Below are 134,974 nucleotides of genomic sequence, written 5' to 3'. Positions count from 1 at the left end.
TGGGTGTCCGGGAACACGTGTGTCTCCTGGCCACTGTTTTCTCTCTAATGCTCTTTTTCCTTTGAACCTGTTTCCACATTCCTGTGGTTGCCACCGGCCTCTTCCTTGAGAGAACGTCTGATAAACACTGAAAACAGTGCTTAGAACCAGGCACAGAGGCACTCAGCTCTCTTGTATTTATTTCTGTGAGGCGGGGGCTAGCACTCGGCCCTTCCCGGGAGGGACTATAGGATCAAATCAGTGACATACTGAGGAGCAGCCCAAAGACCCAAGGTCCTGCAACCCTTCTCTCTTCAAAGGACAGTCCAGGAAATTAAAAAAAAAACAAAAAGCTGAAAGAGAAAAAGCTTCCTGTGCACAACCTCCCTGTAGGGCCGGGAGGAGGAAGGGGAGCTACGGGGGAGCCCTCGGAGGAGCCTGTAGCTGTCCCGGGAGGCACAGTCCAGTCATTCCCCGATTTGGAATCCCAGGTCCTCTGGGAGTTTGCACGAGAGATACCTGCTCTCCACGGTCGGGACATTCCTTTGTTCCTTCCGCCCTCAGGTGGGTGAAAAAACACTACAGGTTGGTCAAACCGTTCCCTACCTGGCCCGAGCTGTTTAGGTACCGAAACATCCCAAGGACACTTTCGGCGAGGAAATCTGCAAAGACGTTAGTGGAATTGCGAGAGAACTGAAAACGGGCAATGCCCAGAGCCTCCAGGTGGTACAAGATTAAGAGCAAACCAAGCCGAAGCTGCCTTCCCCATACTAGTCAGGGCAGCAACTAAGCTAACAACCCACCTGTACACATTCTTTATTAACTACACCGGGAAGATATTTTACAGCAAGTCTGAAGAATTACAGATCTTTTGAGACAATGTGGGTGGCTCTGAAAAGAGCCTTTGGGGTTGGGAGACAAGCGGCTTCCCCGCGAGTCTACTTGGAACTGGTGTACTTGGTGACGGCCTTGGTGCCCTCGGACACCGCGTGCTTCGCCAGCTCCCCGGGCAGCAGCAGGCGCACGGCCGTCTGGATCTCCCGGGACGTGATGGTCGAGCGCTTGTTGTAATGCGCCAGGCGCGACGCCTCGCCCGCGATGCGCTCGAAGATGTCGTTGACGAAGGAGTTCATGATGCCCATGGCCTTGGACGAGATGCCCGTGTCCGGGTGCACCTGCTTGAGCACCTTGTACACGTACACCGAGTAGCTCTCCTTGCGGCTGCGCTTGCGCTTCTTGCCGTCCTTCTTCTGGGCCTTGGTCACTGCCTTCTTGGAGCCCTTCTTCGGGGCGGGCGCGGACTTGGCTGGTTCAGGCATGGTGGCACGAAAAAGAAAACTGCTGAAAGGAAAAGTAAGGGCAGAGCACGACGTGTCCTTTTTATATAGAACCTGGCATGCAAATAAGGTGATAAGGTAGATGCCTGTGTCTGATTGGCGGGTATTCAGAACAACGTCAGAGAAGTTGGCTCTGCCCAATCAGAACGCAAGAATAGTAAGTTTGCACTGTTTTCCGGTTAAGATGAAACTGCACTCTTAACCAATGACGTACCTTTTTCCCGCCCAAAAAAGGTTTATAAGAAGAGCCGCACTTTTGTCCTTAGTATTTCCTAGTACATTTACAAGCTCATCATGTCTGGACGCGGAAAACAGGGCGGCAAGGCACGCGCCAAGGCCAAGACACGCTCCTCCCGGGCTGGACTCCAGTTTCCAGTCGGCAGAGTGCACCGTCTGCTCCGCAAGGGCAACTACGCCGAGCGCGTGGGCGCCGGCGCCCCCGTGTACCTGGCGGCCGTGCTGGAGTACCTGACGGCCGAGATCCTGGAGCTGGCGGGCAACGCGGCGCGCGACAACAAGAAGACGCGCATCATCCCGCGCCACCTGCAGCTGGCCATCCGCAACGACGAGGAGCTCAACAAGCTGCTGGGCAAGGTGACCATCGCGCAGGGCGGCGTGCTGCCCAACATCCAGGCCGTGCTGCTGCCCAAGAAGACCGAGAGCCACCACAAGGCCAAGGGCAAGTAAAAAGTCCGCAGCGGCGCCAACGAGTCGAAACCAAAGGCTCTTTTCAGAGCCACCCACCTCGACACTAAAAGGGCTTGCTTAATCCACACAAGTTTCTCAATGACAAGCAGATGGCACTATGAAAGCACCAAGAAATAGGAAAGTATCCATTTGGAGAATCCCAATATAAACGAAGTCGCTAGTCAGCCGAGTCGAACACACACAGATACATTGTATTGTGTGAGCACCGGGGCCAGTGCAGCAGGTCCTCGGGGTTGAAAGGGAAGCTCTTGTCACTCAGTCCCCATTAGGGAAATCGAAACCGCCCACTCTTTCTAAAAAGACGAAATGCTTAAGTCCCCATGTGTACTTCCCTTGAACCTAAGGTTGTAGACACTGCCGCAAAGAGGTCAGCAAGCCCTCGTAGCTGTTGCCCACACTTTACACACCAAGAAACTAGAAAAAAATATGACAGTCTATTTTTGGCACCTCCCTCAGGGAAGGCAGCTGCAGCTCTGTGGCGGGACAGGAGTTCTGACCCGGAGCTGCGCGACTGGCAGGGTTGGGAATGGAGACCGTGCCTCAGCCCGTTCCAGTTGTGCAGCGACTGTGTGCGAGGTGTGTGCACACGCACAAACGACGTGCCCCCTGTATACCGAAGTAAACCTTCTGTCAGTTAAAATATGAATGAAAGGAATAATGGAACAGAGAAGTGACAGCTGACCAATCACAGGTCAGGGCGGGCTTTTTAAACGTTACTGGGGCTGGCATTCTTGATGGTGAATTTTTAGTTTGCCTTTTCAGAAATCAGGAAATGAAGCCCGCTGAAATCAACACGAAATGAAACCTCGCTTTTATGGGCTTATTTGAAAGTAGAGTATAAACCCACCCGAAAATGTTATTTTCAACTGTTAGTGGAAATACAGTCATTTTACTCAATAAAGCAAGCAAAAGCAATTAGATCACAGAGGGGGACCTAAGAACCACACTGATCTGCTCCCACAGAAGGTCAGAACCCACCTTTCCTCTGAGAACTCCAAGGCGGTTGTCAGCCGTGAACTTAACTGGAGGAGGTTGGAGGGTGGAGCTATTCATCTAGTTTCTAATAATTCACCAATCACCTCATTAACTTTTCAACCAATGGTTTCTTTGCGCGGGACTTTCGAAAAAGCACAAACCCAATCAGAGTGTTCCTGAGGATATATAAACGCTACTTCTTCCTCTTTTCAAGTCAGTATATTCTGTCACTGTGCTTGCAATGGCTCGCACCAAGCAGACAGCTCGCAAGTCCACCGGCGGGAAGGCCCCGCGCAAGCAGCTGGCCACCAAGGCGGCCCGCAAGAGCGCGCCGGCCACCGGCGGCGTCAAGAAGCCGCACCGCTACCGGCCCGGCACCGTGGCCCTGCGCGAGATCCGCCGCTACCAGAAGTCCACCGAGCTGCTGATCCGCAAGCTGCCCTTCCAGCGCCTGGTGCGCGAGATCGCGCAGGACTTCAAGACCGACCTGCGCTTCCAGAGCTCGGCCGTCATGGCGCTGCAGGAGGCGTGCGAGGCCTACCTGGTGGGCCTGTTCGAGGACACCAACCTGTGTGCCATCCACGCCAAGCGCGTCACCATCATGCCCAAGGACATCCAGCTGGCGCGCCGCATCCGCGGGGAGCGGGCGTAAGCTGTCCTCAGCGAGTGGTGACCTTGAACCCAAAGGCTCTTTTCAGAGCCACCTACACTTTTCAGTTTGGAGAGCTGTTAGCAAGTGAGTGGAATCGCTTCCTAAAACCAAGTGGTGGGGGCGGGGTCCAGTTGACGCAAGTGACCAGTTCAGAGCTTGTTGGAAATAATTGCAAATTCATTTGTGTCTTGACTGTGGGTGAGAAATGTCATAGCCAGCAATGCAGACCCCATACCTTGCCCAGGGGAAACTAAGGGACCTCCCTTTTAATGGAAATCCTGGACAGGTATTGACAGCATTTCCTGCTTTACTCCAAAAAAGGGCACACTCCTGAAACCCCTCGGAGCAGCGCTGGGAGTGTGCACTTACACAGCAGTGAGTGCTCCTAGCCTGGGATCTCGGGTGAACACGGGAGCTCGTCCGGAACTAGCAGGCCAGAAGCACAGAATCGGGTCTCCCAGTACTGATTCAGCCCAATTCAAAGGCTCTTCAAGGTCACCCCCCCCTTGAAACAGCTGTGATTGTGTTGATTTCAAGTTAGTTTTAATGGTGTTTTGAGATGTTGGTCTGAAATTGACTTGGGACATTCGGGTGGTCTGTTTTCCCTTGAGGTACTGGGTCAACCAGCTTGACCTGTTGATGGCGGGTGAGTGGGCCTGGGTGGGCCGGAGTTTCCTCTGATGTTTTCCACTCTAGACGCCCTCCCGGCAGCTTGGCTCCCCACAAGTGAGCAGGTTATGTGCAGAAGTTGCTTGCAAACGGGAGCTGTGCTGGCTGTGGGGAAATGGGAGGCAAATGGTGTTCAGGTGCCCGGGGGGAGGGGGGGGGCGGTACTTGGAGAGGGCCTGGGTTGCTTCCTTGGGTTTGAGGCAGTTGGGAAGGGGCCATAGTCAAGTGTGAAATTTGGGTTAGATTGGCACACAGATTATGAGCACTGGGGTACCTTCCCCACAATAGGTTGGATGTGGGGTGTGCGTTTTCCGATGACCCCTCCTACAGCTTTGCCCCTGCCCGCTTGGTCATCCATCATTGACAAGCCAGTGCTACGGGGACATCTTTGATGCTCAATTCTTGATGTCAGTTCCCATCCTCGTGTAAAGTGAAAAGTGAAGCAGTTTTGGCCTTCCTGTGAATTACTTGTCCTTTCACACAGAACCAGGAGGGTATTGTTTTTCTGATAAGTTACTGATAATGGATCAATCACGAGGATTTCTAATGAGCTCATTGGTAGCAGAACTGAAGGCAGTTCTACTCCCCGAGGACATTAGAGTCTGGTATAAGTTTGGGCATTGCTTGAACCCGGCTGGAAATGTGGAGTCTCAGAGCCACCCAGGGCCCCTCTATGACAGCTCCAGTTCCCCTCCGGTGATTCTCATGAAGGCCAGTTGTAGGAACTTATCCTTTAAATGGCTGCTTTTGGTCTCATGAAGAAAAGCAGCCTGCCTGTGGACTCTCTCCAAGAGTAAGCATTTGCAAACTGCATGTTTACTCCCACCACAGAATTACATGTTCTCTAAAGCAGTGGCCCGTGGCCATGGGCCTCAAAGACCATTTGACTCCAGTGTAGATCTGAGGTCTCAGTGTTGAGTGCCCACTGCAACTGGCATGTCTTCTAGGCAAGTTGAGAACAATCCACGAAGATAAAAGACAGGGCCGAGGCAGGTGGGATTGGACCTTGTGTACCAGACGGTTGCACTTGGAATACATATTAGAACCCACCACTGGACGCCAAACACCATCTGGCCTCGTTCATTGAACGCCTGAGTCTGACCTTTGAAGGTCTCCCTCTACATTCCAGGCATTTTCCCGATTTCCGAAGCCCCGTGCTGACTGCACGTAGCTACGTTTGGACTCCAGTGGCATCCAGCACAATGCGCCTCAAAATGATCACTTCACTCTAGAGTGATATCAATTTATTTTCTTTTCCATGGAAAGCATTCTTGCCAGCATTCACATGTCATCTGTGTTGTACTAGGAAGATTCAGCGTCCTTCTGAAGACTTAGGGACTCACCATCTTTCTCTCTAGTTTTACTCATGCTGCCTGTAGGAGTGACACGTGGCAGGGACTGCCCTGTCCCCCCAAATGGATTTTTCTTTCTCATTTAGTAATTAATTAAACACCCCAGGCTTCCTTTGCAGATAGGCAAGGCCATTATTTTTGGTCAATGGTTTTCAGCCCTGGGGGTGGGGGGTATTAACTGGCTTTTTTTCTTCTTTGAAGACAGAATATGAACGTGGTGGCTGAGGCTGGAGCAAACATCCTGGACCACGAGGCGGATGGAGCATATTAGGAATAGCAGGGTGGGAGGGTGGGACGCCTCAGTGCTATAGCAGCCTCCACATCCACCGCCTCACTGGCCATTTCCAAGGTCATGAAACAGACCATTTAAATTTCCTGAGTTCCATGATTTATTTAGTTTTATTGAATTATTCTTAAACACACCGCAGGAACTGAGGGGAAAGAGGCTGGGCAAGTTATCACATTTCAGATAGACTGCAAACAGGGAACATTTACACGACTTGAATCTTGGTTTTGTGTTTCACATATTTCTCCCTCCCCTTCGCTACTTCCTCTCCCTCCTTCCTGCAGGTGAGTTTCTTCTCTGCTGAGGGTGGAACTGAGAGCCAGATTTGAGGAGCAAAGAAGCCCAGTAGATGGGGAGCTGTGTACCTGGCCCTGCATTTCCGCAATAGAGCAAAGAGGTTGGATCAAATAACTACGATCTGCTGTTAACTGTAGACCATAAGTTGAAATTGGAACCCTACCCTTTCCTTTTAAAGATCATTTTTTTAAGATTTTATTTATTTATGTTTAGAGGGGAAGAGAAGGAGAGAGGGAGAGAAACATCAATGTATGGTTGCCTCTCGTGAGTCCCCTGCTGGGAACTGGCCTGCAACCCAGGCATGTGCCCTGACTGGGAATCGAACTGGGATCCTCTGGTTTGCAGGCCCGCACTCAATTCACTGAGCTATGCCAGTCAGGCTTTTTAAAATTTTTATTTTATTTTATTTCATTTTTTTCTGTATTTCTTGTCTTGCTGTCCCTTCCCTTGCCATCTTCCCTTACTCCACCTTCCCTCTAGAACTGCCTCCAGGGAAACTGAAACTTTAAGGGTAAGTCAATCCAGCTTAGGCCAGTAAATTAACCTGCAGAGGATGCTGTCCCCCTTCTTGGATTGGTCACTATCTATCCATGTTGGAGGATGGGCCCTCTGAGGGCTGTGTGCTGGCCTTTCACTAGTGCCCATCACTTCTCTGAATCTTAGTGTAGACAGACTCTCAGTAAGAAAACGCAGAGCCCTAGTCCTTCCACTGAGCACTTCACTTTGAGAACCCCAGGCACGCAGAGCTGCGTAGAGGGCTCTGCCCCAGCTCCCTAACTCCACAGGAGAGTCCACGAGGCTGGACCGCAGAGGCCAGTGTTACAGGTACCTGTGTGCTGGCTGGTCCAGATCTTTTGAAAATTCACAGCTGAAACTGTACTGTGGATGCTCAGCCTGTTCAAGGGGAGACTGACCAAGCAAAGAAATTCCCCCAGAGGCCTTGCTCTTTTCAGCCTGTTTCAGGTTTCCCTCTTTCTTATCAAACCCACTGGGGTCTTTCACAAAGCAGTCTAAACAGCCAATAACTTGCAGAAGGTTTGGGTTATTCTTTCACAGACCCTTAGTTCCCATACCACCCCCCTCCCAGTCCCTTACATTGATCAGAAACTAACCTCGTCAGGTGTGGTATCATTATGCACAACACTGACCTCTAGAAACTGCTCCTTTAAAAGGGTTTTACTCTAACTTATTCCAGCCACTCCACAACAGCATCCCGCACTGGAGCTCTTTACAAGAAAAAGTGAGTGGCTCTGAAAAGAGCCTTTGGGGTTGGAAGTCAAGCGGCTTCCCAGCAAGTCTACTTGGAGCTGGTGTACTTGGTGACGGCCTTGGTGCCCTCGGACACCGCGTGCTTGGCCAGCTCCCCGGGCAGCAGCAGGCGCACGGCCGTCTGGATCTCCCGGGACGTGATGGTCGAGCGCTTGTTGTAATGCGCCAGGCGCGACGCCTCGCCCGCGATGCGCTCGAAGATGTCGTTGACGAAGGAGTTCATGATGCCCATGGCCTTGGACGAGATGCCCGTGTCCGGGTGTACCTGCTTGAGCACCTTGTACACGTACACCGAGTAGCTCTCCTTGCGGCTGCGCTTGCGCTTCTTGCCGTCCTTCTTCTGGGCCTTGGTCACCGCCTTCTTGGAGCCCTTCTTCGGGGCGGGCGCGGACTTCGCTGGCTCTGGCATTATGCAGAGTTTTCTGACAGTAAAACCGCAGAGTGAAAGTCGAATGCAAGGCCGGCCTATATTTGTAGGGCTTCTATGCAAATGAATGCTTAACCAAGGTCACTCACTGATTGGATGAAACCATCCAGTAGCAACCTTTCAGGCAATCGTGGTGATTTCAAATCTACTTCCTCACTGACTATGAGGAAGTGGCCCTGAATTCTCTTCCTTAGAAAAGTGTTCATAACCACAACAGTGCAAAAAAAAAGTTTTGATAATCGCACTTATTTATGACCCTTGTGTCTTCCTCCACTGAGATCTAAAGAGACAGCATGATATAAATCCATGCCAGTATCTTTTCCTGTTGAATTAGTCACTAGGTGGCTAATGTTAGGGGAAAAAGCGGCTGGAAAGTAGCTGTATGTTTTAATCCTCAAAATCATGCTATTGAGACTCGGGGGTGGTCTGTTCAAAGCTGGCAACCTGTAAGCTTTCTGAGAATCAGAACTCTCACACTTGCAGGGCAATAGGGTTTTTGTTACTGGGAATGAAGTGTCTGATACCGATGCCAGTGTTGGTAGGAAGGTTAGAATTGTGAAATAGGGTGCTTGTTAGTACTGAAATAAAACATCAGTTAAAATTCAGAAGTTTTCTCAAAGGGCGAAACTGGACAGGATTGCTTATATTCAGACGTGTAGGTGTTAAGACTTGAGAAACCCTGAAAGTTACTTCCCTTTCTCTTTTCCCAAACTTAATCTCCCAAAAAAGATTAAGGAAGTTATTCAGGAGATGAAGCAAAACCATTTAAGGAATGCATAAAACTAATGCATAAAATACAGGGTGGTCAAGGGCGGAATAGTAAATTAAAAAATAACAGCACTTTCAATAGGTGACTTTTAAGGAACTGGTAGCCAATCACAAGGCCTATTTAGTTACCTAATTAATGGCGCGAAATTCGAACACTCAGGCCAATCAGGAGGAGTTTGACGTTATAAATACGAACCAGAGTAGCCAGAGCTTCAGTTGTGAACCTTGTTTGCAGTCGGCAGCCATGGCCAGAACAAAGCAGACAGCTCGTAAGTCCACCGGCGGGAAGGCCCCGCGCAAGCAGCTGGCCACCAAGGCGGCCCGCAAGAGCGCACCGGCCACCGGCGGCGTCAAGAAGCCGCACCGCTACCGGCCCGGCACCGTGGCCCTGCGCGAGATCCGCCGCTACCAGAAGTCCACCGAGCTGCTGATCCGCAAGCTGCCCTTCCAGCGCCTGGTGCGCGAGATCGCGCAGGACTTCAAGACCGACCTGCGCTTCCAGAGCTCGGCCGTCATGGCGCTGCAGGAGGCGTGCGAGGCCTACCTGGTGGGCCTGTTCGAGGACACCAACCTGTGTGCCATCCACGCCAAGCGCGTCACCATCATGCCCAAGGACATCCAGCTGGCGCGCCGCATCCGCGGGGAGCGGGCGTAAGCTGTCCTCAGCGAGTGGTGACCTTGAACCCAAAGGCTCTTTTCAGAGCCACCTACACTTTCAGATTGAAGAGCTGTGAGCAAAGAAATGGCATCTGCCTCCAAAAAAGGGGGTGTGGAGGGCGGGTAGTAGGAGAGGTAGTGCGTTGTAATGGCTGTGGCCGCCCAAGTCCCTTCGTCCTCCTGAGGAGCTGAGGCACCTCCAGCCGCGTTCTCCCCCAGCAGCCCTTTTCCGGAGCAGCCGGAACGCGCGGGTGCGCGGCCAGTGATTCAGCAAAAAAAAAAAAAAAGTTTCTGCGTCACTGGAAAGAGCCAATGGGCTCCCAGTTATGTATTAGCTCTGGGAATAGTGATTTTAAAAGCTGTCATTTTAAGGCCGGAGGCAGGGGGTACACAATTAAACACATCAGAAATTGGTGGTGGCTTATGGGGAAGAAATAAAATTTTAGTACCGAAATGTTTTAAATAGATTTATTTGTAACAGCCCTCAAGTGGAACAGCCCTCAAATAATACTATTGGCAAATAGTATTATTCTATGGGCCAAAAAGGGTGGTGGCTGGGGGGTGGGGGAGGGCTTAACACACCTGAGAAGCCCAGGGAGGCCTGCGGGGCGGCCTTATCAGCTTAGGGACCAAAAGTAACCGCGTAGTATGGTCTGAAATGAAAAACTTTCTACCTGGAAGTGAGTCCTGTCCCAGGTCCGTGTGTCCCTGACAAAGGCCAGTCTTTCCCTTAGTGAATGGCCTGTGGTGTGTCTCGCTCCACAATACAAAGCTTCTGAGCTTCGGGTGGTTAACCTTCCTCCAGGCCCCTCAGGGCACAGTCCCTGCAGGGGAGGGAGACACAGGTCCCCTCTTTGTTATTGTTATCGTGTTAATGGTTGAATGCTAACTATCAAATACTAACAAACGTGAAAGGACTGCCAATTTGTTTGACTTTTTACCCATTCCCAGAGGCTTCCCGCTTTGCTTTCTCCTGCCTCCCTTACCCATCTCCGGTGCGTTTCCTGTAATATGCACCTAAGTGTAATCTGAATCTGATATGGAAAATAAGTCCTAAAACTGCCCCTTTTGGGAGCATTTTCTCAATCTACTGAGGGTTTTTCTCCCTGACAACTTGTCACTTTGGCTGAAGTTAAATCATAAAAATTCTGGACAGGTTCATTGTTCTTTATACCTACATATAAATTCTCATACCTGGATACAAGTGTATCCCACTCAGCAACAAAAACGCAGCGTACGGACACAATGTAACAACCTGGCTGGAGCTCACCTGCCTAACGCTGAGTTGGGGGTGGGGGGATGGGGAGGGGAAAGCCATTTTCAAAGGTTACATATTGTATGATTCCATTCACCCGGCATTCTCGAAATAACAAAACCAGAGATGGATGCCTGAGGAGTGACTGCCCCAGGACAGGGAGGAGGTGAGTCTTCATGAGACTGTAAAGGGGAGTTTTGTTACGTGCATCTGCATATTGGTTACTTGACTCTCTCCATGCCGATTGCAGGGACCTACCTGCTCACAGGCCCAGATGAGAGCCTGTAAAACAGGAGACTGAATACTGCAGGGGTTCAAACTCATCCTCACCGGGAGCCACATCAGCCTGGCAGTTGCCTTCAAAGGGCCGAATGTAGAGGTCCTTGCCCCTGGTTAAGGAGTAGTTATATGTACACAGTCTAAAAATTACCTTCGGCCCCTTGAAGGCAACCAAGAGGTTGATGTGGCCCTTATGAGAAGGAGTTTGACACCCGTGGAATAAAGCCTGGATTCTAGATTACATTAATTTGCCAATATCAATTACTTGGTTTTGATATTACACTTATATTATGGGAAACTGGGTTTAGGGACTGTATTTCCAATAAACTGTTTTTAAAAAGCTGTACCACTTAGCAGTTGCTACTTTGTATTTCTTAGGATTCTATGGCTTGCTTCACAAAACAATGTGATTTTTTTTTCATATAAACAGCAGAGATTTTCCTCTTTCTTTCTGGCTATTCTAGTGGTGACAGCCCTTTGGCCGAGTTTCGGTTCACTTGTGTTGGTACACGTTTTTGGAGATAATTGCTGCCCCTACGTGAAAAGTAAAATGAGTTTCAAAGTGATACTTGCGATTTCAAATTTTTTGGTGCAGTAACAGGCCAAACTGATCCTTGGTCTTTAGGACAGTGGCCTTGCTGCCTCCATGAAAGTGCTACGTCGAGGGACAAAAGCCACGGGCCCAAAATCCTGTCTCTTGTGCTCAAATCCCTAGATTTAGTACCTGATCTAATCGCAGTTTCAATCTCCCGCAGAAACAATCACAAGGAACAAATCTGGAATGTTCTGGTCAAGCAGCAGTAAGGTAACCTGCGGCCTGGGCCCTCTCCATCCCCCTTAGAGAGATGAGGGGCAGTCTGCAGGAGAAAGCCCTACCCTTCCCTTTCCCCAAAGAGAAATCCTTTCTTTTCTTTTGCTAATAGCTCGCCTGCCCCATCCTCGCCCCCATACCAGCTTTCCATTTCGTGAGGTCTCTCTGAGGACGCCTCTAGTTGTAAGAGCGATGCTGCACGATTCGTGAGCCGGATAAAATAACAATTAGATCTTCAAATTTCCTCAGCTAACTTTTGTTTTTAACAGTAAAAACGGTCTCTTGTTTTGAACATTGTACTGTAGTCACAGGCCATCATTTATATTTTAGTGCTCTCATGTTTTATATAGGCTCAAGAAACTTTCTACAATAATGCAAACAGAAAAAAATAATGCAAACATCTACAAAGGACTGCATTTATTTGTATTACTGTCATTTGCATCAAGTCGCTTTTTCTAGTTTCAGCGTTTATGACAGCTCTACTTGAATTCTCATCTAACGAGGAGACCGGGACAGCATGGGCACCCCTCCCCCCTCGGTCCCACACCGCTGTCGGCCCTTGGCAGTTTACATCCTTTTCCTCCGAAACCCTTTATTGTTTAAGTGTACGTGGGCAATTTGTTTAACTTACAGTGCACTGGACACACTGCTGTTGCCCTGGAAATATTTTCAAAACCTTCCAGGAGTTTTCGTCCTAAGTCGGGCGATATAGCACTTCGCCAGGCAGTTTGCTGACAGTCGCCATGTTATAACAAGGGTCGACCCTTTTTCACGACCATGGCCCCTGAAACTCCGTTCAGCAGGCGCCATAACAACCTGAGGGCAGCCGCTCAGGGGTTCCAAACCCCAAGCCAGGTGGGGTTGCTTGGCAACAAACTTACCAATTGATTCCTTTGCTTCTTGGGGTTTGGACTTGTTTCAACTCCAGTGTGGAGATGATCCAAGAATATCCACGGGTTGGATAATCCCGAAACACACACATAAACGAGGTGATTTCTTTTGTGTACACAGTAAGACGCTCTAGTTTAGAATTTTTTATTTTCTAAATGCCACAAAATCTCCCCTCCCCAGCAGGGGCGGGGCCAAGGGTTGTTTTCCGCCCTTTCCGGTCTGTTTCAAACCGGGTCCGCCCAGTTGTTACTTAAGAGGCTGCGGTGGCCACTGTGAGGACAAACGTCGCAGCCTCTACTCCTTCACCATGTCTGGTCGTGGCAAAGGCGGGAAGGGTCTCGGCANAACCTGAGAGCAGCCGCTCAGGGGTTCCAAACCCCAAGCCAGGTGGGGTTGCTTGGCAACAAACTTACCAATTGATTCCTTTGCTTCTTGGGGTTTGGACTTGTTTCAACTCCAGTGTGGAGATGATCCAAGAATGTCCACGGGGTGGATAATCCCGAAACACACACATAAACGAGGTGATTTCTTTTGTGTACACAGTAAGACGCTCCAGTTTAGAATTTTTTATTTTCTAAATGCCAGAAAATCTCCCCTCCCCAGCAGGGGCGGGGCCAAGGGTTGTTTTCCGCCCTTTCCGGTCTGTTTCAAACCGGGTCCGCCCAGTTGTTACTTAAGAGGCTGCGGCGGCCACTGTGAGGACAAACGTCGCAGCCTCTACTCCTTCACCATGTCTGGTCGTGGCAAAGGCGGGAAGGGTCTCGGCAAAGGCGGCGCCAAGCGCCACCGCAAGGTGCTGCGTGATAACATCCAGGGCATCACCAAGCCCGCCATCCGGCGCCTGGCCCGCCGCGGCGGCGTCAAGCGCATCTCCGGGCTCATCTACGAGGAGACCCGCGGGGTGCTCAAGGTCTTCCTGGAGAACGTGATCCGGGACGCCGTCACCTACACGGAGCACGCCAAGCGCAAGACGGTCACGGCCATGGACGTGGTCTACGCGCTCAAGCGCCAGGGCCGCACCCTTTACGGCTTCGGGGGTTAATTTAAGTCCCTGTTCCAATCAACGTAACCTCGTCTCCACCAAAGGCCCTTTTCAGGGCCGCCCACTTCCTCCTAGGAAGAGCTGTGCGCCCTTTCCTGCTCAGGTCATTCTGCAAACAAGTTCCCATGGGTGTCGGTGGGGCCTCACCCATGGCGACTCCTCCGTGACAGGCCTCGGTCTGTGCGCAGGGGACGCCCTCGGCTCCTTGGAAGGGAGCGCAGGCCGGGCTGGGGGCGGGGAGCGGGGACGTAGCTGGAATACGGAAGCAAACCTGGAAAGGGGTGGTCCCAGCTCGCCACTGACCCCTAATGGTGGAGAGAGCTGCGGAATCCCAAGGTCTTTCTCCGCCAGTGACTCCGCCCGCCCTTTGTCCCCTATGAAGGGTCATGTTCGTGCCTGGTTCTCCCGGAGCGCCAGCAGGAGCTGAGCCCCGTTTTAGTCGGGGGGTGGGGGCGGCGCGAGGGGGCAGGTGGTTCGGTAACTTTATGATTTACGAGTTTGAGAGGGTGGTGCCGCCGCCCCTAGGAACCCAGAACCTTTAAGATAACCGCCACAAAAACGCTAGGTGCTAATTCCTAATTTGCCCGGGGAGAGAGGTACAGTCTGGCCTCACCTGACACCCTCCCCTCTCCTCCCAGGTGGCGAATTGATCATAGTCACTTATGCCCCTCTCCTCAAAGTAAAAGTGAGCTGGGCTGTTAAGTGTAACCAACTGGGACTTGCTGATTTCCACGCTCAGGCCCGTGCCTCCCTAAGCCCGAGGCCGAGCAGTTGGTAAACTACTGTGGGTCTGAGTCTAACTTCCTCCGAGCCCCGGAGGCCTCACTTTGCATGTGAAGGGGTGTTTGCAGGCCCTCCCCCTCTGTCCCCCTGCCGCGCCGGGCTTGTCTTCATCTTAACTCTGCCTTCTGTAAATCGTAACGCTGTCCTCCTCATTTTTGTTTTTTGTTTTAATTATGGACCATTCAAACACTGACAAACACTTTATTAAGTTTTTTTAAATATAAAGTATGTCCTCAAATTGATACCTCAGCCAATTAACTAATTTCCATTTTTGATTTAATGCTTCAGAAATTTCAGAAAAGAAAATTTCTGAGAAAACTTTATAAAGAGACTGAAGTTTATCATACTCAAGCCACGCCTAACATCTGAGAAGATGCTGTTTATATAAAATATTATAGATTAAAAGTGCATAGTGTTTGCATTTCAATCCGGTAAGAGCCTCAGGTTTCAGGCAAGGAAGTTTGGCATCGAGTTTGCACTGCCTGGTTTTTGCTCTTCCCTAAAGAACTGGCTCGGAGGTGAACTTGGTGCTATCCTCCCCAAGAGAAGGGTCGCTGCTCCTCATGCTCCTCAGGAAAATTCCTCTGCTGCCAGGTGCTCTGCTGAGGGTCCCTCCATGACACTGGAGGGACATGAATCCGCAGCTGGGTCACCAGTGGACCTAGGAAGGCTGCAGCGTTGTGTGGGGACAGACGTCCACGGAGCCTGTTTCTCACTGTGCCTGGTGCTTGGTAAAGGTGGGAAGGCCTCTGGAGGCTGCAAAATCTATCTTACGTTTGAAACGCTAGAAACAGGTAACATGAATCACTCACTGCACAGTATTTGACCCTCAGATAGTCTGATGTGTAGGTTTTCTGTGCAACTTTAACAAAGGAGAGTAAGAGGGTAAACCGTTCTAACGTACAATTGTGTGTATATTAAACTCATTGCATACTCCAAGCCACCCTATGAGACAGATGTCAGTGTTGCTACCTGAATTCTCGGGGATTCAAGCCCCTGAGTGCATGGTGCTTTTTTATTGCCAAGCGCCCAAGTAAAAATAGACAGTTCTCTCCATGCTGTATTCCTGGAGTTGTGGGGGCGGATTTTTTTTGATGTTCCCTAGCCCTTGCAGAGAAGTCAGATGCTAGCTCTACCCTCCCAGCATTCTTCCCTGGGCCTGAGAATTAAATTGATGTAGGACTGAAGGGGAGTAGAGGAGGTCATCCCCAAATGGGCCACGTTGGCCTGTGACTTATTTTGAAGACCCAGCAGATTCAGAAAAAACTTTTATGCCTAAAAGAATGTAGATAGCAGTTTGTTCCAGATAGAGAGCCATTAGCAGAGTTAACTCTGATCTGGATGACCTCAGGGCAACCTCCTGATTGACAGCCCTCGGCTGTCCTCCTCCTATGAACTGCCCTCCTCCTGGTTGGCACCCAGGCCCCCCTCTGGTTCCTTAGCTCAGGACAGCAGACCAGTCTCAATTGTCTGACGTGCCTTTGGGTCTTACTATTTTGGTGCTTTTGTATGTACAAAACTAAAACTGTTATTCTCCTGTTAATCTGTCTTGTGTGAATTTGTTAAACCGACCAAATAACCCAGAAGGAAATTTTCCCACCGTAAAAAGACACATGAACGCATGCTAGTGCACCTCATATAAAGGTTGCCCAAGCCGGGCCCCCTCAGAAGGAAACAATGACTTTAGCAAATCGCTGTGCCCTGACTACAGTGGGCTGGAGTGACCCTAGGGCAGGGAGCACGCAGGTGGGGACCTGGCAGGAATGTGGGGCCGCTGCAGGACCCTGATGATGGTGCCGGAAGGTGGAGCTTTCCTCTGCTCTTTAAGGATGTGCAGCTGGGCCTGAGCATTAAATGGACGTAAGACGGATTAACAGGAGAAGAGCAGACCCATTTCGATTAATATTTCTGCATGTACAGGGGAGTCTCTGCAGGAAAGTGATGAGCCCAGAAGTGAGTAGGCCTTACATCCTAAACAGAGTAGGAATTGTCAAATAGGAACTAACATATACAGGCAGGCTGAAGTAAGATAAGGCTTATTTAACAAGGTCTGTGGGTACAGATCTCTCTGGGCCTCAATTTTCCCCCTCTGATCACAGGAGCCCCTTTTCTTCGTGGTTCAGAGAAGGCACATTCCACGGGGGACCGGGATCTGCCCTCGGAAAGGAAAGGTGGGGCCAGAGCCTCGCTTCTACACCTTCTTTATTTCTTCGGTCTGTAACTCGAGTCTTGATGCCCAAGTGGCGTTATTTTAAAGCGGCATATCCTGCCACCTGGCAGGACGCCTGGTGCTTTTCTGGGTGTCTGGATATCTCACCATTTACAGCACACTGTGGTGACACGGAGGTCCTAGGAAGTGGCGGGAGGAGCCCTCAGGAGACCGCTCACTGGGGAGAGTGGGAAGCAGAGGCATGGGTCCCCCAAACGCCAACTGAGAAGAATCGGGGAGGACAGACTATATCTGGGTCAGGGGGAAAGGGACCACACAGCCTCCTGAAGGCAGGGGTCACACGGGCCCAGATGTAGCAGATTAAATCCTTAGTGTAAGTTTCCACTTGGAAATTAGTAAGTCAAGTCAAATAACCTTGGCAAGTATATATGTGAGTGAGTGACTGGGACAGACATCATGTCATCGTAGTGACTTGAGCATTCAAGCCTTGAACATTTGCTAAAATGAAAAGGATCTATCTAGTAATGGACAGGGTTGTAGGCCAAGAGAAGAGACACTGAAATCTAGTTATATGCAGGGTGGGGTGAAAGTAGGTTTACTTGTTTGTATGGAAAATAATACCATAGTTAATAAATAACACAAAAACGAAGTTTCACATGCTATAAACCTACTTTTGTTCCACACTACGTGAAAGGAAAGGGGCCAGGAGAATATAAAAAATGTAAATTGGGATGTCATTATGGTTAGAGTTGGATGACCAGCTAATTTATTGTCCAAGCAAGGAAGTTACTGATAGTGGGATAACCCTCCATTAATAACCATCCTGACGCTGAACGGGTGGGCTGGGTGTGGGGGTTTAAACGGCACAGGTAAGGGAAGGGTTTACAACACAGGTGCAGGGTGAGCAGGACTCGGTCCAAACACCCCTCTTCTGCCTGCGGGGAAACGGAGAGCAAAGGATGCTGGCCCGGTCACCGATGGGCAGGCCGTCGGGGACAGAACACACTAAAGAAGGTGGTAAATCAATCACCAATTTTAAAAATAAAGCAGTAGGATGAGCGAGGACCCAAGTCAGGCTCCAGTTCCACGTCCTCAGGCACGTTCTGGGAGAGAGAAAACTGAAGACCCTTCCAGGCTTGATCTTTGCTTTCACCCGCCTAACTCTGCGCGGCTCCGTTTCCTGCATGGGGTTCGCGTGAAGCCCGGGCGCCCCCTACAGGACAGCGGGTGGAAGGTCCGCGCAGGCTTCTGGGAAAGTGGGTTTTAATGTCCCCGGAACACAATGAAGCCAATTAGTAACATTTGAATTGGGGAACGGCTGCCATCACAAAGGCAACTTGCTCCAGGGGGCTACAAACCCGGGCGTCTCCGAACGCCTAAGGACACAGCGCCTTCCACCCGCCCCCGCAACTCGTTGTCCTTTGGGCTCGGCTGAGAGCCGCCATTTTCGCCACGGCCGCCGACTAGAAAATGGCCCCGGACCGGAGCGCGCCAAACTTCGCAAGGGTCACGTTCTCGTTAAAAGTTAGAATCCCAACAGGACACAAAGAAACAAGCACTACCTTAAGGTCTGGTTGTTACAAACAGCCCTTCATGTGACCACGTGGGTGGCCCTGAGAAGGGCCTTTGGTGGAGGAACCGGGGCGCAGGGCCAGGGCAGCGGGGGCGCTCAGCCGCCGAAGCCGTAGAGGGTGCGGCCCTGGCGTTTGAGCGCGTAGACCACGTCCATGGCCGTGACCGTCTTGCGCTTGGCGTGCTCCGTGTAGGTGACGGCGTCCCGGATCACGTTCTCCAGGAAGACCTTGAGCACCCCGCGGGTCTCCTCGTAGATGAGCCCGGAGATGCGCTTGACGCCGCCGCGGCGGGCCAGGCGCCGGATGGCGGGCTTGGTGATGCCCTGGATGTTGTCACGCAGAACCTTGCGGTGGCGCTTGGCGCCGCCTTTGCCGAGGCCCTTCCCGCCTTTGCCGCGACCAGACATAGTGAAGAGCAATAGAAGATCTCCGTCCTCTCCCGCAGCGCTCGCTGCAGCCGCTTATATAAGACTTTGGCGAGCGTTTCCGGAAATGGGAGGTGCAGGGGGCGGGACTCGCGCTCGCGTCCTGCTCTTTCCTGTTTCCTTGCCGGCGGGTGTCTGTGGACTTTGGTCCCGGGCCTGTGCGTTCTTTTGGTAATTGGTATCGCCCGAGTGTCCCGATCACCATGACCATGTATAAAAAGGAGGCAGTAATACAACACTTGTCCACGGTAGGGCGAGATACCAGAATAAAATTTATTTTAAGTGCAAAGATCCTTTAAAACTATAAAGTATTGATTTGTACAACTCTAGCAATACTCGAGGATTTGGCAGGTCGTGGGGACTTCTCATTTGCATAATGATTGCGTTGTTTTCAGCATTCCTAAGAAGGAGCTCTAGAAGGGGATCCAATGTTAATTGATTTTCACTTTTTGCTCCCAGACTCATAAAGCATTTTTTGCATTGTAAGAACGAGGAATCCCAGGCTCGGAGAACTAACCTGTCCTAGTCTGTGGTGCTGTTGGGGAGAACTGAGGCCTATGATTCTGGATTTCCATGACCTTACCACTTAAAATTGATCTATGCGTATAAAGAAGGTATGTCATGGTGAATAAAAGTTTGCAAAGTAACAGACTTAAAAATAACATGAATAAAGGCTGTGAAATACTGTCCAACTAAAAAGAGCACCTGAAGTGGTGTTCTGTACACAGATGATGGGTTGATTTAACGGACAGATGCCAACATTCGGCCCTTTCCCACATATCCACACGGAGTACCTTCTACCTACTGCAAAAATGACCTGTTAAGATCCCGCTCTGGGATTTTTAGATGCAGTCGAGATGAACCGTTTCCTCCCCACAGAGACTGAGATGCAGACTTAAGCAGATTTAGATATTGGGATCACCCGGGCTCACCTTTTTGAGAAAGCACAAACAAGAATCATTGATCGATTGACTGATTGATTGATTCAGTGATTCAGGGTCAACTCTATGCCTAGAATAGTGTACAGATACTGGATTTACAATGACAAACAATTTTTTGTTTGTTTTGTTTTTTCTTTCTTTTTAATTTTGAGACTATGTTGAATAAAGCTGGGGACAGTGAAACAAAGAAGGACTTAGAATAGAAGAGGCAACAGGAAAGAGTGTAGGAGGGGCTGCAATTGGCTGTGACTGTCAGAGAAAAGGGGGCCTTGGAGACAAGTTCAGGGGGTTAGGCTGGGCAGAGCTGCCTCTGCCAATTGCCCCTCTCCTTGAAGTCTCATGGGAACCCTCAGTGTTTAGGAGATGCTCACCTGCCAGGGAAGACAGGTTTGGGTGTGCTCCTGGGAGGGAGAGTTCGCCAATGAGCACGTTCTTTTAAAGGAATGGTCAAGTGCAGGGAAGAGAAAAGTCAAGTCTGGGTGAGAGGTCAACCTGAGTCAGCTCCCCAGGCTCCTGATTCTGCCTGGAAGTGATAGGTGGGGCTGCTGTGTGACTGTATCACCTGGGATCCTGTCCGACTCACAGTTGCAGCAACAACCCTAAATCCACCGAAGTGGCATTTTTAACAAGATCCCCTGGGGCAGGCTGGTGCGTGCAAACGTGGGGAGAACTGTTGCAAAGCTATGCTGTCCTGCATTAGCCACCAGTTACGGGTGCTCCTTTCGACTTAAATCAGTTAAACCCAAATAACATGGGAGATTGGTGTCTTCAGTTAGCCACATGCAGGGCCTCGGGCAGCACAGCCGTAGACCGTTTCCAGCACCCTGGGCTCCCCTGGGCTGGGTTGAAACGGGGCATGCCTTCCAAAGAACTGGTAATGCCGACTGTGGACAGTGGGGTGCGGGGCACCTGAGATGAGGTGAAGACTGGGCTTATTTGAGGAGAAATCAGCCAACTTCTGGGTGCACCAGGTATTACACATAATGAGACAGAGAGAGGTGTGTAAGAAGAAAATTGCAAGTTTGAGAGCAGTGCCCTTTCTAGGAAATGAAATTGATAAGGTGTAGCCGTGGGGAGTTTGGAGGAGAGTTTCAATAGGGAGAGCATCCTTCGGTGAGACCATCCCAAAGGAAGCTACACTAGATGTGGTTTCTCAGGGCCCTTTTGGACATGTTTCATTCGAACCCAAAGCCCGGTCTGCTATACAGCCCTCGAGTCTCCTTTGCCCATTTCGTTCTTTATCCAGTGCAGTCTCTTCCCCCCTAAGCCTTGTCCACTTGCTTCAGCACAGTTCCTGTGACAGACCGAGTGACACTGGCTGTGTTCCTCACCATCGACCACCCTGCCGAGAGGGGGGTTGCCACCACCACCCAGAGAGCTCTCCGTCACTTGTCTGTAGTTTGTCTCTGCTACTTTTCACATCTCAGCACAGTGGGAAATCCAGTGTCCTAAGATATATACAGGTTGAGGATTCAAAAGTAAAAGCACAACTTTCTCGGTGGTTGCCAGAATAAAAGGGAGAAGTTTTCAAGTTTACAGTGGCCTGGGGCATAATCCAGCTTTCAGGAACCTGGTCTGTGCTGAACGCTCTCAGCCAGGGTCAAAGCAATGGGAACTGCTTCGGGGCATGGCCCCTCCTCTCATACACTTCTGGGAAGAACCCTTGTGGTGAAAGCATTTATCTCCATTACTTCCCTCCAGGAAGGACAGTCATCAACTACAGTTAAAGAAATAGTCCTTAGTTCCAATGTCTTCTCCCTACGTGTGGCCTAAATAAAACCACGGGAGGCAGTTGGAGTGGCACAGGAATGAAACGAGGTGTCTGCCCTGGAAGGCACTTTTTTAAAAAAATATTTTATTTATTTATCTTTAGAGGGGAAGGGAAGGAGAGAGGGAGAGAAACATCAATGTATGGTTGCCTTTCGTGCATCCCCTGCTGGGAGTTGACCTGCAGGGAACTGGCCTGCAACCCAGGCATGTGCCCTGACTGGGCATCGAACTGCGATCATCTGGTTTGCAGGTCCGCGCTCAATCCACTGAGCTACACCAGCCAGGCTGGAAGGCACTTTCCACCCATTGTAAATCAAGTTCGTGCCACGCAGGGACCACTTCCAGCCCTTGCCGACAACCGCGAGCAGGACTCCTATGGTGACCCAAATAGTGAATTTTAGAAATTTTGAATTTAAATTTTATCTTTGGGGCTGGGTCACGTCAGGTCTTCTGCTGAAAAGGAAAGGGGCCTACGTAACATTTGTGATCACTGCTGCTGCTGAGGGGTCGAGCTCCTCCCCTGACACCCACGAGATCCCTGCCTGGGGAGAAGGAGCACCACGATCCCGCCCTGCCAGCCAGCCTCTTTACACACAGTGTTTGCATTCGGTATACAACGTGGCCTCCAGTCCCAGAGACGCGGCTGTGCTCAGCAAAGGACTATGGAAAAATAAGCCAAGGGATTTGGATTTGTATGAAATCAGTTAACTGTGACACCTTTAAAGGTGATTCTTTGATCTTGGTTTTACAGGAGACAGCTCTTAAATTTCAAGGAATGCAGGCTAGGATAACTAGATTTTTGGAAATAGGGGTATTTATCGGAAGAAACACAGGACTCCAAATACTTTTCTTGTTTATTGAACAAACAGGAGGTTTCATTTCAGTACCCGGTGATTTGGTGGATAATATTAGTTTGTGCTCACCGATCAATATTTACTGAATTCTGTTCGCTCTGCTGTGTCGCAAAGATGGATGGGAAAGTCAGCACACTCATAATGAAATGTTGGTTAGACCTCTTACGAGGCCATCCTTTTAGCTAATGGATTTAAGTCATGACCGTCTATTTCACATTTTGTTCTTAAAAAGCCCAGGGAGAACTGTGAAAATTCAGACTGATTTCCATGAGAAATGTTTCTTTCTACTTCCTTGTGACCCTACTTGCAATGTTAAAAAGGTCAAATCATATCTATCTTTAAAACAACATCTCGAAATAGAGGAAATAACGCACAACACTCTATGCTAAATATTAGAGAAAAACTCTGATGGGTAGGCTGTCTGTCATTAACTCATTTACCATTTTAAGGAGAAGGGATAAAAAACACCTGGTCTCCCAGGCTTCTTCAGCTCACAGCTGGTAAACTTACTGCTTTTCTGTTGCTTTGTGACTCTTCTGTGTGGAGAGGGTGGGCTTGCTCCAATGCCCACAGTAGGTCTGTAAAACAGACCAGAGCGCTTTTTCAGAGAAGCCTCATGGCCGGTTCAGACTGGGTATTCAAAAAACGCGCGGAGCAGCCTTGTCCTCACCCTTCCAAAAATGTTCAAATCACCGAAAACACTAGGGTCAAACCCAGTTTACACACTGGTCACTCAGACACTTAACGATAAAACATCTTTTGTAAAATAGTTGCCCATCGCCTCTGCAGAATTCTCTCCCCCACCGCCGATTCCCACTGCTCCGGGCAAATAGCTCCTGCTGTGCTATTGCTCTCACGAAAAACGCGGTTTTCCTTTTATATTTGAGTAGACATGACTTTATTTACACAAAGTTGCAAAGAAAAGAATGTCTAGAACTATGTCCTGGAAAAAATATTTGCAAAGAAAACCGAGAGAAATAGTATTTTTAAGAAAAATCTGCAAGTTGTCTCCTTTTGACGGAAGTTTCAAAGAGAGTTGGGGGAATCAGGACGCTTTCTGGGTGCCGGCTGAGACAGGAGGCGAGGCAAAGAGGGCAGGGAGGAAGCCTGGAGACTCTCGGATCCGTTTCCCCCAGATCCCTAATAATTTCCTGCTCAGACTTCTTACATTTTTCTTCTTTTTTGAGGGTCAGAAAACACAGCCACCCGGCGAAGCGCAGGAGCGCCTCTGGGCAGCACGGCGCGCGGAGCCGGCAGCCAATCACCTCCCAGCGACTCGCTATATAAACCCCCGCCGCCCGCGCCCGGGCATGCCGCTCTGACAGTTTAAGTCTTTTTTTGTCTTTCCAGGCAAAACAGGAAAAAATGTCGGAGACTGCTCCAGTCGCTCCTGCCGCTCCCTCCCCTGCGGAGAAAACACCTGTTAAGAAGAAGGCAAAGAAAACTGGCGCCGGCGCCGCCAAGCGCCAGGCGTCCGGGCCGCCCGTGTCCGAGCTCATCACCAAGGCCGTGGCCGCCTCCAAGGAGCGCAGCGGCGTGTCGCTGGCCGCGCTCAAGAAGGCGCTGGCGGCCGCGGGCTACGATGTGGAGAAGAACAACAGCCGCATCAAGCTGGGCCTCAAGAGCCTGGTGAGCAAGGGCACCCTGGTGCAGACCAAGGGCACCGGCGCCTCGGGCTCCTTCAAGCTCAACAAGAAGGCGGCCTCTGGTGAGGCCAAGCCCAAGCCCAAGAAGGCGGGCGCGGCCAAGCCCAAGAAGGCAGCTGGCGCGGCTAAGAAACCCAAGAAGGCCGCGGGGTCAGCCACCCCCAAGAAGAGCGCCAAGAAGACCCCGAAGAAGGCGAAGAAGCCGGCGGCGGCTGCAGGGGCCAAGAAAATGCCCAAGAGCCCGAAAAAGGCGAAAGCGGCGAAACCCAAGAAGGCGGCCAAGAGTCCAGCCAAGGCCAAGTCCCCTAAGCCCAAGGCCCCGGCGAAGGCTAAAGCCGCGAAACCCAAGGCTACAAAGGCGAAGAAGGCGGCGCCTAAGAAAAAGTAAATTCGAGAGGCAGGTCCTGCTTTGAAAACCTCAAAGGCTCTTTTCAGAGCCACCCACCAACTTCATGAAAAAGAGCTTAACTACATACATGTGTGTGTGTTTTCTTAAGGTTACTGATTCAATGCGGGGCGAAGTGGGGGGATGGAGAGGGGCGCTCATGGGGCTGAAATATCCTCCAAGATCCGGAACACTGTCCTCGTAGTAAGTTAACGTCTCTGGCTTCTGGTGCAGGGACGGCGGTCTAAGCTCGCTCCACTTTGCCCCGGCCTTGGGGCACTCGGTACCGGGCAGCAGTGCGGCAGAACCCCGCGCTCCTGCGAGGGCCACACCGGCCGGGGGCACACGGAGCTCCTAGTCGTTGCGGGTGGCCAGCTGCTGGTGGTGCGTCTCGCCGCCCTGCTCCCTGCGCGCAGGCGTGTTAGGGGAGAAAAAGCGTAATTATCACACCTACGCCAGTCTGAGGAGAGGGTTCTTCAAGGCTCCGGGCTTTCCTAAACTTCCCTGTCCCATTGGCTCCCAGAGGTTCTGGAGCGCTAATCAGATCGCACTCCTGATTCACGCGCAAGGGCTCCAGGGAGGGTACCGATTAGAGGTACCCTGTGAAGTCGCTGAAACACTTGGATTTAAAAAAAAGAATAGAAAAACTTGGATTTTTGTTTCCTCGAGGCCACCGGAGCTCGCTCTGGGGCGAGTATGCACGCTCTTGTTATTCTGCGGATAACTGAGGCCGAGGTTGAGTGGTGGTGATAGTGTGACCTCGGTCCTCTGAGGGTTTGTCGTCGTCCCTCTGCCTTATTTCCTCCCCAGACTGTTGGGAGGACCTAGGGAGCCATACAATGTCGGCCCTTGGAACAAGGGTTCACTTGTTTATTCCACTGTTTCCACTTCATCTCTGGGACTGAGGCATTATTATTGTTACTATGATTATTTTTAATCTCAGGGAAGCCCGCTTAATTTTACTGGCAAATCTTGACAAAATTCTGAGTTCTGCAGACCATCTGGGGCTGTCAGCCTGGATGGTGGATCAGCCTTGCTGTCAATTTTGGGTGCAGGCAACTAGACCCTGTGGATTCTGCAGGCCTGCGCCTCCTCCAACAAGGCCCCTCCGTGATGTGTTTGTGTCGCTCTGCAGTTACAGCGACTATCTTGAGATAAAGTTTTCGCTCCGAGTCCTTCACCCCGGTCCTCATTATTCCTTGCTGCCGCTCCTTGTTATTTGATGTTATTAATGAGACACATTATTTTGTGAACTCCAATGCAGTCATATGTTTTAACCTTGCTAACATTCTTAGCCTCTATGCATTAAGTATTTAAACATATCCTTTTGAAAAGGTAGCTACAGGCCTCAGGCTACGCAGCCCCCCCACCCCCAGCACATCACCAAGGGACACCAAGGACCTTGTGGTTGGAATGTCCCTTCACTTTATTTTGTTGACAGTACCCATGATTGGATGATAATTGCTTAAATTTCACCACTTAAACTTAGTTTTCAAAAATGAATGTAACCTGTAACCTTGTGAGTATCTTTCTAACCAGGAGTGTAATTTTCCCAGTCACAGCTGCATCCCATAATTTCTTCCTCTTTTTATGGGAGTGGCTAGGTTGAGAAAGAAGACCTGGATAAATGGGGGAATATGGGAAGCATCCTTTTGAAAACAAAGAGATTGCACTGAGTAGGAAAAATGGGAAGACAGCCGTGAGGCCTTTGAAAACCAGAACGAGAGTTAGGGTTTTGACCGGAGAGATGAGGAAGGAGCAGGAGAACAACAGGGAAATGGGACATTCCAAAGTGTGATCACGACGACTGTACAACTTCTCTGTTGCCCCTCATAGTTTACAAAGCACATTTATGATGGCTTCATTTTCAGCGTTTTGCATTAGGTACAGTTAAAAGGCTCATTTTACAACTCAGATGGCTGTGGTGTAGAAAGATGAACTGAACAGAACCACTCTACTGGTGCTTGACCAGAAAAATTCCAGACCTGCTCATTCAGTTTCTGCTTCTGGGAGGGGTTGAAATGGCAATGCAACCAGGTACCAGATACGGGTTCCGTGCCCAGAACTCTCACCACCAGCGGTGCCACTGTGGGCAGCGGCTTCTGGCCCTCGCCACTGACCGCCTAGGATGCACCGAAGACACTGTCCAAATGCCGTGGACCATCTCATCCAAGAACCCACCAGAAAATGAGATTACAAACATCAGACCTGGAAACAGTTCACTTTTGAGGTGGAGGCAGCGACATGAGCAAAATCCTGTATCAACGTAAATGAAACCTCAGCCAAATGCACGTGCCCCCACTGCAACAGCCAGAAGCAAGCCAAAAACGCCCTGCTGTTTATAAAAACAAGGAACGCAAAAACCTGAATTTGCTAAGCGAGAATTGTAAGCAATACAAAGTAGGAATGGCCAGACAATTGATACAGCTTATTTTTTCTCCTTTATTAGTTTCCAACAGAGTCCACTGAACCCAATTTTCCTTCATGTTGATATCCTATACAATTATATTATAATATGAAAACCAGACATGTTCATTGCCTTCTCAATGGTTGAGGGTTCCAGGAAATAGGGAGTTATTTCAGCTTTCTTTGGGCAAAATTCCATCCACTGGACTCCAGGCCTATGTAGTCTCACCAGTTTTATAGGTTCTCATCTGGGCCTGTGAGCAGAGGGCTCTCTGCCACCCCACTTGGAACTACTACTGTGATGCAGATATGAAACTTCCGCCTCCCGGTCACATCCACCCACTTTTCCCTGTCCCCGGGGCAGTCACTCTTCCGGTATCCATGTCTGGTTTTGCTACTGCCAGAAGGCCATGTAAATGTGATCATACAATATGTGACCTTTGAGACTGGATTTGACTAAGCATTTTAGCCTTGAGATCCAGCCGGGTTGTTCCTCCATGTATCCAGTTTCTGAATAGGATCCAATTGTATAGATGTATTAGAATTTAGGTAACCAACCATCAATAGAAAGATACAAAATTGTTATGTTGTTTCCCCTTTAAGGCTATTACAAATAAAGCTGTTAATAACCTTTAAACACAGTTATATTGTTTCTTTCCCCACCCCACTTCCATTTTTGGCTGGCTTGTTTGTTTTCCTGAATTCCACCTTAAAAGGATCTAAGGAAGGTAAATTCCTGCCTATATGGTGACTGGAAGCCTGCTAACTTTTTCCACACTTAGGTAGAAATCATTGTGTTGCTCTACATTTCACTTAGCTGTTCTGGGTGTTTCTGAACCTGAATTCTGGGTTCTGTAGCTTCAGACTCGTTCCAGCAAGTCTGAGATTTTGTTGAATAAACAGCTGGGAAGGCCAAGTTCCATGGTTCCCGCCGGGGACTGGATTTTACTCAAGTGCAGAGCAATTAGCTACAGAGCATCCACTGTTTATTTACTAATCGGCCCAGGCCAGCCGCTCCCATATCCGATTTCCTTAAGAACCTTGCTAAATCCAAAATTCCTGCATTGCCCGAGGATCTCGAAAAATTTGCATTTGGAAGAAAGTGGGAAGCTGCCTTCTCAATGGTTGAGGATCCCAGCAAATAGGGAGTCATTCAGTTTTATCTGCGCAAGATCTGAGGGTCTGACTTACAGTATCAAGTTTCTCAAGCTGGGTGGGGACGTTCTGAACAGTGAGCTGGCACTCATTTGCTGCAGCAAGTCCTGAATTCCTGGCTAGAACTGGGGGTCTACCCGTCCCCAGCCCCGGCGTCATTTCGCCCAGTGGTGTTGTCTCAGCTGTATCATGCAGGACGCGGTGCCTCAGGGACAAAGGGGCACACTAGGGACGACAGGGGAGTTGGGCGGCCACAGCGCCACTTCTCTGCAGCTACCGCAGCTACCACGCGCCCTCCCCCACCGCTTGGTTTGGGGAGCAGACCCCACTTACTTGCTAACAGCTCCTCAAATTGGAGTGTAGGTGGCTCTGAAAAGAGCCTTTGGGTTCAAGGTCACCATTCGGTGATGACAGCTTACGCCCTCTCCCCGCGGATGCGGCGCGCCAGCTGGATGTCCTTGGGCATGATGGTGACACGCTTGGCGTGGATGGCACACAGGTTGGTGTCCTCGAACAGGCCCACCAGGTAGGCCTCGCACGCCTCCTGCAGCGCCATGACGGCCGAGCTCTGGAAGCGCAGGTCGGTCTTGAAGTCCTGCGCGATCTCGCGCACCAGGCGCTGGAAGGGCAGCTTGCGGATCAGCAGCTCGGTGGACTTCTGGTAGCGGCGGATCTCGCGCAGGGCCACGGTGCCGGGCCGGTAGCGGTGCGGCTTCTTGACGCCGCCGGTGGCCGGCGCGCTCTTGCGGGCCGCCTTGGTGGCCAGCTGCTTGCGCGGGGCCTTCCCGCCGGTGGACTTCCGAGCTGTCTGCTTGGTCCGAGCCATGACTTGCCTGCAACGCCAGTGAACTGGAGCAGACGGCTGGACCCTGTATTTATACAGGAACAGAATTACTCTGATTGGATTGTCGGTAAGTCCTCATCAGCGCCGGATTCCGGAAGCGCTCCGACCCTTTAAGGGCGGCTGTATCCGTTCGGCGAGTCTCTGATTGGTTCCTTTGAATTAGCTGACATCTTCCAAAGACCTTAAGTAAAGTCATTTTCTCAGTTATTTGTTTCATCAGTGGTGCCTTCGCCCCCTCCCACCCACAGGTATGGTCCACAGAAACATTAATATTCTTGAGCTTTTCTCCTGTTTGGAGAAAAAAAAATGTGTTCGAAAGAGAAAGTGCTGTATTTATTTTTTTTTAAATCTCCCGCCCTTTTGCGCACCGTTAACCCTTTTTCATCCAGTCGCATTACCGCCCTTCCCCCTATTTAAAAACACACCGTCTGAGCCTCTCGAGCGCGCTCCTTCGCGGTATTTTAAGCAAATTCCTGGTTCACTGTAGCATCAGGGTCTACGCGGAGTTCTGATTTCCCGGAATCCCTGGAGCTTTAATTTCGGGTTTAGCTCAAAATGGTAATTTGCCTGTGCCCTTAGATTTCGATGCACTTAAAATGTCAGCTCCGCCGTCCCGGAGGGAACCAACCGATGAGAAAGCGTTTGCAATAAGGAATCTCGAAAAGATGGCAGCGACCCAGAGTCTTCAGTGAACGTTTATTTAAAATGCCGTGATGGCCCGGCGTTGAGCTTCGGGCCGGAGAGACCCAGGTGTCCCGCACGCACAATTCATGACAAAGCCCCCAGAGGGGTGCTCGGAGGCAGTCTGTCGGAGAGCAAGATCTTCTTCCTGGGTTTTCGCGCCCAGCGGGAAGGTTTCCAGTTATTTTCAAAATTAAAAAAATGTTTTAAGATATTTCTTAAAATTAAAAAATGGAACAACTCTAACAGCGTAAACAATAGTATAAAAATATTTCTTACATTTGTTTTCATTTATAAGATTTCTTGAAAGCGTTTTTTTTTCATCCAATAGAAAAGGAGTTTAGGAACACCTAACATATGTTCTCTTAATATATTGGCTAGTTTTGGTCCAATCAGAGTTTAGATATGGGAGACCTTGCATACTGAGGATTTTTTTTTCTATTTCTGTCGGTCTCCCACATTTTCTTCTGCCCTTGTAATTCTGTACCGTGCCCGAGCCGACCAAGTCCGCGCCCGCCCCGAAGAAGGGCTCCAAGAAGGCCGTGACCAAGGCGCAGAAGAAGGACGGCAAGAAGCGCAAGCGCAGCCGCAAGGAGAGCTACTCGGTGTACGTGTACAAGGTGCTTAAGCAGGTGCACCCGGACACGGGCATCTCGTCCAAGGCCATGGGCATCATGAACTCCTTCGTCAACGACATCTTCGAGCGCATCGCGGGCGAGGCGTCGCGCCTGGCGCATTACAACAAGCGCTCGACCATCACGTCCCGGGAGATCCAGACGGCCGTGCGCCTGCTGCTGCCCGGGGAGCTGGCCAAGCACGCGGTGTCCGAGGGCACCAAGGCCGTCACCAAGTACACCAGCGCCAAGTAGTGTTTCAGTTGGTGTTACTCTTTAAAGGCTCTTTTCCGAGCCACTCACGTTGGCATCTTGAGAGCTGTAACATGGAAATTTTTTAAAAATGTCTTGTCTGTCAACAGACAGATTTCTTTAAAATGTATGTATCGTGCGATAGCTTCACTGTGAACTTATTAATGCAGCAAATAATTTGAAATAACTGTGTGCAGTGGGAACTATCGCGATGTAGCCCTAAAAGGTATAATATCCTGGCTTTTTGTCTTTATATCAATATCTAATTGCTCTCTAAATTGTTCGATTGGTTAAAATGATTTTGTTCTTGATTTCTTAGTTGTACATGCATCACCTACACTATAGAACATACATATGACTATATCACACGTGTCTCCTGTGCCCCTCACATGGCTCAGTCCTGGTCTGTGGGGGACCAGTGACTACGGTTGAGTTGGCTGGATCGTAAGTACGGACGTTTGGAGTCGCCAGAGCGGTGGCGCCTCAGCACCTTGGGGAATAATTAGAACTTCACTGGAGAGTCACTTCAGGAACTTGGAGGTGCTGAAGGTCAAATCTGTCTTTAATTGTAAGTTTTCAACGCTCCTAATTTATTACGTTAAACACATAATCCTCACAGTTCAAGATCGGCACTCTTTTTCATCTTAATAAATGTAGACAGGCATTTTGTATTTTAAAGCCGTGGGTTATTTTGGCAATTACTTCAGATATGACCCCCAACACAAGAGTGAAGTGGGTCGGGTACACACCCCTTCACACAGAGACCCCCAGGCAGGTGGCAGCAGCTGAGGCAGGTAAGTTAGACCTCTCCTGCTGGACTTGGACATAAGGGTTTGGCTTAGTCAGTCATAGATACAGAAGGATGTTAAGCAAGGATGCCCCTGGCCCACTTGTGTGTTTCCCGGGCACATCAGAGGGCAGAACTGCCCTGGAGAACGGGCGTGTTCCCTGGAAGTGGGCTCATCAAGAAACAGCTTATTCTCATCTACAGAGGCCTTGACAGATGCCTCCGCCACTGGCCACGGGGTTCTTTTTCATATCCTCTCAACAAAGAGCTGATTTTAGCCTCAATATGGTAGCTTCGCCTAGTGTCTCTCCTAGTGTTTTATTCCCACCTCTCACCGCATAAATTGTCCTCCAAGATACGTTGGGGAATGATAACAGTGCCTCACCCGGCTCAGCGTAAACTGACCATGAGAATTCACAGCAGCATCCGGAGTGTTCAGAGGAGCAAACATGGGCCTGGTTGGGACAAGCCTCGTTTTATGTCCTCTTCAGCTCGTGTCCCTTCGAGAAGCGGTTACTGAGCTCCTGAATGTGCCTGGTCCGGCTGTTGGCCTTGGGCGCAGTGGTGGGCAAACGAGACAGAGTGACTGTACACAGGTGTGTGGATGCAGGCTCCTGAGTGCAGGGTGGTGTGTTTGCTGGGACAACAGGGAGACTAGCTTCTGTTACACTCACCATGGCTCCTTCGGTTGGTGGCCTTGCTGATAGCAGCAAGCTCATTTTAGTTTCACCTGGCGCCCCCTTGCGTAAACCCTCAGAGCCTCCCTGGTCCCAACGCTCGTGAAGTCCTGGTTTAGGACAAACATCATGCCAACTGGTTTGTCTTGGCTGCATCATCTCAGATCTTCTGGAGAAACACGGCCACGCTGACTGGTTCAGGCTGTGGAGCTGGAAGGAATTCTAGGAGAACCGGTCACAGCAGCACTCCGGTGGGCATGGGGGCGGGGAGGGCCTGGGGGTCGGGGTAGAAATCTCACACAGGCATCCACACCCTAGCTGTCCAGGAACTGCTGGCCTGAGGCTGACAGCTGGGCCACATTGTTCTCCCGTGAAATACAAACGGTCTCACAGAACGCAGAACGTAAAAGGGGCGAGACTGGACGAGTTCACGAGGAACAGAAAGGGGACCTCCGAGCGGGCGGAGCCGCGGCAATCGGAGCACAGACTGGCCTGGTTCCCCTCTTCTTTATCAGGGCTCTGGGGTGTTCCCTTTGATGCGGAGTGTTTGTAGCCCCAAGATTTCTGTTTTGAAATCCCAACCCCTCGTGTGTTAGGAAAGGGGGCCCTCGGGAGCTGATCAGCCCATGAGGACAGAGCCCTTTATAAAAGGAGTTAGTGCCATTAATGCCCTTTATAAAAGAGACCACAGAAAGCTCGTTGTCTCCTTCCCTGTACCTTAAGAGAGCACAGGGAGAAGACCACAGTCTCTGAACCAGAAACTGGGCCCTCACCAGACGCCGAATCTGTGTAATTCTATCTCAGCTTCAGCCCAGACATCCCAGACTCCAGGGCTGTAGAGAACAATGTTTGTTGTTTTAAGCCAACCAGTCTGTCGTGTTTTGTTACAGCGGCTAGAGGTAAGGCACGACTTCAGGGATGTAGACAACGGGAATCCAGCCCCTTTTAGTGACAATTTGCATTCTTCCCACTCCCTCGACATGACAGTGTACACAGTGCATTGTGTTTGTGTCCTTGGTGGTCACATTAGTTTCACCACCTACCTATGCTGATAAATCCCAAATTTTTGTTTCTAGTCTGGGACTCTCTCCTGAACTCAGGAGTCTCATCTGTCCAGCTGCTGATTCAGTATTTCCTCCCAGACCAGGGAGAGACCCAGTAGCAGCCCACCAGGCAACAGAGTTTGTGTCTTACGCAGTTAGCCACGCTCTTCTCAAAGATGCCGTTTGCCAAATTGCCCGGCTTATCCATCTGAGCAGATGCTCTGAAAAACCTTTGAGGTGTTTTGTCTCGAAGGGTGTGTGCTGGTCCGCGCTCTGAGAGCCCCGCCTTTCTTACCGGCCTTTGCAGGCCCCGCTCGTGGTCTCCTTCCGCCACTCACAGCGACAGACATGGGCCCTGGATCTTCAAACCTTCTGTGATTATTTCCGGCAACACATTTCCATCACTTGTGAACTGATGGCCATGACGAATGACACCCGGAGTCTGGGGAAACCACTGAGACCCAAGCAGGAGAATTTTCGGGGTGTTTCGCTAACAGGGATCGAACTGACGGCCGAGTTGGGGAGAAACAGGCAGCATCTAGTCGGTATGATCTTCCTCAAACCCGGGCACCTCTGCGCCTTTTGAAAGTCTCTTGAGCTTTTATAAATAGGAATAAATGCTTAAAATTAAAAACAATTTTTAATAGCCATACTGTAGCATTTGAATTATCCATAATAAAAAGAAAAAAGAAAAACCCCACATTTCCTGCAGGACGACTTAAGTGCTCACAGGCAGAGAGGAGGAGGGGTAGAAGCCCCCGCTGCACAAATGCAAAGTGCGGCCTCCGGTGGGAGGGGGTTAGACACCCGAGTTAGGACCCCGACCCCTTCGTCTAGTCAAGGGCACCTTACAAACTGCTTGGCCTCGGGCTTAGGGAGGGGCTGCGCCTGAGAGACAAAAGGGACAAGGCTCAGTTTCCCTTAAAGCCAATGCGACCGGGTGTGAGGGGGCAGATGACACCCGAAGCCTGGGCGGTGGTGGTGGGTGCGGCTCAAAGTCACTGGACATTCTCTGACGTTGCCCCGGACAAATGCATTAGGAATTTACACCCAGCCTTCTGCCGGCAATTCATATTTTAATCCACGTGGCTTCCGGTGGGTGGCGGCACCCTCGCAGGGTGATAGTTTGTAGAAATATTTATTGAACACCCAGAATTAAGAACGAGCTAGGTGGCACTGGAAATGGTTCCTCGCCAACCACGACCCGTGATTGACCCTCAAGCAGGAAAAACGGGGCCAGCGGGTCCCTCCTAGAGAGAGCGCAGGGGACTCTGGAGTTTTCTGTCCTGCGTTGGGGAGGGGAGCAAAATTGCGAGGACCCCCGTTTGCTTCCTGCCTGTCCCCCTCTGCCTCATACTCTATGCCCTACCCCCATTTGCTTTTAATTCCAGTTTGTCCCCCCAGAAGCGCCAGCTCCCTCCCCACGGGCTGAGGTGCCCACGCTCGTGGGTCCCTGCGCACAGACTGGCCAAGGCCTGTCCTATAGGAGCCACCGCCCGGGCTGCAGTTACCGCTGAGGGTTAAGACCCTGCTGACATCAAACCCGAGAAATGGTGTTTGCAGAATGACCAGAGCACGAAAGGGCGCACAGCTCTTCCCGAGGGGTGGGCGGCCCTGAAAAGGACCTTTGGTGGAGACGAGGTTATGGTGATGAAAACAGGGACTTAACCCCCGAAGCCGCAGAGGGTGCGGCCCTGGCTCTTGAGCTCGTAGACCACGTCCATGGCCGTGACCGTCTTGCGCTTGGCGTGCTCCGTGTAGGTGACGGCGTCCCGGCGCTTGGCGCCGCCTTTGCCGAGACCCTCCCGGCCTTTGCCACGACCAGACACGATTACCACAGAGAAACGACAAACTACCAGCACACCTCCGTTGAAATAAAGCCGAAATTTCCGTTTGGAACATGGCACGTACCTGTTTTGCACCACAGAATGAACGTGGGTTGGGTCGGCGGAACTGGCGGCCGCCCGCGCGCATCCTCGAACTGTGGGCGGGGCCGACAGAGACAAAGGGGGCTTTGTGCGCCCCTGCCGCTTCCCTGGATTCATTTCAGATGTCTTATTTCAAAACGTTAAAAAAAAAAATCTGTTGTGCATCAAGGTACTGAAAATAATTGCACCTATACAAAGCTAAATATGTTTTGTTTTAGTTTAAATTATTAGGATCCTTATCGTGGGGAAGGGATGGGTCGGAATTAAACACTGCGTCTCATTTTAAACGCCTATCTCGAATGCGGACGCGTCCTGGGCGCGCTCTTGCCTGAGAGGCAGCCTTGCTACACTTCAGATGAAGGTAAAATAGTCAGCGAAGCTGGTCAGTGGCTTCAGGACAAGGAAAGAGCCGAAAAGCCCCGGGCACCGGGAGGGCCGCTCTCTGGCTGCCTGTCCCTGGGAGGCCTGACCCCGCGGCCTGGGCCTCCGCACTCCCAGTGCCTCGGCCCTGGTTTGTGACAGGTCGTCTCTCATTTTCACTTTAGTGTCATCCGTAGAACAGAAATAGTAATGCCATCATCACGAGGGTGTTGTTTTGACCATTGAAAGGCAAATTTTTGGTCAAATACGCAACACAATCAATGAGGAGGAAAAGAGGGGGTTCTATGGAGAGTGAGCTCCTCAGAGGATCTGATCACAAATTTCTAACTGGGCTGGAAGACCCGCCCCAGGCGTATGGCTTCTTTAGTGGAAGGTGCTCGTGGCCTTAAACAAGCGGGCTGCTTATTCTCGTGCGTCTGGGAGAACACACCTACGAAAGGCCAACACCAGCTCTTGTTCTTTTTAACCGCCCCCCAGGGAGCACATCCTGCTCACTAGCTTTTGTTCCCATCCCTGACTTGCTTTCTCCCAGCTTTATGTTTCTTTCTTAGTTCCAAATCCTTTAAAACAACAACAAACCAAAACCAAACAAACAACAACAACAACAAAGCAGAAACAAAACCAAAACCCCAAACAAACTGCAAAGCTCTCAAACTTGGAGCTTTGGAGAGCTTGCTTCCTAGCACGTCCCGGGGAAAAATTCTCTCCAGGTGTGGACCGTTCTTATGTGGAAAACTGGAATTACCTGAGAAAACGAATCTTAATGCTCCACGGATGGATTTTCTCCCCAAGATCCTTAAATCTCCTGTGTATTGCAATCTGGGCCTATGTGCGTGCGTGCATTTTTCTTCACTTTCATAATGTCCATTGCTTTATATCAAAGGCAAAGTTTGAGTGTTAAAGTCAGTGCCAAATTTACGTGATGATCTTTAAATTTATATACAGCGTTTATTATTGTTTATTAATTAGTTTTTCATAGAAAGAGCTGTGAACCTCCGTTTGTCCCAGTCTGTCTTTCTGAGATTTTAACCACCAGTCTCCAACGGATCTGCACCCAGACCAATTCCCCTGAGGACTGCGCTGTCTGATAAAACAGTCTGACCCAGTTTTGAGCATTTGAAATGTGGCCGATGTTGATGAACCAAATTTTATATTATATATATATATATATTTAAAATTTTTATATACTTTTACGTTTCATTTTCAATTAAAAAGCTGATGCTCCACTCAGTTGCTGAAAATTTTTAGGTATGTTTGAACCACTTGGGCATGCAAAATTAATTTTTCAACACTGCAGTTGGTGGAATTTATTTATTTAGTTAGTTAGTTATTTTTAGGACTTTTTTAAAGACTTTATTTATTTATCTTAGAGGGAAAGGGAAGGAGAGAGAGAGAGGCAGAGAAATATCAATGTATGGTTGCCTTTCATGTGTCCCCTGCCGGGAACCAGGAACTGGCCTGCAACCCAGGCATGTGCCCTGACTGGGAATCGAACCATGATCATGTGGTTCGCAGAGTTGGTGGAATTTAAATGCAAATCAAGTCTTTCAAAGAAAAAATTAGTATCAGATTGAATAAAAGATAAAATTTGGAAAAATTAGGCCGACCAAAGGAATGCGAAATATTGCAATAAATACAAGAATGATATATTTATATTTTGTATTATAAAATATATTTATATTTTGTTGCAATAAAATATTTTGCATATTTACAGAGGGGAGAGGGGAGGGAACTTCAGGGTAAAGGGGGAAGGGTTTACAGGAACAAGTACGAAGGACACACGGACAAAAACAAGGGGAGTGGAAACAGGAGGGAAGTGGGGAGGGCTGGGCGGGTGGGCTGGGATGGGAGAAAAGGCAGAACACTGTACTTGAACAACAATTAAAATTTTAAAAACCAGAAAAATATTTTGCATATTTAGATTAATTGGCACTTTATTGTTATTATTATTATCCTCATCCAAGGATATGTTTATCAATTTTAGAGAGAGAGGAAGGCGATAGTTGTGAAAAGGGAGCAGGACAGTGAGAAACTTTGGTGGCTTGCCAAGTTCATGGCCTGACCAGGGATCAAACCTTCAACATTCCCATGTATGGGATGGTGCTCCAACCAACCGAGCCACCTGGCTCTGCTATTACAATGATTGCATCTCATTACCTTTCAAAATGTGGTTACTGGAAAATGTAGAATCGCGCCTGTGGCTTGCATTACTTCCTATAGGTAGTGCTGTAGGATTCTTCCATTTCCGCTTTGTTTCCTGTCCTCCGGCAAACCTTGCTGTCGTGGGCTTTGGAAGACAGTGAACATAGAATGTGTTTCTAAGATACCCAGTTACAGAGAATGGCCTCAAACTGGAGAGAAGCATTCTCAAAAAAACTAAAGTTATTTCAGCCGAGGAAGACTTCGCAGATGAAATATTACTCAACAAGGTTTAGGGGAGGGCAGACTGTTCTTATTCTGTCTCCCTGGGTTATTTGGCTGCTCTAACAATCCCATTGACATAAGACTGATGGACAGAAGAAAAACTAATTTTTTACGACCGGAGCCCTATACCTGTAGGGGACCCAAAGGCAGCCCTGAGCGAAGGAGCAGGATGGGGGTGGGAGGAGAGAGGGTGTTTGGTGATTAGACGCTGCCGTGCCCTAGGTCATCCAGATAAAAATGGTGTGTCACAACAGTTCATTTCCTTGGACAGGCCCTCTATTTAAATAGAGGTAGAGGGTAGTTCTTTCAGGTAGTTGAGGAGAGGTAAAAATTTTCATTGATTCTAGTGGGTCTCAGTTGACTTTAGCTCAAAATAATCCAAGAGACAAAGTGGCACATTTTGGGCGGGCAAATTCTGCAGCCCGGGATGGGTGCCAGAAGACTCGTTGACCTTAGAGTTCATGGACAGGATATCAGGAGCTGGAGACTGAGCTGGAAAATCTGTGGCTAGTAATTCTGTTCCAAACACGTGTTTTTTGAGAGTAAGCATCAAAAGCTGACTATTAGAGGAATTATTGTCCAAAAGAGACAGGAATGTACTTCTGCACAAGGGAATGTGCATTCTGGATGTATTTTTTTAAAAAAAGACTGTTTAGGGGAAGTACCAAAGCATCTCAGGAAAAGAAAGAAGGACAGGAAACAATGATCTGTTTCTGGAAGGTATGTAGAGCCCAAGAGAGACAGAGACAAAACCGGCTCATTTGCATTGGAGTCTAGAAAGAATAAAAACTTACAATTTCTACTATTTGATTAATGAGCAAGTTAGGAATGTCAAGAAGTTACACCATGAAGTTTTATAGAGATTTTTCTTGAGGATTCTGTTTTATTTTTCCTAGTAAGATTTCACAGTGTAAGAAAAATGGTCTGAGGCTCGAAAGTAAGGAGAAAAGATCAGCCAAGTTGTCCAGCATCATAAAGAGTGAAGGCCGCACAAGGGTCCTATGAAAACAAACTTTGATGGTCTCACTGTTGACTATTGATTAAAGGTACCAAACAGATGCTTTTCCTTTCTTCGTTGTCCTCGTTATTAATTCATTCATGTGTAAAGAACCCCCTGTCAAAGCCGAAGTGAGGAATGATGGAGGGTGGGAAGCTGGGGGTTGGGGGTGGGTAAAGTGGTGGTGGGAAAATGGAGACAACTGTATCTGAATAACAATTTTTTTAAAAGTAGATCCTAAAAAAATGCAAATTTTAAAAAATGTTAAGAAAAGAAATTTCAAATAAAAATAAGGTACAAAACTGAGTGAGCTTATTTGTTACCTTGCAGGGTTTATTTGGTACAGTTGCAAATAATTTCTGTCTGATGTAACTCCAAAGATTTATAGCCTTGTGGACAACAAATAATTTTGTTTTACTCTGAATCAGTAATAGTATCTTAAAATTTCTTTGTTAAATTTTCTATAAATACCATCATTTGTTAAATGTTCCCTGAACCTATCGTAACATTTTTCTGTTGGTGAGTAAGATAAACTCTTTGACATGTGTTCATTTTATATTTAATGGATCATGATTTCACCTTTTGAAAGTAGGTGAGCAGGAGATGTCATGTGACTTTGACGTGACTGGAGACAGGGGGTCTAAGGAGAGGGGCTGGTCCTTTCCCCTTTAGCTCTGGGAAATCGGGCCCCTTCCCCTCAATGTGTGACCAGTAATCTGATAAGCACAACAGAGAAAGGCAGAGGGTTAGTTCAGCCAGGAAGCCGGTTCTTCACTAGGCTTGAGCTCACAAAAGACCAGGAAAGGCCCCTGGGGAAGGCAGCGTGGCTCTGAAGCCTGTTCAGAGACACCTAAATACGGAATGCAGGTGAAGGGGTGGATGGACCTCCCTTCATTATCGTATGGAATGATTGTCCGAAAGGCCTGCCCGGGTGTGCTTCAATTACACTGTGTGCACACACCTGTTTCCCTCTCTCCTGGAGCCCAGTGCCTGGGGACTCAGATGCTGATTGGTGGCACACTTGGTAATGTCAGTGATTTACGCTCACCTCAATGGGTTCCAGTCAAGCTCCTCCAGGTACAGCTGGGTCTGCAAAATGTGCTCTACATTTTGACATTTTGCAAGAATAGCACATAGTAAGGACCATGCAAACCTCGAGATGCTTGGCCTGTCAAAGAGTAGAAAACACAACCAAACACTACACTATATCTGTGTATGAAACAATAACGCTTCTTGTTCTAAATTCGCTCTTTGGATTTTATTTCAATCTTCTTTCTTCTGTAAGGGAGGCAGATTTTTTTCTCTATCCACCTTGGTCCTTGACCGTGGGCCCTGAACAGATAACACTCATTAGCAAGAGAGAAAAACAATGAAAGCTTATTAACACTCATGTTTCATGTACATAGGAGAGACCCAGGGAAGTAATTCATACAGGTGCCTTAGATCTTCAGTTTAATTAATCATTTACTAGAGGGGGAGAGAGATTTGTTGGCCCACTTATTCATGTAGTGTTTGGTTGGTTCTTGTAGGTGCCCTGGCCAGTCAGTGTGGCCTATTGGGAGGAGGTTCTAACCCGCGGAGCGCACTGGCCAGGGCCTGCGAGTGGGTTCAGACAGCATCTTCAACAAAGCAGGGTGGATTTGTAGAGCAATAACAAGACAAAGGAAGTTAGGCTTCTAAGGGGGGCAAACTGGGAAGGTGCGACACACAAGGTACATGTGGGTGCCTGTCAGCTCTGGTAAGAGCCTCCAGTGACAGTCACTGGTCTCCAGGATTCATACTGTGACTTACGGCAGAAAAAGGAGAGGGAGGAGAGAGCTTTTCTAGCAACTGCACCTTCTTAACTGCCTTCAGCTCAGAATAACTTTCCAGCAAAGACGGAAATTATGGGGCGGCTGATCTGTGTTCCTTCTCTTCTACGTAGATAGTCGTGATAACCTCCCATGCTCTTCTGAACTCGGTTTGTCTTTCTGTTCTTGTAACGGCAAATTACACATTAGAAACATTTACAATATTTTTGAGGCCTGGTACATTATTTTGAATTTTACATTTTCCTAACTGTCATAAGGTAATGGCATGAAAGACCAATTTTGTATGTGAAATAAATCAGGTCAGTATTTGCTTTCAAGGCTACAAAGGCCTAGCCAGTGAGTAAGGGCTCGTTAAAATATTCCTTTCCCTTCATTTCCACAGACTGGATTCCACTGATTTTGAGGACATTGCTTTTGCGCTACACCAGGGAACAAGGCTGCATAGTACTTAAGGTGATTTCGAGCACAGCTTTTTTAAATTCACGTCTGACAACCGCCGTGGTCCGCGCCACGAGTTCTCAGCGAAAAGGTAGGTTCTGACCTTCTGTGGGAGCAGATCAGTCGTTCGTAGGTCCCCCTCTGTGATCTAATTGCTTTTGCTTGGTTTCTTGAAAAATGCAATTAGATTTCCACTAACAGTTGAAATAAAATAAACATTTTCAGGTGAGTTTAATACTCCACTTTCAAACCAGTCCATAAAAGCGCGGTTTCACTTCGTGTTGATTTCAGCGGGCTTCATTTCCTGGTTTCTGAAAAGGCAAACTAAAAATTCACCATCAAGAATGCCAGCCCCAGTAACGTTTAAAAAGCCCGCCCTGACCTGTGATTGGTCAGCTGTCACTTCTCTGTTCCATTATTCCTTTCATTCATATTTTAACTGACAGCAGGTTTACTTCGGTATACAGGGGGCACGTCGTTTGTGCGTGTGCACACACCTCGCACACAGTCGCTGCACAACTGGAACGGGCTGAGGCACGGTCTCCATTCCCAACCCTGCCAGTCGCGCAGCTCCGGGTCAGAACTCCTGTCCCGCCACAGAGCTGCAGCTGCCTTCCCTGAGGGAGGTGCCAAAAATAGACTGTCATATTTTTTTCTAGTTTCTTGGTGTGTAAAGTGTGGGCAACAGCTACGAGGGCTTGCTGACCTCTTTGCGGCAGTGTCTACAACCTTAGGTTCAAGGGAAGTACACATGGGGACTTAAGCATTTCGTCTTTTTAGAAAGAGTGGGCGGTTTCGATTTCCCTAATGGGGACTGAGTGACAAGAGCTTCCCTTTCAACCCCGAGGACCTGCTGCACTGGCCCCGGTGCTCACACAATACAATGTATCTGTGTGTGTTCGACTCGGCTGACTAGCGACTTCGTTTATATTGGGATTCTCCAAATGGATACTTTCCTATTTCTTGGTGCTTTCATAGTGCCATCTGCTTGTCATTGAGAAACTTGTGTGGATTAAGCAAGCCCTTTTAGTGTCGAGGTGGGTGGCTCTGAAAAGAGCCTTTGGTTTCGACTCGTTGGCGCCGCTGCGGACTTTTTACTTGCCCTTGGCCTTGTGGTGGCTCTCGGTCTTCTTGGGCAGCAGCACGGCCTGGATGTTGGGCAGCACGCCGCCCTGCGCGATGGTCACCTTGCCCAGCAGCTTGTTGAGCTCCTCGTCGTTGCGGATGGCCAGCTGCAGGTGGCGCGGGATGATGCGCGTCTTCTTGTTGTCGCGCGCCGCGTTGCCCGCCAGCTCCAGGATCTCGGCCGTCAGGTACTCCAGCACGGCCGCCAGGTACACGGGCGCGCCGGCGCCCACGCGCTCGGCGTAGTTGCCCTTGCGGAGCAGGCGGTGCACTCTGCCCACGGGAAACTGGAGTCCAGCTCGGGAGGAGCGTGTCTTGGCCTTGGCGCGCGCCTTGCCGCCCTGTTTTCCGCGTCCAGACATGCCGACTGGTAGCACCAGAAGTACAGCAGCAGGAAAAACAATAAAAGAAATGTACTGGAGGGAGCAACAGGACGCTAGTTATAGTGCTGGGTGGAATTGTTAATCGCGAGATGGGATTGGTTAAAAAATCTTCTCTCACATTGCTAGCCAATAAGAAAGGTGTTGTGATGCAATTAAATTTACATGTACTCGTCACTGACACATTATCAAATCAGATCTGGATATTCTTGAGTACCTTATTTGCATGAAGCGTCTATAAAAGAAGACACTGTAGACCTCGGCGGACATTTTACAACTTCCCTTTTTCCTCTCTTTGTTTCGTTTTCTACAGAGATGCCTGAACCAGCCAAGTCCGCGCCCGCCCCGAAGAAGGGCTCCAAGAAGGCCGTGACCAAGGCCCAGAAGAAGGACGGCAAGAAGCGCAAGCGCAGCCGCAAGGAGAGCTACTCGGTGTACGTGTACAAGGTGCTCAAGCAGGTGCACCCGGACACGGGCATCTCGTCCAAGGCCATGGGCATCATGAACTCCTTCGTCAACGACATCTTCGAGCGCATCGCGGGCGAGGCGTCGCGCCTGGCGCATTACAACAAGCGCTCCACCATCACGTCCCGGGAGATCCAGACGGCCGTGCGCCTGCTGCTGCCCGGGGAGCTGGCGAAGCACGCTGTGTCCGAGGGCACCAAGGCCGTCACCAAGTACACCAGCTCCAAGTAGACTCGCGGGGAAGCCGCTTGTCTCCCAACCCCAAAGGCTCTTTTCAGAGCCACCCACTCTTTCAGCTTAAGAGTTGTAAAGACTTAACAGTGACTGCTGGTTTAAGTGTCTTGCTGCTCTGCGGTGTTTGCAGCTTAAAACATAGAAACGTTTGGTAATAAGAAGGTGGGCACTTTCACCTTACGCTAGTTTTTTCCCAACTCTGATTGGCTACAAAGCTGGCTAAAGGGCTGACACGCTGGGACATCCTGCATCTTACATGGTTCCGTGAACTCGAGGGGCTTCAGCTTGTTAATACTTCCTAAATGTTTTATAATTCCAGTGTAATTGGAACCACACTGCACACCTCTAGTGGCTGTATTTGCTTAAAGCAACAATGTATCTTCTAAACAAAAGGAATTGGGCAATTAGTGTGCACGAAAGTCAGGAAGGGACTTCATGGGTTCCAGGAAAGAGCCACTTAGTTTTAATGAAAAATTCTTTAATATGTTTTGAATGCTGAGCACATTGGTGAAATACCACATTATAGCTTGTGGTACTGCAAGTCCAGGATAGAATGACTCTTAAAGGTACTTTGATGCCCCCCCTTTAAATTATGTTATTGTTTTCCCCAGTGTGGAATTTATATATTTATTTTTATCGTAGTCAGCAAACATTTCACTTTTTAGGTGGAAAGAACTATGTTATTCCCGTTGAAACACCTCCACTCTCCTGCACTCTATAGGCATATGTGATAATGAAAATGTACACTTTTGGACTTATGATTATGAACCTGCTGAGGCTTGTAAGTTGCCATGTGCAGAACCCCATGTGGAATAAATGCTGTTCATGTACTTACAACGTAGTGGTAGGATTTCAAATCAGGTAGGAAAACCGTAGTATTATCCTGTACATTCTTGTGCAGTTTCTTGAATAATAAACTTCCCACTTTCTACACGACAGACAAATGTGCACACCAACAATGAATGTGTAAACAGTCATTGCAGCTGTAGAAGCAAGACAGATGTAAAAAGAAAAACTAAAACATAAACCAATAGCTGTACTCTATGAGAGATATTAAAAAGTCGGTTTTGCTCTCCATCCTCCCTTAAATATACCTTAAGCAAGTCTGTCTGGCCTTCAGAGGAGTGTAGGATTTCCCAGAAATTGTGTCCAGCAGTGCACCCGCCCCTTCTTCCCCACCCCACTCCCCGGAGCAGAAAGAACTGTGTATACCTTTCTTTCAAAATCTAAATATACTGTATCTTAGTGTGCTGGGCAGAATGATGTCACCCCAATTGATCTACCGCCTGGTCTCTGAACTCTGTGATATATTGGATCACAGGACAAAGGCAATTAAGTTGCAGCTGAAACTGAAGTGGGTAATTGCCTGAATGTAAGACAGGGAGATTATCCAAGTGAACCCAGTGTGATTATAGAGGTTCTTAACAGTGAAGGAAGTAATCAGAACAGAGACTTAGAGGGGAGGCTTTGGCCAGAGAGGGCTGGCTTTGGGCCGTGAGGAGTGGGCCCATGAGCTAAGGCCGCAGGATGGCCTCCTGGATCTGGAAAAGGCAAACAAGCCCCTGTTACAGCTCCAGGGAGGAGTGCAACCTGCTGACTCCTCGATTTGGCCTCAGTGCGACCCTTGTTCAAACGCTCATCTAAGTCCTATAAAATTCCCAGTGTGCATTTCACCATGTCTGTAATAATTCACCAGACCAGAAACAGGAAATTCATGTGCTCATGTAAATTGAAGAGATATTACCTAATGTATTCAGTGGTTTTAAATAGAACTATATATTTGAAATTAAATGTGTAAATATCAAATTCACTATAGATGCATGTAAATTATTTCTAAATATTTCAGGGCTCACAGAGTTTGGTAATTGCTCTAATTTTAACAGTGGCAATTTATATTGCCTTTTTTTTTTTTTTGCTAGTGTCTGCAATGTCTGGCTATAACTGCAGAAAGTCTGATTTCATGGAAAAGCATTTCCTCTACTCGCTCCAGTATTAATATTACTTCTGATGATAATGCTACTTGAAAAACCTGCCCTCAATTATAGCTAATGTATTAAAGTAATGATAAAATGCCTATAAATAACTTCATGAATTCTACATATCCCTAAAGTATTTAAATTTATCATAAGTATTGTATGTGTATTAACAAAAGTGTCAACACAGTTGAGTTTAGTAATATTATCGTTTTGCAAATAGAATACAGAGGCTGTGAGAACCGGAGTTATTTACCTGGCAGAACCTGAGTTCCAGCCGATGTCTTCCGATGCTATGATCTTTCAAAGATACCTACATAGAATGCAAAGTCACATTTATAGAGATCTATAGATTTCTTACCGCTTTAAGACGTAGATTTATTTGCAAAGATGTTCTCCTCTCCGCAGCACGAGGCTACATTTCTTTCCTTGGAGTATTCCAATTCACCTTTCACGTGTCCAAGGTCAGCCTAACAGGAGGGCATGGTTATGCTGGCAGACGAAGCCCCCTGCGTACTTGTAGCCTGCACTTCACTCTGCTGAAATGGGCACTTTACCTCCCTGGGGGAGCTGATGGTGAGCAACCCTCCTGGGACTGTGCATTCCTGGAGAGCAGGAAAGTGTCTCCTGTGGTTCTTAAAGTGCCCGACGGTGAGTGGAGCCCCATAATCAAACTCTTTAAGAAGTAGAAATAGCTCTTTAAATCAAGGACGCTTGGTGCCCAGGGGACCACGCCCACGTCCATTCAGAAACAAACAACAAAGAAAACCCCGCAAAAACATTACTGGTTATTTTTACAAACATAATTTAATAAACGTCGCACAGGTGTGTTGGAACGCTGACAGGCCAAACTGCAGCTGACGTTCTTTCTACAGGCGGCTGAAGGAAGCAGGGGTGACAGCCCACACACACACGTGGTAGTCATTAAAATCTAGAAATTGAGGAGTTCTGGTAGAGACAAGCCTCAGAACTCAGGGGAGGGGCTGATGGCCAGAGGGGCGCATCCAGACTCGGGGGAAAGGCCCAAGCTGGACACGCGGACCAACCGTTGCACCGGGAACTGAGACCAGAGCTGATGCAGAAATGAGAGCTCCCTCTTGTCACCCTCTCGTTCCAGGTCCCCAAGCTTTGCCTGGGAGTGTCTGCAAATGAAGCTTGGTGTGCACATCTGCCGCCAGTTTACCATAGAAAATGCAAAGATCCAGGGAGTCCCTGAGTCAGCGAAACGGCCTACTTGACTGAGTACGTGCGTCTCCCTATAGATGTCCTCCAATGGACCATGGCTCATCAAATTCAGGTGTCACATTGTCCTGGAAGAACAGTGCATTCAGCTCTGGGTTGAAAGAGCCCTTGGCTTCCCTGCTAAGACGCTTGAATAAACATCCTTAGCCAGGACTCTAGGGACTCAGGCAAAGGGGTGGGGCGGGGAAGAATGGAGAATTAGGCCACACAAAGAAACGCGGGTGAAGAACCGCAGCGACACCTAGAGGACATTCTACTTCTAGAGTCGGATTTTCAAAAGTAGCTGGGCCCCTTGAGGCGCTAAGAGATGACCCTAAAATGAAAAAAAAAAAGACCAAATTTTTCACGGTCACACCCTCAGCTCCATTAAACAGCGCAACCGGACCATACAGCTCCTTCGCAAATGTTTAAAGATGAGCTCGAAGAACTGGAGAGACAGCCAGGGCTTGTAGTACATGTGTTCGCTTACACCCTGGGGCCCCCTAGACCAGGCAAAATTGTACAGAGTGACTCTACCGCCCGGAAACTCAGTCACATTGTCCGAAATATTGGCAGTAATGCTCATGGATTGCCATGCAAGTGCGCAGCTCTTTATATGAAAACATGAGTGGCTCTGAAAAGAGCCTTTGGGGTTGGAAGTCAAGCGGCTTCCCCGCGAGTCTACTTGGAGCTGGTGTACTTGGTGACGGCCTTGGTGCCCTCGGACACCGCGTGCTTCGCCAGCTCCCCGGGCAGCAGCAGGCGCACGGCCGTCTGGATCTCCCGGGACGTGATGGTGGAGCGCTTGTTGTAATGCGCCAGGCGCGACGCCTCGCCCGCGATGCGCTCGAAGATGTCGTTGACGAAGGAGTTCATGATGCCCATGGCCTTGGACGAGATGCCCGTGTCCGGGTGCACCTGCTTGAGCACCTTGTACACGTACACCGAGTAGCTCTCCTTGCGGCTGCGCTTGCGCTTCTTGCCGTCCTTCTTCTGCGCCTTGGTCACGGCCTTCTTGGAGCCCTTCTTCGGGGCGGGCGCGGACTTGGCTGGTTCAGGCATGGTCGCAAAAGGCAGAGAGACTGCTAAGAGGAAAAGGAGCGGCAGAGCATGCCGTGTCCTTTTTTATATAGAACCTGACATGCAAATAAGGTGCTAAACTAGAAACTTGTGTCTGATTGGTGAGTTTTGAGAAAAACGTCAAAATAATTAGTTCTGTCCAATCAGAACGCAGGAGTCAAAAATGTGCATTTTCATTTGTTAAAATGAAGCTACTATCTTGACCAATAAAACATCTCCTTTTGCGGTGCCAAAAATGATTATAAGAGTTCTTTCCGTGGCAGTTTTCGCTTGACCATCTGCTTAGTGTTGTGAACACTTTATCTTAAGATAAAATGTCTGGACGCGGAAAGCAGGGTGGCAAGGCGCGCGCCAAGGCCAAGACACGGTCCTCCCGATCTGGACTCCAGTTTCCAGTCGGCAGAGTGCACCGCCTGCTCCGCAAGGGCAACTACGCCGAGCGCGTGGGCGCCGGCGCGCCCGTGTACCTGGCGGCCGTGCTGGAGTACCTGACCGCCGAGATCCTGGAGCTGGCGGGCAACGCGGCGCGCGACAACAAGAAGACGCGCATCATCCCGCGCCACCTGCAGCTGGCCATCCGCAACGACGAGGAGCTCAACAAGCTGCTGGGCAAGGTGACCATCGCGCAGGGCGGCGTGCTGCCCAACATCCAGGCCGTGCTGCTGCCCAAGAAGACCGAGAGCCACCACAAGGCCAAGGGCAAATAAAAGCCTCCAGCGAGGCCAACAAGTTGAAACCAAAGGCTCTTTTCAGAGCCACAAACTTTTTTACTGAAAGGGCTTGCATTTTTTCCTTTATGCAACTAGTCGAAAGTGATCTTTACTGTGCTTTGCTAGTAGACGTCGGTACTTAACCCCATAAACTCGAAGTTAACCATCCAGTAGCAAGGTGCAATAAAAGCGAAAGTTAGCCAAATAAAAACCACAGAGGCTTGGTTTAAGATACATACTCAGCAAATTTAGTTAATGGGCGGCAGCCATAAAAGCATTCTCCAGCCTCCTTTGAAGTGCTTTGCATCTTAATGGGATCCATTATCCCGAACTCTGCTGGGCCCCAGGGGATTGTAAATGGAAAAGCAGTAAGACTTGCCCCGGAGTCAGATCCTTTAGGCGGGTCTTCTCAGGGGTTAGGGTTACTTTAAAAGGGCATTAAATAATCTTTTTGTTTCATCTGTAAACTTGAGTTTTTCTTAACTTCATTTTACGCAAACCTGGTTCAAAACTGTAAGACGTAGGGCTCTAGATGAGAATGCGAGGATGTTGCCATATTTACAAAATCAGATGAAATTACCTCACTCTTCTTGGAGCATTTACAAAAAGTGTACCGGAGCAGGATATGTAAGAGGTGTAAACTCAGGGAAAAAATTTAAAACCCTAAATTAGAAGATGGAAACCAAGAAATTGATCTGAATCTAGCTTTCCTAAACTTCAATGATACTAAAAAGAATTATTTGACCAACCCCAGCTGGCGCGCGCCTTTTCAAAATAATTACTTTCAGGTGCAAAGTTTAAAATTTTTATTAAGCAAACAAGATATATAATTGCAGCAACCTGTGAGGGGGAAAGCTAAAGTTTGTGAAGGTATACAGACACAAGAAGATGCAAGAAGGGGTATAAACGCGTTGCTGAAGGGGTGGATGACAGGAAGATGTTAATTTTCCAGGAAGTTCCAGCAATCAGGAGGGTTCCTGTCTTCCAATACGTTCACTTCCAGCTTGATCGACAGTTGCCTCTTCCAATAAGAGCTGGACTTGTCTTATATATACACACCAGGGAAGAGAACGTGCTTTCATTTCTCCGCCGTTTCAGTGGCGTAGGTTATTTGAGATGGCCCGGACCAAGCAGACAGCTCGGAAGTCCACCGGCGGGAAGGCCCCGCGCAAGCAGCTGGCCACCAAGGCGGCCCGCAAGAGCGCGCCGGCCACCGGCGGCGTCAAGAAGCCGCACCGCTACCGGCCCGGCACCGTGGCCCTGCGCGAGATCCGCCGCTACCAGAAGTCCACCGAGCTGCTGATCCGCAAGCTGCCCTTCCAGCGCCTGGTGCGCGAGATCGCGCAGGACTTCAAGACCGACCTGCGCTTCCAGAGCTCGGCCGTCATGGCGCTGCAGGAGGCGTGCGAGGCCTACCTGGTGGGCCTGTTCGAGGACACCAACCTGTGTGCCATCCACGCCAAGCGTGTCACCATCATGCCCAAGGACATCCAGCTGGCGCGCCGCATCCGCGGGGAGCGGGCGTAAGCTGTCCTCAGCGAGTGGTGACCTTGAATCCAAAGGCTCTTTTCAGAGCCACCCAAAATTTCAATTAGAGCTGTAGGGGAAAAGGGTAGTATTTAATTCCCGGCACCATTTGCCAGTAACAGAGCAAACAGTTGCAGTCTCGTCTTTGGTATCTGTACTCTTTGCCAGAAGGTGTAATGAAGGCAGGAAAAATACATCTTGCAAAATACAGAGTTTTGTGGTTAACTCCATTTGCCACACATTTCATCAAGGGATCTAGCTTGGGGCGATTGGTGAACACCAGCTTTTTCTACACAAATCGTCAGGTGTGATGGAGTGAATCCTCCTAGAACCCCCAAAATCCGATTCAAAAACACCCCAACACCTTAGTGTCGAGGTTTCACCCTTAGGCAAACTTGCAAGTGATAATACTGTTACAGTATTATTTCAACCTGACTACTGAAAGCTTTATTTGGCTCCTACTCACATGGCTAGCACTATGGCACCTTTAAATAATGTAATTTTAAATGTGCAATGCAGGAGACTAATCAATACTGGGGATAGTTGTGGGAAATGACCAAAAGGAGGAAAAACAAAACCCTGTAATCTTTACAATGTAGTGGAAAAGTAGTTACTCGTCATGGTTCTGGGCAGCTTTATTTCCTTACGTGGAAGCTGGTTTGCATTTTTCCACTCCCAAATGGTACACAAATTCTCATGCATAGCCCTGAATCCCACTGAATCCAAAACTATTGCACAGCGCTTGTAATCACCTGGTTTATATGCAGCGTAAATTGTTGAGTGAAGAGCTACATGAGTAACTGATAATCTTGGATACAAAAGCTCTGTACTAGCGCCGTCTTTTCTGGTAAACGTGTGCGCACAGTACTTACACAGTCCGCCAAGAACCAGAAAATAGGAAACACTCACTATACCGCCCTCCAACCCCACCCAGTGTAAGTGGCATCACAAGCTCTTTACCAGATTATCTGGGTGGCTCTGAAAAGAGCCTTTGTATTTTCAGACAGTCTTAATCCTCATTTCTTCTGGGCGGCAGCCTTTTTGGGCTTAGCAGACTTTGGCTTGGCCGCCTTGGGCTTAGGAGCCTTGGCGGGACTCTTGGCCGCCTTCTTGGGTTTCGCCGCTTTCGCCTTTTTCGGGCTCTTGGGCACTTTCTTGGCCCCTGCAGCCGCCGCCGGCTTCTTCGCCTTCTTCGGGGTCTTCTTGGCGCTCTTCTTGGGGGTGGCTGACCCTGCGGCCTTCTTGGCCACCCCAGCAGCCTTCTTGGGCTTGGCCGCGCCCGCCTTCTTGGTCTTGGGCTTGGCCTCGCCAGAAGCCGCCTTCTTGTTGAGCTTGAAGGAGCCCGAGGCGCCGGTGCCCTTGGTCTGCACCAGGATGCCCTTACTCACCAGGCTCTTGAGGCCCAGCTTGATGCGGCTGTTGTTCTTCTCCACATCGTAGCCCGCGGCCGCCAGCGCCTTCTTGAGCGCGGCCAGCGACACGCCGCTGCGCTCCTTGGAGGCGGCCACGGCCTTGGTGATGAGCTCGGACACGGGCGGCCCGGACGCCTGGCGCTTGGCGGCGCCGGCGGACTTACGGGCCTTCTTCTTCACCGGTGTCTTCTCCGCAGCAGGCGCAGGTGGCGCGGCGGGGGCGGTTTCAGACATGGTTGTAGGTGCGAATACCTGACAGTAAAAAACTGAAGTCTCCGCATTCAGCTGCCAGGACGCGGAGCGCGTCTATATAAACACACGGCGGCGCCGCGCGCTGATTGGTTCCCACTCGCCCTTCCTCCCTGACAGCCCTGCAGGCTGTTTGGGCTGGGACTGTGTTTGTTCCAATCCAAGAAATTTGCAAAATTAAAAGTTCTTGCCGAGGAATCGCACCAATTCCGCTGTACAATGCACAGGGACAGCTCAAGCTTTAAGACTGTCATAATTTTCCCTCCTGGTTAGTATCGCCTCGGTCTCAGCAATTGTCAAAACCCCCCGACACTGTGAGAGATTCGCATGTCAGAGAGTCAACTTGTTGATTTTTGTTTAAATTATAAGTTTTTCCCTTTGTGTCTTCAATATCTTGCTCTCTAATAATGTCCCATACCTTCTTGGCTTCTCATACATTTCAACAACTGCTGTATTCTCATTGAGATTTACCCAGAATATCTTTTTCATATGAGGGGAAATAACACAGGCTCTTAAAGGATTTCTCTGCAAGATCCATACCAAAGGGTGCTTGTAATAACCACAATCGCAAATAAGAAAAGCCTTTATTTTGTCTGGAAAAAAGCTTTATCGTAGCTTTTTCTGACTATTTGGAGGGCTAGGTAATTTTTGGCTTCTAGCCGTCAACATTTAATTAGGAAAATGGGACATGGAATATTCAATGATTGTCTTGTCAGGGGACTTGTGGTTGTGGCAGTAACTGAAGCCGAGGAGATTCAGGGAGGGACATGAAAGAGTTGGATCCTTTTATGGGTTAGAAAATTCCTGTTTTCTTAGGGGAGGTCAGTTATTCAAATGTTCACCAGCTTTGGGGGTGTAGAAATTTGTCAAGCCTGGGGAACCCAACTTTTGGCAAAGGATTCGCATGATAACATCGTTGAGGAATAATACGTAGCTCACACACATACAGAATTTCATTATGGCAAGGAAATTTAAAAACAAGCATGCGTTATATTTACAACTCAAATTCTTATTTAAGGAAAGATATAGCTTTATAGGAAACAAATTACAGCTTGTGCTTTCTGGTGAGTGAAAAACAGATGGATGGCAGAGCAGTTAGATAGGACAAGGGCATCGAGGTCTGGGCCATTCTCACTAAATGCTATTTTTGCTACACTTGGGAAAACGCAGTATTTTGTACTTGCAGATGGAACCGAATGAGTTTGACCAGAACCACATGTGTTAACTGAACTGCAAAAATAGAAATCAAGATACAATTCACTAAACAGTTCATTGTGCCTCCTTCAGGGAGGCAAAGCCTTAGGTAGGAATCACCTGTCTCCTTGACTTGCTGCGTGTGAATGAAACTATCTGCCGATAACCACACCTCATTGTTGGATAGAACATACCAAGCGGTGAACTTGGTAACAGAGTGATTTAACTTTTTTTTTCACTCCTCAAACTATACGTTTGTCCTAACCATAGTATGGGTGTCATGAAGCACACACAAGTCTGTATTTCACTAGGGCTATGAAAGAAAATGCTGGAATCCGACAGCAAAGCAAAAAACAAAAACAAACAAACAAAAACCCTTAGTCTTTCTCCTTGATACCATTAAAGTCAACAAATGACTGATTTATTCATGCATAACACCCAATTCGGACAGGAAAAAATTAATGACTTAATAGAAATTAAAACTGTGACTCAAATGCATGAGAGGGGAAGAGAAATAAGCTCAATACAAATCATTTTTATGTGTAGTGTGTATTTGCTTGCTACAGAGCTCACGTCCTCTATTCTTTAAAAAAATGGGTTGACGTTATAGTTTCCGCAGCACCGCCAAAGTCGTAGCCATCTCTCAGCCATCTGAGTGCAGGACATCTCCAAGGTACCTCCCCATTCACCTGCGTGAGTCCATGAGCTACACGGATGTAGACCCTCCCCAAGTCCCTCTCTTGAGGTCTGTTTTCCTGCCTAAATGTCGATTTTGCATTTCTGCATGCTTGCCTGCTTGCTAAAGACCTGCCTCTATGTCTACAAGACTCTCAACAGGAGCGACCTCACCAAAGTAGTTTCCAATCAAACAATAACCTTCCATCGATATCTTTATACTATCTTTTAGCAACAGCACCATGCTTCTATTAACTAACACAAAAACATTTCAATTCTTCCATTTGGTTTGTCACCGAATCTAGGCTGTCACCAAGTCCCAGGCACTCTTCCTAAAATCATCACTCCTGTTTTATTCTCTCCATGGTGGCTGCAATTCTAGCCCCTCTCTTTCTTGTCTGGACCAGCTATTCTCACTTTATGGGTTTTTTTCTCTTGTTCTCTAATTTTATCCTCTGTGCTGCTGTCAATGAATATTCCTCAAGTGAGCTTCAAACGTATATGGCCCATCTTCCGCTGGCTTTCTAATTTAAGAAGAAGCACTTCAGCGTTGCATTCGAATTCTTTCGCCAACTGTAGAGTGCAAAGATGTTAAATCGTGATTTTGGCAGCACGGTTCAGTAGAACAAGCATGAGATTTTCAAACCCGCGGTATGTATTTGAATCTGGGTTTGCAGTTCAAAAGCTGCATGATGTTGGTCTATTCGTGTAACCTTTGAGAGTAACTTTTTCAGGATTTTTTTTTTTTTGCCCACTCCTCACCCTATTTGAAGGCCAAATAGGCCTTCAAATCTAACGTGAAACTAATCTAATGACATACTTTGAAATGTTTACGTATGCAATTCCCGATCCCTTAAACTGGATGAAATTGCTCTCTCTTTTGAGCTGCTATTATTGATTTCTTCATGTTATCTGCACCCTCGTCCACTTCAAAATCTTTCTGGCAGACTGAACACCCAGGACTATGTTTGATCTCGCAGATACGGCCTGCAGTCTTTTCTACATAGGAATGTGAACCAATAACACGCAGGGAATTTTTGTGGACCCAGGACTCACGAGGGTCCTGAATCCCACCCCAGGGCCTTCTTCTGCTATCGTAGCTTCTGCCTAAATGCTTGTTTTCTGTGCTACCATGCTCTGCACAGTACTGTTGACACCATAGTTCTGAACACTTGTCATTATTCATTTTAAATTGAATGAGAACCCTACCCCACTGGCTGGGGCCCTAGAGTCCAGCGAAAGTGCAGAACAATTACAAAGTAAATCGCCTGTTGTGAGTTCCTGCCGTTAGAGCTCTGGGTGGCCCAGAGCGACTCTCCCTCCAGAGCGTCAGTCCCCGCACTGACGTCAGCAGAGGAATTCGAGTTTTCACAACCCTGTTCCTATCAGATGTGATGACGGACTGTGAGCCTAGTGGACTTTCTCTCCCTTCACATGTTGGGGAAAGAAAACAATTCTGCCGACAGAATGACCGACTTCTGTATCAATAGACTTCAGAAAACAACGTAATTTATTTTTGAGTAAACAATTACAGATTTACATACACGTAAGTTAGCACACAGGTGATGGAAGTTAGGGAAGAATTTCACATGTCTTATAAAGCAGAACAAAGAAAAACGTGTGATCGTTTTCAGAGACGGGCTACACCTGTGACAATCTCCGGTGCGTGTCTCTTATGAGAGACCCACCTAAGTCCGGAGGTCACACATCTACCGATTATTCGTCCCACCACCCAGGAGGGACCAATCCACTGTGAAAACTGAGGTTGGGGCTGAATCCGTAGAAAAATTTCTCTCAATTCCTAAGGGAAGAGTGAAAACTGAGACTCACTCTTTCTCCAAGAAAACTCTCCAAGGAAATAGAGGACATGCCCTCTTTACTGTTTATAAACGGAGAAAAATCCTCGCCGTTTTCCTTACACCTCCGTCAGGCTACTGACACTAACGAGAGTTTTGTTCTAACACCGTGGACTTGGCCCGTGCGGCTCCCTGCTCCTTCTCGACATCCGGAGCCTCTCGGCAGGCAGGGCCCGACAGCGGAGGGGTTCTCAGCCGTCTTTGCCTCGTTGACTTTTCCGTACAACCGAGGAAGCGTATGGGCCCATTCCCAGGGTAACACTTGTAAACATTTAAGAAAGTAGGCATAGGATTACAAGGAAGAAGGCATTATGTTAAAATAGTGTCATTGAAAGGAAAAATCCAAATTGGTGAAGTGGTAACATATTTGCTTTTTATCAATACATTAAACCACAAGATTACCCACATGACCAAGAATCAGCACAGTTTATGGGGAGACATACATTTAAATGGTATTTTGAGAGACTGACAGCTGAAGTGCACTGTGGTGTGACTCCGGCACAGGCCCCGCCAGGCACTCTGTGTGCTGCCTGCTTTCCTAAACAGATGGAACGCGAGCAATCAGCTGGGGGACATTTAGAATACCAATGACGTTTCTGTTCTCCCTACACAAGTGCCCAAATGCTCTGTGCCCCGTGTGTGGATCCCCACTAAGAACTCCACTCTGGGATTTGTGTCCCTTCGTGTCCGGCAACTCACAGAGCAGCTTTGTTCAGCTTGGTCCTCCTTCCGAACTGTTACCGGGAAGCCCGAGTCAGGGGACTCCTGCTCCCCAGCTTTGGTCTCGCTTGTGAGAGAAGAATGCCGGTGAGAGACAACACGTGCAGTGCAAGGGAGATGGCAGGTGTGTTTCCGAAAAACCCCTGAGCTGTGAGCCGGCGCCCAGCTAGTCCGAGCGCCCCTGCCGCGGGGATAATAGGGGTTGTACCCTCGCGGCCAGCTCCTAGGTTCCCCTTCCTCGTGCCCTCTCTAGACCTTGGGATTAATACACAGTTTCAAAGTCTTTCTTTTCCAGAGAGTGGAAACGATACACCCAGAATTTCAATGGCTCCCCTGCTCCTGCACGATCGTAATTTTTCTTGTGATGTTCAGAATGCCTGGCACTCTGATCCGACCAGGCTCTGGCCTGTTCAGATAAGTGAGTGAGACATGTCTCCTGCCCGCTCCCGGCCTTGGTTGGCTCTCCGTCCTGCCTCACACAGACCCCGGAGGAAAAGCCAACGCTACCCAAAGTCCGCTTGACCTCCCCGAGAGAATGACTGATGACTTCATTATTCAAGTACTTATTATTTTGCGTTGTTCTCAGAACAAGTGTGGGGTTCGGGAAGGAGCCTCCCTGAAGTGCGCCATCTTGGCGCACAGATAATTTGCAGCTGAAATCACTGAAGCCCAACAAAGCCGGAAGGGTTTCTTTCTACTTCTAAATCTCATTATAAGTAAATACCTGCTTCTGGAAGGAAGCATTACCATGACTGTCTCACCACATTCACTTTAGCACTTACGAGTTAGGGACGACAGACGGAAAGGGTCCGTGCCAAAATCCACTCACCAGAGTTTCCTCAGTGCCGTTGTTCCTGAGTTCTCTAGCAAGGTTTCCCCCCACTTTCACTACCTGTAGGTTGCCTATTTCCCCCTTTGAACTCCCAGACCCCTCCCCCTTTCTCCTCTATCCCAAATGACACATATGTCTCCTTTTGCCTGTCTTTGGAATTTTCATCCTTACACGAGTTCCCCATATATGTGTATGAAATTTTGATTTTCTCCCACTAGTCTGTCGCTTGTAATTTATTAGGCCAGCTACAAGAGCTTGGAAGAAAATTAGTTTGTTTTTCACAGCCCCACAGGTTTAGCAAATTAGGGTACTCTGTCAGGTCCATCGTTTTAGAGGGGTGTGTACCTAAAAGAGGGGTAATTAATGTTGACTGTCTCTTTATTTACAGAAAGTACACAATTTGCATAGGTTACCTCATTTAAGTGTCTTATAAAGAACGTCAGGCATTAAATCACTATTTCATATTTTGGAAAATCTGAAGTGCAAGTGTTAAGCTTCTCCGTGGAATGTGTATAAAATATCGCACTTAATAGCTCCAAGTATCGTATGCAAACACATATGCCCACACATAGGAGCATTTATTAAATGCCAACTCCAGGATTCAGTGTTGCTTCCGGGTCTCGGCAGCTCCGAGCAAGAACAAATGAACGAAGAGCTGGAACTGAGTTCGTCACCGCCCCTGTTGTTGCAGTTTCCAATCAGGTCCGACCTGTTCCTATAAAAATGCTGAGCTGGGTAAGCAACAGCACTGCGTTGCAGGGTTAGTGTTTGTTCTCATCATGTCTGGTCGCGGCAAAGGCGGGAAGGGCCTCGGCAAAGGCGGCGCCAAGCGCCACCGCAAGGTGCTGCGCGACAACATCCAGGGCATCACCAAGCCCGCCATCCGGCGCCTGGCCCGCCGCGGCGGCGTCAAGCGCATCTCCGGGCTCATCTACGAGGAGACCCGCGGGGTGCTCAAGGTCTTCCTGGAGAACGTGATCCGGGACGCCGTCACCTACACGGAGCACGCCAAGCGCAAGACGGTCACGGCCATGGACGTGGTCTACGCGCTCAAGCGCCAGGGCCGCACCCTCTACGGCTTCGGCGGCTGAGACACCCGCAAGCTCGCTTGTAAAGCAAAACCAAAGGCCCTTTTTAGGGCCACCTATCCACTCAGTAAAAAGAGCTGTCACTTCATACTAATGAGCGGGGTGTGTTTCTGTGCGCGTGGTGTTCGGTGCTGTTGCTGGTGGCCTGTTAATTGCCTTGACATTTGTTTCCCGCTACTTCAGGTTTAAATTCATAGCAGTAAGTTACAGTTTGTACTTGCTATGTACTAACAGCATACTAAGGTTTTAAAAGTAAAGTGTGGACTAGTCTTTTTTCAAATAACGTGTTTCTTAACTTAGAGGTGTAGATGTGTAAATATTAAACAAACCTGGGTAGGAGTCCCTCAGACTTGGGATTAAAAACCGTTCTCCCGGTAGGAAGGTGCTGGTGTCGCCCGGCCTGAGGACGGCAGGCCCCAGAGGTGGTAGAACAACCCTTGTGTGGAACAAGAGTTCCTGAATGACCAGGAGGGGCACGTCTGCCCCCCAGAGCCGACGAATCAGGGGTCTGTTCCGGTGGGACCAGAGTAACAGCTACATTGTTGTCGAGTCTTTGTAATAGTGGTGTGGCTTAACTTTACTAAACGCGGTTTTCTATGCTTTATTTAGCAGGGTGGGAATCTCTATTAGCCTGAAGTTTCTTTTTAAGGAAACCTGATACCAAGTGAGCTTTTTCCTTGGTACTTCCACTGTGCCCACGCTGGACAGAACCCCAGGGCTCATTACATGTTAAGGACAGAGGGGTGGACTACATGTATGTCTTAGGCAACTTGGAATCTGGAAGCTTTAAAGTAATGTTTCTCTTTGGAAGCGTAGTTATTCATAACATGTGGATCAAACCTTTCTGAGAATCCGTTGAAAACTACACACACGTGGACATTTCACAGGGCTCGTATACATACTTATAGCAGCGATGGTCAGCTTGTTCTTTCCCATATATCACGTTTTCAAAGCATAGTACTGGATAGGCAGCACCTAGGTGTTCTGAGAACTTCGAGAAAGCCAAGTTCCCAGATCTCCCGAGAGCCAGTGAAAGGAAGTCTGGGTGAGGGACCAGCCGTCTGTGCTTTAAGCAAGCCCCCTGACCAGGCGATCCTGAGGCAGCCTGGTTTGGGGACCAGTGGCCTAGGTCCTCAGGGCATAAGTCACTGCTTGTCAGCTAAATGAGTGAACCTTGTGGAAGCTGTCTGGCTGCCCAGAAGGCTCCTGGCAGCTGCGGGCATCTCCCCAGGGGTCATTTGCCCTCCTCCTCTCCTAATACAGCTCCAGGCCCCCTCATCTCTCACCTCGCTCCCAGCGTGTGCTCCAGGGAAGGCAGAGTGCCACTGCAGCTCAGGGATCCACTGCTGACTCATCCCACCAGTCCTCCTGGTCCCCTGCTCCGTGGGAACCCCGAGTGTGGGGCTGAGTACTCGGCCAGCCCTCGGGGGCAGGGAGGGCCTTGATCAGTGGAGGACAGCTTTTCAAAGAACGTGATGAATAAGTAGCAATGGGAGCCGATGAATAAACTGTGCATAGGGTGGGGAGGGGGGTTGGATGTGGAACAAGGCATTTCAGGCAGAGAAAAACTGCAAAGGACAGGCTGGAAGTGTTCAAATCCACCCCACCCCCCCTCCAGTGAGAACACAAACAAAAACAGAGGTCAAACAACGGTGACAGAGAAACAAAAAACAAACAGGAGAATAAGGATCCTCTGAGGCTGGCTTTGAGTTAGACGTGAGTGGGCCAGACTCGGGCCTGAGACCTTACTACAATTTCTGCTTCTGCGTAGGGTGGGGCCTGTGTGTGTGTGTGTGTGTGGGGGGGTCATTGAAAGGCTCTGGGCGGGGATAATACAGGACCAGGAGTGCTTTTTAAAAGGCACGGGGCCTGGAATAGAAACTAGATTCTCTATGGCAGGACCTTCAGTACTAATTAAGCTCAAACGAATTCAAGGTGACCAGAAAAATTGAAAGGCACTTGACTTGGTAACCTGAAAAGCAGCAACAACTTGTGCCTTCGCGCTTATTTTCCCTTTTTGCCATAATAGAGGGAGGCTGGATAGACAGGCTGGGAAGGCTGTCTAGGGATGGGGGCTTCTTGCTGCATTGAGTGTTACAACATTTACGGGTGTGGTGCCGCCGACAAACCTTCGTCTCCTGTCTTCTCTTCCGGGAGGGTGACTGCGCCTCCGTTCCCAGCCGAGGGTAGGTTAGTCCCGAGGCTTATATCTTTGGGCCCAGCCTCCTTGGCATTGTGTGATCACAGCCTGTAGGTTTCCAGACCTCAGGGTCCGGCACACGAACGTCGAATAGCATCTCCCACTCCTCCATCCTTCTTCCCCTGCACGTCCTCACCGACCCCGGGCCCCTCTTTTCCCGGCCAAGGTTCCCGAGACGTTGAGCTGAGAGCAGCAGAGACCTGGAGGCAGGATGGGGGGATGGGCCCGAAAGGGAACTCAAGTGACCGAGAGTGAAGGACGCATTGGAGACTGCAGAGCCAGTCTAGTGAAAAGACTGAATACTGAATTTTCCTGGAGGTCTAGCTTGTGAAGGCAACTAGCGAGTGTAGATTGTACGCTTTGCCACAAAAATAAACAAACAAACAAACAAAAAACACCAAAAACCTGATTCCCAGCATCTTATTATAAAGTTGGGAAAGAAAAAGAAAGTTGCTGTAACGATTGTTCCCTCCCCGGGGGTAGCTGAAATTGCCTAATAGGTTTAACCCGAGATAAAACGCTTACCCAGGACTCGAAACGGCCTCAGGCAAAGGGAGGGGAACGAGGAAGTAATTAGACCGCACAAAGGAACAAGGCGGCGGGCCGCAGCGACACCTACCGGACGCCCCGCGCATCTACATCAGGATTTTCAGAAGTTACTGTGCACATGCCAGCGCGCAGCTCTTTATATGAAAACATGAGTGGCTCTGAAAAGAGCCTTTGGGGTTGGGAGACAAGCGGCTTCCCCGCGAGTCTACTTGGAGCTGGTGTACTTGGTGACGGCCTTGGTGCCCTCGGACACCGCGTGCTTGGCCAGCTCCCCGGGCAGCAGCAGGCGCACGGCCGTCTGGATCTCCCGGGACGTGATGGTCGAGCGCTTGTTGTAATGCGCCAGGCGCGACGCCTCGCCCGCGATGCGCTCGAAGATGTCGTTGACGAAGGAGTTCATGATGCCCATGGCCTTGGACGAGATGCCCGTGTCCGGGTGCACCTGCTTGAGCACCTTGTACACGTACACCGAGTAGCTCTCCTTGCGGCTGCGCTTGCGCTTCTTGCCGTCCTTCTTCTGCGCCTTGGTCACCGCCTTCTTGGAGCCCTTCTTCGGGGCGGGCGCGGACTTGGCTGGCTCAGGCATGGTCGCAAAAAATAGGGAGACTGCTAAGAGGAAAAGTAGCGGCAGAGCATGCCGTGTCCTTTTTTATATAGAACCTGACATGCAAATAAGGTGCTAAACCAGAGGCCTGTGTCTGATTGGTAGGTATTCAGAGCAACGTCAAAATATTTAGCTCTGTCCAATCAGAGCGCAAGAATTCCAAATTTGCATTCTCATTCGTTAAAATGAAGTTGCAGTTTTAAACAATGACACAATTCTTTTTCATGCCTAAAAAGGATTATAGAAAATGCAGCCCTTGCACTTTTCTTAGATCAACATGCCCGGGCGCGGGAAGCAGGGCTGCAAGGCGCCAACGCATCTGTACGTTTGAATCCAGAAGCGACGCTGGGAAAGAACTGGAAAGAAGTAGGTGATTTTCCCACCCGGAGTAATCAGAGGACAAAGTCTCTCCCTGCAGACGCCATGCAGAAACGAAGCGTGAAGATAAAGGGCAGGGAGTGGGAAGCTCGGTGAGAAAGCAGGACGATGTTGCTTGACGGGAAACGGGGGAGGAATTTGTTGCTCAGTATGGCTACAGTTCTTCCTACTGGGAAGTGTCGACTCCCTCCCGGTCTAGTCACGGAGGAGGGTCCGACCTCGTCCTCCAGTCTAACTGGTTCAACGGTTTGACAGTAACATTAAAGTGAAAACACGGGCTGTTTAACAGCTTTGTTTTAATTACTATCCTCCGGCTGAAATCGGCTGGTCACCTAGTTATTTTATTCCTGTCTTTTTCCAGAGGTGTGTCCTTCCCGAACTTGCTTTTTTTATTAACAGCAGGCACGCGGTACACGCTGCATGGGACAGTCTGGCGTCCAAGAGGACCATGCTCCTGAGTCTACGACGTCTTTCTTTTGTTTATACAATAGTTCATTTGTTCTCACTTCCGTATTGGGGAAGTTTCCGGAAGACCTATTCAACTTCATCATTTCTTCATTCCAAAGTAGTCAGTGTGGCAATGCTCAGAATAATAGCTAATGTGCTTTATACATAGTTGTTTATTTAATCATATCGCCCTGAGTGAATATTACCCCTTTTTTTTCATTTTACAGAAAAGTAAACGATATATACCTGGAGAGGCAGGGACTGGATTTTTCTGTAATTGTAAACCATTGCCTCGCCTTTCTAATGGTAAGATAAGCTACTGCTCTTTTTCGTTCAGCCCCTGTGGTCAGTTCATAAGCACTCGGTCATCCTCAGGGCTGGGCTTTTGCACACAGGGTGGCCCAGCTGTCGCTCAGCTGCTGCAATCATCCTTCTTTTCTAGTCCAGCACTTTCTCGGAGAGATCCCCCAGTTTTCTTAACTGGAGCCTTACGCAGCCCCGCTGGCCTTTACTGGCCTGCCTCCTGGAGAAATGGGCTTGACTTCCATTGACTCTGCTTCCCACTTAATGTAATAGCGTTTTTTCTACTTGGGACTCTGGGAGTTGTGGCCCTTGGACCAGCTGCAGCAGCGAGTCACCGAGGAGCAGGATGGAAACGCAGACGCCTGGTCTGCACCCCAGACCTACACAGCAGACTCGGCCGCTCAAGGAGGTGTTCGGGTGACCTACGTGCCCTAGTTTCTGAAGGAAGGCACTCAGGGATCTTTGACCTTCACCTGCAGGGAAGGCGTTCTCCAGAAAAAACGAAGGGCATGAAGGAGCACTACCCAGAATCCCTTCTATTTTCCACACATAATTTTAAACACCCTCCTCTTCCATTCTTTTCTAGGGTCATTTGTCATTAGCATTACCATTAGCTTTTGTTGTTGCTGCTGTTTGTATTAGCATCACCAGCTGAGAATGCTAATATGTTTCCTTTATGGCTAGAGTTGAAAGCCACCAATTGAGAGCTAAGGCCCTAGGGTTAAATAATCATGCTTCACTTTAGGGGTGAACATTTCTCTAACAGCACTCAGATTTCTTCCTCCCCAGGAGATTTCACTAGGAAAATGGTTCCTCTTGGTACTAACACATGTAATATTCTGTGACTAAAGTACATTGTCTGCCAGCACAAGACGTTTGTGGTCTGATTCACTTCCAACTCGAAAGAGAACATGAATAATAAATAAAAGCATCAAGTCAATAAGCCTTGACCATTTGCTCAAGTGTAACCATTGGGTTTATAGGCTTTAAATAAAAGACATAAGGGATCAAACAACTACTTTTTTTAGGTGTGTGAATCATGAATAGATTGTGAAAGGAAAAAGCAAAGGCCCAAAATGATATAACTCGAGCTCGAGACGAAACCTAGATTTAATACCTGATCCAATTACAGTGTCAACCTGTCCCAGAAACATAATCCTAGTGAACAAATCTGGAATTTTCTGGTCAAGCAGCAGTGATGCAATCAGTCACCTGGGCCCTCTCCATCCCCCCCTTAGTAAAATGGGGCAATCTGCATGAGAAGGCCCTCCTGTTCTGTTTCCTGGAAAAAGCTTCCCGAGAATGTGCTTTTGCTTTCTTTTGTTAATAGCTTCCTTGCTCCACACTTTTTCCTGCGAAAACTTTCCAGGTAGCACACACAGCCCACCCTCAGAGCCTTTTCCAGTTGCTAAATGCAGTGCCGCCTGAGTCAGGAATTGGCAAAAGACAATTAGATCTCAGAATTAATTGGCTGAATTTTGTGAATTTTCCATAAGACAAACCTGGCCTCTGTAGAACATTGAAGTGTGGTGAGGACTGGCCCAAAGTGAAGTGCTCATTCCACGTGTACGTGAACCTAGTGAAATACACACAGGGCAAGGGCAGACAGAGCAGTCCAAGGATTGTGTTCATGAGAATACAGGGCCAGACTCAGTAATTAGAGCCGTTTGGGGGAAGGATTATTGACAGGAGGTGAGAGACTGTTGCCATAGTGCCCAGGTGACTGGCATAAGATCTTCAAGCTTCTGGAGGGTTAAGCAAAAGGGGATTGTCTTTCTAGAAAGGAGTTAACAAGACCAGAAACAACTTTGTATAGAAAAATAAGAGTAATAAGAGATTTGATGAAACAGCAGATCAGGTGACCTTTTACTCTGAGGCCATCCAGTTCTCTGGAGGGACCCTTGAGGCCGAGGATGGGTGAAAAGTTCAGAGGCCTGAGGGCATGGAGGAAGTGTCCTTTGGCTGATAAGTGTATTGCTGTGGTTGGTCAGTGGGGCTAGGAGTTCAGTGAATCGTGGATGAGTCAACGAAAATTTGGACGATGTGTCACCAAAGAGTTCATCCTTGGGTCCTAATTCNTTGACAGGAGGTGAGAGACTGTTGCCATAGTGCCCAGGTGACTGGCATAAGATCTTCAAGCTTCTGGAGGGTTAAGCAAAAGGGGATTGTCTTTCTAGAAAGGAGTTAACAAGACCAGAAACAACTTTGTATAGAAAAATAAGAGTAATAAGAGATTTGATGAAACAGCAGATCAGGTGACGTTTTACTCTGAGGCCATCCAGTTCTCTGGAGGGACCCTTGAGGCCGAGGATGGGTGAAAAGTTCAGAGGCCTGAGGGCATGGAGGAAGTGTCCTTTGGCTGGTAAGTGTATTGCTGTGGTTGGTCAGTGGGGCTAGGAGTTCAGTGAATCGTGGATGAGTCAACGAAAATTTGGACGATGTGTCACAGGTCACCAAAGAGTTCATCCTTGGGTCCTAATTCCTTGGGGGAGAAGGTGGCCCCTTGCAGTCAACCAAGATTGGAATAGGGAAGAGGGGTAAGAGTTCCTAGAACCTTTCCTGTGTTTTAGGGTCCACTGGTCTCAGATAAAAGTCAGTATTCTCAGTTACATTCGATGACATGTCATTTAAACATGGCTGGGTCTGATGTTTAAGAATTTAAAGTGTAAAATGTGAAACACTTGGTTTTACTTTAATTTGAAATGCAATTACTGAAACATAACAATTACTTAATAAAAAACAGAAGCTGGATACCTTGCAAATTGCCTCTCCGGGCAGTTTCTGAGGCCTGTTGCATTCACCAACCACGAGAACAAATGTCGGAGACTTTCAGGGTTCCAAAGATGTTACTTTATTGGCCAAGTTTAACCTGCGCAGGGGGGAACTCTCCAAAATGTCCAGAGACACAGTGACCGCGAGGGCTGCAAAGGGGAGTCGCGCCAAACGCTTACAGGCTTAGGGTTTTAAGGAGGCGCGCAAGCAAGCTGGATACAGAAGCAGATGTAGCGGTTAGCGGTTGGCTCAGGGGCACAATAGGGTTACTGATTATTGGTGAGTTAAGTCGTGCACTGGCTCGTGCTCCTTTACCTGATTGGTCAGTTGAGCTTGTGCACAGGGGTAAAATTTTTCCCCCTAGTGACCGTTCAGATGGCTATCTGCCTGACTAACCTTGTTGCTCTTACATCACATCCTGGAACACACCCTGCTCTTCGGGCGTGTCCCGGGGCCTCTTTGCGTTAGTTAGTAAAACGCCTTTTGCTTCCTTAGGGCTATGTTCTGGCTAGTTCCCCTTAGCCCTCAACAAGGCCCCGTTGGGAGAGCAAGCATTTGATGACGAGTCAAAGGGTTACTTGGACGCCAGGATCCTTCTCTTAAAAAATAAACACTTTGCTCTTCAGTGAGTGGATTTCTCTGATCGACTCTTCCCCATAAAACTCTCTCCAGACCCAAGAACAGTAATTCGCTTTTTAACATTTACGTAAAATATGACTCCAGAATAAAGGGAGACATAAACTTCAATGGACTGTGTAATTATTTTGTTACCTGATTGTGGTAGACGTTTCAGTTTGCCTTTCTCAGGACAGTATTGTGTCAGCGTTTTGGAATATGAACAATATTTATCTTTGTATGTTTACCTTTTCATAAAGCTAAAGTGTGCATCAGTGTAATGAATGTAATAAACGGTGTACTAAAATGTGTAATGAAAATGTGCATTAGAAAGTGCTTCGCTCACTGGAGTCTGAAAATAAATTGCGTGTGGATTTAAAAAATAGTAAGAAGAAATAAGAATGAGGAGGAACTATCAAGAGACAGCACAGTGTAGAGCAATATGAATATCAAACACATTTCAAAGCCAAACTTTTGATGGGGCTAGAGCTGGACACTGTGAAGACTTTCATTCCCAAGGTGAAAAACAAGATGTTGCTGGGTAAGATAGACAGCAAACCAAGGCAGGGAGGAGGAGGGATACCTGTCCCACCCACTGACTCAGCAGTCCTTGGAATTCTAAGTATCTTTTTTCATTATCTGGGAAGGAAAGCCTTTGAAACTGAGCCTTCCTCCCAAGGCCTCAGAGGCGCAGAAGGGCCCACAGTGACTAGNAGCTGGACACTGTGAAGACTTTCATTCCCAAGGTGAAAAACAAGATGTTGCTGGGTAAGATAGACAGCAAACCAAGGCAGGGAGGAGGAGGGATACCTGTCCCACCCACTGACTCAGCAGTCCTTGGAATTCTAAGTATCTTTTTTCATTATCTGGGAAGGAAAGCCTTTGAAACTGAGCCTTCCTCCCAAGGCCTCAGAGGCGCAGAAGCGCCCACAGTGCCTAGAGGAAGAAACCATTTAATACGTTTGGTATTCCCGCCCCGTCCTGGAATTCGGGCACCACCTTAGACTGTCAGTCAGTATGTAACTTTGTCACCCTCCCCCAGCCCGCCAGCCACTGGAGTCCTCAGGACAGAGGACTCGGGCTTCGCACTCCCGGCTCTCCGGTCGCTGGACCAGGCCGCCCGGCCTCTGGCCACACGGGCTTGCCACCCCGGCCATCGCCGTCCTTACCTTCGCCCTGCTTCCCCCTGAACCTCTGCCTTCCAGCCCCCACCTTAGTAGGCCCTGTTCTCTCCCAGGAGACCCGATCAGCAATAAACCCAGCTTGCAGGCTAATAGACTCGCTGGTCGTTAACTCTTCACTGCATTGCCGAGAAGAGCCGAGTTTCCGGGAGTTTCTTCCACAATGTTATTCCGGGAAAGCCTTCCTGATACCAAGAAACCAAATAGCCCAGAACAGAATTAAACATTCTTGTTCAGTAACAAGAAACCTGAAGTCTCTCAGAACAATGAAAACCTAGGAGCTAAAGGAAACCGGAGTGATAAATGGAACCGACTGGCTTCCCTGGGGCGAATTTCATTATCCAGATTCTGAGCTTTGTTAATGAAAGTGTCTTCCCCGCTGGGGAAGAGGGCCCTCGGACTGAACTGGAGACTCCTAGCGTAAAGCCAGGGTCCCTTGAGAAAGCATAAGGTAGAGGGGAATTTTTGTTTTTGAAAGATCCCTAGGAAGATGCCTGTTGGTCTGGGCAGGACTCCGTGGAGGAGGGCCCAGGAAATTTGCCACAAGGGGTTAATCACAGAACTACAGTGTAAATCGAATTGCGGCGGGCTCGCAGCGCCACCTAGTGTCCCATGAAGGCAAAGATAAACCCACAGGGGAGGGAAGGGTCTGGAACCCAAGTTCTGCAAAAGAGCACACAGATACGAAGAAGGGGAAGCATTGCACCAAGCCGAGAGATTAAGAACCGTAAGAATGCTGTGGACCACTCTTACCAAAAAAAATAAACTTAACATTCACCGATAACGTTCAAGATATACAAGATAATTTCCAGGAAACAGGTTATAATGATAAGAAAATGGGACAGCCAGCTAAAAAAATCTTTCCTATTCGCTTCAACCCAAATGATAGCAAGCACAGTTGGGTTGTAACGCTTTTAGTTCAATTTAAGGAATTGATCGTCCCTGTTTACCAGAAGGCGTTTCAAAACAAAATCATAGCTCTCTCTTTCTTTGAAAACGTATAGCTTTATTATTTAAACTAGAAGAAAGAAAAAAATAAAAAAAGAGGCGACAGAAAAGTGTAGTCTTGTCTTATGAACATTCATAAAAAAGCGCTATTTAAAAAACATGCACATGGAAACCAAGAGATGATACTATTTAAAAAATAATAGTAAACACAGAATTTATTCCAAGAATGGAAGAAAAGCTTAACTCCATAAATCTTCCAGTGAAAGATAGCAGTAGAGAAAAAATGCTGCGGTAGTCTCCACAGATACTGGAAAAATACTTGCATGAAGATAACTCTTTCATCATACACATTTTCTTTTTAATTTTTTTTGTTTTATCACATATATTTTCAATAGACTAGAATGAGAAAGAGTGGCTATTTCATAAGGAGTAGCTACAGTGAGCAAAACATTTAATGACCATTTTTGAAAGGATTCCCAAAAAGTCTAAAAGAAAGACAAAGCTTTGTGGTACTATTCTCTGATATGACACCACGGGCCCAGTCACTGTCCTGAGACAAAGACAAGAAGTAGAAAGGATAAAGATTCGTAACAAAAGATGTTATACATTTTTAAGATTTTATTTATTTACTTCTTAAAAACAATATTTAATTCCACAGGAGTGCTAAGTCCTTTTTTAAAAAAATTATTTGAGAGGAGAGCATAGAGAGAGACATTAATTTGTTGTTCCACTTATTTATGCATTTACTGGTCAGTTCTTGTATGTGTCCCACCAGGGGTGGAACCTGCAATCTTGGCATATCGGGATGATTCCCTACCCAACTGAGTTGTGTGCCCAGGGCCATATTTATTTCCTTTCTTAGAGGGAGGGGAAGAGATCCAGAAAGAGAGGGAGAGAAACACGATCAGTTCCCTCCCACACGCCCCCTACTGGGGACCTGGCCCACAACCCAGGCTTGTGCCCTGACTGGGAATCGAACTGACGACCTTTTCAGATGGCAGGCTGGCGCTTAACTCACTGAGCCACAGTAACCAGGGCAAAAAGATGTTATCTTTAGTGTTTAAAAATAATATCGATACAGAGAGATCTGATCACAGGGGAGGAGTGGGAAGAGACCATAGGAGGAGGTTGCCCAGGCAACAGTAAACCATGTAGGACTGGATTGTCTGAAATGCTGAATGGGCATCATGGGCCAGGAGATGTGAAATTCACGAGCTCTGGGCTGGGCGCTCTGGGTGCAGCTCTCTCTTTCCCCAGGGTCCTTGGGTGGTGATGCTGCAGCCGCCTGAGTTTCCCAAGGAAAGGTAACTTGAATGGACTTGGGGTGGCTTTTGGATGGGAGAAGGAACTCTGGGCGCAGCCTAGGGTCGGGCTGGCCTGGCAGAGGGCGGCAGGGTCCTTCTTCTCTGGGCGTTCTAGAGGAGAGGAGCTGTGAGGCAGAAGCCTGCCACTCTTACAAAATTGTGTAGCTTTTGTAGGTTCTATTGTTTTGAGTTTGTAAACTAATCCTATAGAAATAAGGTAATTAAAAACTAACAGGGGGATGATAGAACTCGGGTATTAAAGAGTTTAGCCTTAATTCATAGGATTAAGTGATCAAAGTGATATTAAAGAGTTAAAGAGCTTAACCCTATTGATAAGCTTAATTGACTAATACATGTGGAAAGGTGCTACTCCAAAATTGTGTCCTTTTGGGGTGAAGACTCCTTTCCTTTATCACCAAACCTTTGCCTCTAGAATTTTGACTCTGGTGGCACCCTAACTGCTTGTGTCTGATTGACCCCAGGGGTGGGCCTGTGGGGTCGCCCAGTCTCCGTGAATTTCTCTGCACGTCTGCTCAAGCCATCAGCAGCCTGAACATGCCTGGCTGGTGAAAAAGAAACAGCTCAGGGGACACGCCAGGAAACGAGGTCCGGGTGAGGACTGCTCTGGGGAAGCCATTGCGGGGACCATGGTTTGTGAGACTGATGGCAGATTTGCTTGTGAGTCCTGTTTGGAATAAGGGAGTCATGGATACCGGTTTTGTTTATACGTTCTCAGGTTTCTTGGATTTTTTTCTGGTTGTAGTTTGGGCTGGATGAGTTCTCTGCTGGCCTGTTGAGGGAGCCCGCTGGGTAGGTTTTGGTGGCCTGCAGCGTGTGCTGCCATTATCCGGTGTCCAACGAGGTGTTGTCTTTGCTGCAACACTGTGTGGCCTGTGGATGTTTTGGGTTGTGAGGAATGGTACGTGGCTCACTAGGTCATCGTACCATCGTGCAAGTGAAACAGAATTGGCGACAGTTAGGCAGACGGGGTGAAATCCGTTCTGTCCATGCGCTTAGGTGGTTGCAGAATAGGGTTTTGCCGGGGACAGAGAATCTCTTGATGGGACAGAGAAGGGAGGAGGCCTAAGAACCCCTCAGAGATGATCCTCAGAGGACAGCAGGGCTCATCGCCTCCATTTGTGCCACCCTTCATCCAAACTGGCAGGTGTGCAGTCTCTCCTAAGTGTCTTGTTCACTGCTGGTTACAAACAGGGCAAATGAAGGGGCCCAGCGTCTCCACCAAGGGAATCCTGACGGGATCCCCAAGCCAGCTGGGGCAAGTCCCTCGACAGAGCCCCACTGGAGTGCAAATACAGGGAGGGGCAGCTCGCCTTCCCGGGAGTTACAGAAAGTGCCTGCTGGAAGGGCTAAAGAAGGGGGTGTCCCAGCCAACAGGACACTGGCTGTTCCACCAAGACCCGACAGGGACGCTTCTGAGTTTCTAGAGGACCTGTCAGGCCTACAGGAGGAACACTGACACCGACCAGAGGCTGCAGAGTGTGTGTGGATGGTGAACAGGACTTTCATCGGGCAAAGTGCCCCCGGTACTAGATGGGAGCTTCAGAAGTTAGATGGGGCGTTGGGAGTGACTCCTTCTGGGCCGGGGGACACTGTCTTTAAAGTCCACAACACCCAGGAAGCTAGGAAGGTGAAGCAGCCCACGGTGTTCTTAGAAACCAGGTGGGGAGGCCAAAGGAGGAAGTGGGACCCTCAAGGGGGGAGGAGAGGCCGCCTTGGTGCCCATCAATGTGCCTACTGCAAGGAGGTGGGCCACTGGAGGAGGGAATGCCTGACACTGTTAAGGGAAAATGGAATTGAGTAGGCTTGAACTTTGTAGAATGTTGCCTAAATGGAGTCACACAGTATGTCCTGTCTGGCTTAGGTGGTCAGAAAAATGTTTTTGAGATTTATTCATGTCATTGTGTCAGTTGTATAAATATGAGGCAAACCAGCAAGCCAGGACAAGGGGAACAGGGAAACTAAGCCGATTCTTGGCCGAGCAGTTTGCAGCCACCCAGTAAATTGCAAAGTCTACCTTCTGAATACACGGTTTACACGCCTCCTCCCCAACCAGAGGGCAGAGAGCTTAAGTCGCCCCCCTCAGGGAGATCGGAAGCTGGCACCCCCTTAGTGCTGTCCGTACTAACCACGCCCACAGACGAGAGACTGGAAGCCTCGGGGCCCCAAGCGGCAGCTGGCGGAGCCGTGGACTGGTCCCCTATGGCAGCGCAATGCATTCCTCCCTGGGGCTGATGGGAGTCCAGCTCTGGACGCACCACCCACAGGTAAAATGGGCACTGCAGGAGGAGGACACAGACCCTGCTGCTGTGGCTGATTCTGGAGGGGACAACTGGACCTGCACTCCAGGAGGACATTTGAAAGTCCTCTTCCAGAAAAGGAGAGTGATCCCCAATACACAGTGACAATATTCTTTTACTTTACTCACGTGCTTATAAAGCCATGGACTACAGGCTGACAGTGACCAGAGGGGAGAGGGGAGGGAATTTCAGGGGAAATAAGGGAGGGATTTAGAGGAACCTATATAAAAGATACATGGACAATAACTGAGAACGGTGGAAATGGGAGGGAGGGGGGAGGATGGGGGGTGGGATGGGATGGGAGTAATAGACAGAAAACTGTACTTGAAAAATAATTAAATTAAAAAAATTGGAAAAAAAAAGCCACGGACTTCTTAGCTGCCAGACACCGAGTTAGAGTATGGCCCTTCCCACTGTGAGGAAGACAAGACTAAACAAGGATTGAGAGTGAGTTACAGTTATTTCTGAATGAGTGAAGGCATATACACAGGTTCTGAAAACTTTGAGCCTGGAGAAGAAGAAACCTCACTCTTGGGCGCCATTATTCTTTGCTTGCCTGGTTTCTTTGCTTGTTTTCTGGTGCTGTGGGAACATGGTTTGAACTCTGCTGTCTGGGGCCCCTCAGGAGGGGCCTCTGTCTCTGTTGGTTGGCCTTCAGGACATAGGAGAGGCCGTCTGTGAGGTAGGTTGGAAAGAATGCCCTCGCCGTGTGGAAGAGGCAGGAAGGGTCCCTTGGTGCAGAAGGAATCTGGCCTGGGGTGAGAGAGCATGCCTCTGCGGTGAGATCAGGAGGTAAGTCAGGTCTCCGCAGGGAGGCCCGCGGGTGCACTGGTGGGAGGTAATGCCTCCACCGTTGGGGCTTTGGGGCCCTTTGAGACTGTGACTGGTTAGTGGGGCCGGTGGGAGAGCAGACAAGACTCTAAGGCTGGTTCTAGTCTCCCCGACTCTTTTGGAAGTGTCTTTGCTTTAGATTTTGTTTTGTTTCTGTTCTGGCAGGAAAATGAGGTTTCTGAGAGTTTGTTAAAACCTCACATCAAGTGGAAATTAAACAACGAAAGGTGTAAGGCATGGCAATGCACCTTGGTGGGTACTGGAAGGACAAGGGTTTTCCTTCACACGTAGTAATTTCCCCCCTCCCCGATCCCTCCAGAATTCGGCATTCTGAAGATGGCATCAAGTTTCTTTGCACAAAACCGACAAGACCCACTTCCCACGGTGGTTTTCTTAACCACAGCTTTGTTGGAATGTCGTGCCTGAAGCAGGCCGGGACTCTGGTTGTTACCATGAGGCCGAGAGGACCTGTGGTTCCTCGTGTGAGTCCCAGCACAGCAGACTTCAAGGTCCTACGTGATCAACTGCGGCTCTGGTTGTGTTTGTGCAGACATGGCAACTGTACCTGATGCTGTCCTGTTGAGGCCAGTGAGGGTGACCCTCGGGGGAAAACTTGTGTCGGAACAACCACCACAGTGCTCAGGGGTGGGCACTGGTCTAGTGCAGCTGTCTGCAAAGTTTTGTTTCCCCTGGGGAGTTAAACCGGGTTTGTGACATTATCAGAGACGCTCGATGTACGAGCAAGAAGGGTTTGTCAAACTGTCTTTGTTGGATGTCATTCCAGCCAAAGGCTTGCAACTGGGTGTCTTCTCAAAAGGAGGTCTCAGGGACTCAGAGACTGCTTTGTGATTTGTGGCATGAATTCACCTGTGTGTTCTCACTTCTGTTTTTGTAGGGCACACGCCTATGACATTACCTGGGTGGCTGTGTACACGACATAGGCCTCACTTGTGAAGCCCACCTGCATCACTGCCTCCTGAGTCTTGACCGTCTGGCTAGACTAAGTAGTCAGTCGGGTTGGTGAGTATGGGGTGGTCTGTAGGTTTCACTTTAAAACTGGTTTCCACCCTGGCTGGCGTGGCTCCATGGATTGAGTGCTGGCCTGCAAACCTAAAGGTCACCAGTTCAATTCCCAGTCAGGACATATGCCTGGGTTGTAGGCCAGGTCCCCAGTGTGGGGTGTGTGAGAGGCGACCAATAGAGGTATCTCTCGCACATTGATGTTTCTCTCCCTCTCTTTCTCCCTCCCTTCCACTCTCTCTAAAAAGAAATAAAATCTAAAAAACTCCACAAAAAACAAAAAACCTGACCTGGTTTCCTTTTCTGCCTTAATAGATGGGACAGACAGGGCACAAAGGTGTTAAAGGGGGAGAATCCCATTTCCTCTCACCCTGAGTTAAGTCTAGTGGGCAAAGGGCTTTGCACAGGTGTGACACCCCTTGCACAAATTCCTCCAGGGAAGCCACTCTTTTCCCAATGTGGGACATTGCAGAATTGGTCCCTCCCTATTCAGCCAAGCAGTTACGGTTTTGATTGTGCCTTCTAATCTTGTCAAATTTGTTACCTCCAGAGAACTAGAAGGATGCCAGCTTGTCCCTCATGTTATCCTTTCGACACCGCACACGCCACCTCCCAGCAACAGCAAACTGACCTGGACGTTGCAAGATCCTTCTCTCTTGTGTGAAGGCCTCCCTCCGCACCACACCCCCTTTCTGTTAGGGGAGAGGTGGGACTCTGCCCATGGCCAGTTGGAAGTAGCTGCAGAAGTATGAGACCTCCACCCATTTGCCTTGGTAAAAATACGAAGTCCAGACCTGTTAAAGGGGGAAACAGAAATCTGATCAGATGACTGGGGAAAAGTAGGGAGGGGCCATAGGAGGTGTGCCCTGGGGCATGGGCAAACAGTCTAGGACGGGACTGGCTGAGGAGCTGAACGCCTCCAGAGCCCATGGGGTTATGGGCTGGAAGATACGAAATCAAAGGGCTCTCTGGCTCTGTCTATACATGTAACTAATGCCTGTGGAAAGCTGCTATTCCAAAATTGTGACACTTTTTAATAAAGACTTCTTTCCTTTATCTCCAAACCTTGGCCTCTGCAGTTTTGCCTAGAGGGTGGCAGTGGGCAGTGTGACCCCAACGGCTGTTCGGTAACATGTCATTGTGAAAATCCATGACAATCTATGAATGGGTTTCATGAAGCTCAGCAGGATTGTAGATTTATGAGTGATTTATGAGCACCTAGTTATAATATTAGCTGTGACTTACCTGGAATTGAAGTAGAAAAATCGACACCATTCATAACAGTATAATGGATCCTAAGGATCTAAGACCAAGAAAAATAACGTTCCAGACCTATATGAATAAAACTATGAAATACCACTGAAGGACACAAAACAAGATTGACTTGAATTAACAGCTATATAATGTTTACATATTGTGATGATTCAGTGTGCCAAAATGTCCATAAATTCCTAAATAACCTAAATATTCAGTGTTATGTCACGAAACCTTGATGCATTTTTGGTAAAGCGCTGTAAAATTCACGTTGATGAGCACAGATAGTCAAAATCTCCCCCTGGCTCCTGCAAAAGAAAGCGAGAGAGGGGACTAAAGAAAGGTGGGTCTCGACTCAGGGCCGGCACTTCGAGAGGGACGAAAGCAGCATCCCCAGGGCTGTGAGCTGCGCGAAGCTGTGCCAGAGTGCGTCCAGATCTTTACAGACCAAGTGGACAAGGGGGCGTCGGATGAGGCTGGCAGAAGTCTCTCTAAATTTTACCTGCTGTTATTTGGATTAATCGCTTAGAGTTACCAAGAGATCAATCACATCTTTCACGTAATGGGTTTGAGCAGGCACCCTGGAGCTAAACTTCGAGGGACAGGATCTCCTCTGCCACTTCTTAACTATACAACATTGGACATATTTTACCTTTGGGGTGATTCAGTAAATCCGGGGGTGAAATGGCACAGATGTGTACAAGAATTACAAATTAACATCTGTAAGGTACTGAAAATGTGGTGTTACTAAAAGTTTTTTTTCCTTTAAAAATGAAATACAAAGAACAGGGAAGGGTTTTGTGATACTGGCGTTCAATTCTGCATTGTCTTTTCTGGGCCTAACTTGGTCCTTTTGCCTTCCTGGGCCCCTTCCTCCATTCAAATAACAGGAGCAAAAATAACCCTACTAAAATCATATGAAAATTAATGCATTAACATTTACATTTTCAGCGACCTAAAAGTTTTTCTTCTGATTTTAGAAATTAAAATAAATCTTTGTGAACCTCTAAAAATACCCTGGGCCCTAGGCCCTGTGCTTCCTGGCCCTGAAAAAAATGACCTATTCACGTAGGAAATAATCCACACACACCCATGCACGCACACCCTCCATCCTCCCACCCATGCCCTATGCACGTGGGGGCAGTAAGAATTCTGGCGTCTGCGGAGAGGACGAGGCCGTCTTCAGCCTGCAGCTCAGAAACAGCCGGGAAAGGAGGAAACAGACCGTGGAGGGCGGTGCCTCGCTTCTCGCCCAAGAACCGCTCGCACCTCCAGCGTATCCATTGGCAGTCCGCAGATGGAGGCCGAGCCCCCTCCGCGCAGCAGCCAATGACAGGCGACCGGCGGAAGTACGTCCGAGAGACCCCACGGGGACGGGGGCCCTAGCGCGTAACCTGGCGAACTTGCGTGATGTGCGTAAAGTGCGCCTCCGTCTGGACGTGAGGAGGGCACCTGGCGAGGGCCAGCGAGGAAGCCGGCGTGGAGGGGCGGGGCTGCGGAGAGACGGGGCGGGGTTATGGGGGAGAAAGAGGACGCGGGGCGCGGGTGTTGGCTCCAGAGGGAGGCCTGCGGGGAGTGGCTTGGGAAGTGGGGAGATGGCAGTAGCCGGGTAGCTGGGCGTGGCGCGATTTCCCTTGCGCCCCTGCGCGCCCGCCCTGGGAGGCGGGTCCTGCCAATTTTCAGGACTTCTCGCTTCCGGTTTAAACCACAGTGATTTTTCGGGTTTGCATGGCACTTCGATAGCAACATTTCAGGAAAGCACCGTTCTTTCTCCAGGTGTGGTCTCCGGACCAGCTGCAGTGGCACCACCTGGATAATAGAAAAAATGGGAATGGCCGCTGCTACCTCCGGTCTAGTGTTCAGAGGCGGTGCGGCGGGGCCCAGCACTCCGATTTCAGTGCACGTCAAGTTGGAGACCCTTTGCTCCTAAGTGTGGTGTGTCCCTTGATTCCGGTGTCGGAGATGATCTCTCTCATATGGGCTTAGCCAAACAAATCTGTTTCCCTTCAGCAACGTTATCCAAGCCAAAACAATCCTTAGGTGTCATCCACTCAGACCTGGAAACCAGAAGATAACAAAATTAAACTATGTTTAGAAGAGGGGTATGTTAGGAGAAAGATTTGAATTTAAAGTTAATACAGAATTCCAGTTCTTCACACATTTTATTAATAATGACATCTTACGCATAAGGCTTTTTTGCACCCTTTCGTTCAGATTTCTCTAAACAAAGGTAGTCCGTGGGAAATAATGAATTACCAGTAAGTAACCTTGTAACACGAGTAAATTCTACTTTTATGATTCAAACCAAAGTAAAATGGTAAGTCTAGAACACTTTGGGCTCCTCCACTCCACTCAGGTATTGATCTTTCTATAAATCAGTGTGGCAAACCAGGATGGGTGGGATTCCTGGGAGATAAACACTAATTGGCAGGCAGGCCAGAGTTTTTGTATTTCGTAACTTCTATGGGATGATTCACACTTTTAAGGTAATGTATGCATTCTTCTCTGTATTCGTCCTTTCCCAGTTTAAGAAAATAAAAGGTGTTCATTTGTTAGGTGCCATTTTGCCTCCTGCATTAACATTTGTTAATTAACAAATTTGTTAATTAACATTTGTTACACAATGAAAGGATCCTTTTTGTATTTACTTCTTTAAGGTGCTATGAAGTATCTCTGCAGAATCACCTACACTGTAGTCCTTAGCAGCATGAATAGATAATGACTCACTATAGTTACTCAAGAGATGTTCCTGCAAAACAGGATCTTTGCTCCAAACCCCAACACGTAGGTGAAATTCAAACAGTTTAAAAGCTCGCATTCTTCTCCTTTGTTTTTCTCCTGAAGAGAATTGGCAATTCTGATTTGCATTTTAAATCAGTGATTAAGGAAGCGTAATCACTAACAATCACTAAGTCCTTATATGTCCATAATTATTGATGAGTTTTACATGAATTATCTCAGTTCTTAAAATACCTCTAAGAAGGAGTGTACTAGTAATATCCTGTCCTGAACATGAGGAAAGGGCGTCCCTGAAAGGGACAACTCAGCTCTGACTTCTAACCCTGTTGCTACAGACAAATGTATATTTTAATTAGTTAATAACGTCATGCTGCATGTCACAGGGCCTTCAGGCTATCTCCACCACCTCCAGAGGCACTGGAGACTCAAGATCAACTCTGTGAAAAGTCAGTCATGTCTATGTGATAAAGCCCCCATAAACGGCCGGACACCAGGGCTTGTGAGTTTCCCTGGTTGGCAAGATGTCATCACACAGCACTGTAGGGAGGTGTTCACCAGCTCCATGACTCCCCTGGGGAAAGACTGCTAGAAGCTGGGACTCTCAGACCCTGCTGGACTCTGCTCCTTGTGCTGATTCTGTTGGCTGGTTGTAATCTGTGTACCTTTGATGTACTAAACCTTAACCATGAGTGTAGTAGTTTTCAGTGAGTTCTGTGAGTCCTTCTAGTGAATTGTTCAATCTGAGCGTGGTTTTGGAAAACCCTGGATTTTGCAGTTGTTGTCACATGTGAGGGCAGTTCCTTAACTTTGCACTAAGTCACAACGATCTTAATATTACTGTATTTTCTTTTTTATGCAAAATTGGAATATTTTTGCCTAAATTTAATGAGTTTGGGAGTTCCCAAGTAAATAGCTCAAGTGCATTTTCTGCTTGCAGATTTTTAAAGAGTGATTACCAGTTTGCTCTTCTCCTTCCCTGTCTCCTTCTTTCTTCCACTTTTTTAGGTCTTAATGAAAGATAAAGTGAAATGAAAGTAATTGGCTGTAAGCTTCCTTGATTACTAGATTAGTTTGATACTTGTGGAGAATCTCCTTACAAACCTTCAGGACTAAAGTCTATTCAGTTTCTTCCCCCTTTATTTCCTCCTGCTAACTCTTAATCTGTTACCTTACACTTTAAACATTGTATTTTTTAAGCATTCATCGTTTTCTTTTTGGTGTGTGTAATGTAAAAGCAACAGATTTTCTCCAGAAATCTCCAGAGGCAAAAGAAAGGCCCCTGGAGCTTAGGGGAAAGGCAAAGCCAACATTCCTGGCAAAGTAGGGGAACGGCATGGACATCCCTCGAGAGAGAGAGAAGACTCAATCTGATTAAAATTTTAAATTAAAATTTAAATTAAAAATTTTAAGTAAATTATTAAATTAATGTTAGCTTGTCAACATTTAAATTTTATGGTTTTTTATACTATTAAATATGGTATGTGTTCATATACCCCAGTCATTTGGGAAAGTTACATTTTTATGATATTTACGTTCTCTTTAAATTGGTTTCCTTTAAAAAACACATTCCTTTCTGTTTGTTGGACATGCCAGCAACAATCACGCACCTGAGAACTGTTTGCCACATTGCTGTTCAGTTCTCAGAAGAGTGAATTCAGCGCTCTAAATACCTTTGTAAAGTACCTATTATGTGCTGGCTTAATTGAACGGCAGAGGAGACTGTTTTGTCCTTCACATTCTCAAAGAAAAGTGTACCAGGGCAGCATATGGGAGTTTCACTGGCTTTGGTCTCTATGGATAGAGGCCAATTGCTAGTTGCTGGGATTCTTAAAAATCTCCCAAAAGGTAATAGGTCCAAGTGATTTTCCAGCTGGTTTCTATCTAACCTTTAAAGCACAAGTAATTTGGACATTAAAGTATTTAAAGCATCACGAGGATGATATGGTTTTAAAATATGTCCACAAATATTTTACCATCCTTACCTGGAAAGGTGGCGCCTTATTCCCCTTCTGAATATGGGACAAATTTAAGAGACTTGCTTCTCATGAATAGAAAGTGTTAAAAGTGAGAGTGTGTGACATTTCTAACTAGGTCACAAAAGCTACTGTGGCCACCCTCTCATTCTAGGCTTTCTCTTTTCGGATGCTAAAAGCAAGGCTGTTTTTGAGAGTCAAGGAGCCCTCCAGACCCTGAGGCCATCTAGCCAACAGGCAACCTCGGAAGGCCTCCCACAGACGAATTCCAGTTCCTCTCCCTGGGCGCCTTACAGACACAGCACAGGCCCCGCCCCCCGCCCCGCCCCGCCCTCGCAGCTGAGCGCCTCAAGCAGAAATTGGACCAATTGCAGAGCAAGTAAACCAGAAGCACCTCTCTGTTTTGGGAAAAATTCGTTTTCAGCACTTGTTTAAGCAATACTATTCTATATAAACAAAAACACTGCAGAGAACCAAGCCGTTACCAGATGGCCTATGCTATCGGTAAACTGTCACCAAATTCAGGATCAATTTGAAGAACTGCACAAGAGAATGAGAGCTGTACAATTGAAAGTCCATTTTCAAATCAAACTGTACTTGTGTGATACGTATTTATGTATAAGTAAATAAATACTTAAGTGGTACTAAATGATTAATGGTCCACCGAGCTTTCCTTGCTCAAAGTTTATAATTTGTGGTAGCTGTAATTATTGCTGGATAACTTGCAAATAGTCCCTAGACTGCTTCCATAAAACAGAGCGGTTTAAATTCAGTTCGAAAAACCTCTGAAGTGACAATGTTACAACTCATCTGTTGAGAGAATGCGTGGCTCTGAAAAGAGCCTTTGGGGTTGGAAGTCAAGCGGCTTCCCCGCGAGTCTACTTGGAGCTGGTGTACTTGGTGACGGCCTTGGTGCCCTCGGACACCGCGTGCTTGGCCAGCTCCCCGGGCAGCAGCAGGCGCACGGCCGTCTGGATCTCCCGGGACGTGATGGTCGAGCGCTTGTTGTAATGCGCCAGGCGCGACGCCTCGCCCGCGATGCGCTCGAAGATGTCGTTGACGAAGGAGTTCATGATGCCCATGGCCTTGGACGAGATGCCCGTGTCCGGGTGCACCTGCTTGAGCACCTTGTACACGTACACCGAGTAGCTCTCCTTGCGGCTGCGCTTGCGCTTCTTGCCGTCCTTCTTCTGCGCCTTGGTCACGGCCTTCTTGGAGCCCTTCTTCGGGGCGGGCGCGGACTTCATGGGCTCAGGCATTGCAACGTTAAACAGCACAACCGTAATGCCAGGTCCTGAAAAAGTAACCTGTGTGCTGCGCCTCGATTATTTATAAATGTGGTATTCAAATAAGGTTAGTAAGAATTCGCTGCTGATTGGATTAATCTTAATGTGTCGTCACAAATGAGAATGGCAAGTAAACTTTTCCCATGTACCGTTTCATTGGCTATTTCGATCCTTTGCTTGCCCAATCACAGGACCTAGACTATGCTGTCAAGAGCTACTGTAGAAGCCTCTATTCATGCCCTGTGCTTTGTACTTCAGAAAGCATATTCAAATTTGTCAATGTACTTCCTTTAGAATTGTGGGGAAACGCAACCTCTGACCGCTAGGATACTTCCACGTATCGAGTCTGGGGTCCCCACCGTGGGCATCTAGTGTCTGAGTTTACATCGTGGGTACTGAAGCTGATGGATAGGCCTGGTTGGGAAGCAAATCACTGGGCTCCCGCAGCAAAACTACCAGAAAATCAGGAACGTGCTGCGCAACAGCCAGCAGTCTTCTATCTCACTTGCTCCATCTAAGTCTTAGTGTTTGAAATAATTGGGCACTGCACTCGTACATTTAATACATAATACGGGTGGAAACAAGACGCTACTCTCGCCAAGTGTCCTTGTATCGCGTGAACGTATCGCATGTGTGGGCCTATTCTAAAGAACGCACGCGGGTGTCACATCAATCACCTACGGACCGCAGACGAGTGGAGTGGAAATGTCCACTTCCTCTAACCCCTCCCTTACACACTTCCGAGAGCCTCAAGACGCCCCTCCCTTCAGGGTAACCACACTTCCCCGGAGGCCCGCCCCTTATGCCTGCGTCTGCGCTTCAGCCACGCCCCCATAGGAAGTGCAACAGCCTTTTTCTGAGATGTGTGGGTGGCTCTGAAAAGAGCCTTTGGGTTGTGTTGAATTTTAACAGTTGGCCAAAGGAACTTTCTACTTCTTCTTGGCCGCCTTCTTTGGCTTGGCTGCCTTGGGCTTAGCAGCCTTTGGTTTAGCCGCCTTGGGTTTCACCGCTTTGGCCTTCGCTGGGCTTTTGGGCGCCTTCTTGGGCTTGGCCGCTTTCGCTTTTTTCGGACTCTTCGCCTTTTTTGGGCCAGCAGCCGCTGCCGGCTTCTTCGCCTTCTTCGGGGTCTTCTTGGCGCTCTTCTTGGGAGTGGCTGACCCCGCGGCCTTCTTGGGTTTCTTAGCTGCGCCAGCAGCCTTCTTGGGCTTGGCCGCGCCCGCCTTCTTGGTCTTGGGCTTAGCCTCGCCAGAGGCCGCCTTCTTGTTGAGCTTGAAGGAGCCCGAGGCGCCGGTGCCCTTGGTCTGCACCAGGGTGCCCTTGCTCACCAGGCTCTTGAGGCCCAGCTTGATGCGGCTGTTGTTCTTGTCCACGTCGTAGCCCGCGGCCGCCAGCGCCTTCTTGAGCGCGGCCAGCGACACGCCGCTGCGCTCCTTGGAGGCGGCCACAGCCTTGGTGATGAGCTCGGACACGGGCGGCCCGGACGCCTTTCGCTTGGCGGCACCGGCAGCCTTACGGGCCTTCTTCTTCACTGGCGCCTTCTCGGCGGGGGCCGGGGCTGCGGGCGCGGCAGGCGCGGTCTCGGACATGCTGCGGGCTGGCGTGGGAAGAGAACTCGAGCCGAAAACGAGACACTGGCCGGGACTCGGCCGCGCCGCTGCGCCCGCGCGCTTATATAGGGCGGAGCTGCGCCGTGATTGGTGCGCTGTCCAGCCCGCCTCGCTGGCAGCCGCAGAGTGTCCTCTCGGATCCCGAGTTGTGTTTGTTACACCTCGAAAAATGCCAAAAATATCAAAATTCCCTACACCGAATTGCCCGGTTTTTCTCTAAAAGTGATCCTCGAAGTCTCAGGCTTCATCCAGGTCCCAAATTATGAGGAAAGCACAAAACTTTATGCCAAAAACTAGCAATATTTCCCGCCGTGCTTGTCAGATTTCAACTCTGAGAAACAAAACTTTCTATTTTCTTCGTAAATTATAAACCGATCTTTAACTGTGGAGTTTTTTGACCTCTCAAATACGATTCTCCAAGTGGTTAGCTTCTTATATGTCCAAAAACCATGCCACTGGAATGAAGATTTTTATTACAAATCTGCACTTAAGTGAAGGAAGTAACACAGGCTCCTCGGAGAGTCCTGCCTATTGAGCCGAGGGCATTTGAGTTCATCAAACTGGATTACTTTAATGCCAAACAAATTAAAGCCCCCGAGGGGTAAAATTTTGGAGCCCCAGGACATCATTCTATACAGACATGGTTTTATTTCTGTTTGGCACCCGGTTTTTAACGAATTCCCTAGCAAAATTCTTTTCCTTTCTGCTCCCAAGGGTTGGGGGCGGGGCTGGGGCTTCTGTTCCTCTGGAGAACTACTCCATGAGTTTAGATACCCTGAGGTCAGGGTATTGGGAAGGAAGGGGAGTCCAAATCATAAAGTGCACAAAAACGGACAAGGCCTGATTTTCGAGTAATCCCCAGATGGCGCTCACAAAGTCACTAGAAGTGGAGGTGACTCTGAAGCGTCCGTCTGCGTTTGTGGGGAGTTCTTCTGGTCCAATCTTCAGGATCAAATTGTAATATATGAGTAAGAATTGAAATTCAAGCATTGGTCATAAGGGGAAGTAAGTGAGAAGTGTGGGTTGTAAGATATCTATTCCCATTGTTAAAGAATCCCAGGCATTATTATTGCTGAATAGCTGATGAATGACTGGTCTGCACACCAGATATGCTTCCATGATGAGGAATATGGCCCTGTGCTTCCCAGACCTCTGTAAAGAAGAATGCAAGTTAGGTGTAGGATTGAATGAGAAGCTCAGATTTCCATCTCAGAAGCAGAGCTTTGAGGGACAATGGAAGTTAAGCCAATGATGAGAGGGCAATGAGGGACAATGAAAAACGTCAGTAAGACAATGACATTTTTCTCCTGAGGTCTTGTTCAGAGAGTTCTTCACTCAACAAAAAGCACCGTTGGCAATGAAAACCCCCCAAACGGAATCATTCCAGCGAAATGGATTGAATGGCCTTGTCTCTCAAAACTGCAAGCCATGTAGTTGAGCAACAAAATACAGTTTTGGACAGTGCTAAAACTGATGTGATCCTACTTTGGGTACGGCTGGCTGGACTGTGGTCTTGGACAACACGTCGAGTGTCAGTTGGGTTGTCCCATAATTTCACACATAACAGACTCTTCGGATGACGTCGCTTTGTGCAGAGGAGGTGCACTTTGAGGAATCCGTCTGCAGTCTTGCTGAGTTCTTCTGGCTCACTGTGATTCCCTAGTTATACTGAAATAAACACAAGAACAGAAATCTCTGACGCCACATCAATGAAGTGTTTTGAAAGCCTTGTTTAAATTAATGCTGAAACTGGAATACGAGCGGCATAAATTTTCAATGTTTTCAGTTTTAACGTGTAAACATTTTCAGGGTAATTAGCTCATGGGAGTGAAAAATGAATATGCCCTGAGGTATATATTAAAATGAAAAGGGAGAGCTAAGGCTCCAAAACACATCGATTGATAACCACCCAACTAGGGAACATTCAAACCAGCAAAAGAGGAACAAGGATCAGAGGGGCATTTATTCCAGAAGAAGGGGTAGCTCATTTTCACTATGAAGATTAGGCATGTGAATGGCTTCATTTGCATAACAAATGGAAGTTTTATCTGAAATGACTCTTTTTACTCCCGTGTATTCCTTACTACTTCTGACTTGGAGGGACTTAAACTGCACATTGTGGCCTGTTTCAACTCACCTGTGGTGGTCTGCTGTGGTACAGAGTGTCTTTCTACAAATAAAAGTCCTGGGCAGACTTAAAGAGGACATTGAGGCCCTGCCACGGGGAAATCAAGTATTCCTTTGATGTTCTTTTATGATGAAATTCCAGGAACATCAAAGAGTTTCACTGTTGCCATCAGCTGGGCCGGCTGTCTGCGCACCACCTACCTTGTGGGAAGGTGCGTGTGTTTGTGAGAGCGTGTGGTTCGAAGCCAAAATTAAATGGAGTGAAGTAGAAGATCTAATTGGCTTTAGTAGGTGAATCAGGAAGTGGATGACATCCCAACTGCCAACTAGGGGGGCTCTCTGAGAAGTTGTAGAAAATGGTGGGATTTTTGAGGAAGAAAGGTGGGGGAAGGGGGCAATTAGCACAAGAAGAGAAAGGATTATCTCTGGAGGAAGGGAAAGGGAGGGATTGGGTCATGCAGATGGTCTCTTCTTTCTAAGGGGAAAGATTACCTTCCCGGTCGGTGCTTGGCTAGAAAATTCTCTACTGGTTGATTAAGTTTATGTTTTTGGGGGACGCTGAAACTGCAGTTAGATTAAGTATTAAATCTAGGTTTGGTATCTTGGGCTCTTTAGCATGAGTGATATCATTTTTGGCCTGTGGTTTTTATTCATTAACAATTTTATATAAAGATTCCGAACGCTTGTTCCAGATGATTCTGAACAAACAACTCTAGTTGGTCTCAGACTCTCAATACTGATCAAGTTCCTCGGGTTCCTCTGGTGTCCACCCGAGTCTGGAAAGCACTGCGTTCTTACTGGAGGTGACCTTGGGTCCAGCGTGTTTCAGGTCATGAGGGTGTTCCTGTGGGTTTCTGGACTTGCCTGCGAGACCTACACAAAGAAGTTGACGCTGGGTGTGATCACGCTTGGGGAGGATGGGGGCAGCGCAGTCCAAGCCTGATGTCCGTGGATGCATACCTGACCCGGTGCTTGAGTGGCTCCTGAAGGACAGGAGAGAAGACCGTCCACAGGTGGTGGACGGGGCCTTGGCTGCCCGCAGACCCCTGCAGCTCCCTAGTACAGCCTCTCTACCTCATACCCCACTTCATCATTCTTAATGAAAATTACCCTTTAATTTATTGCCAGCTGCCTGTGTGCTACCTGCGTTCTCACTGAATCAACTTGAAACCCCCCCCCCCTCCCGCCTGCCCCAGCTTTGGACGGTTTCCTGACTTCACTGAGGATGACATGGGCTCACAGAGGTTAAGGAATTCTTCTAAGAAGGCTGCTGGTCAGGGCTGTGTCCAACCTTCCAGTCCTTATCTACCTGGCCTTGCGGCATGTGCTCTAAAAAAATGCAGGCCTGAACAGTTGTTAAAGGTTATGAAGGCAGGTTAGTGGCAGAAAGCCAGCATAGTGCTCTGTAAGGAGCTAGAATAGAATGTAAAATATGGAGCTCAGTACATGTAGTTTCAGACACTACTCAGCTCACCTGTGTATGTGGGGGGACGCGGGTAGGGTGCGCTTCTAAGATGTAGTCTTCTCTGTGCTGGCTCAATGGCCAGAGAGGGGGGCATTGTCTTCATTCCACTGGCCGTGAGATATCCTCCTGTGTTTGTGTCTTAGAAGCTAAAAACGTTCCGCCCTGGCTGGTGTAGCTCAGTGGATTGAGGACAGGCCTGCAAACCGCACTATCGCGGTTCGATTCCCAGTCAGGGCACATGCCTGGGTTGCAGGCCAGTTCCCAGCAGGGGACTCACAAGAGGCAACCGTACATTGATATTTCTCTCCTTTTCTCCTTCCTTTCCCCTCTAAAGATAAATAAATAAAATCTTTAAAGTAAAATACCACTGACTGTTGTAACCCCCGAAGGAGCCCTGAGTGTATAGCAACTACGCTAAGGAACAGTGTGATTTATAGACAAGTTGAAAGGAAAGGGAGGCTTAGACTTGGCTGCTTTTACTCCAACCTCCTGGGTTCTAAATGCTTGATTCTGGTCTTTGATCTTTGAGTGTCATCATAACTGCTTTACTGGAGGCAGAGTTTGGGGAGGAGGTGTTTTTTGCTAAACCAATGAGCCTCTCTCAGCTTAGAGCATGTGTTATACAAGCACAGACGTGGAGAACTGTGAAGACCACCCCTAGGGTTCTACCTGTCTGTGGGGGCAGATTTCTCCTTTCTGGATTTTTTAAATGGGCATTGTATTTTGACTTTTGGTATAAAGCATTTCTTAGAAGGAAATAATTCACACACACACACATATAGGAATATATATATTCTTTATTCTACATATATGTAGAATTTGCTGTTGTTTTTATTTAATTCAACAATCAAAACCAGTGAGTTGCATAGCCAAAGTTATTCATGGCAACATTGACTAGAACTGTAAAGTGTTGGAAAAAACTTTACTATTCACACGTGGGAGAGTGGTTGGATAAACTAAGATGCACTCGCACAATGGGGTGATGTACACTACAAAAATAGATGGGAAGGATGTCTGTGAACTAAGGAGTGAATTCCAGGATATACAAATATGATTATTGGAAAAGGCCAAGTGGAAAGCAGTGTTCACAGTACGACCCCTTTGTGTAGGGAAACAGAGGAGGTAACAATACATTTTTCTGCTTCTTTGTGCAGAGAGGAAACACTGAAAAACAATCACGACTGGTTATCTGTGAGGTGTGGGTTAGAAATGGTGGAAAAGGGGAGGAAGGGGGACAAAGCAGCAGAACTGAGGAGGCAGGCGTGGCTCTGAGTCTTCCTGTGGGATTCTCACTGTTACAACTGTACTAACATTTCTAAATGGACGAGCAAAATAAAGGAACCGCTGACAGACAGAGAGGTTGGGGAGCCCCAAATGGAATACGAGCACCAACCAATGAACCAAACTGTTTTCAATGAACAACATACACGCTGGCTGGTGTGGCTCAGTGGATTGAGCGTCAGACTGTGAACTGAAAGGTCACCGATTTGATTCCGGGCCGGAAAACATGCCTGGGGGTGGGCCAGGTCCACAGTCGGGGGCATGACGTGCAAGAGGCAACCAGTTGAAGTTTCTCTCCTACACCGATGTTTCTCTCCCTCTTTCTCTCTCCCCTCTCTCTACAAATGAATAAATACAATTTCAAAAATTAACATAATATCAGTGAGGTGATTGAGAAAGATGAAAATTAACTCAAGTAGCTGGAAAACAGTAGCATGATGGCCTGCTGTCTGCCTAAAGAGAAAAGTAACTATGTAGAAAGCCAGTAATCTAATACAAGTAGTTCTCTAGGGGATGCGGGTTCACAACTCGGAAACTACTTATGTGAGTGCTCGAACTGAACAAAGAAGAAAGCACGTTGTCAGCAATGAGACCCAGAATCCCATGGGTGGATACAAGAAAGACTTGGCTGAAATGAACCTTGTGGGGCTGGGTTAGAATCATGAATATTAACAGAAACTTACATTTCAAAATGCATGTAGTTACACAGTCCTAGACACAGACGTGTGAGTAGCGTGGGCTGATATACACACAGATTTCCTTACTCAGTCTTCTGAGAGGACCTATCAGCAGTGAAACCCTAGATGAAAGCATCTGGCTCACCGTGTTGGGTTCCGGAGCATCAGCCTCCGCTAAGAACAGTCAGGGCTCCTTGGAGAAGCAGCTCATTTCAAGGCTGAAGCTTGGGAGAAGCAGAAGCACCCGGAACTTCTTGTGTTGCTAGAGAACAAGGAGATGGTTTTAAAAAGATGGAAGCTTGTTGAGAAAACATGCAAGCCAGACTTCCAGGAGCCGCTAATGGCTGAAACTGGTTATCCTTTGAGCAACAAATAGAAACTGATAATGTTGCATTTTAACTCATAGAATAAAATATAAATCCGTAAGTAAATACATACTTAGTGAGAAGGGACAACTCGAGGCAGATAAAATCCACAGATGGATGCTGAAATCATTGGGAGGAAGTTGAAGGAGAAGGAGGCTTTGCACCGTCTCAAAGAATCCTCCCCGAGCCCAAATGCAGAGAGAAAGGGAAGGCATTTCTGTGCCTGCCTTCTGCTCTTTACCTGGACTCTCACTGAAATGATTTCCTGCTGTTTCTTAAAGACCAACGTACCCCAGAGCACAATATGGGACCGCATTAACCACTAACCACCTCACACCCAACAAAATCTCCAAGGGAGCAGTTCTTAGCAGCCCCAGCTGCGCGGGTGCCATTGTGTGGTAAGACAGTGAAGTTGACACAGAACAGCGGGCATCCGTCGAGGGTCCCCTGTGTGGTGGGTGCTCTTTGAGGTCTTCCCAGTAACGCTGTGGGCCTGACCCCCCGTGTCGAATGCACCCAGCCACGTCCATTCCACTAGATGTATGTTCTGGCCAAGGGACCTAAGCTCTCCGTGCTCTGGTCTCCTAATCGTCCAAGTCAGACGTTTCTTAGGAAGATTAAATACAATAAGTCAGTGTCAGCCACACGGAGCACATGATAATGTAGCTAGCGAAACCAGGCGGGAACTGCATTCCGCACATTCCGACTGTAGCTCGGGTAGCGTTTGGGCGACAGGGACTGCGATCCGGGTTCCAGGCCCCAGCTGAAACCCCAGGGGTGCGGTTCCCGAGCGGGGAGCCCACGCACCGCCCCACGGCCTGCACGGCGGTCGGGGTCCCCATGCATCAGCCCTGACCACCGACTGCGAAAACAAGAAAAATACTCTTCTAAAAATACTCTCCTGGAACGCAGCCGGCGCTAAGCGGAGAGGAAAGAGTAGGGGTGGGAAAAGAATGGACATTCCAGGACCTGGGCATTGGGCGGGCGGGGAGGTGGAAAGCTGCATGCAGCCCGGGCTGGCGCGACTCAGTTGATTGACACGTCACCCGGTAAAGCGAAGGGTCCCGCGTTCAAGTCTCGGTCAGGGGGACAGGCCCTGTTTGTGGGTTCAGTCCCTGGCCTGCCCCTGCGGGAGGAACCGGTTATGTGTCTTTCTTTTCTCCGTCTCTGTCTTTCAAATTTCTCCCTCTTCCTCTTTTGCTCTCTCTCTCTCTCTGAACTTAATAATAATGAAAATGTTAATAACAGGAAAAGTGCAGAAAGACCCGTGGTATTTCTCAGCTTGCTTAGGGCCACGATCAGCAAGCGCGACCCCAGCCCCGACCTGGAGGCCGACACCCACTCTGCACCGACGCCGCTTCGAGAGGTCACCGAACTCCTGCTGACCGGCCTTCCCGCTGCGGCTCCCATCTGTCTGGAGGCCGGAGCTCTGGGGCAAGGGTGGCCGGTCAGCAGAACCTGTTCCGCAGCCCGCAGAGCCCGAGGCCGGTCTGGGGCCCGGGGGAGGGCGCCCGGGCTGAAGGCCTGCTCTCCAGAGGGGTCGGACCGGCGTCACGCAGTCTGTCCCCCTTTTTTAAGAGAGCACGAGAGCAGACTTGAGTAGGGAGAAACATTTTCAGCGTGGGTGCAGCTCTGAGCACCAACCTCTCGGCACCTGGGGATGGCGGCTGGTCTGCCCACAGGGAGAGAGGCCGCGCTGTTCCCGGCCCACTGCCTGGCAACCCAGAGCAGTGCCCGCGAGTCCCGGGTCAGGCAGCCTTGCTGAGGTCCTCCCAAGGCCTCTGCTCCAGGTCTTTCCAGCCCCGCTGTGCTGACCGTCCGTACTCCCAGCAAAACCCCCACCCGGACAGCGGCTCTCTGCCCTGGGAGGGGTGGCTCAGGGCCAGGGCAGGTGACATGGTGCAGAGGTGCGAAGACGTGGGACCTGGACGTGGGGCCAGCTGCTTGGAGAGTGTTCTAGAATCTGGAAAACAGCTATGAACCCAGAGCAGATGGGAAACAATACAGAAATATCTATTGTGGGTACAGGCAAGAGTGGGGTGGGAATCAGCCCAGAAGCATGAGGGTCGCTGGGAGTTGAGAGAGGACCTTTCTAGGTGGGAAAAAAATCGCAATAGTGTGATCCAACTGTGTCTGCAGGAGAGAGATGGAGACAGGGAGACAGACACACGGGGACACAGACAGAGGTGGGGGAGAGAGACATGGAGACAGAGAGACAGACACAGGGAGACAGACAAACAGGGGAGAGAGAGCGATGGAGACAAAGAGACAGACAGATGGGGGGAGACAGAGAGACAGAGACAGGGAGACAAACACACAGGGAGACAGACAGACAGACAGATGGAGGGGAAAGAAAGAGACATGAAGACAGAGAGACAGAAGCACAAGGAGACAGGTGGAGGGAGAGAGAGAGATGGAGACAGAGATAGACACACAGGGAGACAGACAGATGGGGGAGACAGACAGATGGGGGAGAAAGTGAAAGATGGAGACAGGCAGATACAGAGGGAGACAGATACACAAACAGGAAGAGATGGAGACAGACAGACAGACTGAAGGAGACAGAGACCCAGACACTTGCACACACGGAGATAAGAGTCCCCCTGCATGGCAGAGCAGTGTGTAAAGCAGGGGTGCAGGGGTAACCGTAGGACCCCGGGCTCTCCAGGAAAAAGAAGTTCTACCCTGCAGTACTGAGATGCCCGTGGTGCTCGTATCGCCATTCCTGCCGAGTTCAGGCGTCCAGGGTTATACTAACTCGGAGTGGAAAGGAGTGGAGGGTTCAAAGTGACATGTCGAGTTTCCACTGGAGGCCCGGGGACTCCAAGGATAGCCTTAGAATGCAAGGCATGAACACGTACGAGCCCAGATTTCTCCTGCCACAGCGTGTAAGGCCAACTGACTTGGGGCCCCAGTGCCCCTCCACAAGGGGAGGGGGCCGAGCGTCAGGCCTTAGACACTTCCTTGCCCACCCTTCACTTAGTTTCCTCCCATGGCAGCCGACGTTCCTCAGGCCGCTCTTAGCCTCAGTTCTCTTCTCTCCGCCAAGCTTGCTCAATTACCCAGCAGGGCTGACTCTCCATACCCAGGGCGTCACACTGACCAAAAACCAGAGTGGGCAGAGTGCGAAGCACCCTGTCTTTGGTGGGGGGGGGGGGGTCCATGCCCTTGGAAAGGAGGCCCATCTGAGTTTGAAACACACCTACTCTACGGGGCTGTTTCTTCTGCACCTGGAGACCTGGTGGGAGGTGAGTGGGTGCTTCTGCTGCCGTCTCAACGCCGCGTCTGCCACCGGGGCCGGCCGACCCAGGCGCAGGGGGCGCTCTGGTTTAGCAAAACCCGTTACTTCCATCTCAGTGAGTGAAGCCCACATCCGTGTGAAATTCTGCCTCCCTCTCCCACTTTCCCACGTTTGCAGATACATACGTTGATAGAGAAATAGGTGGATAGATTTGCGTCTATGTCGTTTTACGTGCTCTCGCACTTATTTACGTGCGTTAGGTTTTACAAGGAACAGTGCTTTCTCATGCGTCATCTCATGTGATTGGCTTTTTAAAACTCTGAGAGGTGCTATTTCATTCCGCAGATACAAAGCCTGATTTTCAGGGGTGACGGGTGGCTCCCCGCCGCACCCCACCCCCAAGTCAGTGCTGCTGGTAGAAAAGCTGGCGCCCAACCCCGAGCACTTTGGTTCCAGATTCCACGTTGGTCCAGCACGCCAGGCTTGGCCCTGCTGTGAGGACGTGTGTGTGCGCACAAACTGCTTTTTATAGACTTAAGACTACGCTGGGTGTCTGTCTCCTCCTTACAGCCCAGACTTACGAATTCATCAGGCACTTCTTGGGGTTCCAGTGTATACCTGCCAATGCTGGGCATCACGCTGAGGGCCCACTCTGTGACGGTGGACCAGATGCCCAGCCCCCAACACAGACTTCACAGAGCAGCATTTCTAACATCCACCCTTGACTGCAGGGGAGAGCTGAAGGGGCAGGAGCAGGTGGGTGGGGAGGGTGGGCTTTCCAGCTCCCCTCCGTGAGGAGGGCAGAAGAGCCCACCCACCAGGCAGGTGCCCTGAGCGGTTAGTTCACACGACAAACCACCTCTGCCGCCTTCCCTTTCTTCATGACAGACTGGTGCGGAAACTCGCCCGTTTCACTGGTGCTGCTCTTCAGACTGCTGGAGAAGTCCTAACCCGTGGTCCTTTTGCATCCTGTGAAAGCACTACCAGCATTGTAAAGAAAACGGAGGTTTGAGATTACTAACCTGGCTAAAACCATTGAGTTTTTATGGGGAAAATCTTGAGTTCAACCTCAAAGCGACTGGAATTTTGGTCCAATTTCCACCACCCTAGCAGAATACTGTTGTGGACTGCTTGCCTGGTTCTAGGAATTGTAACTCTCTACCCCCTGTGGCTAAGGAGGAGCGAGCGAGGACCCCTGGAATGCGAGCCGCAGGAGACAAAGCTTGTCTCTGATAGCAAATGCTGCCTCAGTTTCCTCCCTGCCCCCAAAGCATGATCAGTCGGATGGGTAAGATCCCTCAGAGGAGGGGCAACCTAGGCCAGACATGACCACCTGGGAGGCCATCATGGAAGGACTTGGGGGCTGCAATGAAAAGCAATGGACTCTCGCCCCCTGCTTTGACAAAGCCAGAGTCCGCATGACCTCTGGGAGAAGTGCTTCCTGGCTCTAATCCCCTTAAGCCTGAATACCTGATGGGGAGGGGGCCAGCTCCTTGCCTTGCTAGAGTGTGTCCTGGGGACAAATCTGGCATCACAAAGACTTCCTGATAAACCTGAAATCTGCTCTGCTAAGAGTGCTTTCATTCATATGTTAAGGGTTCGAGCAGGAAACCCTAAAACTCTGTTCCTGACAGACTCTGACTGACTCAGACTAAGCCCTCAGATTTCTTTGAAATGTTATCTACTGTTTGATCCTTGCCACCCTGTATTCCTGTGTATTATAACCCAATAAAAGCCCCTGGAGGAAGGGGCTCAAGGCCTTTTTCCCCCTGAGAAACTGGCCACTGCTCAAGGCCTTTTTTACTCTGGGAAACTGGCCACCTCTCCTCCCCAAGCAGATCACATCATGTCTCAGTCACGTTTACTCCCATCTGTGGCACACGGGGGGAATTTCAAGGAAAGTTGCCCTCACAGAATATGACAATTTTTAATTTCCTGTAGATCGGGGCTCATCGTCCCAGAATTGCCACAGGTGCTGAGCAATGGGGGACAGACCACAAGGACTGTGATGCACCCACACAGCGCAGCAGCACAGGATGGGGGCAGCGAGCTCCCTGTACTCCCAGCTGGAAAGTTCTCCACGATCTATGGATGGGGGCAAGTGTGGAACAGAGTAAATCGTCTTTTTATGTCTTAAAAATAAAGGGTGGGGACGAAGGATAAGCATCCATTCATTCTTACATCTGTGTGAATTAGCAATGGGCAGCTATACATGCTAAAAACGACCCAGGGAACAGTGGAATCGTCCAGTGGAAGTAGATTCTCAATATATATCATGCTATTATGACTTGAGATCTCTGAATGTATTATTCTAAAAATTAGACTGTTGTATTAAAGAGCTCTCCCTCAAAAGTATTGTCTGCCCCTTTTCCTCTCCTTATCCCCAAGGCACACAGGCACTCACAAAAAAAAAAAAAAAAAAAAAAAAAAAAAAAAAAAAAAAAAAAAAACACTAACCAAGATTGTTTTCCATAGGAAAAACTTTGCAGGTGCAGCATCAGTCAGTGAAGTCAGAACAAGGTCATCCATCCATGTACATCCGAGAACTGAGTTTCACAGATACTCCAGAACCAGGCACTTCTGCCGTGAGCAGCTTTGGGAGCCTACGCGGTCAGATGAAACCAGAGAAACTGTGCTGGAGAACTTCTAAGGTTTTCTGAGCACAAGCAGAAAACATATGGACCTGTTTTCTCAATTTTGACATAAAAACTCTGGGTAGTGAGAGGATCCAGGCTCCTGGGAAGATTCTCTGATTTTCCTTTTCAGATGCTACCAACAGAACTTTCTCTGATGATAGAAATGCTGTACCTTGCCCTGGCTGGAGTAGCTCAGTGGCTTGAGCGTGGGCCTGCGAACCACACGATCGCGGTTCGATTCCCAGTCAGGGCACATGCCTGGGTTGCAGGCCAGTTCCCGGCAGGGGACGCACCAGAGGCAACCATACATTAATATTTCTCTCCTTCTCTCCTTCCCCTCTATAAGTAAATAAATAAAATCTTAAAAAATAAATAAAATAAAATGGTGAATTAAAAAAGAAATGCTGTACCTTTGTTGTCCAATACAGTTGCCACCAACCACCTGAGATGTGGTTATGTGACTTCCCAGATTTTTAATTATTTGAGATTTAAAATGTCAGGTGTGGGGAGTGGTTCCTGTATGGGACAGAGCAGACCTAGAGCCAAACAGTTATGAACCTCCCTCCCAATTCAGCAACTAGAACTTGACTGAGTGGCTAGAACCGTGCATACCCCAGGAGCAAACTCACAAGCCCTTGCAGCTCAGTGATTACTCCACTTCTGTGTAAAAATAAATGTTGAGAATGAACTGGTTCTGAGTATTCATTCCCTGCTCTTCCTAAAGATCTGTTTTATGGGGAGGATGTGAGGGTATACAGGTGAGTTTGCACCCCGCAGAGGAGTGTCCACGGGCCAATCCTAGCATTTGACTGCAAAGCCAACGAGATGCCCTTATGCACAGAGCTGACCCTCAGTGGGTGAAACAGCACTGACTTTTGTCACACGCACAAGCAGTGTGACCCCTTTCTTTCAGTGATTCAAAGAAGACATGCAGTAACCACAGACTCACTAGCAAATTAAAGAGGATTCTTTTCATGCCCATCAGCCAGCAGAGACCAGAACCTTAGGACCAAGTGCTGCCTGAGGGTGACCATGTGGCATTAAGTCTGGAAAAGGAGTGTGGACTGCAGGTGGGATGTACTTCCAAATCCCACCGATTCCCGTACCAGTGGTCAGTGGGCAAGTTTTATGTAGGAATCCCAATAACCACAAGCTGGGGTCTGAAAAGGCCAGGAGCTGGGCGCCAGGCTAGGTGCTAGGATGTTGCTGTGGATAGAGAGACCAGGTACCTGTGTCATGGAATAACAAACAGAGGAAAACAAAAAGTCTGGTAGTGAGACGGCAGACTGTTAGTTTAAGGAATGTAAGCAGGATGAGATTTTGGTATTCTGTGCTTGACGTTACAAACTGAATACATGCACACTTTAACCTTTTATACACAGATGTTTATAATGGTTAGCAATCTCCTATAACCTCACCTAGAAGGGCTTTTATTTCTAGATGGTAGACACCCTCTCTCCCAATGTACCTATTTTTTAATTGAGTTTTTTTTTTATCTAACACTACCTCATTGGATAAAAGGCTGTTAATAAATGGCATAAATATTACCAGAACAATTTCTCCAAAGTTTACGACAGTGGCCGTTGCTCCTCATTCTCAGCTGTCCTGGGGATTACTGGACTCAGTGGTGAGAAATGGTATCACTCACGTGCACAACAAACCACTACCAAGGTGAGCAGTTGTTTTCTCTGTTCTCCTGCCACTGCCTGGTGTCCCTGAGTGAGGAGCACTGTAGAGGTTTGAATTCCAACTGGCAGACGAGCCACCTACAGTGGAGTCTGAGGCCTGCTTTGCACCCCCGCTCTTCTCAGAAACTTCCTGAACTGTAATTGTAGACATCATTAATCCTGAGAAATGCTGGTTTTTCTCCTTTCACCCGAACTACTGTAACCAAACAACCAGTGGAGGGTCCTACCATTTGCCAACCACAGGCAAAAACTCTGGAGACAGAGTTTATCGGAAAGAAAAGGGATTTTATTTAAGGTACACACAGCATAAGATAATAGTGGGTTTACGCCTCAAAGCCCCTTTCCTCTGCAACATCCCAGCCCAAAGAAACACCTGCCACCTTCTGCCCGCTCAGTTCGCATTTGCCCAGGACTTCTTCCACCGGGGGGCACTGTTCTGTGGGAAATGCAGGCCGCTTAGCTGGTTTCCAGTTGGTCTGGTCTCGGGCCTCCATCGGAGTCTGGATCCGGGGGTCCCACTCCTGGAGCACTGTCCTGTCCCCCCAGTGCTGTGCTCTGTGCGCAGCCAGGCAGGACCCCTATGGCACAGCTCTGGTGGGCCATGCTGCTACAGTGTTAGTGTGGGGGAAGGGCATGGGGGGGAGGGAATGTGGGGGAAGGGCATGGGGCTTGTCACCTGCCCATGCCACTCCCGGGAACAGCATCCACCAGTGTGTGAAGACCCGTCTCGCACACTGGTGTGGTGGGTCCCGGCCCTTCCCACACTGGAATGGTCAGAGCAGCCGTGATGGTGGGACCTGCTGCTGACCGACCCTCCCTCCCCAAGACCACCACACAGGCAGCTGCTGAAGCTCCTTGTGTGGGGGAGGGGTGTGGGGAACGCCCTTATATCACACAGTCCCCCCCGAGGGACCCTGAGCACCTGGTGGCTGACCTGCCAACCAGGGTTGGGGAGAGCAAAGCTCATTTTCTGCATGCTCTGCATTTAAAGACAACCCCCTTAATACCCTACACAAATTAAGTATATGGGACAGTGTGGCCCTTCCATTCAACCATTACCCTAGCTGTAAGTGTTAGTCCTGCATGCTTTTCTGCTGAGTCGCACATACCTGTTTTGGTTGCTGGGGTAACATACACACGCACACTCCTCAGTGCTTCTCAACCCCTCCCCCATTGTACAGGGGAGGGGGTCCTGTTACAATCTCCCCCCAATTGTCTGGACACTTGTACTCTCATAAGGGGAAATGGACGAAGGTCTCATTCTTCTGTAACTACTTCCTGCTTGTCAAGGCCGTAGTCCTACCTACCCCTCGGTCCAGAGATCCCTAGCAAAAGGGGGACTGGACTGGAAGGAAGACTTTATACGGTGGAGAAAATCTTGCGAAGTCCAGGTCAGATGGTCACCCCTGGAAAACAGTGTGCGTGATGTCCGAAGGATGGCATTTCGGAACAAGTTGGCAACCTTGCTGCATTTTGGAGGCAACAAATTAGGCAAGAGAGTTAGAAGGCACAATCTGAACCATAACAACTAAATGGCAAAGGCAGAGAATAATTCTACAGCATCCCCGGTTAACAGTGGCTTCCTTGGAGGAAGGTGTTCAAGGAAGTGTCACACCTGCCTGAAGCCCTACTGCACAGCAGACTCAAATTAGGCAGAGAGGAATAGCCTAATACTTCCGAAGCCTTTCTTTCTACTCAAACTACGAAGGCAAAAAAGGAAACCAGTTTCAAAATAAAGCCGACAGGCCACCCTATGCTTCACTAACTCAACCATCTAGTCCAGTCAAATCACTGAGTCTCAGGAGGTGCTGATGCAGACAAGCTTCTGAAGTGAGGCTTTTCCTCCCAGACTTTTAAGGCAGCTGCTCTGAAGCCTGATGTTCATGACTGAACATTGTGATTTTCCTTTACACCCAATTCCTCCCCCTAAGATCACCCTCCTTGTCATAAAAAAGACTGCCAGTTTTTCAATTTTGCATCATTGTTTGCATGAAAACAACAAGAGCAGCACTTGGTCACACAGACGGTTCAAATCCGCTTTGCTGGAACTCACGGGAAGAACCTTTCGATCGACCCTTAGCTCTCCAGAGCCCAGGAGGGAAGCCCCACGCTTGCCATGCAGCTTAGCCTGAAGTGCCTGTCTGCATTCCTCAGTTCTTGAAGTTCCCAACGTGTCTTACGGTTCCTCCTTGCCGTCCTTCAGGAAAGCAACCTTCGTTCCTTCCCTGGAAAGACTGCCACGAACCACACCACAAAACACGGTACCAGGCTGTTTCTTCAGTGGGCTTTCCTTAGCTTTGAAAGTCAATCTCAGTTCTTCAAGGCTTTCTGGTAACAACCAGAGCCAGGCATACCTTCTTCAGGCATAAGATTCCAGTCAAAGTCTTGGTTATTAAAACCATAATTTGAAACTGGTCTTATTGGTTTCATGCAAAACAAGCTTTATCTCATTATTCATTAAGAAAGCCAAAATCTGGAGGGATCAGGTAGGGAGAGAAATACAAAGAAAAAAGGAAAATCCTTGTCTTTCCAATAACCACTGAAGTTGCATTTCCATGTGTCACGCTTCCACTACTTCTAATCTAATGTAAAAAGCTTAATGCTTAGGAACCTCAATTTCTTTTAAAAACACAAAATCTAAAGCAAAAATAAAGTTTCAAAATAAAAAAGTGGGGTGGGGGGAGAGACTAGAACCAGCCTCAGAATCTTGTCTCACACCATCAGTTACAAACACAATAACTGAGAGGTCCAAATGGCACAAAGCCACTGTGGCAGACGTTTTCTCGCCCGCTAGTGCGTCCACTGGTCTCCTGGCAGTGGTGAGGTGACCTCTCACCTCAGCTGGACTCTTAACTGGCACCGATGGCAGAGACAGAGGATCCCCGATGCACAGAAAACAGCAAAATTCCCCAAGCCCCCAAAACATCAGAAAGAAACAAAACAAACCCTAAAGCAAAGAGTAACTGAGGCTAATCACTAAGGTTTCTCTCCTTTAAAAAAGGCTCATAGCTTTCCATGGTCTTATGCAACCCTCACAAACTTTTTGTTGTTGTTGTTGTGTACCACGCAAGATGGTGTTCTCTCCCTCTTACTCCCTCAAAAGGGAAAGAAGAAGGACCACCAGTGGCAGTTACTGAAGCAACACCAAGAACCGGCTTCACATGCAGTAGAGAACACTCCATCTCCTCCTCATGGTTTTGGGGGTTCCACACGTTCAGAGAAACTTCTCTGGCAACAAACTGTAGAAATGGTCCCTGAAATGACAGTCTTTATAAACTCTTTGATCTTTCTATATACATGACTATATAAGTGCCTTCTGCAACCTTCATAAACTTTACTCACTTAGAAATAACCCTAACTCACTTTTAATACCTGTCCTTTTAAGTGATGGAAAGGACCACATTCATACTCTGTATCAGGAGCTCAAAGTCCCCAAAAGTGCAAACACATTCTCTTACACAGACTTAACTTTTCCTTTTTTTTTTTTTTGGCCACACTAACACTTAAATTTGTTTACTATTTAAAAATAATACAGGAACAACCAATAAAATGTGAGACAACATGCTTCCATTTCCCAAGTTCAAGCAAGGAAATGGATGGGTTAGAAGTGCTACTAAGGGACTAATGTAAATACATTAATACATAAAAACCAACACATAAAAACTTAGGGCATCTCCATTATTTTAACTTTTTGACACAGAGGCCCTTTGGTCTCTCATTCCTTGCTAATATAGCCTGGAGTATTTCTCATGGAGTGCCTCATTCCAGACTGTTCCCACACCACTCTTCCCATACGCACATGTCGGGTTTGCAGTGGCCTGGGAAATCTGCTCCTTGACCATCACGCCATGCTGAGATGACAAGCTGTGAACCCCGGAAGGGGCTCCTGAAGGCTTTTGTGATGTAGGAGAATCCAGTGGTGCTGGAGAGGCAGAGAGCTCCATTTGAGAAATCTTCCTAGACTGTTCTTCTTCCCACTCCTCTATTTCCTGTTCAAATTTCCAGTTATCTTCCCGAATGTAATGCTTGAGTTCATCAGATAAGGCTTCTAATTCTCCTAGCATCTGCTCTGATTCACTTGGGGTTGCATCTGCATTGAAGTCGGGTGGCTGGTCCTTAATGTACATCAGACAGTAAGCACTGGCATTTCTCGAGCCTCCGTAGGAATCACGTTCTAGTTCTTCCCAGGAAGACTCAGTAACAGAGATGTCATTGTACTTGAGCCAGACCTGTCTGGGCTGATTATAGATATAGACCCAATAGTGTCCAGCATCTGCTTGTCCCTCATGAACAAGAACTGCATGCAAGCGATACGGCACCTGACTAAGCAGAGGGTCACAGTACATCTGCTGAATAGCCCGGGTAGTGCTTGTAATAACATTCTTTAAATCCTGTACATCTTGCTCAGTCTCACTGCTCCGTTTCTGAAGATAGGTCTTTAAGTTGATCTCGTCTGTGACGACTGTTTGAAGATCTGGTTGGGCAGGCATTTCCCCAGAAGACTGGGAAGATGGAAAGGGCTCGTTCTTTGTGGTAGACGTGCAAAGACGATCTTCAGAAAAGATACTTGCAATACTCGGAGAAGACCTTCCTTCACCTGTCACTAAAGAGAGTGGTACTGTCACTCTGCTGTCACTTTGAGATGTCACGTCCAGGAGTGGGGACTGAGCAGGGTCCAAGTCGTACTTCACATGTTTTTCCATTTTTTGCTGTAGGAGAACTATTTCCTCCTTCAACCTCCGAACACACTGTCTCTTGCTTTGAACAAGATCTTTATTTCTGTGCATGTACTTGTCCATATAAATAACCTGAGGAAATTCCAGCTTATTGTGAATTTTTTCGGGCTGACCAAGGGACTGATTGAACTCGAATCTTGAGAGTTCGAAACTCAACACAGGAGGCAGTTTTGTGAACCAATACTCCTGTCCATTCTCTACTGACTGGTTGGAAAGAAGCAGCTCAATGTCACCTTCTACCATAGCCCCATCCAAACACTCCTGTAAGTTGCAATAACCATTTACTTGAAGGGGATACAGGCCAAAGGTCTCAGTGTTAGTAAACAGCTTTCCTTCACGCACCCCTTCAGTGAGGACAGTGCCGTAGAATAACCGCACCATTGGGTTTTCCAGGTTGCTGTCAGCAACAACCGTCAGCTGGAACGCATCCTCTAGCCAGTCCAGGAGCTTGTGTGTAAATTCACTGACATCTTGCTGCTCCTCCTCCTCCACTGACTGGAATGCTCCCTTTAAGAGGTTCAAGGCTGATGAAGGGTCAACAAATTTGCGATTCGATCCCATCATCAGAGCAAACAAACGCTGAAGCTCTTGCATAAACATCACATTCCTCTTCTCTCTCTCATCTGTACAATTTTCCAGTGCATTCTGTGGCACGGTGGAACTGAGGACGACTCTTCGGAATTCAGGCAGCTGAAAGAGAGACTGGATAACAGCACTAAACCAACAGGTATTGCCAACATTTTTCAGTCCAACTGGCCAACCATCAACTCGCTTCCAATCACTGGGATTGCGGTTTTCTCCCCAAACATCAAAGTGTCTTTTTTTAGAGTGTTTCATTTCTACAGACACAGTGTCGTGCCTTCTAAGAGTCTTTCTCCCAGTGTGACATTTGGGGGAATTCAGCAGACTCAAAGCAACGGCAGCGTCAAGTTCATCTTTGCTTTTACGAGCCAGGCCTAATACTCTGGCAAATGCCTTTTTGTTGGCAGCACTCCCCGTCTCTTCGGGTGGTTCTGTACCAACAGTGTCTGGATCAGGCTCCTTCACTCTGCCACTGGTAAGAGTGCCTGCCAGCGGCACGTCACCATTCCTGGCCTTCAAACCTTCACCAAGGAGAGGAGGAGCCCGAAGGTCCTGGTCTTCACGCTGCTGATCCACCTCCATTTGGCAGCTGGAGTCATGGTCGGCTGCTGCTCCCGCCATGTCGTCTTCCTGGAGCTCTGCCACTGTCGTGGAGAGGCGCCAGCCCAGCCTCACAGGACACCAGGGAAGAGGTCTTCCTCCTACGGATCTTCTTTCTTCTGGGTTCCGGACACTGAAACTTTCCTTTGCCTTATGATCAGAGAGGAGTTTGGAGGCCTCTTCCTTCCTCTGCAACAGCAAACGGTCCCCTGCTCTTGATGAAACCTTATTATGCAATGAAATAAATGCCCTAACATAAGGGATCTCGTCCCATTTGCCTAACTTTTGGCAATATAGGTTCAACTGCATAATGGTACAGTAATTTAAGGAACCATTTGCGGGCCATTTTTCCCCACAGTCTAAAACGTACATAGGCCATACATCATTGCAATAAAAAATCAATTCACCTAAAATCTGGCCCAGTGGGCTTCCTCCAAATCTTGAAATATGACAGTTCTTGACGGCCCTGAAGTACAGGCCCACAAGTACGAACGCAATAATGCCCCAGGCAAACTGAGAACATATAAACACAACTAGCATGGGCTCCATTATTCTAAATTAGCGCACAGAAACAACTGACCTCACAGTGAGCCGCAAGCAATGGCCTCCCCAAAACTCGGCCAATTATCACCCCACCCCAGGCCCTGGTGCAGGGCCCTAAAATCTCAAATGGTGCTTCCTCCTTCCCAAACCCTTTGCCTTTCCACCTGCTGGGGATCAACCTGCTTATGAGAGTCTAGAGCACCCCATCGGGCATCATTACTACAACCGAACCACCCGCGGAGTCCTACCGCTCACTGGTCACAGGCAAAACTCTGAAGACAGGTTTCTTCGAAGTCTGTGTGCAGGTGTACTACTCGCTGCGCACGCGCTGTCCTCTTCTTTCAGGTGTTGCTTACAGGTGCCTCTGCACCGCTGGAGAAGCAGGATCCAAGCAGATCCAACCTCTGGTCGTCAGCACTGTCAAAGGTGCTATGGCTTCCTTATGACGGGTGGCCGCGGGGCTCATCGCTGGCCACACGGCTTCCGAAATTGGCACCGACTGGACCGCAAAGCCCGGACCCGCAGGTTGGTGTGGTGGGTCTGAGGTCCTGCCTGGCCTGGAGCTGGTAGAGCGGCAGCGGGAACCGTGGCTGATGGAACCCCGCTGGAGAACCGCGTAGGTAGCTTTGCGTGCCAGGGACAAGCCTGGGGCTTACCCATGGGAGTGCTTGGGGTCAGCAGTGGGGGCCGTTCCGGGACCACACTGACCCCAGAAGGCCCGCCTTCTCAGGAACGTAAGTTCTCAGAGCGCAATAACTAGAGCGCACTAACCAGCCAGGAGTCAGGAGCACAAATCGCAGAGCGTCTCCTTGCTCTCCTTTTTAAAATGGCCCCCATAATTCCCCACGGCGGAAGAAGATGGGAGGGCATGTCCCTCCCGTCCAATGACCTACCTGTCCGCAAGCGTACAGGTTTCTGCTGAGTCACGTGTGCGTATTTCCGGATACAGGCCTGCATGCGTAATTCTTGGCACTTCTCCGGCCTTCCCCCTTTTCGTGGGAGTGGGAGTGAGTGCGGGTGCAAGGCGGGACCGGGGCGGGGCGCGGGGTGGGGGCGGGGGGGGCAGCGGGGGGGGGGCGGGGAGGGGGGCGAGTCCCCCATTTTACTACTACCCAAACTGTAATGGAAGAAAACCAGCGAAGCTCTGATATGGTGACGTTGATTCTCATTCCTCTTGGAGTTTAATTGTCATAGATTTATTAATGATACTTTGATATTTTGGAAGGAGAGAGAGAGAGAAATATCAATGTATGGTTGCCTCTGGTGCGCCCCCTGCCGGGAACTGGCCTGCAACCCAGGCATGTGCCCTGACTAGGAATCGAACTGTGATGATAGTCTGGTTCCCAGGCCCGCGCTCAATCCACTGAGCTACACCAGCCATGGCCAGTTTTCTACGTGTAAGTACAGGTAATGGTTCTCTTTTGGTAGATCTTTTGGGGATGCTTATCTCTGGTATGATATTAAGGCATGGGAATAAAATTGAAAGGGGAGAATTCTGGGGCTACATATGAGCTCTTAGTCTCAATTTCAGTATGCACAAGGAATCTTTGATGAAAGTCAATATTTTCTGATGCACACGCATTATACTTAACAAAGTATTTACACTTACAATTTTAAGTTAGGATCAACAGATGACAAACACGTACTAACCTAATTCTAACCTTTAAATACATGTAGATGTTGAGAGCTAATTAGAAAACCATATTTGTAAAGAAAAAAAAAAGCTCAAATGAAAGGGAAAAAATTGCGAGCAAATGATGGATGAAATAAAGGAAAAGATAGTGCTGCACAGATTACTTGTAAATTTAAAAGGAGATTGAATGATTGGCGATGCTTCATCCAGCTGATCCGCTGTGGCTGGAACACTCCATATAACCGAATAGTGGTTGTGCCCCTGCCTGGCACCTCAGTAAGTCCCTGAAATCATCTGTCGTCGCTGGTGCCTGGGGCCTTCAGAGGTTGAAAGGCCTGGGTTTATCATTCTCGTCAATTTTTTCCCATGTCAACATCCTCCTCAGACCCCCTGGGACATGTTACATAGAGGCCTGCTCAAAGGCTGAAAACCAACAGAAGCTACTGAGTGTATTGCCCACTAAAGAATTTTCTCGTGTTTATTATATGCCAGGGCCTATGCTGGCTTATCAACAATTTAATCTGATGGGGCCCTTGACCTTAAGGTTTTGCTGAAGATGTAAGAAACAAATGAAATCAACACAGGTATCATTTGCTAAGTCGTCAAATAGAAAGTTTTGATATTGGCGGGGGCCAGCGGGGAGACTTCAAAGTCAAGTCTAACTCCTTTCCTTATTCACCACGGTAGTTTATCAAGTCCTTTACCAGGCCACCTCCCACTCGCCCCCTTGTTTCATTTCTCACACATGCAAGCAAAGGTGTATTGGCTGATACACTTTCAAGGTTCACTTCCAGCTGCATATGTATGTCCTGAGGAGATCTCGCCTTCTTCCTCTTTCAAGCTCTTCACTGAGTTTAAGGTGCAGTTTGTAACATTCTGGTATGTGGACAAAGCCAACCTATGACACGTGGAGATTTTACTGGTGTCATTGCTCTAGCGATAAGCTCTTTGGGACCATTAGCTACAGAACAGCCTGTGGTTGGAAGTACTGGCTTCCTGATCTCAGGGCTCAGACACGCTCTGTTCTGGTTTCCTCGGCTTTTACCTCAGGAGAGGAGAACAGGGACCCCTAAGGGTGCTGGGTAAACATGTGCCGAACACAGTAAGGGCTTGGTGTCAACCATCCATCTTGAATGCCTGTTCTAACTTTGAGCGTCAGAAGGTGAGCGTAGGCCCAGAAGACAGGGAGGCAGGGAGAGCCCCCACTCTTGGCCAAGCTCACATACCCAGTAAGTGTTGGGGCTTGGTTTAAACCCAACCTAGAAAGTTCATGCAAACGGTCCTAAGAATCATGTTAAAGCAATGCCCACCTGGGGATCCAAGTTCTCCAACATACGAGAAATGCTGGGCGGACGGAACCCTGTCCTCTCAGTGGGCGCTGACCTCGAAAGCTGAGGCCAGAAATTCCAGTTTGGTGATTCTCAGTCTGCTTGCCCGTTGGAATGGCCAAAAACCCGTCAGGGAATTCTAAAGAGGGGCCATCAAAGTGCTCACGTCCATGGTACCCAGGACCATGCCCATCACTTCTTTGGCTAGTGGTTGCAAGGCACAGAGAGTGTGGTGGGGGAGGGGTGGCTTGGGGACGGGTCAACCAGAAGAAATCCTTGCTGAGAGTCAATCCTGGAAAAGAGGACCCTAAAGGATTTTGCACAGTCCAGACCACCTCTTTTTGGGTTTGATGCAGCTAAGTTACCGGATCCCTGGCAAGAACTCCTATGGGGAAGCCTAAGGCTCCACTCTATTCCCTTTTCAACTGCTTTGGAAACACGGGCATTAGAGCCTCTTGTATTATTAACACTTACATAAAACAGTTCATTGAATGTCAAAAACCCATTTCGGTTTGGAGCACTAAATGGTTAATTGGTACAAGAATTTAAAGACACCATTAATCTACCTCCAATTTACAGATGACAAAACTGAGTATCAGAGGTTCGAAACTGGTCCCCATCTCATAATCCGTAAATAGGGAGGAGGTGCAATGAGAGTTTCGATTCAGGCGGAACTCTGAGCTCACCAGGAAATCGCCTCCCCTTTCACCGCCCAGTCAGGCTTCAGAAGGAGTGTTATTGTTAACCCGAGCCAAGAGCCTAACTCCCTCTCGGGGTAGGGCCGGGAGGTTACAGTCCCGCCCCGGAAGTTTGCCTTACAGAATGTCAATCACTTGAAAGGCGATCTAAGTTTAGAGACCAGAATCCCACTGTGCAGTAAACAGGCCCTCCCCGCAGCCAGGTCAGGTGACTGTATGGAGCGAATGCAGCACCTGCTTCCTGAGCACGCTGACTCAGCGTTTTCTACAGGCCGTCCCAATTTTAGCAAGACCCTGATCCTTTCCTAAAGGTCTCAGACGTCTTTATGTTATCATACCTGGAGAGTGGGGTGCAGCGAATATATTTTTGCGCACGTTTCTCCCTGTAACTTAGAGCGTTACATACTCTTTCTTGGAAAGTGGAAGGGGCTCTGAAAAGAGCCTTTGTGTTTCAAAACGTTTAGGAAACTGAGTTGTCTGTCAATTCACTTGCCCTTGGCCTTGTGGTGGCTCTCGGTCTTCTTGGGCAGCAGCACGGCCTGGATGTTGGGCAGCACGCCGCCCTGCGCGATGGTCACCTTGCCCAGCAGCTTGTTGAGCTCCTCGTCGTTGCGGATGGCCAGCTGCAGGTGGCGCGGGATGATGCGCGTCTTCTTGTTGTCGCGCGCCGCGTTGCCCGCCAGCTCCAGGATCTCGGCCGTCAGGTACTCCAGCACGGCCGCCAGGTACACGGGCGCGCCGGCGCCCACGCGCTCGGCGTAGTTGCCCTTGCGGAGCAGGCGGTGCACGCGGCCCACGGGGAACTGCAGGCCCGCCCTCGAAGAACGAGACTTTGCCTTAGCGCGAGCCTTGCCGCCCTGCTTTCCACGTCCCGACATTGGAAACAAAGGAAGGCCACTGGGGGTGTGAAGAAAACCAGATGAGCCACTCCCCAAAACAGATGATTTGTATGAGTAGGCGGAATATGGCTGCTTTTATAGGCAATTCCTGGGGAGCAAGCAGGGCTATTTGATTGGTTCAAAGGAAATTCAGTGAAGTAGCCAATAGGAAAGCTTTATTTCCATACCTCATTTACATAGGTCAGCCCACGAATGACAGTCTGGGCAATTGCCTGCCAATGAACTGAAAGGCTTTCTGCATCCCTTATTAGCATAAAGGCCCTATAAATACCACACGTTCTTGCCCAGGTTCATTTTATTCTTGGTTTAGTTGCAACCTAAAATGCCGGAGCCAGCTAAGTCCGCGCCCGCCCCGAAGAAGGGCTCCAAGAAGGCCGTGACCAAGGCGCAGAAGAAGGACGGCAAGAAGCGCAAGCGCAGCCGCAAGGAGAGCTACTCGGTGTACGTGTACAAGGTGCTCAAGCAGGTGCACCCGGACACGGGCATCTCGTCCAAGGCCATGGGCATCATGAACTCCTTCGTCAACGACATCTTCGAGCGCATCGCGGGCGAGGCGTCGCGCCTGGCGCATTACAACAAGCGCTCCACCATCACGTCCCGGGAGATCCAGACGGCCGTGCGCCTGCTGCTGCCCGGGGAGCTGGCGAAGCACGCGGTGTCCGAGGGCACCAAGGCCGTCACCAAGTACACCAGCTCCAAGTAGACTCTCAAGTAAGCGGCCTCCTAACCCCAAAGGCTCTTTTCAGAGCCACCCACATGTTCTCAAAAAGAGCTGTGATCAGGAAATGAGTGTCAGTTACAAAAACATACGGGAATAACCCCCAGGGAAATTGTGGGGCTGAAAGACTTAAAACTTCCCCTATTTGTGGTCCTTGCCTCAAACAAGGACTTTGTAAAGGGCGAAAAGAGTAATTAGAATGTGCCCTTCTAAAGCAGTTTGAGCAGCTTGTGATGGTGTGCTTTTTTCCCCCCATTAATAACATGGGAGTGTAGTAAGATGACATGTTAAAAAACACAACTTCACACAAAACTGCAATTTAGAATAATCTGCTTTGTAAAGCCAGTTTCCTTTGGCACCTGGGAAGATAATAAAAAGTTGAGGCGGTGTTAGCGTCCTCGCCGCAACACAGCTGTGCGCGGGCGTCCGCCGGGGAAGTGGCGGAGCGGCGGCCTCATAAGGGCGGCTACGCTAGTGCAGGACTGGACGCCCACCCTCCTGACGGTTTCACGTCCGGTTGGTCCCGATCGCCTCTGGAGCCTGTGGTTCACTAACCACATTTCTGTGCCTTCAGGTTCTTTAAGGTTAGAGAGGGGGAGCAGCAAAGCGGATTGTAAACAGGACTGTGGAGTCTAAAATACGGGGTGGGGGCGGGGGGGTGCAATGCCGGGGTAGAGCAAACACTTCAGTTTCTAATCCTGCTGAGGTTTTTTGTTTGTTTGGTTGGGGTTTTTTTTTTGTTTTGTTTTTTGTGAAGGGCGTAGCACTAGGAAACAGAATTTCCTCCCAGTCTTAGAAGGATATCAGGTTTTGCTCATATCCTCGGCAAGGGTGCCCCTGCGAGACCTCTGATCTCAGTCCTGCTTGGCGTCTTTAGGGGCCCAACACTCCCCGTGTCTCTGTTCTCGCCGATTTCACATTTGGCTCCAAATGCCCAGCAAACTCCTCCGACTCTCGGGAGTGAGAATTTTCCGGTTTTGTGCCTGCAATTTAACTGTGAGCAGATCGTTCACCTCACTAGGGAATTAATAAAGCCCGATGTAAAGTTAAATTTTAAATGGCTTATACAAAGACTAAAAAATTCATCTTAAAATAACAACTGAATCAAACTGAATTTTGGGGCTTTAAATGTGGTAAGTTTTTTAATTGTAACAGAGGAAAAGGACAGCTGTGATTTTAACTAGTTCTTTCAGTGAACAGGTAACATATGAAAAGTCAACAGGGTAATAAGAAACAAAGACAAACTTCTCCACCATTGTAAACCATTTAAAATTTAGTTTATGGTATATAATTTTCTAGGGGGAAATCACATTTGTAATCAAGATAACTTTTTGGACAAATTCAATGGCTTAATTTTGCTTTAAAAATGGGTCTATGACTTTATTATGTATTATTGCCTTAATGGAAAAGGATAATAGCATGGTGTTTTACTTTTCACAAGTCTAGAATTTATTTTCTAAAGAAATATTCAGTAAGTTGAAGTTATTGAATTCCTTTCTCTAGGCTTCCTGGTTAGATGAGGTACATCACATCTTTAAAAATTTTACAATTACAAGTTAGACATTGAACTAAAGTATATTTTAATAGATAATTTCATTACATGCCTTCGGTTTTTATAATGTCACACATCACAAGGATTCAGTGTGTCGGCTCAAACACTGAATTCACGAACTGTAAGAATTGAGATGAATTGAGATGAATTTACTTCAAGTATATTCATGGCTAATCTTCAGGAACCTGGGCAATTTCTACTTTGGAGAGTACAAAATAGGCATCGATGTAACAATTTGATCTATGCAAGTCTCTTACTTTTTACACAGGTTAGGATGACCATAGAGTAACAGGTTATAGAACATATATAGCTGCATTAGGAGAACGGAAATAGACATGCTTATTTTTGCCACTTTCGGTTGGGAGAGGGGATATGCCCTGTGCGCTTGTGGGCCGGCAGACCACGTCCTGTGGCCTGGGCCTGGGACGGGGACAGTGCCTCAGGCCTGGGTGGGGACACCGCACTGCTGGCTGCTGTCTGAAGGGCTAACACTCCACCAAGTACCACAGCCATTGAGAAACACAATATTCACCCACAGAAATGGCTGCGCTTAGTCTGTTTATTAAGAAGTTCCTGTTGGTTAATACAGTGAGTTCAGTGTAATATGTATTGTCTTATTTATGCGGATAATGCAGACTTTAGAAATGATTTTGTCATTATATGATGAAATTGGTCATTATTGGATTCATCATGATATTTATCTAAGGTTTACTGGAATTAATTAAGAAAAAAAACACTACCAGAAAGAAAAAAATTCAGGACTCAAATGAAACTTCCAACATATTGCTGTGCCTTTGCCAGGCTTTAAATCATTTTTCAATAACGACCTGTTTAACTGCAGCCCATTGATCGAATCTTTGAAGCCTATGCTTCTAATTAAGAAAAGCCAATTAGCCCTGGCTGCTGTAGTTCAGTGGATAGAGCACGGGCTGCAAACTGAAGGGTCACCAGTTCGATTCCCAGTCAGGGCACATACCTGGGCTGTGGGTCAGGTCCCCAGTATGGGGCCCACAAGAGGCAACCACAGGTTGATGTTTCTCTCCCTCCCTTTCTTTCTCCTTCTCTCTAAAAATGAATAAAACCTTTAGGGGGAAAAAAGAAAAGCCACTTAAATACTTGGAGTCAAAAGGTTCAAATATTTATTTTGTGATTGTTCTTGTGACTTTTTCACCCTCTTACTCTCTATCTCTATAAATCCTTTACCAGGCCATCTGTCCACTGATGAGTAAATGTGACAGAGGCTAAAATCCACACAGCCAAGCCCTTTAGGAGAGCACAGTGTGGAAGTTGCCATGGGAGGCCTGGTGCAGAGGTGGCTGGCCAAGGTGGAGGTGCCGAATGCGGGTCCCCCAGAGGCCTCCTATACGTATGCTTCCCAGCCAGTCCTGCAAGTTTCTGGGGAAACACTCATTGTGTTGTTTGAAACTTGTTCTCTGTGAGGGCGCACTGTCTACAGTAAGGTTTTTTGCTACTGAAAATAATGCAGAGCCCTGATGCCCGGTTCTGGGACAGTCTGCAGACAGTCTTCTCCCCTCTGTTATCCGTGAATTACCTTTTTCACTTGGTTGGATGAAACCAGCCTGTTGCTTACACACCCTGTTCACATCACAAGTGTGCTAATCATTAGCTAAGTGTCTTTGACCTAGTCTGATGATGCTACCACCCGAGCCTACAGGGCGGCAATAATGATGTGCTCACGAAGATAGAGTGAGGGGTCAATGAAACAGCAGATACAAAACATGTACCAAAAATGGTCTCATGCTTGTAAAATGGCTGCACAACATTGCTCCACGGTGAGGAGAGCACAGCCTCTGGAACCGGCCCTTCGGATTTTCCAGATGCCTGACGCATAGTTTGCAGGGATCCTGCCCCACCCTCTGTCTGTGGCCTCCTTTGTTCCCCTCTCTCCGGATCTGCAGCCAGATTTGCCCACACCCTGCTTTTGCTGGTTTCCTGCCTCCCACGTCCGCTGGAACTCCGCCTCTGATTCTTGTTTTTCCCCCGTCCTCCCTGCCCAGCAAACTCCCACTCATTCCGCAGGCAACTGCTTGGCCCTCCCCCTCCCCCTGAGACAAGCCCCTCCCAGCTGCTCTGTATAACTGCCACCCAGTTAGCACTTGATTGTCATTACTTGTCTAGTTGTCACCCCAGCAGGCTCTGAGTTCTGATTTGGCCACCACAGTATCTGTAGAGGCTGTTACTGAGCCTATATGCACTCGGCGAGCAAACATAACTGAGTTAATTAAATTATTCAATAAATGTTTTTGAATGCCTCGCATGTACCAAGCACCTGTATGCACACCTGAGTGAAGAAAATCACAAACGTCTTCCCTGAGAGCTAGGACTCTCCCAGAATACGATGTAAACCCCCGAGTGAAACGTCTGGTCTGTTAGAAGGTGAATGCCAGGGAGAAAACAAAACAGGACAGAACCGACCAGAGCAGGAGTGTGGGAATGAGGGAAGTGCAGTGATGACTCCGTGAATGGAGTGCTGACCACTGAGGGTCTCCGTGGAGCCAGCTACTTGTTCGTATAAAACCAGGTTTGTCGTTCTTCTTTTTCAGCAGCAGGAAGAGAAATACATTTTGTACTACTCCCAGGAGTAGACTAAGCACTTACTGAAGTGCATTTCCATTCAACTTACTTAAAAGGGGGGAGGGATGACTGCATCTGCCAGGTGGATGAGCACCTGAGAGAAGGGAGGTTTCTGGAAAGTGTTACAACTGCTTCCCATGGCAACAAGGAACTGGAACTCTTCCGCCATGCAAGTTCCTTCCTCTTTCCTTAGAAGCTGGCCACCAAGAACTCACCGGTTACTTTGTCTCCTCACTGAAAAGCAGTAACTAGTTTACCACCGGGCAAATTGCTATTGACCCTTCCGTTGAAAGTTGCAGGACACTGAACAGGTTACATTCACCCTTTAGTTAAGATTATACATAGACTCAAAGGCTCGGGGTGGGGGTTATCCATCCCAAACTGGGAAACTCTCTCTCCCAGCCTTTCTCACTGGTAAATCAGAGAGAACAGTGGCTGTGAGAGGTTAAATGTACTGGAGTCTACAAAGGGCTTAGAGCAGCGCCCGGCGTCGGCCGAAGCTCAGCACACACCCGCCAGCACCCTCATTGTGGCTGTTTGCAGAGTCCAGCACAATGTCAGCTATCTGGTGAACTACAGAAGTGAGTTAATCAATCTCTTTCTCTTTACAGGAAGAACAAACAAGCCTCAGACATGTCTTTATCCACCACTGGTCACTGCGGGACACTGGCATCTCCAAACCCAAGAAATGAAAGACACGAGAAGATAAAGACATTTTTAACAGTTGTGGAAGGATCACTAACAACCTGGCTAAAACATCTTTTTTTTTTCCTTTCCTGAATATAAAAATATTAAATGTTCATTGTAGAAAGTTGCAAAATAAGAAATATATAAAGCCAAGGTAAATATCATACCATATATAATTTATATAATTTTCTAGGTTATTGTACTTAGAAACACGAGTTTCATAGAAGCATTACACTTGTGTAACTGGTCCTCTGTTATTGGCCATTAAGCTTGGGTTTCATCTGTATGCATTATAGCTCATGCAAATCACACATCTTTGTACATAAATCTTTGGTTAAATATTTTATTCTTTTGGGGTGGCTAGTCTGCTAGAAATACTAAATTGCAAGTCAAAATAATTTTTAAGGCTCTTATACACATTGCCACATTTTTACCCAGAAGCACTTTGCCAACTTATAATACCAACATAATATGAAAATTTGTGATACAGCTTTTAATTTACACAGAACCTTTTCTTTCTTTCTTTCTTTCTTTCTTTCTTTCTTTCTTTTTTTTTCGAAGCATTGTTAACCTGACAGGTTGGCCGAACTATTTTGAGGGAAGTTTTTATGTACTTCATCATTACCTAGGGTAATTCTCCCCTGCCCGTGTTTTTATTGGTCATGATCCCATAAGAAATAAACTGCTGGAAAATGATAGACATAACTGCAACAATTGTGTGGGGAGGCATTATATAAAAAAATAAGTAGGATCTTAGATTAAGATTTTTTTTTAAAAAAAACCCTACCCTTTATCAGGTGCCTCCTGCCCAGCCCTCTGTTGGAATAACAAATTGGCTGCTTTTGACTGAGACCATTTTTACCTACATTGTGTCTCGTAAGGTTCCTGAATTCCCCCTTAGAAGGTTTGTCTCAGTGGTAACAGCTGCAGTGCACAAGCCCTCTCCTGAAAGACCGCCCGTGTCTCCCTTGTCTGCAGAATAACTACCAAGATTCTCAGGGAAGCTTTTGGGGACCTCCACGAGATGGATTTTCCCCTGCTGAACAGGCAACCACTGTGGGGTTTCCTTGGCTGCCTCCTGGGACACTGCCCTGGGGAGCAAACTCACGTCCTGACCTCTCACTAAGGCGAGTTCAAGGACAAGGCAAGAAGCATCCTGAACTTTGTCCCAATACCTGCTGTCTCTCAGCTCTGCAGACACACCTGCCAGCCCAGTCCTGGGTCTGTGGTTCCCACGGAGTTCTTCAGACCTGCGCTCCTACCATTAACTGAAGGCAGGAACTGTGCCTGCGTCTCTGTGTATTTGGGGATGGGGGTGAAGGGTGGGGAGGGTATAGGGGGGGTCAGGGTTCGAGTGACTGAATGTAGAGGCGAGGCTCAGTGCAGCACCGCAGCCAGGAGGGCGACCTGATTTGAGCCAACGTGTCATGGGTGAGATTCGCGCTCTTCATCCTGAAGAGTCTTCTATCAGGCCGCAGGGACCCCGAGGAGTTAGTACAAACAACCCACACACCTTGTACATTATAGTTAATTAGATTGTGTTTGCCCAATTAAAGGCCTCGCCTACACGCTTTGGGTGATCCTGTAATGGAAAAACCAACAGGCAAAAACTCTGGAGGCAGAATTCAGTGTAAAGGGAAAGGAATATTTTGCTCAAAGGTTATGGTTTGAAATAATGGCAGGTTTCAAAGCCCGTTTACAGCCAGAGAAAATCTGCCTGCCAACCTCTGCCGGCTCGGCCCGAGGCTGTGCCCAGAACATCTCCAGCCCGAAAGAACTGCCCTTTAAGAAACGCAAGTGGCTTAGCTGCTTTCCCGTTACTGTGTGGCTCCAGCCGTCAATACTGTGCAGCCTCCCGTGTGTGGGGGGGCGGGGGGGCATGCAGTTTTCAGGGCCCGCCGGCCTGCGTTTCTGCCCTTTGTGCCCTCCCAGCCCAGCACCTGCTGTGCTCTTGGCCCGGCAGTTGCCTGCACCGTTTGGGCAGGGGCGCCCGGAACCAATCCGAACCTTTGGCCTGCAAGCTGTGCGGACGCAGGAACTCGGGCCCTGCTGGCCGAGAAAGAGGGGAGAACAAGTAAGTAGAGCAACGTTTCCCACTCTCCCCTTACACAGTCTGGACCCCAATCCTCTGCACTGGGGAAAGAGAGAGAAAGTTATTTCTCTTACTCACCTGTGCCGCCCAGTTGCCAGGGCAACTGCTCATGCGCAGTCCTCAGCTCTCCCCAATAATTCCCTTACCAGGTCGAGTGCAGCTTCTCGCGCTGCTCCTGGGTTTCTGCTCCCTTCCGCCCAGCGATTGGGCCAGGCCCCCATCCCCTTCCAATCCTACAGTCATCTAACTCCGCAATGAAACACTCTAGAGTGTTATTTTTCTTACACACACACACGTAATCGTCTATAAAAGTCAGGGCATGGCTTATTTTTCCCACCCATCGGAAGACAACCATTTGGAAGACCGCTGAGAAAAGACGAGATAAGTCTCTCGCTAAAAATCCGTTTTAAATGTACAAAGAAGAGAGGAAACTTTGTTCTCCTTGAATTTTGCTGAAAATCGAGGGCTTTGTCGCATACTTTAGGCATGCTGGGTCATATTTTGTTAAAACATGAGAAGGCATATGAAACTCGGATCTCCGGGGACCACCCGGCTACAGCACCGGGTCTTTCTGTGCAGACGATTTTCTGTGGGCTTCGACTTTTGGGGGGAAAACAAACACAAATGCTCCTCCCTCGGGGGCGGGGCTGGGCCCGGGTGATGCACCAATCAGAGCGCTCCCTGCCCTATATAAGGCGTGCGGGGCCCGGGCAGAATTTCACGCTTCCACTGGTTCTCAACTTCCGTTTTCTTTCTTGTGATGTCTGAGACTGCGCCCGTGGATCAGGCTGAACCCGGCCCTGCTTTTATGGGGAAGCCAACAGTCAAAAAGCGAGGAAAGAAGCAGAAGGACGTGGCAGGTGGGGGTTGTAAGACTCCCGGTCTGTCTGTGTCCAAGCTCATCACCGAGGCCTTGTTGGTGTCGCCGCAGCGCGCCAGCATGTCGTTGGTCGCGCTCAAGAAGACGCTGGCGGCCGCGGGCTATGACGTGAACAAGAACAACAGTCGCATCAAGCTGGTACTGAAGAGTCTGGTGAGGAAGGGCACCCTGGTGCAGACCAAGGGTAGTGGTGCTTCCGGCTCCTTTAAGTTAAGCAAGAAGGCAGTTGCCCAGCTCACCAACGTCAAGGTCAAGAAGTCCGTTTCTGCTAAGACCAAGAAACTGGTCTTGTCCAAAGGGTCCAAGGCTCCGAAGAGCGCCAAGACCAAGAAGACAACCCAGAAGCCGAGAGCCACAGCGGCTCAGAAAGCCGCCCGAGGCGTGTGGAAGGCTTCGGGAGCCAAGGGCAAGAACCCGAGGAAGAGCCCTGGTAAGACCAGGGTGGGCAGGCCCGCCTCCGGGAGAGCCGCGCTGACCCAGCAGAAGGCGAATCCCAGGAAGGCAGCGCCTAAGAAGTGAAAGGCCAATCTTCAGAAAGACCCAAAGGCTCTTTTAAGAGCCACCCAATTGACATTAAAGTGGCGTAACACAGGAGTCCTCTTAAAAGTCTGACAATGAGCGAATTTAGGGGAGGTGACCTAAAGGGTTGAGCACAGTATGCTGTTTGCGAAACCCCAAAATGCTGGGTTGTGCAACGAGTCAGTAAGAATGGTGTGTAGGCCTTGTGTAAATTTGCACGTTACTTGACTGCAGAAACCCAGGTTATGAAGGAGTGCAGGGTAGTTCAGGCCCCTAAACGCACTCCTGTTTTTGCAAGTGGTCATCTGTTTTATGCTTTCACAGGGTGTCCTGACAGGCTAATGAGGTTAAGTCTGGTGTCTGTGGTCTTTGTGGGGGACAGAAATCAAAGTCAAGGTGTCAGTATGATTATAGGGATTTTCAAAAAATCTTTCATGCTTAGCAGAAGCTTAATTACACAGTGACGAGCCACTAGAAGTCAAGGTAATGGTTGTCACAAGAATAATGCGATCTTCGTTATTTCCAAACTTACAGTTAAACTGTGGTAAGCACATATTGCCACGTTTTAAAAATTTGGGTAATTGATAATTGCTCTAAGGCAACTGAAATTCCACGTATTTTACTTTTGAAGAGTGTACAGATTGTACTCCACGGGCAGAAAAATGCTAAACCGAAAGCTTTGGGGGGAATGTTGGAGGCTGCTCACAGTGGGGAGGATCTGAGCCAAACGTTTGTAAAAGACCTGGTTGTATTGCAAAACACTCACGGTGGGAGCCTGTTTTCCCATTTTAAACAAAATCGGTTCGTTGCGGTTTTCACGGAGTTTGTGATTTAGCATTCTTACGTAAAGGTCAGTACTGGAAGTATGAATCTCATACTGCTCATCCAGTTTTGGGCCTCGGCATTTTCGTGCAAAATGATAGGTATATTGCACTCTGAATCTGAGCACCTTCTGCAGGTGACTCACTAGGACCTACCCTTTCAGGATTCGAGTCTATAATCGGGCGTCTGAGAAAGAAAATTACATCGTGTCCCCTAAGGAAAAGGACTAACCACACTAGCTTCAATTCCGACGGTGCGTGTCTTGCTGGGATATGCTGTCCAGTCTCCCCGGAGGCAGGAGTTCTGAGTTAGAGATGCTTCGCTTGGCGGACGAGCAGTGGGTGGACCTTGGACCCGGAGACCCTCCCGCCACAGAGGAAAGGGGTGAACAAGTGTCATCCCGCCCAGCAGCCGCCAGCCTCCCAGCACTGCTCAGATCCTCTGGAACCGGTTCCAGAACCCCATGTGCTGGTGCTCCCCCAAGCTTTTAGCATCTGGCACACATCAAGTTAGAAACAGTTTATTTCTCCAGTTCAGGGGACTGCGATTAAACCTTTCGTTTAGCCATAGAAAACCCGCGTTGTAATCCCGGCCTTCGAAGTTTAACATAATTTTCCACGCCACGCCCCAAATTGTCCTCTGGGAGCTCGTCCCCAAGAGGCTTCACTCACATAACCCCGTGTGTGTCGGGCCACAGGAAGTAGACCTTTATGGAGCCAGAGCCACCAACATCCGCTAAATCCAAAGGACCTTCCTCAGGAGGCCTCAAAATGGACGAGATACGAACATTCCTCTTATGGAGCCAGTTGTTTTACTGACATAATTTGCTCGTTTTTGGCTTTTCCCCTCCTTTTTAAAAGCATCTACCTTTGCTTTGTTAAAAAAAAAAATACCACATTTCTTAACACCTTAGTGTGGCAAGATGCCATGATTGAGTTATAGGGTCACATAGCGAGAGAATGCAGCTGCCTTCCAACGACCTCATGCGAAGTGAACGTCTGGGCAACTCCTACCAGCCCTTCATGCGTTTTCGTGGGAGGCCCTGATAAGGGCCTTTGGTTTTGTTATAGAGAAGGGGGGAGTTTGGGAGTTTGATCTAAGGATATAATTTAAAAAAAAAACCATAAACCTATTGTAGTGTTTGAATGGTCCATAAAAAAAATACAGCTGACAGCAGGCAACAGTTAAAAACAGGAAGATGAGCTAGGAGCCCGGGAGTACGGTGGGTTAGGTGCTAGAGGCCCGTTACCGCAGGAGGGAGTCCCCCCTTCACAAACGCGAAGCCATCCCAGCTCAGAGGAAGTTAGAGACTCCGGTTGGAACACGGACCGCCCCTCCCGTAGTCGAGGGTAATTTACAAACTGCTTGGCCTCGGGCTTAGGGAGGGGCCCAGCCTGAGAAGGGTCAGGTGCTAGGCCGTTTATTACACTTTAACCCGAATTGTTTGGGGTGACCATACTCATCCCGATGACTGGAAAGAACGGCGAGGGATGTGAGTCCAGTGTGCCGACGTTTCCTGAGGTCGCTCAGAGAAAATAGATCAGGAATTAAAGGCTAGCATTTGTGGCGATACCGACTTCTAAGTGACCTGGACTCCTCTGGGCTGCTAGGTGTATCGTCGCAGACTCGTCATTTGTGTAAATATTTACTGAAGACACCGGTCTAAGACCTAGCCTGGCGATGCTCCAAGAACTTCGCCTTGCTGGAAACTGCTTCTCGCCAACTAGGACCACTGGTTGGCCCTTTCTTGGCGCTCAAAAGCCAGGTGTCCTTACCAAAAAACGACAAAGAAAAAGTTCTGGGGGTTTTAGAGCTTCAGGTCTTTCAGTGAGTCGGGAACTAGCAAAAAACCCTTCCCATTTGCTTCATACTGTCACCTCCAGAAACCCCAGCTTCCTCGGCACGGGACGAGGTGCACACGCTAGTGGGTCCCTGAGCAGATCGGCTGAGGGCTGTCGGGGAGGATCCACACTCCAACTCCTGAGATTTAAAACCTACCGACATCAAACTAAGAAATGTTTAGCGTACGCGAGCGCGAAAAGGGTGCACAGCTCTTCCCAGAAGGAAGTGGGCGGCCCTGAAAAGGGCCTTTGGTGGAAAAACTTAAGATTGTGGAAACGCTGACCTAGCCGCCGAAACCGTAGAGGGTGCGGCCTTGGCGTTTGAGCGCATAGACCACGTCCATGGCCGTGACCGTCTTGCGCTTGGCGTGCTCCGTGTAGGTGACGGCGTCCCGGATCACGTTCTCCAGGAAGACCTTGAGCACCCCGCGGGTCTCCTCGTAGATGAGCCCGGAGATGCGCTTCACACCGCCGCGGCGGGCCAGACGTCGGATGGCGGGCTTGGTGATGCCCTGGATGTTGTCGCGCAATACTTTGCGGTGGCGCTTAGCGCCCCCTTTACCGAGACCTTTCCCACCCTTTCCGCGACCAGACATGGTTGCAGGTTCAGCGACTGCTTACTGTTCGTACACTGCTTTAAATAGAATGTTGGCGGACCTGATTGAAAACACATGCCCGTGGGGGGCGGGGTTAAATTAGGTCTTCCCGGGGGTGGAGCAAGGGGAGGAAATTAACATTTCACCATTGTGATTGGCCAGTGAGTCTCGCGATGTTGGGGCCGGGGGAGTGGGGCAGATTTCCTTGAGATAAAAACTGATTTCTCGGTTTGCACGTTTTCTTCCCGAGCTAATTTGTATATTGGATGCAGGTGTCCGTTCTAAGACGCTAAACAAAGCAGTCCGCTCAGTACTTCTTATGTCCATTTAGTAACTAATAAATTATGTAACGGCTTGTTGGGGAATGTGGAAATAGTAAAGGAGTGTGGATTTGTAGGTCCAGGGGCCTTCCCTCTTAGTATTCCTATTTAAAACGACGCGTTTGGACCCCCTTCTCTGTGCCCGAAGCAGTGTAGGCCTGGCCCTGAGGCGCTCTGGCCCTAAAAGTCTTGTGTTTGGAAAGATGAACAAATGGAAGAATTGCGAACTAAAACTGCTTCCTTTTCTTAGTTTGTCTTCAACCAAACATCTTCTAGCTGACTCTTTTGCAAAGTCCACGAGCCTGGGAGCCGGACTCTCCTTCTGGCCTGTGGGGCAGGCCTGCCTGCAGGTCCTCACAAGCTATCCCTCCCTCCTTTATTGATCCTTTTCAACCGTCTCCAGTGTTCACCTCCATGACAGACCTTACACCTCGATGACAGACCTTTCTTGAGGATTGTTCGTAGCTAATACGGGATTGAGGTCATTAGGAAGCCTTCAGGGCCTACCCCTGAGAGGCCTTTGATGGGATTATTGATGTGTTAAATAAGACTAAACCCATTTTTAAAAAAAGGCAGAAGGCAGCAGAATTGGATCTAAATGTAGTTTTCAGAGGGACTTCTTAAATAAAAGTGGTTTCCTTCGCTTCCTGCAGTAATTTTTGAAAATTTCAACTGTAAGAGTCACTCTTGTTAAAATGACAAAAAAGAAAGAAGAGAAAAAAGAACCACCTGTCCCCATTCTGGTTAACAAATAAATACCTACTTTGGAACCTTAGAATGAGACAGGCCCCAGAATGACAATTATAACCTCAGGCTTTGGTAAAAAGGGGGAGGAGCAGAAAAGACTTAGGAGAAGGTAAGAAAGCTCTGAAAGGCGCACAGTTTGTGTTGCTTCTGAAATACATCAACACCACACTGAGAGAGAGCTTTTCAGTTCTGGACTTTCACTTCTCCCTACACACCTTGTAACCACAGAACCTGCTCGAAATGGCCCTGCCTGTTTGAGGAAACCCTGAGTTACTTCAGAGACCACAGACCAGAATCACAAGTCCCGCTGCTGAGACAATGTGCAGAGGAGACCTGACCTCCAGCTGCACCCCAAAAAAAGGATCCCCAGGACTTGGGGCAGGACTGGCACTCAAACACAGAACCTTTTCGGAAGCCAAGGTTCCGCTGTCCAGGACTCTTGCCAGTGTCGATGCAAGGAACAGCAACACCCCCAGAGAAGTTTTGGTGAGTTTGTCTGAGTCAAACCGACGACAGTTGCCGGGAAGTAACATCTCAACAAACTGAGAAATGCTCCGGGGACTTGCAGTTTAGCTCCTTATTTTATACATTAGATCCAAGGAGGAGCCATGCAGGGGTTACGTGAAGCCCACTGGTGATGGGTCAGGGAGGTGGGAGGAAAAGGAAAGTGGGGGGAGCCTCTGGGACTGGGTGAGAGGTCCAATGGTAGACGCATGATTCTTTACACAGGTGAGTGGGGGATCGTTAACAGTCCGCAATTAACTTAGAAATAACAGTAAGGAGGTTTGTGGTCTCAGCTTGTGCCCAAGGGGTTTGGGAAAAAAAGGAAAGTTGCTCGGACATTCCAAAGGCCTGTTATCCTAGATGCAAAGAGACGAGGGCCGGGCCTTTGTTACGGAAAAATGCTGGCCTAGAACAGGACTGCCTGCCATGAACTGCTTTAATTACTGAATTCTCATTTTAGACCATCCTTTGTGGTTACATCCTTTGTGGTTACTACTCTGCGTTTGCAAGGCTGCCTCACAGGCCTCCATAAGCTGGTCCGGTTAACATGCGGCCCCTTCCACACCGTTTCAAGGTTCTCGAATTGAAATTGCCCACCAGGCTTTTGGACACCTGTTCCCCTTAAACTCTTCAAACCCCTTAACCTGGTCCAGCAAGAAAAATGGATTTGAGGCCCAGTGTGTCTCCCATCTTCTCTGCTGGAGGCGTCTCAACCAATAAAATTTTTGCCCTCTCCCAAACCTTGGCATTTTCAGTTTTAGCCCTTTGACGACTTGAGCACATGGACTCAGTAACAAGTGTAGACTTAGATAAGAAGAAACGTCAAACATTGCCCCCCCAAAAATGCAAGGTCAGAGGTAAAACTGAAATCTCCATGTACTTTTATTTTTTAAGAGTTTATTTGTTGAGGGGGGAGAAATAGCAGTATGTAGTTGCCTCTCGAGCGCCCCCTACTGGAGACCTGTCCTGCCAGAATGGAACCAGTGACCCTTCGGTTTACAGGCTGGCACTCAATCCAGGGATCCACACCAGCCAGGGCTCTCCGTTCTTTTTAATGCATAAAAATAAAAGGAGAATGTGTACACTATGGTTCCCTTTTTCCTAGTCACTTCTAATTCCCTCTTTTCTAAATTTTTCTCACTGACATTGACTCAACAATCGTGAATGTCAAATGGAAATATTTTAAAGATACACACATGTAGACTTAGGTGAAAAATGGATCTGTCAGCTGTTAGGGTGGTCGGTGACGGGGCTGTGAAAGAATTGGGAGGAGAAAGTGTAAAGGGCACTGTTTTCATTCACTCTGCAAGGAAGGGGAAAAGCATGGTGTGGGGAGCTGTGAGGTTTCTGGGGTTATAATCGGATGACAAAGGGTGGGGAGTAGCTGTGTGTGGCCCTGGGCTGTTGGGCGTTGTGACCGAGGCTGCAGTTTGTTCAAACGTTATCTTCCGCCTGTGGCCTTCGGGAGTGGTTAGGTCTGTTCCTGTCCTTTCCAGTCCTAAGGAAACCAGCACCATATTCACTGCAGGCCTGCTGGGCCAACGGGGCTGCTTTGTCCTTTCGTCAGCTGTGTACACACAGGTGTTCACTTGTCCTGGGGCTCGGGAGAGGGTGGCTTTCCGCCTTCCATCCTTCTCACCTTCCTCTCCCAGCACCCGCTCACACCAACGTGGAAGCTAGGCCCTTCCAACAGGAGCCCTGCGAACACCTTGTGACTAACTGGACACGTGAAATACTCAAACAAAACTGGGATGTTAAGCAAATGTCCTATAAAAATATGGCATGCCCAGAACTACCCTCCACAGACTAACTGGATCAGAATATAATGTTTGAATTCTAGTCATTATTAGACTGGTTGGCTGGGGGCGGGGGGGATTAGCTTATAAGAATCTTTCAGCATTTTGAAGGCGTCTTGATTTAAAATGTGTGTACAACAAAGAATGCATCACGTACACACTGAACCATCGCAGCATATCATCATCGTAATAAAATAATTTTGCCTTGACCTCTCACAGCTGCTCAAAGAGGATCCGTGTTGGTTTCCTTCTGTTCTGTGGTTCCAGCTGTTCGCGTGGCTAGTGAGTGGTTTCTTCCTATTTCCTCAAATACTCAGGTTCTCACTGAGGACGTCCAGGCTCCCCAGCCCCAGCTCTGCAGTTACAGGGCCTTTGTGACACGTTCCACTGTGGTCACCAGATGGCGCCCTTCTCTGTGCTGCCAAGCTTGGGTCCGTTTACCAGCGGCTAAATAAGATGGAACTGAAAATGTAGGGCTCCGATTTTCCAAATTCAGTTGAGCTTAAGTGATGAACGAGGCCAGAAAACTGGACAATGGAGATTTATAAATTCAGTTCTAAAAAAAAGAAAATTAATGGGGCAAAGGGGCAGATGTTTAATAAATGCATCACTGGGACCACTTGTGTGAAATAAAGGCGATAGAAAACAAGCTTGCTGACTTCCGCCAAGATGGAGGCATAGGTGGAAACACTGTGCCTTCTCCCACAACCAAGTTTGAATACAACAAAGGTTTGCAGAACAAAGACACAGCCACAAAACAGAAAATTGAATTATACGGAAGTCCGACAACCACTAACCGTTCAACGGGGACGGTAAGAGGGGCGGAGCCAGCAGCAGAGCAGGGTCGGGCAGGACAGATCCCCCGACCTGGGCGAGCAGGCAGCCCGGAACCAGTCGGGGTGCGGGGCAGACTGACCGCGGTCGCACATTCGCGCACAGTGAGACGGACCACACAGGCCCCAGGGGGCAAGGGCTGATGGCGGTGGCACACTCGCGTGCAGTGGGATGAAACATGTGGGCCCCGTGATGGTGGCAGCTGCCGTATCTGTGGGGGCCGCAGCAGGAAACGGCAGACAGGCGCCATTGCTCCTCGTTGACCCCGCCCCCACATAAAGTGTCACAACCCAGCGACTGAGTTGTCCTGCTCTGGTAAACACCTAGGGCTCTGATCCTGCTATGTAACAGGCACGAACAGCCCAAAAGATGGCGCAAGAAGAACTCAAAGTCCCAGAGCCAATAACTCTCAGCGACCGAGAAATTGCCAGCCTCTCAGAAGCACAATTCAAGACACTGTTTATCAGGATGCTCACAGAACTGGTTGATTATAGTCACAAATTAGAGAAACATATGAAGGCTAAACTAATTGAAATGAAGGGAGATGTCCAGGAAACCAATAGCGATGGAAAGAAAACTGGGACTCAAATCAATGGAATGGACCAGAAGGAAGAACGAAACATCCAAGCAGAAGGGAATGAAGAAATGAGAATTCAAAACAATGAGGAGAGGCTTAGGAACCTCCAGGACATCTTTAAACGTTCCAACGTCCGAATTATAGGGGTACCAGAAGGGGGAAAGAAACAGCCACGAGTGGAAAACTTATATAAACAAATAATAAAGGAGAACTTCCCCAGTCTGGCAAAGGAAATAGACTTCCAGGAAATCCAGGAAGCTCAGAGAGTCCCAAAGAAGATGGACCCAAGAAGGAACACACCAAGGCACGTCATCATTACATTAGCCAAGATTCAAATGAAGGAGAAAATCCTAGAAGCAGCAAGAGATAAGGGGACAGTCACCTACAAAGGAGTACCCATCAGACTGTCAGTGGATTTCTCAAAAGAGACCTTACAGGCAAGAAGGGGCTGGAAAGAAGTATTCCAAGTCATGAAATCCAAAGACCTACAGCCAAGATTGCTTTATCCAGCAAAACTTGCACTTAGAATGGAAGGACAGATAAAGTGCTTCTCAGATAAGGTCAAGTTCAAGGAGTTCATCATCACCAAGCCCTTATTATATGAAATGCTAAAGGGACTTTTATAAGAAAAAGAAGATGAAAAATATGAACAGTGAAAGGACAGCAAACTCACAATTATTAACAACCACACCTAAAACAAAAGCAAACCTAGAGGACAGCTAGATCAGGAGTGGAAGCATAGAAATGAAGAACACATGGAGGGTTAGCAACAGGGGAATGGGAGGAGGAGAAGTGGGGAGAAGGTACAGAAAATAGCATAGACAGTAGGTAGAAAATAGATAGGGGGAGGGCAAGAATAGTGGGGGAAATATAGAATCTAAAGAACTTGAGACACGTGGTTATAAACTAAGGGGGGGAGAATGGTGGGGGAGAGAGTGTGCGGGTGGAGGGGAATGAAGGGGGGGAATAGAACAACTGTAATGGTATAATCAATAAAATATATTTAAATAAATAAATAAAATCTTAAAAAAGAAAAACAAGCTTGCCTAATTCATTGTAACATATCTTCTGTCGGGTAGCGGAGTAAGAAGAACTTCCTGGCTGTCTGCCACGTCCAGTCCCAGCGCCAACCACGCTGTCTGACAAAGTCCGAGCGTGGGGAGGACAACTTCAAAGAAGCGTGTTCCGGCCTGGCGGACGTGGCATGAATGGATGTGTGGTGTTGATCTTAATCCTGCTGTCTCTTGGTGTTCTAACCTTTACCTTTCTGATAATTTGGAATCTCCTGGAAATGCTGACCATTCTCAGAGCTGAACAGCAACTAAGTCAGGCTGAGAACAATATCACCTTGGCCTTTCCCCAAAATAACCCCTCCTTCCCTGACCGGATTAAGCAAGTGTAGGATATGATGATATCAGCTAGTAGGGGGCCTGGAATACCCCAGGCAGCCCCCTTAAGTCCCAAGGCAAATCCCCTCTAATGAAATAGCCCCTGAATGTCTAAAGTTGTTAGAATAAACAGCCTCCTTTACCTTGAATAGGGATATATATCTATTAGAATTAGACAGGCAAAGAAATAGGAGAAGCTAGTTAGCTATTAAGCATGTAGAAAACAGTTACTAGGGAGATAGAGTTTATAATACACAGAGAAATATTTTAGACAGAAAGATAGATAGCTAAATTAAACATCACAAAGGCTTATAATGAGTTTCCTAACCTCTGCTCGGTCTAGTGTATCGTTTTGCCCCATGACTGAGAACTTTAATAAATAATAAGACATTCAAACTCTGTACATAGAGCTATTTCAAATTGTCTGATTAATAGTTCTCCTGGTCAAAATAACTTTTGTTTAACATAACTGACACTATGGGAACTTTTGTACTTTTCCTGGTTACCTTTGTATTGATTTTTTCTGCTTAACTGATCATGCTATGCACCTGCAAATGTTAATCATTACCAAAAATGAAAATATAAAAACCTGCTTGTACTTGCAATAAACAGAACAGTGCTTCACCTGCCTTTGAGCTGTGTAGTTGCCTGTTACCTGTTATCCTCACCTCGAGGGACCCCTGGACCCTGCTGCGGCCAGCAGCTGTTGGCTTTGGGGATGGGAAGATACATGTGTAAAGTGGGAGAATTTGTCTGTTTTTCTAATTGGGAGGGAAAATTGTTCCACTTGGCGTGCTCTGTGCAAGACTCTGAGATGGTCGTCACTGGCCAGTGCGGCTGATTTGCAGCAAGTCCTGGGGGCTCAGCCGTGGCTCGTGTGCACTGCGTGGTGAATTACACATTCATTTCCTCTTTGCAACCAGACGTCACTTACCTGGTCATGTTCTGTCATTTTCATCTTGTTATGGCTCCAGACTCACAAGTCTGTGCCACATTTTAACAGTAAGAAAAGCAGTAGGAACTGCCCAGACCCGGAGACCCTTGTCACAACTAACAAAACAACCAGTGTGTCACAGTTTAGATGGCGCTGTTACGAGAGTGACGTAAAACGATGAACTCACCTATCACAGTTGAAGGTGAAAAGATTCCATGAAGCTGAATGTACAATGTTCAGATGAATTATAAATTCATCTAAATGTTCCCCAAATGACATGATAAGGTGGACAACTACATCGGGAAAATCGTGCAGCCTACAACACACTCGCCATATGTTTATTAAAACAGACGCGTTTGATGCCTTCCTAGATTTCAACGCAGCAATACTGAGAGCAGCATGCATTATGGAGAGCCCATCATTGGCTAGTGCATTGGCAGTTTCTATTTAATTCATTTTCAATTTTTCTAACGTAAGCTCGTATTACATGTCCCTTTATCCACTTAACTTTTGCAACCAGGAAAAAAAATTGTTTAAGTCGTTGAAATCTCTTTGCCCATATTAAGTCCCTACCAGCAAACTGCTGAGCTCTGCCTGGTCTCTCGAGGCGCCTGCCCTCCGACACAGAACGCCTCAGGCCGCAGCTTTGCCACCAAAGGCAGGCGGTGGCACCAAGACTGCGCATGGCTGAGGCGTGTGCCCTTGAACTCCTCACATAGGCTCAGACGAGCCACCAAACCAGAGTCTGCTCACACCTGAGAGTCGGGTTAGATTAAATTTTTGAATGTGCACAGCTGGGGATGAGAACCAGACTCCCAGGAACCCCAGGAAGATGCTGGGGACCTCCCAGGCCATTCGGTGGCTTCATTTTACCATGTTTAATACGACAGAGGTTGTTGCAGCTCGTGGAGGGAAATGCCACCAGGGGTCTGACTGTAGAGGCACTGCTGTAGGGAGGGCACTGTGAGGTGAAGCACAGAGCCACTGGGTGAGTGGCCAGCAATCACAGCCATGGCCAGGACCCTTCCCACAGGACTTGGAAAGGAAGTCCGGCTGACACTATTCGCTGCTGCCGCCCTAGCAGGCACGTGGGTCCAGCTCACGGAGAACAAAGACCAGGAGACGAGCAGCAGCAGCATCTGGTGCCCAGGGCTCTGCTCTTCCATCCAGTCCACGCGGCCAGGCCTCTGAACGCCGTGGGAGGGACGGATGCGATCAGAGCGACTTGTCTCTATCTCTGGCCAGCTGTGCTTCACTTTCTTCATTAAAGAAACGGGGGGGTGATAGTTCTCACGTCAAAGAATTATCGTAAGAATCATATGAAGAAATGCACATACGTAGGTGCTCTGAACTGAGTCTGTTTCCAAGTAAGTGTGTTTTGGGTAAGTGTAGCCACATTTACCAAGCAAATGTTTCCAACAGACTTGGAACGGAGCCTGTTTCCAAGTAAGCGCTTTTGTGTAAGTGTAGCTATTGTCGGCATTTTCTCGGTCAGAACCTGGGGAAAGAGTCGGCAGAGACCACGGGGAAAATCACTGCTCCACTCGGAGCCCCGCACAGCACAGAGGCCGTGTGCCGTGGCCACCGCTGGCCTGGGAAACCCCTGTGACACGTCCACGCGCCAGACTGCAGACGCCCTCCTCAACACACTTCCCACCCACTTTCTGGAAAAACGACCTTCAAGCACACCAACATGCAGGATGCCTCTTCTGGAAGGGCTGCCTCCTCTCCTTTCGCCTCGCCTTGACCATGGCCCAGACCACTCTCTGGTGGAAGTGACACGGGGGCGTGGGGGCGGGGCAGTTACTGGAATGCAGAGACAGAGAGGATTACATGACAACTCGAATGGGTCCAGGAAAAGCCTGGATGTGTGAACGGCAGCAATAGGCGAGTGCCTGTCCCGAGGAGCTCCACAGCTCTTCCCGCACGTTCAAGAGGATTGGGAGTCCCTGAAATTTCCGGAGCTTCAGATTTCCTCCTCAGAGGTAGGAGATGACATGATGTAGGAGAGTGGAGCCTGCGGCGCTGCAGGAAGCCAGGGCCAGCTCTGGAGGCAGCAGGAGACCGTCACTGGGAGCGGCTCTGGGAGCGGTCACTGTGGGGCTGCAGGCCCGCAGAAAGTCACACACGTGAACGGGGAACGGCGAAGGCCAGGGAATACCTGGGCCAACTCTGTCCTCAAACACCAAGAACCCCACCAGCGCACCCCGAGTCTCTCGGCCTCTCTCCTGCCCAGCGGGGCTGCAGGCCGCCCTTCACGCGCATTTGGCCAGGACGTAGTCCCCTGGGGCGGCTCCTGCCAAGACAAGGCGCATCTCAGGTTGGGCCGGTCTCCCTGTCCTCCACCTCCCTCACCGCCCCCTCAACTCCGACCCCTCCCCGTGCTCTCTGGAGAGGAACTAGACTTCAGGCACCATTTCCTCTCCCCTGGAGGTGCTTCCTCGCTTTCTGACGGGCCTCCCGGCCTCGCATCTCACCTTCTAACATCTCCCGCTCTGCACCTCGGCACCGTGTCCCTCCGCTCCTGGCCCCGCACTGCGCCCAGTGCTCATGACGCAACTTCCCGCAGACCCCAGGCCTCCTCGGGAGCGGGTCTGCCTGCCGCTCTCTCCCCCAAACCATAGATGCCCAGGGGGCAGACAGGCCGGACGGGCCACAGGGTCGCGGAGCAATGATCATCTCTGGCCTCGCAGGACTGCGTGGGCACAGCTGCTCCGGCTGGTCACCGCCCCCCTTCCCCACCACCACCACCCGGGTCCTCGCCTTCCCTGAGGGAATCCTGCTGCTTCGACACCCAGAGCCCTCCTCGCCCCCAGCTCAGCGAGGTCGGTCCTCCCTGTGACGTGACACCCAAGCCCTGGCTTCCTGGCTGCATCTGGACCAGACGTCCTTGCCCCACCTTGACCGCGCCACGGGTTTCACGTGGCACTGAACGCGTGGCTCCTGGGAAGTCAACAGGAACCGCAAAGCCCCTCACTGCCTCCAATGGAGGGGCCAGTGCTCTCAAAGACAGAGGGAAGGGACACCACCCTCCCCAGGGCCTCCCTCCCTCTGCCCACTTCCTGCGGGACCCTAGTGCGTCCTGGGCAGAGGCCCTGACCCCTCCTCCCTCCTCCTACTCACGGGAAGACTGCCTTTTTCGTAGGTTTTTGAACAAAACTCCAGTCAAGAGGACGATGACACCGATGGCAACCCCACTGACGACTCCGACGACCAGGGGGCCGGACTTCGAGGGCTCTGGAACAGCAAAGTGAGCGCCCTGAGCGCGGCTGGCCCAGGGCCGACTCTCTCCGCCATGTGGCTCCACTCCGTTCCACCCACAACGGGCGTCCTCAGCCCCGGCCGTCCATACCCCAGGTGGCAGTGAGGGGCTGCTCCAGGCCCGGGTGCTCCACCTGGCAGGTGTATCTCTGCTCCTCCCCGGGGGGCAGGGACACAGCCACCCGGCCCTGGTAGGTCCCGTCCCCGTTGGGCAGCACGTCCACGTCCACGGCATCCAGTGGCTGCCTGTCCTTCAGCCACCTCATGGTGATGTTCGGGGGGTAGAAGTTCAGAGCCCGACACTGAAGAGTGGTCACTGCGGAGGCCACGTGACGAGTCACCTTCACCGAAGGAGGAACTGGACAGGAAGGAGGAAGAATCTGGAGAGCGGGCCCTTCCTCCCTCCCGCGAGGACCAGGGCTCTCACTTCCCTTCCCCTTTGCCAGAAGGAAGGGGACGTCCTGCGTGGACCAAGCGAGCTGCAGACACAGCAGCTTGTGCGCTAAAAGCGTCCCAAGACTCCGCTCTGGAGGGGGTGTCGTGTGGGGAACCGTCACAGCCACATCAGCCTCTTGTCCTGTCCCGTGTGTCAGAGGCATGCCTGTTGCCGTGTCTTCTGCTCTTTGTCAATATATCATGTTGGATCTGATAAAAGCGCCCTTCCGGACGGAGCACGGAAAAGGATTGCCCATGGCCCGGTTCTCCCATCCGATGCAACCCAGGGAGAGTCCCTGCCGGGACGGGCGTGGCCTGCTGGGGAGACAATGTTAACTCCCAGTATGCTGCCCTTTGACCGGCTGCCTCCCTTGGTAATTTCTTGCCTTGGCGTCCCTGTGACAAAGGAGGTCTCTGACTCCTACGGGGCACACATGTGCGCAGGGTCTCGGTTCAATAGAGACCAGATGTGTCTTTGGCCACACGTGCAGAGGAAAAAAAAAACCCAAAAACGGAAGCTCTGACTCTAGGCTGCATCACAAATCTCACTTAGAAGAGGTAAACCTCAGACCTCAGCCCCTCCCCAGAGGCACGTGGTCTTGGCCACCTGGAAACTCCAGGGGCGGGTCTGCGCCCCCTCCCCCTCTCCCCTGGGTCCCTAGGGTGTGGCGTCATACCTAGCTGGTCCAGCAGCCCCTTCCCCAGCTCCAGGAGCCTCCGCAGCTGCTCGGGGCAGTCCCTCTCCAGGAAGGCCCTGTTCTGCCTGGCCCGAATCCTGTTCACTTCCCACTCCAACTTGGTGGCCCGGGCCTCGGGCAGCGCTGCCGTCCAGTTCAGCGTCTTGGGGCAGAATCCAAGGTGGTCCTCCCCGTCGTAGCCGTATTTCCAGAAGCCCCTGGTGCTGTTGTCCTCGAGGATCTCACAGCCCAGGATCACCTGCAGGGTGTGGGACTCTGGCACCACCCCCAGCTTGGTTGCTGAAACCAAAGGAGCGGGGTGCTGCCTCCACCATCTCTAGGAACTGAGAGACCTGGGGCGCAAAGTCTTTCCCTCCTCCCTGCTGCCCCCATCCCGCACGTACCCTTGCTGTGGTTGAGGTTGTCCATGATGGTCCAGAAGTCCACTGTGAACATGTGGTCCCACCCCTTCAGGCCCTGACTCAGCTGCAGCCACAGCTGCCCAGCGGCCCCTCCCCAGGCCCACGGGGCGCGGGGCTCTGCACGGCGAGTCTCGTGATCGTATGACACGAACAGCTGGTCGTCCACGTAGCCCAAGGCCTCAAACAGAGGCAGCCCCAGGTCCGGCACGGTGGCGCCCATGAAGAGGTAACGCAGGGAGTGTGGCCCTGGGGATGCAACAGGCATCACTGGGCCCAGCGGGCCTGGAAGGCACAGGCTCCTTTCTCCCAAGTCAGCTCCTACCCCCCCCCCGCCCCGACCCCCGACACTGGTCCAGGCCCAATCTGTGCAGTGACTGTCCACTCTGCTCCCTGGTGTGCCCTTCCTCCGCCCAGTGTGGCTGCCGCCCTGGGCTGCCCGGCACTTGCCCAGCTGGGACAGGCTATTCTGGGGCCCACGGCTCTGGAAAGCCCCATGGCTGTGGCATGGAGCTCAGGGCTCATTAGACCCCAGTCCACAGGGATCTGCTTGGGTTTCAGTCTCTAACCCTTCCCTGGGCTGTTACAGGCTGTGAGAGGCCCTGATAACGACTTCCTTCCAAAGCAGATGGAAGGGGCCCTTTAAACTGAAAGGACAAGGCCTCCCCTCCCCTCCGGCGAGTTTGCCCACAGCCCCCCTCAGGTGCAGAGGGAGGGAGTCAGGCCAGGTCCCAGTGTCTGAACGGGGCTGGGCCCGGATCTGACCTCTGCCCTACCCTCGCAGTTCTCCCGCCTGTGGGATGGCCGACCAGAACTGCACACCGCAGCCCCAAACCGCCCATTTCCCCAAATGGCTCTTTCTTGTGCCTTCACCGTCTCAGAAGCGGCATCGCCTGCATCGCTCTGTAGCTCAGGCCAATGGAGTCACCTTTGACCTTTGTCTACATCACACCACACACGGATCCTCCGGGAACTTCCTTCTACGTGTATCTGACACAGGAGGCAGTTACACAGGCCCCAGCCCAGCAGGAATGGAGGCCAGCTCCTGACTGTCCCCCAGGGCAGAAATTCCCAGGTGCCTAGCAGCAGGGCAAAACTAGAGGAAACAACTATTTTAGGCAAGACCTCACCCCCAGGGTGACCCTTCCCCCCTAGCATGTCCTGAAGCATGCAGTGCAGACCCCCTCAGAGGATGGAAGGGGCTGCAGAACAGCTTCACAGCATGCTCTGGGCCCTCAGGACAATGAGGTTCTGATCAGCATCAAATAACCTTAGGAGGAGGGCCTGGGGTTTGCTGAGGTCGGGCCAACCTGGAGACGCGTCTAGGCCCCAGGCGGGGGTAGCTCCAGGCCCGGCAAAGCAGCAAAAGCAGGCGAAACGAGCCCATGGCAGAGGTCAGGACCAGCTGGGATGACTAATGACCGTCCCCTCCAGTGCCAACCGATGAGCAGAGACAAGGACCTTGATGAATATGCTCCTGAGATCCTCCCGAAACCGCCCCTAAAACCCCCACCTTAGGAAGCAGGTCAGAACCCTCAAGCTGAGGGCCCAGGTGCAGCACACTCACGCTCTCTCCCCGGTGCCTTTCTGCCCCCTTCCTCCCTCAGGTGCTGACCTTTGCCTGATTTCTCCTAAGTGCCTAGGGCTCTTCTTCTTGTTTAACTTGTTTCCTGAGCTGACACAGCCCAGCTGGCTCCCTTCTAGCTCTGTTACTTTCTAAATTAGGTTCTTGGCTCTGAATCCTTCCTTAGCCAAACTCAAGCACTGAAGTTTGGCATTCACCACCGGCACATCCAAAACAAAATAAAACAAAACAACCCACAACCGATTGCCACCGCTGGCCCAGCCCGCCGTCTCTGGCCCTGCCTGGGGCAGAGCTCCCAGCCTTGACTGTGGCCCCTCTTCATCCTGCCTCCGTAGCACAAGCTGGTCCCAGCTGTGTGGGACCCTGCCTTGCCTGGGCTGGAACAAACGCAGTGGCCTGTAGGCCCTGCAGGTCTTGCACTCGGGCCCAGGGCTCATTGCCACCCTGGGCCTCGCCCTGCACTCTGCTGCACCCAGTCCCGGCTTTCTCCAGCCCTGTGATTGTGAACTGGGTCGGGGGGACAATGGACAAGGTCTGGAGACACTTGTGGGCACACGTAGCATCTGGTGGGTAGAGGGGAAGGGTGCTGTCCACATGACTGTCCCCACACCACAAAATGTCAGCGGTGCCGGATTGAGAGCCCTGCTTCCACCCCCGTTTCGGACCCACTGGGCAGACCTGGAAGGCGCTGATCCCAGTCAGCAAGACCAGGTCGACCTCTGCCCATGGGCCAGCTTAGAGCAGCCTGTCCTAACCTCTGGGCTCCACCTGTGTTCACCATGAGCACTTAGCTTAGCTTATTCATCCTTTTGTTCGTTTGCTTATTGCTGCTCCACCCCCCAGAACGCTTGGTATCACAGGGCACAGACTGGGCTCCCTACGGGGCCCTGGGACCAGCAGGGCTGGTTGCCCTCGGCTGTGAACAACAAACCCTGCGTTCCCATCAGATGCCATGGCTGAACCTCTCCTGAAGTGCGGCGTGGAACACACGCAGGGCACAAGGCTCTGTGTCGAAAGCCCAGGGTGACTCCGAACAAAACACCAGTGAGCAAGTGTGCCTCCTTGTCATCTGTCCAAGGGGACCCCGGCTCCTGTCCTTCGGAGGCTGTGACAGCCTGGAGCCCTGAGCCTGCCCCCACTGGGAACAAATGCAGTACTCAGCGTCAGGAAACCAGAACCTGCGAAAAGTCATTCAACCCGAGGGCCTCGAGGGCCTGGAAAACCTACACGTGGAGAGCTCCTCCCGCCCAAATGCAAAGCAGAGTCAGCAGCTCACAGGAGAGAAGGGTTAGAAACCCGGGGCATTTAGTTCAGCAGTGACCGCCCCCGTTGGGCGACCTGGTAAAGGCCCCTTAGTGAGGCTGCGCTGTGCGCGCAGCGCTTCAGTAGCCACCGCTGAAAACCACAGCTGAAAACCACAGCTGGGCTTTCTGTTCCAAAATTACGTTTTCAATCGGGACAGTCACCAAGAATCAGTGAGGCCCGGGGCAGATCCCTCTCCCAGGGGCCGCCACCAGGGTCCCCCGGGAGGTGGAGCTCAGACCCCGCCGCCGTCCCGCACGGCCCCGCCCCGCGCCCCTCGCTGTCCCCCAGTCCGGGCGGCGTCCGGATTGATAGGCCGAGGGGCGCTGGGGCCGCGGCGGCACCCGGTGGGGACTTCTGAGGAGGCGAGGGGGGAGGTGACGGAGAGACAGGAAACCCGTGACCCAAATCTGGGGACTCGAAAACCAGCAGCGGCCTCCAGGAGAAACGCAACGACCGACCCTTGGGGGCGTCGGGTCCGGAGGGAGCGGTGGCTCCGAGTGGGGACAGCGCGAGGGGACCAGGCCCGGAGCGGGCGGCCACGCAACGCACCCGCTCCCGGCCTGGGAGGAAGGGGGGGGGGTGCAGCGCGAAGCCGGTGCCTCCCTCCGAGTCCGGCGGCCCCCGGGCGGACGACAGCCGGCTTCCCGTGCCCCGACCCCCGCGCCCCCGCCGTACTCACGAGCTCGGCCCTGCGCGGCCGCGGTCCGCACCCCGAGGGCCCCGAGGGCCCCGAGCAGCAGGAGCAGCGCGCGCCTGGATCGCGGGCCCATCCCGGGCGGCCGCCGGGGCTCGGGTGGCCCGGACGAAACTTCCTGGCCTGCGGGATCCTTTTCCGGCCGCTGGTGGGAAGCGGCGCGTCTCCCGCACGTGGACCGTCCTTCCTGCCGCCGGGCGGGGAGCGCGAGACACCCGGGGGCCCGGCTGCGCCACGGGCTTCCCACACCGAGGGGCCCGACCCAGGAAAGGACGCTTAGGGACCTTCTTCTGATCTAAATATGTAAATTAAAAAACTCAGTTACACTTTGTCAAAACTTTTAAGTTCAGTGCGGCTCTGTGGTTGTCGGAGTTAGAATGCAGACATTTCATTATTTGATTAGGATTAATCCAATCCTGTTGTCCAGCTCCGGGCGTTTGCTGCGCCGGGAAGTTCCATTTAAGACTCGGACGCGGTGGTCAGCAGGTAGCTTTGTTTACTTGCATCAAGAAGGAAGGGAAGGGTTCACGTCCATTGCCCCGTCTCCCAGAAGGCAGGCTCAGCTGTGGCTTCTACGCACCATTTGGACGATTACACGGTGACTCCTTTGCCGCTGCCTTAACCTACCTGGCTGGGTTCCAGTCAAGCAAATTCCTTACAGCTGTGTCTGCAAAGCATTGCGTTCCCTCGAAAGATTCAGCAAGGACAGCGTCTAGTAAGAGCCCCCAGACATTGAGATTCTTGTCTGGCAATAAGATTAACCCATCAGAGCCTATTTTTAAAATACATCTTCCACAATTCACATAAGTTATTTACACTTCATGGACTTTGCAGCAAACTGGAGTCGCCTGGAGAAACGTTAAACTTCTGGATTCCCTGCTCTTGCCTTCAGACACTGATTCAATTGGCGCGGGTGCCACCTGGGCATCGGAATTTCAAATGCCCTGCCCCCCAAACACACACGACCAACTTGGGGAAATGCCGCCT

The 134,974-nt window shown here is 49.2% G+C and overlaps 25 protein-coding genes and 1 non-coding gene across 27 annotated transcripts in view; 11 read left to right on the top strand and 15 right to left on the bottom strand.

Moving 5' to 3' along the window:
* LOC118990712 (histone H4) overlaps nucleotides 1-3,570 on the top strand; it is a 9,075-nt gene extending 5,505 nt beyond the window's left edge. The window contains exon 2 of the mRNA XM_037051448.1: nucleotides 3,559-3,570. The gene's annotated coding sequence lies outside the window, so the exon portion shown is untranslated. The remainder of the gene's footprint in view (nucleotides 1-3,558) is intronic.
* On the bottom strand, nucleotides 903-1,325 carry LOC118990710 (histone H2B type 1-C/E/F/G/I). Its single transcript, XM_037051446.1, has one exon. The coding sequence runs from the start codon at nucleotides 1,296-1,298 to the stop codon at nucleotides 918-920; it is 381 nt and encodes a 126-aa protein (XP_036907341.1). The 5' UTR covers nucleotides 1,299-1,325; the 3' UTR covers nucleotides 903-917.
* Nucleotides 1,599-2,057, top strand: LOC118990709 (histone H2A type 1). Its single transcript, XM_037051445.1, has one exon. It carries the CDS (start codon nucleotides 1,611-1,613, stop codon nucleotides 2,001-2,003), a length of 393 nt encoding a protein of 130 aa, XP_036907340.1. The 5' UTR covers nucleotides 1,599-1,610; the 3' UTR covers nucleotides 2,004-2,057.
* On the top strand, nucleotides 3,228-9,381 carry LOC118990721 (uncharacterized). Its single transcript, XM_037051458.1, has 3 exons — nucleotides 3,228-3,648; nucleotides 7,824-7,952; nucleotides 8,880-9,381. The coding sequence occupies exons 1-3, from the start codon at nucleotides 3,241-3,243 to the stop codon at nucleotides 9,372-9,374; spliced, it is 1,032 nt and encodes a 343-aa protein (XP_036907353.1). The 5' UTR covers nucleotides 3,228-3,240; the 3' UTR covers nucleotides 9,375-9,381.
* Nucleotides 7,535-7,963, bottom strand: LOC118990711 (histone H2B type 1-C/E/F/G/I). Its single transcript, XM_037051447.1, has one exon. The coding sequence runs from the start codon at nucleotides 7,931-7,933 to the stop codon at nucleotides 7,553-7,555; it is 381 nt and encodes a 126-aa protein (XP_036907342.1). The 5' UTR covers nucleotides 7,934-7,963; the 3' UTR covers nucleotides 7,535-7,552.
* Nucleotides 9,382-13,306: 3,925 nt separating the features above from the next.
* On the top strand, nucleotides 13,307-13,669 carry LOC118990713 (histone H4). The gene has a single exon (XM_037051449.1). It carries the CDS (start codon nucleotides 13,343-13,345, stop codon nucleotides 13,652-13,654), a length of 312 nt encoding a protein of 103 aa, XP_036907344.1. The 5' UTR covers nucleotides 13,307-13,342; the 3' UTR covers nucleotides 13,655-13,669.
* A 4,050-nt stretch (nucleotides 13,670-17,719) lies between these two features.
* Nucleotides 17,720-18,646, bottom strand: LOC118990704 (histone H4). Its single transcript, XM_037051440.1, has one exon. It carries the CDS (start codon nucleotides 18,586-18,588, stop codon nucleotides 18,277-18,279), a length of 312 nt encoding a protein of 103 aa, XP_036907335.1. The 5' UTR covers nucleotides 18,589-18,646; the 3' UTR covers nucleotides 17,720-18,276.
* Nucleotides 18,647-23,472: 4,826 nt separating this feature from the next.
* Nucleotides 23,473-24,292, top strand: LOC118990684 (histone H1.3-like). Its single transcript, XM_037051419.1, has one exon. The coding sequence runs from the start codon at nucleotides 23,537-23,539 to the stop codon at nucleotides 24,203-24,205; it is 669 nt and encodes a 222-aa protein (XP_036907314.1). The 5' UTR covers nucleotides 23,473-23,536; the 3' UTR covers nucleotides 24,206-24,292.
* A 3,831-nt stretch (nucleotides 24,293-28,123) lies between these two features.
* Nucleotides 28,124-28,835, bottom strand: LOC118990692 (histone H3.1). Its single transcript, XM_037051426.1, has one exon. It carries the CDS (start codon nucleotides 28,587-28,589, stop codon nucleotides 28,179-28,181), a length of 411 nt encoding a protein of 136 aa, XP_036907321.1. The 5' UTR covers nucleotides 28,590-28,835; the 3' UTR covers nucleotides 28,124-28,178.
* Nucleotides 28,836-29,767: 932 nt separating this feature from the next.
* Nucleotides 29,768-30,157, top strand: LOC118990720 (histone H2B type 1-M-like; the record flags this gene model as incomplete). Its single annotated transcript, XM_037051456.1, has 1 exon — nucleotides 29,768-30,157. A coding segment is annotated over one exon (390 nt), but the record flags the coding sequence as incomplete, so codon positions are not given.
* An 11,523-nt stretch (nucleotides 30,158-41,680) lies between these two features.
* On the bottom strand, nucleotides 41,681-42,176 carry LOC118990696 (histone H2A type 1). The gene has a single exon (XM_037051431.1). The coding sequence runs from the start codon at nucleotides 42,125-42,127 to the stop codon at nucleotides 41,735-41,737; it is 393 nt and encodes a 130-aa protein (XP_036907326.1). The 5' UTR covers nucleotides 42,128-42,176; the 3' UTR covers nucleotides 41,681-41,734.
* Nucleotides 42,177-42,417: 241 nt separating this feature from the next.
* On the top strand, nucleotides 42,418-46,483 carry LOC118990700 (histone H2B type 1-C/E/F/G/I). The gene is made up of 2 exons (XM_037051435.1): nucleotides 42,418-42,837; nucleotides 46,473-46,483. Exons 1-2 carry the CDS (start codon nucleotides 42,461-42,463, stop codon nucleotides 46,474-46,476), a joined length of 381 nt encoding a protein of 126 aa, XP_036907330.1. The 5' UTR covers nucleotides 42,418-42,460; the 3' UTR covers nucleotides 46,477-46,483.
* A 180-nt stretch (nucleotides 46,484-46,663) lies between these two features.
* On the bottom strand, nucleotides 46,664-47,117 carry LOC118990703 (histone H2B type 1-C/E/F/G/I). Its single transcript, XM_037051439.1, has one exon. The coding sequence runs from the start codon at nucleotides 47,098-47,100 to the stop codon at nucleotides 46,720-46,722; it is 381 nt and encodes a 126-aa protein (XP_036907334.1). The 5' UTR covers nucleotides 47,101-47,117; the 3' UTR covers nucleotides 46,664-46,719.
* Nucleotides 47,118-47,387: 270 nt separating this feature from the next.
* On the top strand, nucleotides 47,388-48,089 carry LOC118990697 (histone H2A type 1-like). The gene has a single exon (XM_037051432.1). It carries the CDS (start codon nucleotides 47,433-47,435, stop codon nucleotides 47,823-47,825), a length of 393 nt encoding a protein of 130 aa, XP_036907327.1. The 5' UTR covers nucleotides 47,388-47,432; the 3' UTR covers nucleotides 47,826-48,089.
* A 784-nt stretch (nucleotides 48,090-48,873) lies between these two features.
* LOC118990707 (histone H3.1-like) lies at nucleotides 48,874-57,470 on the top strand. Its single transcript, XM_037051443.1, has 2 exons — nucleotides 48,874-49,275; nucleotides 57,059-57,470. The coding sequence occupies exons 1-2, from the start codon at nucleotides 48,945-48,947 to the stop codon at nucleotides 57,382-57,384; spliced, it is 657 nt and encodes a 218-aa protein (XP_036907338.1). The 5' UTR covers nucleotides 48,874-48,944; the 3' UTR covers nucleotides 57,385-57,470.
* On the bottom strand, nucleotides 50,368-51,057 carry LOC118990689 (histone H1.4-like). The gene has a single exon (XM_037051424.1). It carries the CDS (start codon nucleotides 50,999-51,001, stop codon nucleotides 50,372-50,374), a length of 630 nt encoding a protein of 209 aa, XP_036907319.1. The 5' UTR covers nucleotides 51,002-51,057; the 3' UTR covers nucleotides 50,368-50,371.
* A 2,809-nt stretch (nucleotides 57,471-60,279) lies between the features above and the next one.
* Nucleotides 60,280-60,731, bottom strand: LOC118990702 (histone H2B type 1-C/E/F/G/I). Its single transcript, XM_037051438.1, has one exon. It carries the CDS (start codon nucleotides 60,714-60,716, stop codon nucleotides 60,336-60,338), a length of 381 nt encoding a protein of 126 aa, XP_036907333.1. The 5' UTR covers nucleotides 60,717-60,731; the 3' UTR covers nucleotides 60,280-60,335.
* An 18,930-nt stretch (nucleotides 60,732-79,661) lies between these two features.
* LOC118990701 (histone H2B type 1-C/E/F/G/I-like) lies at nucleotides 79,662-80,091 on the bottom strand. Its single transcript, XM_037051437.1, has one exon. The coding sequence runs from the start codon at nucleotides 80,074-80,076 to the stop codon at nucleotides 79,696-79,698; it is 381 nt and encodes a 126-aa protein (XP_036907332.1). The 5' UTR covers nucleotides 80,077-80,091; the 3' UTR covers nucleotides 79,662-79,695.
* Nucleotides 80,092-80,971: 880 nt separating this feature from the next.
* LOC118990686 (histone H1.4-like) lies at nucleotides 80,972-81,738 on the bottom strand. The gene has a single exon (XM_037051421.1). It carries the CDS (start codon nucleotides 81,687-81,689, stop codon nucleotides 81,033-81,035), a length of 657 nt encoding a protein of 218 aa, XP_036907316.1. The 5' UTR covers nucleotides 81,690-81,738; the 3' UTR covers nucleotides 80,972-81,032.
* A 13,139-nt stretch (nucleotides 81,739-94,877) lies between these two features.
* Nucleotides 94,878-102,680, bottom strand: LOC118990682 (ubiquitin carboxyl-terminal hydrolase 28-like). Its single transcript, XM_037051415.1, has one exon. The coding sequence runs from the start codon at nucleotides 101,655-101,657 to the stop codon at nucleotides 98,916-98,918; it is 2,742 nt and encodes a 913-aa protein (XP_036907310.1). The 5' UTR covers nucleotides 101,658-102,680; the 3' UTR covers nucleotides 94,878-98,915.
* On the bottom strand, nucleotides 98,252-98,460 carry LOC118990722 (small nucleolar RNA U3). Its single transcript, XR_005067286.1, has one exon. It is a non-coding gene; the product is annotated as a small nucleolar RNA U3 (small nucleolar RNA).
* A 287-nt stretch (nucleotides 102,681-102,967) lies between the features above and the next one.
* LOC118990694 (histone H2A type 1) lies at nucleotides 102,968-106,343 on the bottom strand. Its single transcript, XM_037051429.1, has one exon. It carries the CDS (start codon nucleotides 106,186-106,188, stop codon nucleotides 105,796-105,798), a length of 393 nt encoding a protein of 130 aa, XP_036907324.1. The 5' UTR covers nucleotides 106,189-106,343; the 3' UTR covers nucleotides 102,968-105,795.
* Nucleotides 106,344-106,484: 141 nt separating this feature from the next.
* Nucleotides 106,485-111,749, top strand: LOC118990698 (histone H2B type 1-C/E/F/G/I). The gene is made up of 2 exons (XM_037051433.1): nucleotides 106,485-106,920; nucleotides 111,686-111,749. The coding sequence occupies exon 1, from the start codon at nucleotides 106,532-106,534 to the stop codon at nucleotides 106,910-106,912; it is 381 nt and encodes a 126-aa protein (XP_036907328.1). The 5' UTR covers nucleotides 106,485-106,531; the 3' UTR covers nucleotides 106,913-106,920; nucleotides 111,686-111,749.
* Nucleotides 111,750-113,781: 2,032 nt separating this feature from the next.
* Nucleotides 113,782-115,446, top strand: H1-6 (H1.6 linker histone, cluster member). The gene has a single exon (XM_037051423.1). It carries the CDS (start codon nucleotides 114,614-114,616, stop codon nucleotides 115,250-115,252), a length of 639 nt encoding a protein of 212 aa, XP_036907318.1. The 5' UTR covers nucleotides 113,782-114,613; the 3' UTR covers nucleotides 115,253-115,446.
* Nucleotides 115,447-115,726: 280 nt separating this feature from the next.
* LOC118990706 (histone H4) lies at nucleotides 115,727-118,514 on the bottom strand. Its single transcript, XM_037051442.1, has one exon. It carries the CDS (start codon nucleotides 118,509-118,511, stop codon nucleotides 118,200-118,202), a length of 312 nt encoding a protein of 103 aa, XP_036907337.1. The 5' UTR covers nucleotides 118,512-118,514; the 3' UTR covers nucleotides 115,727-118,199.
* A 7,407-nt stretch (nucleotides 118,515-125,921) lies between these two features.
* Nucleotides 125,922-134,365, bottom strand: HFE (homeostatic iron regulator). 2 transcript variants are annotated; one of them, XM_037051416.1, is made up of 6 exons: nucleotides 133,973-134,365; nucleotides 130,389-130,652; nucleotides 129,985-130,284; nucleotides 128,964-129,230; nucleotides 128,735-128,848; nucleotides 125,922-127,907 (listed from the first exon to the last, which is right to left on the bottom strand). In XM_037051416.1, the coding sequence occupies exons 1-6, from the start codon at nucleotides 134,061-134,063 to the stop codon at nucleotides 127,867-127,869; spliced, it is 1,077 nt and encodes a 358-aa protein (XP_036907311.1). In that variant the 5' UTR covers nucleotides 134,064-134,365; the 3' UTR covers nucleotides 125,922-127,866. The 2 variants fall into 2 exon arrangements, with proteins under 2 accessions (XP_036907311.1, XP_036907313.1); XM_037051418.1 differs by lacking the exon at nucleotides 133,973-134,365 and adding an exon at nucleotides 133,576-133,825.
* Nucleotides 134,366-134,974: the final 609 nt, after the last annotated feature.

Source organism: Sturnira hondurensis, unplaced genomic scaffold, assembly GCF_014824575.4.
Source record: "Sturnira hondurensis isolate 20B ecotype Veracruz unplaced genomic scaffold, ASM1482457v3 Scaffold0007217, whole genome shotgun sequence".
NCBI lineage: Eukaryota > Metazoa > Chordata > Mammalia > Chiroptera > Phyllostomidae > Sturnira > Sturnira hondurensis.
This window is presented reverse-complemented; position numbering and strand designations above follow the sequence as displayed.

Coding starts and splice junctions, on each gene's coding strand:
- LOC118990713 (XM_037051449.1), top strand. CDS start 13,343: ATGTCTGGTCGTGGCAAAGGCGGGAAGGGTCTCGGCAAAGGCGGCGCC.
- LOC118990692 (XM_037051426.1), bottom strand. CDS start 28,589: ATGGCTCGGACCAAGCAGACAGCTCGGAAGTCCACCGGCGGGAAGGCC.
- LOC118990697 (XM_037051432.1), top strand. CDS start 47,433: ATGTCTGGACGCGGAAAGCAGGGTGGCAAGGCGCGCGCCAAGGCCAAG.
- LOC118990701 (XM_037051437.1), bottom strand. CDS start 80,076: ATGCCTGAGCCCATGAAGTCCGCGCCCGCCCCGAAGAAGGGCTCCAAG.
- LOC118990707 (XM_037051443.1), top strand. CDS start 48,945: ATGGCCCGGACCAAGCAGACAGCTCGGAAGTCCACCGGCGGGAAGGCC. Junction 49,276..57,058: donor GTTCGAGGACACCAACCTGT/GTGCCATCCACG, acceptor TTGCAGGGTTAG/TGTTTGTTCTCATCATGTCT.
- LOC118990721 (XM_037051458.1), top strand. CDS start 3,241: ATGGCTCGCACCAAGCAGACAGCTCGCAAGTCCACCGGCGGGAAGGCC. Junction 3,649..7,823: donor GCATCCGCGGGGAGCGGGCG/TAAGCTGTCCTC, acceptor TACACCGAGTAG/CTCTCCTTGCGGCTGCGCTT. Junction 7,953..8,879: donor TTATGCAGAGTTTTCTGACA/GTAAAACCGCAG, acceptor TCGAACACTCAG/GCCAATCAGGAGGAGTTTGA.
- LOC118990682 (XM_037051415.1), bottom strand. CDS start 101,657: ATGGAGCCCATGCTAGTTGTGTTTATATGTTCTCAGTTTGCCTGGGGC.
- LOC118990704 (XM_037051440.1), bottom strand. CDS start 18,588: ATGTCTGGTCGCGGCAAAGGCGGGAAGGGCCTCGGCAAAGGCGGCGCC.
- LOC118990684 (XM_037051419.1), top strand. CDS start 23,537: ATGTCGGAGACTGCTCCAGTCGCTCCTGCCGCTCCCTCCCCTGCGGAG.
- LOC118990702 (XM_037051438.1), bottom strand. CDS start 60,716: ATGCCTGAGCCAGCCAAGTCCGCGCCCGCCCCGAAGAAGGGCTCCAAG.
- HFE (XM_037051416.1), bottom strand. CDS start 134,063: ATGGGCCCGCGATCCAGGCGCGCGCTGCTCCTGCTGCTCGGGGCCCTC. Junction 130,285..130,388: donor CAACCTCAACCACAGCAAGG/GTACGTGCGGGA, acceptor CTTTGGTTTCAG/CAACCAAGCTGGGGGTGGTG. Junction 127,908..128,734: donor ACGAAAAAGGCAGTCTTCCC/GTGAGTAGGAGG, acceptor TTGTCTTGGCAG/GAGCCGCCCCAGGGGACTAC.
- LOC118990710 (XM_037051446.1), bottom strand. CDS start 1,298: ATGCCTGAACCAGCCAAGTCCGCGCCCGCCCCGAAGAAGGGCTCCAAG.
- LOC118990698 (XM_037051433.1), top strand. CDS start 106,532: ATGCCGGAGCCAGCTAAGTCCGCGCCCGCCCCGAAGAAGGGCTCCAAG.
- H1-6 (XM_037051423.1), top strand. CDS start 114,614: ATGTCTGAGACTGCGCCCGTGGATCAGGCTGAACCCGGCCCTGCTTTT.
- LOC118990706 (XM_037051442.1), bottom strand. CDS start 118,511: ATGTCTGGTCGCGGAAAGGGTGGGAAAGGTCTCGGTAAAGGGGGCGCT.
- LOC118990696 (XM_037051431.1), bottom strand. CDS start 42,127: ATGTCTGGACGCGGAAAACAGGGCGGCAAGGCGCGCGCCAAGGCCAAG.
- LOC118990703 (XM_037051439.1), bottom strand. CDS start 47,100: ATGCCTGAACCAGCCAAGTCCGCGCCCGCCCCGAAGAAGGGCTCCAAG.
- LOC118990689 (XM_037051424.1), bottom strand. CDS start 51,001: ATGTCTGAAACCGCCCCCGCCGCGCCACCTGCGCCTGCTGCGGAGAAG.
- LOC118990694 (XM_037051429.1), bottom strand. CDS start 106,188: ATGTCGGGACGTGGAAAGCAGGGCGGCAAGGCTCGCGCTAAGGCAAAG.
- LOC118990686 (XM_037051421.1), bottom strand. CDS start 81,689: ATGTCCGAGACCGCGCCTGCCGCGCCCGCAGCCCCGGCCCCCGCCGAG.
- LOC118990700 (XM_037051435.1), top strand. CDS start 42,461: ATGCCTGAACCAGCCAAGTCCGCGCCCGCCCCGAAGAAGGGCTCCAAG.
- LOC118990709 (XM_037051445.1), top strand. CDS start 1,611: ATGTCTGGACGCGGAAAACAGGGCGGCAAGGCACGCGCCAAGGCCAAG.
- LOC118990711 (XM_037051447.1), bottom strand. CDS start 7,933: ATGCCAGAGCCAGCGAAGTCCGCGCCCGCCCCGAAGAAGGGCTCCAAG.